At 38.4% G+C, this 144,179-nt stretch overlaps 1 protein-coding gene across 1 annotated transcript; it reads left to right on the top strand.

Annotated features, from left to right (window-relative positions):
- The first annotated feature begins 39,179 nt into the window (after positions 1-39,179).
- Positions 39,180-139,292, top strand: COL5A2 (collagen type V alpha 2 chain). Its single transcript, XM_072342159.1, has 54 exons — positions 39,180-39,699; positions 88,232-88,456; positions 90,284-90,297; positions 90,874-90,906; positions 91,720-91,752; positions 92,362-92,415; positions 95,651-95,761; positions 97,067-97,144; positions 98,715-98,759; positions 98,926-98,979; positions 99,580-99,633; positions 100,995-101,048; positions 102,250-102,303; positions 103,014-103,067; positions 104,375-104,419; positions 105,574-105,627; positions 106,289-106,333; positions 109,265-109,318; positions 110,980-111,078; positions 111,560-111,604; positions 111,692-111,790; positions 112,067-112,120; positions 113,205-113,312; positions 113,947-114,000; positions 114,645-114,743; positions 115,278-115,331; positions 116,089-116,187; positions 116,297-116,350; positions 116,526-116,579; positions 117,073-117,126; positions 117,666-117,719; positions 118,052-118,096; positions 119,895-119,993; positions 120,685-120,792; positions 120,910-120,963; positions 121,798-121,851; positions 121,969-122,022; positions 123,310-123,363; positions 124,132-124,239; positions 124,342-124,395; positions 124,578-124,631; positions 125,621-125,782; positions 125,889-125,996; positions 127,277-127,384; positions 127,513-127,566; positions 127,915-128,022; positions 128,149-128,202; positions 129,452-129,559; positions 130,396-130,449; positions 131,440-131,547; positions 133,142-133,433; positions 134,595-134,782; positions 136,523-136,747; positions 137,651-139,292. The coding sequence occupies exons 1-54, from the start codon at positions 39,597-39,599 to the stop codon at positions 137,795-137,797; spliced, it is 4,491 nt and encodes a 1,496-aa protein (XP_072198260.1). The 5' UTR covers positions 39,180-39,596; the 3' UTR covers positions 137,798-139,292.
- The last annotated feature ends 4,887 nt before the right edge of the window (positions 139,293-144,179 follow it).

Raw genomic sequence — 144,179 nt, 5'->3', positions numbered from 1 at the left:
ATGGTTTTCTGTGAACTGTTCAATAGGGAAGGAAAACTTAAAGAGATGCTTAGACTTGAAAAATGAAGTGAAAGAAAAGGTTATTTATGTACATTGAACATCCTGTTAAATTCTTTTCATATTTTAATTTGTCAGAAAGTTTTTGCATTTGTTTACTGTGCTCAATTTAAATTCCCTTATAGAAAGATGCAGTGGCTTAAAAATGACCTTGGTGTATTTTTTGAGGTAGTGACTGTTGTAATAGATGGGTTTTTTTGGATACTTTTGTTGTAATATCTGATGGCTGCACAGCTGTAAACCAAGTTTTCCCTTTATAGGTCAAGTCAAAACATTTTTAGTAGTAGTGGCTGCTTTGACTAGGAGACAAGAAAAACTCCTGTGTGTGATGAACTGCAGAATACAGTGCTCATGGTTTATATATGGGGAATTTTTCTTTATTTTAGGCAATGGATAACAAATCTCACACCCTGTTTTGCAAGCTTCAGTTCAAGTGTTAGTGTTAAGCAGGAGGAATGCATGAATGCTTGTGGCAAAAAAGTCTAGTGTTACTTAGTTTAAGTCAGTGTAATTGAAGTGTGCTAGAGATAAGTTTATTTACAGAAAGGGTAGATGACTAGTGTGTGTGAGAGAGGTGTTCTGATGCTTTAGGAATCCTAGAACAACTCTAGCTCATCTCTACATGTTTTTGGGTTCACCTGGATGTAGTAAAGCTTTTCAGGCACGGATCCATTTCAGACTTTCATCCCCACCATTGAGCTTAATGAAACTCTTGCACAGCAGATGTTTTTTTTTCCATTTCTGTCAGCTGTGTTGTGACAAATTGGTACAATCAACCCACCTGTTTGGTTTGGAAGTAACAAGGGAGGACTCTGCAGCCATTATACTCCTTCAGCCACCCATGCTAGTTGGAGCAGCTGTAATATGTATTCAAGTACTTATGTATATATGCATATGTTTATTTGAATTTAGGTTTAAAAAGCAAGTCTTTTATGTAGTGGGATATTTTTTTTCTTGCATGTGAAAGGATGCTTCTTATTTAAAAAAAAAACAAAAATAAATTGGGGAAAATGCTCTGCCTCTAAATTGGGAGTGCATAGCTTTCAAGTGTGGTAGAATCTTGTTTTCCTCTGATAATCTATCTTAGGTTTCATGTTCTTGTTATGGAAATTACACTTCAACTGGGTGCTTAAGGAAACCTCACTATAAAGGCAATAGAAGGAGCAATGGTTTTCATGGTTCTTCTGTAGCTCCTGTGAGACGTTCTGGTCAGTGGAACTTATTTAAGTTACACCACATCTCTGCAATACCTTCATGCTGTTGACTAAGAACAAAGGAAGCAGTTTAAGTCTTGCGTTGTGTTTATGCCCTGCACTGGTTAATATTATAGTCCTTTTGGGTCACCTCCATTCCAGTCTGATTTGTAGTAGCTACAGATGTAGGTGTATGCTAATGCTGCACATAGGATCAACTCTGTGTTCAGTGAGCTTTTAGCTTTTCTACTGGAGGCTGTCCTTGTCTTTTTCTAGTGAATTTATTTTAAGTCTAAAGACAGTTCAGCGTTACTTTGGTCTCCAACTGGCACAGAAAACACATTTTTTTCCCCACCATCAATCCTGTGTTAGCAAGTGTTTGGGAAAATATCTACATTTATTTGTCTTAAGTGTGATATTCTTCATAGTGGAATCTAGCCTTAAAAATGAAAACCCCCATGAGAATACTTAGTTCACTTTAGGGAGACTGCGTAAATCTGGAAGTATCAGTGTGTGTCCTGAGTTTACATTGTTCATATTCAGGACACTGGTAGAAAAATGTGGGGCTTCAAGAATACAAAAATGAATGTCAGTCTGTGGTTCAGTGTTTTAGTGTTGCACTGCCATGCCTCATATAGAGGCTCTTTATCACTGTGTTGGAGTGTTGTGTCACAGGGTACCTGGTCACCTGTGTGGATTTCTGAATGCTTATTCTTAATAGATTTAAAGATGTAGAAGTCAACAAGCAGTATGCAAGTGAAGGAGTAATTTGAATAGTTGAGTTTCTTTGGCACTGAGGATGCTATGGGAAAATTTTTTAGTGAGACAAATGTCTGAGTAGCCAACTATGTCTGTCTCTTGGCTGAGCAGGTCATTAAGTAAGAAAATAAATGATGCATCTTAGCTTAGTAAACTGCTAGTCTGACAGTAAAAAAGCCAGTGGAAAATAAGTTAGTGAGGATAGATTGAGTTAGGTCTCTCTGTGCTCTGCAACAGAACTGTTTTTAAGTAGTGATCTGCTCTGTAAGCTTTCGCATAAGCTGTTGTGGGTTTTCCATTTGCAATTGCTTCTTGGCCAGCTGTTTGCTGCTTTGGAGTTGAATTCTTGTACTCCAATGAATTTTTTCATGTCTGTTATATGGCAAGTGGTAATTTCAGTTTATTTTGTACTTCCTTTGAGTTAACTATTTTGAAAAAGCTGTGTAGGCTTCTAATATAGGGCTTAAGACCATCCCCAGTTGAAGTACTATTCCTGTGAAGCTGCATATTGTATTTCTAAAGTAGAGGACAAGATGTGTCCCTGAGAAATATGTACTTTTAGTGCTTACAGCAGAAGTTAGAGGTTAGAGAACTGAAATGTATTTGTGTTCTTTGCAAGCAGGAAAATCAAAAACATCTGTTGTGTCTGCTGCAGCAGCTATGATCTTAAATAGGTCTTCCCATGTCAGTTCATTTGAAATCAAAACTAATATCTATCATTTTGCACTGACATGGCAAAGCACGCTTGGTTTTCAAGAAGACGATGGTGTTGTGCTCCCCTTCCCTAGATGTGCTCTCAGGATCCTTAATGCTTTTTTCTGTTTCCTTCTGCAAAAGTTAGGGACCTGTGTAGTTCTAGGGTTTCATTACTTTAACAAAGGAAACTTACTGAAGGCTTTCTTACAATGGATGCTTTTCTGTTTTGAGACTTCCAGAGCTTCTTGCTGTTTCTATGACTCTCTAATCAGTTAAGGTTACGGGAGTTACCCAAAATGTCTGCTATGTATAGAGGGTTGCTGTAATTCCAGAGGTCTTAGAAAGATATTTGTTTTAATCTTTGCATTTCTGAAGAGTAGCACAGAAACCTCTTTGTTTGAAACCCACAGGTTTTAGGAATAGTGTAAGCCAAAATGCAGTTTAGAAAAGAAATAAGAAACATCTGGTTAGTTAGGATTCTTTCTGCACTGGCACAAAGATGCAATAATGAAAAGCCATTCTTTTCTTAGTCTGTTCTTGCAAAAAATATTATTACAGCAGTCTGGCTGCGGAGTGCCTTATGGGAATGAGAACATGCTGCAAAGATAATGCACAGAACAGCTACACTTCAGAAACAGTTGTCCATTGGCTAGTTACATGAGAGTAGAGTGAGGCTGGCATGGAATTGGGGTGGACTTGTGCACATGTCACAAATGTTTGGGTTAGCTGCTAGTAGTGGAACTGAGTGCAATATAACAGCTGGTTTGTTATTAATGAAGACAGACATTGTACTCTGTAATTGCTTATTCACAGCATTGAAGAAGTCACTGAATGACTCTTGGGAACATAGATGGGTGTTTCTCAACCTGTCTTTGATATTTGTGGTGGTGGGTTGTGTCCGGTAACAGAGCAGGTGTTACCTGTATGTAGGGAAATTCCAGTCCTCAAATCCGACCTGTGCTAGACTTCCTATAGCTTGGGCTAAATTCCCAGTTGCCTAGGAAAAATTTGCCTTGGAGAAGTAGCCTGGTCTCCTAGCACATCGTGATTCCTCACGGCTCTAACTGTGGAGTGACTATAGCACAGTGAGCTCATGGCAGCTGTGGCCTGAACGCTGATGTGTATATGGACCTCTGTTGCAGCCATGTAGTGTGTAAGCTCTGCACATCCTGGCAAAGTTAATCCTAATGCTTCTCTTACAATAGCAGTAGTCTTTATTTTAGCAGCAGTTCAGATGGCTTTAGTATATGACGGTACCACCATTTTGGAACGAGTATGTTGCACTGTTTATGTGGGCTCTCACTGTCTTTCCTGTCTTTTAGTGCATTCTTTGACTTGCTAGTTTCCTTTATTTTCCCTGTATTTTTTCTTGATGCAGCGCTGCTTAATCTTATGCTCAGGCTTAGGTAGGCATTAGAACCCATCAGTGGGCTGTAGCGTTGGACCCTCGCCCCAGTGCAAATGGCTCGGCTGGCACCAGGGGTCAGTGTTGGTCCGTGCTAACGAACAGGGCACAGCTGCGTCTCCTCTCCGTGTCTAAGCCTGGGCACGCACCTCCGAGTGCGGAGAACGTGCTGCTGGGCAGCTGACATCGCTTGGAGCTGAGCTGTAGGCGAAAAGTGCTACCGACATGCGGTGATTGCTATGTATGAACCAAACTGGAGTTAAACTTATTTTCTCTTTTGCTTGACGTTTTCTGTGTTCCACTAAATACTATTATCCTTATGATGCAGTTTCTATTCAAGTACCAAAATGGATTTGTATGCTGATTGTTTCTAGTTTTACCTATCTCGAGATATACTTAACTCAGCTGCTTGAAGAAGCTCTTAAAAGTGACACTTTTAAAATAGTGTGTAATACTAGCAGTCTGAACTTAGTAACTATAAAACCACTCCAACTTGCTCAGTAGTACTCATTAGTTGTCATGTTTCAACAGATAAGCTTCCAGTAGACTCCTGGTACATTGGGATAGTTCTTTGGTAGTCATCAAGAAAACAAACTAAGAGTGAAAAAATGTTGTGCAATATAGCCTGCTCTAGTTAAGTCTTAACTGCAGCTCCTGCAATGAGACTGGAGGTGCAGCTTAAGAAAATCCATAGGGATTTTTGCAGTTTAACTGTCCTGATTTTTCATAGGCCAACTTTCACTGAAGTTAGTTACAAACAACAGGCAAATAATAGCACTTTATATAATGTTAAGGAAGTATGTTAATAATCTTGATTTTAATGAATTAGAAAACAATGTGTGTGGTGAGGGGAAGAAGAGGGAAGAACGGACCTTATGAGGCCAGTGACCAAAACTAGTTTCTGATTGAGACTGTTTTCCTTTTGGAAGGACTGTAAACAATTCTTGGCTTTTTAAAATGGATTGAAAGAGCTTTTAGCAAAGGTTTGCCGGGGGAGTGTTACTCTGTTGTAATTAAGTTATTATGGATGGTAATTTACTTCTAAAGGCCACTGGGATGTGAATCCTGGTGACGGTACTAGCTTAATAACCTGCTGCATTTATCTCCTTTAATACGTTGTATTATCCTCATTGATTATTTACGTTTTCCTAGTTCTTTAGTTTAAAAAAGAAAAACAAAACAACAACCAGCAAACCTGTTCCTGTCTCTCTACGCTATATATCACCCTTTATTAGGCTGCTTCTGTAATACTTAGCTATTTTCAAGCAAAAACTTGAGTTCTTCTTACATGGGCACATTTTTGTGTGTCTGTTTAAAATCCTTATGTTTATTAGAATATTAGCTTAAAAATTCATTGTTTCCTATTTTCCCCCAGAAAAGCCTTAATATTTTTCTATCTTTTTGCTATTTAATTCATTGAGCTCAATGTTTTAGCTTCTCTTCCAAGAGGGAGTGGCTGATTTATCATAATGTATCTAATGTGCAATTTTAAAAGGGCCTTATTTCCTTTGTTTATCATTAGAGAATTTTTTCAGGCTATATTCTTTTCAATTGACAATGAAAAGCCTGAATTTACGTGCTGTACTGTGAACAGCACAATCTTCTTGTAGTCACGTCTGATCACTTTACAGGTGATTGCTTTATATTAATCCTTAAGAGGAAAAGTAAGTATCAGTGAGTGCCAGGGGAGAGGAACCTAACAAAGTAGTCCAATCAGTTGTTCACATCTGGCAATTTTGTTTTCACTGGCAGAAGATGGTTATCATCCCATGAAAGCCCAGCCAGGCTCTAAGTAAAGAGTAACTATAGTGTAGCTTTTTCCATGACTGGTTTTTGCACAGAGGTAATTAATTTTCGTCTTTGTAATTTTTTGCTCATAGCTCTTTGCAGTGGGAAGTAAGGGCTCTTTTGCATATGCATGCTGGTATTTATTTCCAATAGCAGCACCAATACTGAAAGCACATTGTAGGTTTTTGTTACTAGTGTTCATCTCTAAGCTTGTGGCAATTTCACAGTTAGGTCTTGGAATCATTTACTTTTGCCTTAATCCCAAAACTGCTAAGAGGGTAATGCTGTTAGTATGAGAGAATCCGACATACACCTTGAACTTTCATTCACCTTGATTAATGGCAGCTGATCAGTAAGTCAAGTTGCTGCATTTTGAGAGGGGTGAGCAGCAGGTTTAAATAAAATACTGAGTGTGTTAAATGGACTTATAAACCTTTCACTTGCCACATCATGTGCCCCTTCCTGCCACATTATCTGGCTTATGTTAAACTGAAATGATATTAATTGATCCCTTGTGTGAATGTATTCATAGAATCATAGAATCATACTCTCTATATATGGAATATATATCTATATAGAATATTTATCTATCTATCTATATAGAATCACTAAGGTTGGAAAAGACCTAAAAGATCACCCAGTCCAACCGTTCACCTATTACCAATAAGTTGAATGACGTCCATGGGGGGGAAAGCAGTAAGTTTAGTGTAGTAAGACTGGAAAAAAAACCTCTATGGGAAGAGAAAATGCTAACAGAGGATTGGAACTTTAATTCAAAAGAATGCTAAACTAATGCTTATTTTAGATTAAATTACTGGAAAATACTAAAAGAAAGTATGGATGTATGAAAACATATCTAGACCACAAGGTCAAGAGACAAAATTATAAGAGGACACAGAAGGGAACTTGAAACTTCCTGTTATTCTCCTAGGTTAGAATTGAATTAGAACTAGAAAAGTGATCTTAACTATAAACGTATTTCATTAATCTCTCTGCCTCTCTTAGCACATTACCTTAGAAAACTATGTTCCTGTTTTGTTCAGGAATTAGGATGTTCCACATCACTTCTCTGAGACTGGAAATAGGAGGATTATCATGCAAACAATTTCACTGTGTGTCCACAGAATCATAGAATCAATAAGGTTGGAAAAGACCTCTATGGACATCCAGTCCAGCGGTCTACCTAGTGTCAATAGTTCCCACTAAGCCATGTACTTCAGTACAACATCTATGTGTTTGCTGAACGCCTCCCAGAGGCTCTGTGACTCCACCACCTTCCATTTGAGAGATAGTCCCGGAGAACCTGCTGTTTTCTGAGCATTAAATGCATACAAGGTGGCTCTTAGCCTGTTCGTATGTTTGGTGCTTTCTGCTTACTTGAAACTAGAAAGTCTTTTAAGTACTCATTTATCTGCTAACTCCTACTTCAGTTCCATTCAAGTGTGCTTTGTTTCAACCAAGTTTTATTGACTACAAAAAAACTGCAAGGAGCTTTAAGCTTTATGTTTAGAGTTTTTACTGGAATCTTATTTCTTCTTTGTGCAGTGAGTTTGCTACCTTCCTTGGAGCCCATCATAACCCTAATTATAGCTAAGTATAACAATGAAAACTGGCTGTTCTACTGACTCCTCTTAACCCTGAGCTAACACCAAATACTCAATTTTTGGCCAGTGGATTATCTCTGACTTCAAATTGCCTGTTAGACTCTCAGCTTATGCCCTCGTAGTTCCATCATTTGTAGGCTCTCATCTGTGTCTGGCACACAATTCTTCTTCCTGTTCTTACCATGAAGCGTGATGACATAATCCTGGTCTGGTATATCTAAACCCTTCTGTAAAAGTAAAGTCATCTGCCATGAAAGCATATTCTGACAGTAGTATTGTAGAATGTTACAGCTGTAATAATTTGGTTTAAAAATGGGATTACTGGCCTATTTTGGAAATATGTTGAAGTCAAAAAGCACCACAAAATACATGATAATATATTATTCTTAAAAATTACTAGTTGCTTGAGTATTTCTTGCTGTGTAGTGGGTCTACGAATGAAAGATTCCATTTAGGCTTTTTCTGCTTGGTTGTGGTAAGAGCAACTGACGCTATGGGAATGGTATTTTAATAATGCTGTGAGAGAGATTATGTAATACTTTGGTCATTTAAAGAGGTCGCCTTTCTTTAAGGAATTGTTGTTTTGAATTGCCAAAAAAAAAAGCCTCTCATTTCTGTGGTTTTTTTTTTTTTTTTTTGCACATCTTTGAGGAAGAATGAGCAGTACAAAAGCTATATTGTCACCCTATAGCTCAACAACACTTAGACAAATTCTGTTGTAGTCGGAGCACTTTCCAGCTGTTTCCATGGATTTTGTACCAAGTTCTTAATAGTATATTAAAAAAAAATCCTCTGTTCTTTCATGCGAGTGAACAACTCATTGCTCAGATGATGGGGCTAATTATCATTGGGAGTCAAATAGAAGAAAGGCACCTTGATAGTGACTGTGCTGCTGTTGGTTTTTATTTTTGTGAGGTTCTTTTTTGTTCTGTGCAAGGACTAATCAAGGTATTGGCTTTCCAAATTTGCTGGCTAATGAGTTCTGTGTTGCTCATTTTTCCTTGTTGAGCAGACAGGTTTCTTCTTCTATTCCCAAGGCTGCCCAGCATGTTATCTTCCTAGGAAAAAAGTTAGTAGTATGGAGGCTGCTTACGGCACTTCCTCACATTTCCATTTAAAATGTCCTGTGCCTCTACTTTATTTTTCTTCTACTGCATTTACTCCAAACTTTTCTTTGTGAGTAGAGAATGTTACTTAAATCTTACATCTGCAAAATGAATTTATTTCTGTGTGGCAGACTGCTACAGTGATTAATAATTCCCATCTCCGTGGGGACAGTTGATGCAAGACACAGAATAGTGCACTCAAAGTTACACATTTCCAACTAGGATCATATTAGTCATCCTTTCTAGACAAAAATGTGGAGCTATGTCTGGACTCCAAGAGAGGTTACTTAAAAAGCAGACAGAAAAAAGTAATAGTTAACATTTTGTGAGTATGCATCAATGTATGTAGCTCTAAAAAATTCCAGGGTGTGGATTTTATTCCTTCTTTCTGGGAGGAAGACAGATATTTGGATGTTACCCACAGCACTAGTCGTGTTTTCCAGCTTGGCTTCTTGGATCAACTGTGGCTTCCAGTACTTAGTACCTCAGGGGTTCCTCTTCATCAGCCTCTGGCGCAGTAGTTTTAAACAGTTTGGTGATTATCTTACCAATTAAAATGCATGTGGTGTTAAAAATGTTGAAAGGTGGTGGTGTTAGATGTGAACTTTAAAAGTGAAAATAGTTTGGGCTGAAAAATACCGCAGCTGCTTTAATGGTGAAATGTAGATGATTAGTTGTTGGATGATAGGAAGTCTTGTCGTAATTTACTTTTGTCTTCTTTCTTTTTGGCTTGGGTGAGAACCTTCATCAAACAATGATTGAATAATTAGAGAGCAGAAAGGCCTCTCAATAAAAATATTGATGAGATGGAATATTTGTTAACTGGAGTCAGATCAGAAGGGTGTTCGAAGAAGTAAGCAAAGGCAAATTGTGGTTATTTTCCTTTTCACTTAGTGGTAGTAAATTAGTTCACCCATAGGTTGCTGAGTTTGAGCATGATACTAGTGCATGAGATGGTGAGGTTGAGACAGGCAGGAGGTGATGAAATCACAGCTGACAAAAGGCAGCTCCATTTGTTCAAAAATGTAATTTTTGATCTGGACTTCTGTATGTCACCAGCTTGTATCACCCAGAGTGCTATCTCCTTCTTCAGCTGTGAGTCTGATGTCTCTAGTTTCTGTTGCCTTTCCATGATTTTTTCATGTCATGTTAGGAAAGTCCTGCTTGTCCTAACCAGGTATGTTTCAGTTTCTTTAATTTGCATTTTTGTGTGTTATGAGTTAAATTAGCTGAGATGTCAGGGTGATTTTTCCCATTATGTGTCTGAACTGCACAGTGTTATCTTGCAAGGACTCAAAGACCACAAATTCTGCATGACTCACTCAGCAGCCTGAACAGGGTGACTTTCAGGAATACTGCTAAAGAAGGTATACCCCTGTCACACAGATTAAGTTTCCTTTTTGGATTATGGGACAGCAGAGAAGTGGCTGGCCAAGTTTTTTTTTATTTTCATTTGATTTTGTTTTAGCTTATTGTATGTTTAAGTCATCTAGAGTCTTGGAAGTGAGATTAAAAAAGAAAAAATGTTATTTAAAATGAATACATGTGATGTATGTTTATGTTCTTATAGTTAACCTAGTCTAGTCTGATCCAACAAACTCTGGTAGGGAGGCTGGTTTGGTTGTATTTATTTACCTGTTTTGTCCTGCAAGTCTTTTTCACTTGCCTGGAAGCAGTCCCTTCTGAGAAAGAAGGGGGGGCCAGTGATTTCTGCATGTAGCAGGGAATGCAGCATGACCTCTGTTCCTTCCTGAGTGCCTGCTAGACCTTTAATTCAGAAGGATATCCAAGAGTACCTACGAATGCACCCTTTAAAAGTCTCAGTCATGACACTTCTAGATTCACATAGAGGACTCAAAACACTTTCTTTGCTGAGAATGCATATGAATAAATGAATAAATCACATGTAGTAATCATGAATTGGTACCAGTTATGCCACTGCAGTTACGTTTTGCTTATTTATCAGCACTAGAATTCTCCAAGGTTTCTGAGCGTTTTGAAGGATTATTCAGACCTTTGAGTTTTTACAAGTGTTTCTGATTTCTTATTGCAGCCAGTAGCATTTGCCAGAATCTCTTACTGTAGTCATTTCTGTAGCTGCAATTGTGGCCAAGTCTCTTGTCTTGTGCAACCCTGAGGGTGCCTCTTTTTGGGATTCCTTGAGAATAAATCAGCAACTGTTTCAGCCCACGTTCTAGTGAGTGGAGGACCTCTGTATCTCTTTGGATTGCTCTGTAGTGACTCATAAGTTTTGTCCAATCCTGGCTTTCTTAATAATTTCCATTTACTTAGGTTGCAGAACAGGATTGTTGTTTTATTTTTCTGAACAGCACAGATGTAGGCATATGGGGGAGTTCTGTTTAGTGTAAATTAAGTCCAGTAAATCAGTGTTTCTTGCTGGGTTCTTTGTGTGGCTCTTCATTTCAGTTTCCTTACTGTGAAATTGTATGTCAGGTTAGCACTGTGAGAGGCTAGCTGGCAGAGGGACATCCTTCTGGCTATCGCTTGCCCGTGTGTGTCAGAGTATGGAGTGTTACCTATGCTTTGAATGCCCTTTTTGTTTAAAAATACGTTCTAAGAGTTTATAATATGCAAAGTGTCTTTCTTTCTCCTCTTTGCTTTTTGATTGCGGTATGAATGCATTTGGACAGCATGAAGTCATGTGGGCTGTGACAGCCACCTGAGCTTTTATAAAACCTGTCTGGGTGTTTATGTGCTATCCAATGGTAGCTGAAGATTTAGCCACAGCTTCACTTCCCCAAATGTTTGTCCATTCCTCTTTCTTCACCTGGAAGGAGACCGGGCGGTTGCTTAGTCTTTCTCCCTAGGATGGCACTTGAAGTCCCTTTTCTGGCTGCAGTTTTAGGTACTGGGTTGGACAGTCATAATGCTGGCAAAAATCTGTCAGTCTGAAACAGATAAATAATATTACAGTGTTTCTTATAAAATGTAACTTGTCTGCTATGCTGAATGGTTTGCTATCCTAGTGGCTGGTGTACTGTATGAAATGTAAACCACTGAACTTCTGACCAAAGCAGGCAATTCATTGCTGCCTATGCATCTAAATACTGTAAGTTGTTCACTGTGTAGACATTTCATTACAACCATCATTCAGGACGAAGACAAAATGTATATATTGTACATAATGTTCTAAGTGCAAATTATTTCTTTTTTTCTTACTAACAGATTTGAACAAATCAACAATTAAGGACTGTTCTTATGACAAAGGCTGGATCTGAGAGACTTAATTCTGAAGACTACATGCAGTGAGTAGCAAGAAATATTTCTAATACTTAATTTGTTCTTAAAATGTTTAGTAGGCCATCATAGCGCTATAGAAATGGTGTTATTGATGCTTAATAGTACAAGCTTTTGGCATGTCTATAACTCAATTACTGCGATGTGTTACCTGTCTGAATGCGTTGGAATTCCTTTGATTTGATTTTAGTTTTCTAATTAAAATTGAGAATTAATGCTCATTATAAAAAAATAAGTTAGGCTGCATAGCTTCACAGATGGCATACGGGGCACTGGCACATCCAATGGATTGATTGAAAGGAAGAGAGGCTGATATGGAGCTCCATTAATAAAAAACAGTTCTCAAAGATGGTTGATGTTAAGTATCTTAATGTTAAGGGTTCTTAAAACCAAAAGCATGCTTTTTACTGTCAGAGCCAGCCTTGAATTTTACATGTTCTGTTAAGTGATTATTGCAATACCAAATCTATACCCTGCTACTATTTATTTCTTTATAAAAAGCACCTGAGAAGGCAGTTACTTGAAGTGTGTTTGAAAAACCTGGTGCAGGTGTGATTTCTTAGCAAACCTGTGGTTCTCTGGTGTATCTTGTTGGGAAGAACTAGCAATGATAAGAAAATACTTGTTTAAAAAGGTATAGTAAGATATAATACAGTGCCTTTTAATGTTCAGATAACCCAGGCTTTATGTCTGCAGATAGCTAAATTTCTGTGATTATTTTGTGCAGTGGCCAGAAAATGGGTGCTCACTTGTAAGCAGAAAAGGAAACTCAGTAACAGCTGTGAGTTGCTGAAGTAATTAAAAGGTTAATTAACAGGCCAGGTGGAACAGTGTTTGAACAAGTGGTTTGCCGGGCTCTGTTGGCACGTTCTTACAAGAAGGAGACAAGTGAAGTAGAATGCAGTTGAATCAGCTGATGATTGGCTATGGTGAATTGTAGCCATCACAGGGAGCTCTACAGAATATTCTTATGTATGGCTACCTGGATTCATAAATGTAAGTGCTAAGTAGAGGAGTTGATCTGTGTTTCTGGGAAGTGATTGTATGAGCTTTGCTTGTGTAAAACAAACAATACAACAACAAAAAACCAACAGGAGGAGGGGAAAAACAAACAGCCAAATTCTCAAGATTGAAGCAGTCTAGAGGAGTTTGGGCAGTGTTGCTCCCAGCAAGTGCTTGTCTTATGGCAGAAAATACCTGCTCTGGTCTCAGCTATCATTATTGTGAGCCAACAGATTATTGGAAATGAGTTTAAAAAGTTTGACCTCAGTCAAACTTGGAAGCTTATTTTTGTCAAGTACTGTAAGTTGAGGGGAAATGTTAACTATGATTTCTCAAGTCCTTCATACAAGTGACATTTATTTTTAATTAAAGAGGACTAAAAATGCATTGAAGAAAATCTGAGAGAGGGCAAGGGAAGTATGAGAAATAAAGTTACGGCGTTGACTATTGTGTTCCCCTCATGTCTGAGAGGGTGTATGTGGACTGTTTGTGGTCTTTTACTGAGCATAATAAGCACTGAGCCTTTAGTTTTCATTATCTTGTTCTGCTGTAGTTGTTAAACAATAAGCTTTCTATGACTAAAACTAGTAGCCAGTATTTTTGGATCTGCAAGTGTTAATCGGGTTTTTAACTGGTAATCCAAATGGACTTGTTTGAACCATTAGCCTGCTTTTACATGCAGGGGTGCCTGTGGCTTTAGTCTGGATATCTGTTCTGTACAGTTTTTCTGAGGTATAAAAGCATCATTTGTCATTTTACATGAGCAGTATTTAAGGTTGCGTTTTGGTATTAATTCTGGAAGCAGTTAAATGGCACAAATGGTTTGTCTTAGCCATTGAAGTCTCTGCTTTCTTAACATCTTATACTATTCTGTGGCTTCTTGGCTCTGTAATAAAATGATGGTAGTAACTATACTTGAGCCCATCTGCTCTAGGGAATTTGTTTTAGCGTGTGATCCTTATCTGAGTCCTATAAACAGTAATATTAAGTTAGTAGGAATAAAAGAGTCTCACTTGTTGCATCAGTAGAGGTAACTCAGTGTTTGTGCCTCCTGCCTGTTAGCAAGGTGGTGGGGTTGGACCTGTGTGAGTTATTTTTGTCATTATTTGATGTAGTTCAGAAAGTTCAGGAGTTTATCTTTATAAATTCCAAATTTGATTATTTTCTTTCCCCAGCCCACCATCTGATTTGTAGCTAACAAGCATTTGAAGCATAGTGAAATGTGACCATAGTATTCACGTTCTTCCATAGTGCGTATATGTGGTTTGTGTTAGCTGTTTTTCTCATCAAGTATTTTGGACTCTTTACTAAGGTATGTAACAGAAAGGAAAAGGGAAGAGGCTTAGGAAAATAAAGAAATTTGACTTTAAAATAAAACAATAAATGGGGAAAACAAGTACAGCTTAATGTTATATTTCTCCTTAGCCTATGTAGATGTTATTTTGCTCTCTGACATATTGTGAAGTCCTGTGAAACGTGATGCATAGCAAGCTTAATTTCTATGTTTACTAAAAACATTTCATTTCATTTTCTTTAATTGAATGACTTGTATGTCGTTTTTGAGGTCTGTAGGAATTGCTCTGAGTAAAGGGTGGTTTTCATGGCTGTATATATTCAGCTGTTTCTACTTCTGTTCTGTGAAACCTTCCTAGAGTACTTTGGAGTACTGGGAGAGGACTGCATAGCTCTCTGCATGTTTGTGTGATGACTGAGCAATGCAACATGTTTGCAGCTTCTAGGAGCATTAGATGTGAAAACACATCCTTAAAGATCAAAAATGGCTTAGGGAATGATGCTAGTGGAAGAAAATGTACATCAGAGTGTGTTAAAGATATGAACTCTGTAATGCTGACATTGTTCTACACCATTTAAGTAAGTTTAAAACAAAAAAATCCCTGAAGCTCTGTGATGTTGTGAGAGCAGCTCATGCTGTGATGAATGTGAGCTTTCTGGTTCGGATTGAAAACAATTTGAGATGGTTTTATAACATCTTAGAAGCTAAGTGTTCTCCCATGGTGGATACTTCATAAACATAGAAACAAGCAACATGAATTTTATTTTTAGTTTTTTTTTTTTTTGGGGGGGGGGGAGTCTGGTAAACAGTTCATCTTTTCAGGTTAATTTAATGAACCAGTAACGTTGTTTGTAGTAAGCATTCCAGTTTCACAGTGCATTGAACCATATGCTCAACATCCTTGGAAAAATGGCATTTAAAATAGAGATTTTTTTGGTTAAAATAAGTATTCCAAGATTGCACATTGAGTAAATAGAGATACAGGTGGAAATGCTGTGCAAACTATGTCAACTTAGAAAGGAGCTCCCTTCTCTTCACAGGGATATGATAACTCTTGTAGGTTTGCCATACGTACCCACTTAGTGTACTAGAATTGTTGACAACTAACCTTAGAGCAATCAGAATTAAAAAGCTCTAAAGTACTTTCTGTATTTCCTTGCTTGAATGCTGGGTATAATTGATGGAACTTGGAGGTGAACTGTTAATTACGTGCCTCTGATGTAACACAATGAAAACCATTTCAGGTTGAGGTCTCAACTTTTCTGTTGCCTGTTGCTTTGCCTCTATGTGCGTTTTCAGAGATATGTTATAGAGATGCAGAACAAATGGTTTTTGACACAGCATGGTAGAATCCATGTGGTGCATGGCTTCTGGTATGCCAAGGACTTAAAATGTATTGGAAACTAAGGAAGGAGTTTTGTGTGTTCCCCCTCTGCCAGGTCTCAGCAGTCGTTTTGGTCATTGCTGTGTTGAAATGCTACATGCTGCTGCTGCTCTGCTGGCAGCAACCAGGATTTCTACTAATATACCAGGGAACTTAAGAGTTCCTATACAGATCTAGGGTATTATGGTTAGGCTGTGGTTGGACTTCATGATCTTCGAGGTCTTTTCCAACCTGGGTGATTCTATGATCTGTAGTATTGCTCTGTAGAACACGAGGGGGATTTAGTCATCTTGGACTGTAAACAGTAAAATAAAACTGTAAAGAGCCAAGAACAACAAATGAGGTACTAGTGGGTATGGTGTAATTGGGAACTCTTGACTGTAGGTGGATGACTGGACTAGATCTTGAAGGTCTTTTTTCCAACCTCTTGGGTTCTGTTCTAAACACATTCACAGCTTCTGCCTGCCTGGTCCTCTGCTGTAGTCTGTGTTTGTCCTTCTGAGTAGCCAGTAGTACTGGTGCTTTTTTTCTATTGAACTAACATAACTGTTTTGCTGATAGTCACAGTTAGCAGGCAGGAAAAATCAAAGTTTCTGGTAGGATGCTGGAGGATACAGTGGGTGACTATTCTGAGCTCCTTAGCATGTTGTGTGAACATGTAACAGTGGTTTGGGCAATTGTTGTCGTAGGAGGCATGTGTTTTTCACAGGAAGTGGAATTCATGTTAAGAACGTAAAGCAAGATTTTCTTTTTGGTGGAATTATGTAGACAGCACTATTTGGAAGCGATTTGAAGAGTCTATAGCACAAAGGTACCACAAAGACTTTGCTATTTGAAAACTATTTAGTATTCCATCAGGATAAACCCTTTAGTAACAGAAGACATGTAGCTGTTGCCCTGTTAGGAGTGGAGTGGTCTAACACTGTATCACCAAACAGAAAATGAGGTAAATAAGTGATATAGGCAGGGACTGATCATCTGGGGAGAAATTATAAATTGAAATCCTAAACCCAAGTTGTTTTTTTTTGGTTATTAATATGCAGTTTATTTGTACACATGGGATAGTCTATAAACACGTTTCACACTTCAGTATGTTGTTTGTTTGTTTTTTTTTGTGAGTATCAAATGAATTTGTAGTCTGGAAAATACTTGTGTTCTGTTACCGAATGCAGCTCTATGGGAACTTCATTTAAATACAAGGTTTAATATGAACTAGAAATCCCTTAATGATTACTCCTGACTGTATGTACAAAAAGAAAATTGTCAGTCAGTTGTTTTGGAAGAAGAAATCGAGTGTGGGAATGAATGCCATGGTCTGTAAGGTAATACTTTGTTTTGCAAATTCACTGAAAGTGCCAAATATGTTGCTTTATTTTTTCCTTCCTTTCATTTGGGGAAAAAGCACTGTGTTATATTTCTCCAGCTAAGGGGATTTGCTGAATAGTTAGAGCACAGGAAAGGCTGTGTACCTGAGACATGAGAATGTTTGTGAGCTGTTTGGGGCCAGTTGTAGTTGCAGGCTTCTTTCTGTGCCCTGGGACATCATCTCTTGCAGTGTGACTTGCAGTTATGAAAGCTTTATTTCAAAGTTTATTTGTTAAGTTGTGTTTTTAGTGTAAGCAAAAGAAGCATGTTGCTTGAGGAAGCGTACTGTTATCTGTTACTCCTCAATGGAACCTAAATCTTCTGCTCTTTTCATTGATTTTTAAGGGAAATAAGCTGGTGAGTTGCCTTCAAATGCTGTTATGTGAGTAGTACTGGTTGAGCAGATCTCCACACAGTGGAGACTGCTTCGTCTCTGTCACTTCTTTTCATCAGAGATCTTAGGACTATTTCTTCTCTGAAGTATCTTCTGGATAGTAAGGTGCAGTATTTGCTCATCCTTCTTATTGCTGTATCCCAGTCACAAATAGGACTGCCAGCTTATGGAGGAGAGGAACAGTGGATTTATGTTGGGTGCAGAGGAGGCGTTTTCTGTGTAGTGGCCAGGGGTTATGGAGCTGCTTGGAGGAGGGCATCTTTACTCCTTCAGGATGTTTGTTTCTGATGCTGCCAGTCATGCTGTTTTTTCTGGCTGAAAAGCAGAAAGTAGGAAAGCACTGTTATGATATGGCAAGCCAGAGGGTTTCAGATTATGTGAACAAGAAAACATACAGTGCTGGAGGAGTGCATTTAACTCAATTCATGAACTCTGCTTAGCAGCTGTAGCAGAAAGCGGAGACTGAGTTGGCACCCACACATGACGTGCTTTTTGTTGCAGTCTGAGGAGCTCCTGAAATAACTTAGTATTCTGTAAGCAGTTTTCCATGTGAACTGAAAGAATAACTCAGCTTCACCATTACAGCTGTGACTTTCATCCAGTTTCAAAGCTGAGTTTCAAAACTGTCTGTGTTTAGTCTCCGAGGAATGAAAAGTAAGTTTGCCATTCTTACTGCAGCCTCTTACCTTTGTCACCTCAAATCAATGTGAAGCAGAAGATGTGCTTCAGCAGCGGAGATGGCAGCAAGATGTGCTGCTTGGGCTACCAATGCGCTCTGTGTTGGGTGAACTTCTAATTTCTGTCCAAAAAACATTTCATTCATAGTCACTATTAATTTTGGTTTCTGTTTTCAGTTCATCATAACAGTCACCTAAAACTTTCCAATGTTGCAATCTGTAGATGTTTAGCTATTTTAGAATTACCTCTTTTTCCTTTCTCACAAGTTGTACATGTGCCTCCTTCAAATACAAATAAGTTTACAAAGAATGAATCGGAGGACAGTCATGTTCTTATAGTTTTATGTATTTTAATAGCCTTAGACTGTTACTTTGGGTGTTCCTTTGTTTTTCTCAGAAGAGCTGTTAATTGCAGATTCTCTCAGGGAATTCCTTAACCTCATTTACACAACTTTCTTGTGTAGTTGCAAATAGTTCTGTTTCCAAAATAAAGCATCTACCCTTGTAAGAGTTTCTCAAGTGCACAAATGATACAGTGTGTACAGGTTCAGTTATTTCATTTTTATCCCAGAAAGCCCTCTGTTTCAGCTGTGTTCATTCTATGATTGTTGGATGTTTTGGTGCCGTCAAGTTTCCTGAATGCTGATTTACCTGTTTTTTCTTTTACTTTGTGAGCATTATTTTCTGAACTTGACTGTGCATTTGCTATGGATGCATTTTAAGGTCAGTAAGTGAACGCATTCTGGGCCTAGAGGAAACTTTGACTGTAGCAGCCTAAGTACAGAGGAGGTAATCGGTAGATGTTTCTCCTTCTAGTTATGACCACAAGAATCAATTGCAATGTAAGATAACTGACTGCAGCTGGCAGTGTCTGAGAGATAAGGTGAAGAGGGAAAGGCCTGACTTCAGGAAGCCTGCAGGTAGTGCAAGGAAGGATTCTTCTCTCTCTGTGCAGAGTAGTACTTGTACTACAGTATGTTCTCATACAGGAACTGAAATACCTGTCTTCAGAAGGCTGAGTCTGAGACTCTTTTCCAATGCTTTATCTATGTCTGCTTTGCTTCTTTGAAACTGTCTTTTTTGAACGTAGAATAATGAGGAAACTGTACAGCTGTCTGCAACCCATTTCTTCCTACTTGGACCAAGAAAGAACCATGACAATATATCTAACATTGTTCTCTGTAGATAGAAAAAGGGTTGTGCACTGGAAGAGGTGTCTTGGGGGGGAAAAAGAAATCAAGCTTGTATAGGGTTGAATGAGGCAATATTGTTCTGTCATGTTGAGTAGCCTAGAACAAAATGTGGGTTATCTTCCATTTTTGTCTGCTATGTACAGCATAAAATCAAATAACTTTGGTCCAGATCATATGTATGGCATGTATTGTATCTGTTTTCCATACCCAACATCTGTAATGCTGAAAGTATGTTTACTTTTCCTGCTAATTTTTTTTTGCTTTAATAGGATTTACACAGTGCTACTGCTTCTGCAGTCCTTTAAAAGTGACAGTGAGAGAGAAAATGAATTTCTTAATCTCTACCTTTTCCTGTATTTTGAAGGTTTAAGAAAGCAATTCATCTCCAAAACACACACTAGCAAACAATTATCCTTGGAAAATGTCACTACAGTTGATATTCTGATTTCATTATGAAATGGATAAAATACTGTAGATATTGTAATCTGGGCATCCTGGACACAAGTAGGACTTCTGACATTGATAGTTACCAGATTTCACTCATAGATCATGTGGAGAGCTCTTAATCTCTCCCTGAGACGCCTGAAAGCTTTTGTGGTTTATTTTATTATTTTCTTAGGAAATAACAAATCATTTCAGGCTCATGTCAGAATTCATCTGTGTGTGTGTGTGTGTGTGTAGGAGGCATCAAGTCCCCAAATCACTTTTCATTAAAACTGAGGCCAGTGATAGTTTGTGTTCCCTGTTAGCTGCCTCTTACACTTCTTAGTATTCAAACATGGCTTTAAATTCTGTGGCCGCAAGGAAGGATTACCATTGCTATCGTATCTATCATATGATAAATATTAAGTAATCTATTTGAAGTTTTTCTGGAATTTGCCACTCCTGTGTTTGTATACCCTTAGCTACTCCTGGATGAACATGAGCAAAAGGAATTTATCTGAAATTTCTATGTAGGAGCTCCTGTTCTAGTAACTGATGAGATTTTAATTGATACAGAAAGCAAAATGTGTAGTATCTATTCTTTTCTTGTATCATGTAAATGATAAATGAAAGATTGCTGTTTCATCAACCAAGGAATTGTCAGTCAGATCAACTGTGATAATGGTTAGATTACATTTTGAGCTTTCAGGAAAGCAATTGGGAAGATTACATTATTTGAGTTTTCATTCTGAAATGCTGTTTAGAAGAAGGGCATACAAAGACTCTCCTCTAAGCTGTAGTGAGAGAGTAAGCAAGTGAAGATGATAACTGCTCAAGTATTTAAGTTGCCTTTTGCTGTGTATTTGAGGTATTGCAGGCTGTACGTTAGGATCTTAACAGAAAGTTCATGCAATTAAAACAGTGTGTGAAAAAGGAGCATACATATGTATGTCTAGAAAAATTGATGCTATGGCTCTTTGGAGTAGGTGGCACCAAATGGTGGTTGTCAGCTCTTGTTTGGATGATTTCTATTCCTTATGTGGGCCAAGACACTGATTTGGACAACTTATCTGGGCAGCACAGGGTGTGCAGTGAGCAGTAGCAAAGCAATGGGCTTCGATGCAGAAGTGGAATTTTGTGACTCCTGAAGCTGTAGGCACATCTAAAGGACATGCTTTTCTCTTAGCATAAATATATCCCTGCCTAGTTCTGAGTTTTGTGAATGGAGAGTTCTGATTTGGCTGCATGCTCACGGATTACTTGAGGATATGATGATATGCTATGAGATGGTTAGGTCTAGGAGTGTTTCATTTTAATTAGATACAGTATTTGTGAAATGTGTCATTTAACATGGTACAAAATCTGTTGTTTTTTTTCTTTCTGTGAACTAATTTTGGTATGGATAGGCATAGGTCAAGCTTCTAATTTACTCATCCTAATTGACAGACGTGTGAAAGCAGACTTCAGCATCTATAGCATCTTCTGATGGTGAGCTGTGATGGTTTATGTACCAAATGACACTCGTTCCTTAGAAAATTATTTTGAAAACAGGGATTGCCTGTGTAGTCACCTACAATTAAACTTAGAGTTGTGTGAGTGACTTCCCTCTCAAATACAAGCTTACAAGTTAAAATCCTTACGTTTACTTATCAAGTGTCTAATTTCACTGCTCTTAAGTTTTATTTTTTTCTTCTTTGAAGTAGTTAAATGAGCTTGCTTTAATTTTAACTAAATAATGGGGATTATTATCTTTAACTTAATATAGGTTTTATAGGATTATAAGAGCTGGGAAGTCAAAATGGTGCATGTGTGATAAGTGACATTGAGAGAATAAATGTATTTAATAGCATACTGTGAAAATGTGACCCTACAAATCAGTTTAGTTTGCTGGTGTGTTGCTTGCAGTTTTGACAGTGCTATCAGCAGAATTAAGCGTATGTTGTGTCTAATGTGTATGGTGAAATATTTTACCATAAACTGAAGTACTCAATTGTTTTTGCTGTTAACACTGGAATAGTCAAATGTGCATCTTCCAGTCCCATTGTGTGGCAGTGATCTTTGTTGTGCTTTGGAAAAGTTGAATGCTGCTGTTGAATCATCTGGCCTGGGATAAGAAGCCTTGTCTGGAGCCATCTTACTGCTAGCCAGGTGCTAGCAGAAAGCAGTTGTTAGCTGATGCAATTGGAGTATTTCTAACCTCAAAAATTCAAGCAGTACTAAAAAAAAAAGTTGCATATTTATAATGTTACTCAGTTAATTTTTAGTAATACAGTTTAGATAGTATGAATAGCCATTCTGCACCTCTGTTGTTACTCGACAGCTATTGATTGTGCGGCTCTTGTGAGTTTCATCCTTAGCACCACAAAATGGGAGCAGATATGTCAGTTCTAAAGATATCCAGTGTATCTTCTTCAGACAAGTGTCTTTGCAGTGGACCAAATATTTAAGTTTGACTGCTACCAATTAAGTTGATGGAGAGCTATTACTAATACCTCAATAACTCTGCTTGGTCTGCTCTTTAGATGCCGATTTTTAAACTCAGACTAGAAATAGTAAGTGCTTTGAGGCAAGTAAATTATGTTGCATTTTGTTGTCATGTCCTGATCCTTTTGCTACTTTCTTAAGGGGAATAAGTATGTGAAACATTAAATGTGAAATTGCTGGCAAAAGAAGAAAATGTCATGTGACACAATTGGCCCTAGCAGAGCTCATTCTGTTGCTCATGCTTATTTTGCACATTGCTAACTCCTCATATTTCAGTAGGACGAGTGATACATCATCTTGGAGTGCAAGGCTGTGTTCAGATGTGGGTGAAATACCATTTTGCAAATGCTGTAATATGCTCAGGTAAAGCAGGCATATTTATTTCTCCACTGCAGACAATAATGTCTGTGATTTCTGCCCTAAGCTGAGCAAGATGATGTGAATTCATATATGGTGAGATGAAGAGGGCTGTTTTCAGAAGGAGCTTGAAGAAAAGTCTAGTGTAATTTTCTTTTTAGGTGTTGGTGGTTAATCACAGCTGCTATGGTGACCTTCTGTAGCAATTTCAGAGATACAAGAAAGACGTACTTTCACTGGCTGTATGCAGCATTTCATAAAGAGTTTTCTTAATAGGAGAGCTCAGAATTAGCTTTGGTCATTAAGCAGTTTGGAGTGATGACTTGAAAGATCACATATAGTTAAACTTCAGCGGTTTCTCCACTGCCTTCATTTTCAATTTTTCTTTCTCATGTGGAGCAAGATTTTATTAATAACAATGAAAATAATGGTAGGACATTGTCATGCAAATGACTTTTTTCTGAGAACTAATGTATGTTAATGTAAAAAAAGTCTGTGAAGTGAATTATTCATGGCAGATAGATACTAATTAAAGCAGGCCTCCAAAGATACATAGGGTAAAAGAGGCATTTTTAAGGATTTGGTTGAGAGATGCCTTCTCTTACAGGTAGTTGTGTGCTCCCTTAATGTACCAAAATTGGTAATTGCTCAGAGAAGTGCATTCAGCAGAGAGTGCATGGTATGTGGAAGTTGAGGAGGCAGTGAGTACTGCTTCACTTATTGCTGCAGGGCAACTCTCCAGCTCCACTCTGGCAAGTCTTGGTGCTTTATCCAAAGGCTTCTGTCTAGTTAACCAAGTATGCCAGTGAGGAAGGCAGAAGGAAGCAATGCCTACTGGTATCTTGCTGTAGAATAGAAAATGCGGGCCTGCAGTGAAGCTGTGAGTTAGTAGGTGCTTTGTCCAACAGGCTGCCCCACTACTGAATCTTTGTTACCATGTTGGAAAGGAAGTGTAATAATTCTATCCTTACACAACTAAGATTGTAGTTAAAGCCTGAAACAAGTGTTTGGCTTCTAGAGAACATCTAATAGAAAAAGTCTAGATCTTGCTGGCAAATAGAAAGAATGGCATGCAGAATAAATACTATCTTTTTTTCTCTCTAGATCAGTTTCATTTTTATTCCTGGTTAAAAGCAAGTCTTCTGACAGTACTAGTAAGCTCAGAGTTTTATGTGAGTGCTGAAATTGTTCTTGCTAGCTTTAAATGTCTAATCTGCTTTTTGAAGGCATGTATTAATTTTACCTTTTGATGTCTGTTTGATTACCTGTTTTACTAATTATGATGTGAAATGAGTTCCAGAATGAGGTTAAGGTTTTCTATGTACTTTTCAGATTCACTTGCGTGCAGGTTTATCAATCTATATTTCTTTTCTTTGGATTATAAGAAATTGGAAGTGAGATTTACAAGTTAAAAAAGTTGACAACAAATGAAAAGTGGAATTGAAAATCACGAGATGAACAGATTCATGAAAACATAATAATAAAGGATAAAAAGAATGAGCTTTGCTTCCTTGTTAAACTGGAAAAAATCCAGCTTTTTTTTTTTTTTAATTAAGTTTTGTTCCATGATAGTTGTGGTCATTTTCAAATATTCAAACTGTAGTTCTCTCTCTCTGATTTTCTGTTTATGTATTTCCTTCAATCGGATATAGTTGTGGAGAAGCATAACCGCTCTGAAATAGCAGACTTCTTGGGAAGGAACATAAATGATGACAGCTGCAACTATTTTAAACAATGAAGACTGCTAATCCATGTAAAAACATACGGTGTTCTGAAAAGGATTTTTTGTATGCTAAAGTGAATGTATCTAATTGCTCACTTTTGCTTACCTTTGAGCTTAGACATAAATACTCAAAGCAGCTTGAGTTTGCAGGAACTTTTAGTGTTCCCCAGAAGTGAAGTCTTTAGGTCTGAGTTGTGAAATCAGTTTGTCAGTTTTTTTCTGAAATAGGGCACAATTAGAGTTTCCTGAGGTGGAAAGCTGATCTTTGACACAGATGAGCTTGTTTCATTCTTACTTTCTAAAATGCACATGAAGAGACATCATTCCATGATCACATTATTTGTAGTTTTTCTACAGTTTTGGATTCTTCACTTGAACCGTATATATTCATTAGATTGAATGGGAAGTTTGGTCATGGAAGATGACTGTACTCGTTACCATCCCCAAATTGATATTTAGAGCTACTGTTTTAATAACTAAAAGAAATTCAATTACTCAGCATTTCCCAATGACTTCTTATTCTGCAGTTGTCATGAGATTATTCCTAACATTTTTTTTCTCTTTCATCCTCAAAACCTTGTCCAGTCTTAATTCAAAACTGGATTAAGTGGAGAACATTTCTTATTGGACTTTGACTGTCATGGCAAGCTCAAAATTTATGAGACAAGTCAAGAGTAAAACTAGGAAGCTAAACTTCAGGAAAGCTGACTTGAAACACTTCAGGGAGTTAATCAACAAAACACCTTAGGAAACTGTGCTCACGGGCAGTGGTGTCAAGTACAGTTGGCAGATGTTTAAGGTGGTTTTCTTCAGTGCTCAAGGGCTCTCAATCTCCGTGTGTAGCAAGTCAGGAAAGGAAGGCAAGAGACTGGCGTGGCTGAACCCAGGACCTGCTGGACAAAATGAAAAGTGAGAATGCACAGGCACTGGAAACAAGGACAGGTATTTTGGGAAGAGTGTAAGGAAGCTGCTAGGCTTTGTAGGGCTGCAGTCAGGAAAGCCCAGCGTGAACTGATCTTTGCCAGGGATGCCAAAAAGAACAATAAAGGCTTTTACAGGTACCTCAACCAGGAAGCATAAGTCCAGGAAGGTGTACCCCCCTAGTCATTGACAACAGGCAGGCTGATAACAAAAGACAAGGAGAAAGCTGAGGTGCTTCAGCTGTTAAGATATGCATTTGATGGGCAGACAGTTTGGTGGATGAAAGACTGGCTGTAGAACTGAATCTGCATGGTGGTAGTCAATGGTTCAATGTCTGGATGGAGATGGGTGACACGTGGTGTCCCCCAGGGATCAGTGCTGGGACCAGTACTCTTCAATTCCTTCTTTGGTGACATCAGCAGTGGGATCAAGTGCACCCTCAGCAAGTTTGCTGATAATATTAAAAGAAGGAGAAGCAGAGGAGGAGGCAGCAGAAGATCCAGGTGCTGGGTCTGGATCAGCACCGAGAAAGGTAAAAAGAAAAACCAAGAGGCATGAAGAAGAGAGTGATGAGGAGGAAATTACTTATCGTCGACCTCTGAAGCTGACTGAAATCCAAGGCTCAAGGAAGGAGTTTACATGGCATCAAAATGAAGGTGTCCTTGCCTGGTTGCAACAGGGCCAACAGCTTGTCTCTAGATGGTAACAAAGCTCACCAACTAGGAAGCATTGCCTGAGACCCAGGTGTTGACAGAGGGGTTAACAGATGTTTGGAAGGAGCTGCCACCCTCTGGGACTGACCATTAGAAGCCGTGAGACGAAGGTACCCATTCATGGATGCTTTGAAGTCTCAAATTATTAGGTGGGATACCATCAAAAAAGGTATCTAGTACCTGAGGGAAATGGCCACGATGGAAGTGTTGTACAACCCTGATTCAAACGAATGTGATCCTGAGAGAGTGGTGACCGATCCTAACATGTGGCAGAAACTCACAAGTACAGTACCAGAGAGATATGCACAGTCACTGGTAACAATGCTTGGGGGATATGTGGACCAATAGAGAAGGCCCTGAGTTGTTGAACTGATTATGACACTCCAAAACTTTGAACAGCAGCTCCCCCCACTGCGTGCTGCAGTTTCTGCCATTTCATGGGTAGAAGACCGACTAGATGAAATGTGCAAGAAATTGTTTCCATCGACTAATTGTGATGATCCCGCAGTGGTATCGGAAATGACTGATGAAGGTCAATCTCCATATGGGTCACCAGGTCTAGTGAGGGATCTGATCAAAGTATTCCAGTCCTACTCCTTACCTGTATCATCAAAAGTCTCAGCTATTAGATGCACACGCTTTCCAGCTCGAGCAAGGAATGGCAGTACAATTGCACTGTGTGTTTCCATGTGGCGCTACCTACGTGACCACTGAGAAGACATGAGGAAGTGGCGTGACTAGCCTACTCCTGTGCTACGAGCACAGGTGAGAGAACTTCAAAACATACCAACCACCAGTACAGTTGCTCCAGTCATCACTGGTAACCAATAGAGGGGCCCTGCCCTCAGTCAGGGGAAGGAGAGGGATAACAGAGTTTATTGGACTGTGTGGTTTCGATGGCCTGGCACATCAGAACCACAGGAATATAAGGCACTGGTGGATACTGCTGCACAGTGCACTCTAATGCCCTCCAGTCACGAAGGGACAGAATCAATCCATATTTCTGGAGTGACTGGGGGCTCTCAAGAATAGACTGTGCTGGAGGCTGAAATAAGTCTCACTTAAAGATTGGCCTTGTTGGGAGAAGACTGAGGAAGGGGGTGAAGAGGAGGAGCTGCATGCAGGCCAATAAATGTCTGGGAAACAATTACAAAGCTGTGGAATTGAAATAGCTCCTGGAACAGCATTGTTGAGTGAGGTGGACTGAAGAAGAAAGGAGAATGCTTGGCTGAGTGTTAAAAAGAGGAAAACTCGTGTGGAACTACTAATGGGATGATTTATTTTATATTTTTCATTTCCAGTAATGTGGCTTGAATCTCTTTCCTTGGAGTTCACGCACCTTTTTATGTTCTGAACAAGGTACATGCTTGCATGGGGGACTTATCTTTGCAGCAGTGAAGTCCTGGTTCTGCTTGCCCAGGTTTACTCTTTTGCTCAGTTCTCTTATGTGTTGACTTGCATGTCTTGCTTTCAGATCCACTCCCTTCTAAGCTGGTATGTTAACCTGTGTCCTGGTATTTCCTTCATTTTCTAGTATGTTACACCATCTGGTGCAAAATACAAATTAGCAGAACATTTTAAAACAACATTTTCTGTTGAAGTGATGACTTTTAAAGTACTGCTGCATGCTACAGTTTTGTTCACAAGAGCACATGACTGAAGTTAGCTGCTGTTCACCCAAGTCACTTAGCTGTCCATGTGCTTGCCTAACCCTGCCGGACTTCCATTGTGCAGTTCATAAAATGAAACCTGTCTCTCATTTGTGCAAGTAATTACTACAGCAATATGAAACTTAGGCCTGATGTAGCATGACCTGGGCTTTTATTATCATATTGTTTATAAAAAAGTGTATAAAAGCTATTTCACACATTCAACTGCTTATTTTCTTTAGCCAGGACTGAGCTTTATTATCGAATGCTCAACTACTGTGGTGTGAGGCAGGTGAGAAAAGAATCACAGCAGTAATCTGAACTTGCTCTTTCTGATCAAGTGGTACTGAAGCGTGAGGAACGGAAGGCTGCCCCACATACACATGCTACGTTTCACATAGATATGCACTAAACTGTGAAGCCCAGCACTGACCCCCTGGTAGGGATAACTAGAGGAATTGAGGTCTTGAGCCGCAGCTGTTTGCTGCTCTGGATCTCAGATGTGGAGTGAAGTCTTCAGCTCACACGAGCCCAGAGCCAACCAAGTTGATTAGTCCACCGAACATATTGCATTTTTTATCCTTTCAAAATGTAATTTGGTGTACAGTCATGAAAAATTATGAAAATGAGCAGTCATCTAAGAAGTGCTGCAGCTGTAAGAGTTGTTTTTTTGTTCTTGACAAATGGCTGTATAATGTCTATTAAGTTTAATGAGAGCTGCACTGGTACAATGATGACTTGATTTCAAAATATTTTGGGTTGGGTTCTTTGTGTTTGATTGAACTTTAGTGACAGATTTTTCCAAGCCTGCACTGCTAGTTACCTTACAAGAATAAATGCTATTATTAAACTTCGTAAATCCTTCCCCATTACTGCAGCAGTTAAAGAATATTGGACAGATGAATTGTACTGATTATACTTGATTTTCACATACACATCATATAACTAATCAGATTCTTAACTATACACATGCTATCATGTTATATGGAAGCTATGTACACAAGCGTGGAGAACTTCTGTGAATCCATTTCTTTTTTTTTTTTTTTATTAAAGTATGGTTGGTTTTAGAGTCATTCTGCATCAGCACTACAGTTATGGAAAGCTCTTCAGCGAGGACTTCAGGCTAGTTTGTTCGATGGGAATTAGAGAAGTGTCTTAGGCTTCATAGTGTTCACATCAATTATAACGTAAAAAATTGGTGAGGTACTTCAGTATATTCTGTACATTTAGTTTAACTGAACTCTGGTAATGGTCAGAAGCTGAGGTTTAACTACTTGGTAAATTTTTTTTTTTTTTGCCTTTTTTTGGTGTCATTTTTCAATGCCAATGGAAAAACTTCCTTTGTCTTTGCTTTCCTTTGTGTTTGTGAAGAGTGCTCGGTGCTGATGGGAGTCTGGCTATGGGAAAGTGACAGAAGGTAAAAATGGAAATTAGACAATAGCAGATTGTCCTTAGATGGATTGACGCATTTTACTGAAATCTCCTTACTCATGCAAATGAATAATCCTTTTGGTATAATTTACGTGATTTAACATCAAGCATTTCAAACATGTTATGATAAGCAGTGTAAGAAAACACATGCTAATAAAACTTTAGAAAATAATTCAGCTTCATATGAATGAAAAGAACATTTTTAGTTATGTATCCATTCTTGTGTTTTCTTTCTGTACTATTACTTGAGGTAGCTTTTTTTTTTTTTTTTTTTTTTTTTTTTTCTTGGTAGCTCAGACACTTTAGATTCAATAAAAGAAGCAGGATTCAGTTTCATTCATGTTTATACAGTCTTGTTCTCTACCAAAGAAAATATTAAATCGTGTGCCACCCTAACTAAGCATTTCCTTTTGTCTGTGGGTACTATGAGTTCAGCTTGGGCTTCTGTGGTGGTTTAAAGCATTTAACTAAGGTGAAGTGCTTATTAAATTGCTTTGTGTAGGTTTAGTAGTAAATGATTAAATAGCCATTACAGTTCTATGATAGTAAGCATTCTGTGGCCTCACTTGCTTTATCTTTTCTCTATTTTTGTCCGTAATTTTTTTTTTTTTATATAACTGACACAAAGAAGGCCTGAATGTGGGTTATTGGCTGCTTGCCTTTGACCATAGTGTAAAGTCATTTTCAAAGATGTACTTTAGCTGGTCAGTGGGCTGGTTTTCTGCTAAATTTAGGACATCTAAGCTACAGTGTCAAGGTAGACATGCAAATCAGACGGCTTGTAACAAGATAAATTACATAGTTTTTAAAAGGTAATTTCTTAATTAGTCTAAGAATCCTTCTGCACAGTGTAAGTTCTCAGCTGTCTGTGGCACAGAGGAGACATTATGAGTATTTGTTTTGACCCTCTCTCCCCTTTATTTTCTGTCTACTAGAGTACTGTCACAAGATGATTTGAGGTAGACAGCCTATGTACAAAAATATCTGAGGCTTTCAAAAAGACCTAAACAAGAGAGATACATTAACTAAACATAGGAAAAAATCTGGGGAGTCACGAAGCCCTATTTGAATAAATGCTGCTGACTTTTGAGGACTTGACTGTGTTCTTCATTTGTTGCCTGTACAGAGCCCTATTAACTTTACTGGGGCTTGTGACTGCTTTGACGACTATTCCTAAGAGACTCTTAGAAAATAAGGCTGGGATTCATCGGTATTTGCATTTCCTTTCAAGAAAGTTGGTTGTGGACTTGTTAAATCCAAATAAGTGATGTCAAGATTTTAAATTGAAGATTTCCCCTTATTCTCATTAGAAGAGGGTGAGGATTTCTTACCAATCCCTTATTCCTTTATATAATTATAGAAATAGCTAAAAATGTGGATGAAAAATGTGGAAACATGTTCTTCACTGATTTTATGTCAGCTGCCATGTTACCTACTGTTAATTGTGTAAACCTGTATGGAATAAGAATAACATAATTAAAGCTTACATTATAGCTGCAGAATCATAGAATCATCACAGTTGGAATAGGCCTTCCAGATAATGTTGTTTGATCATCCACTTAACACTAATGTTTTCCTGCCGAAGATTTTAGATGAGCTGTTTCCTGAATATTCTAAATGAGAGCATTTGTTGTATCCTCTTTAAAAGCATTGTTCATTGAGAGATTGCGCTTTGGTCTTTGTAATAGGAAAATTATTGTAGTGTATAATGTTGGAAGAGGCTGTAATAACTTTTTCATTTGTTTTTTATGTTATGTGAGATGTTTAAATACAAGCTTAGAATAGCTAAGTGTAATGAAGTATTTCTACTATTCTAAATTCGAGTATGTTCTACCAAATAAAGTTAAATAATCATTTTGAAAGTAATATGGAAGAATTGTGGGAATACCGTAAGTATAATAATAAAATTATACAAACAGTCTCTAATGAACAAGTGCAGTTACAAGATACATAACTTGCAATAAACTCATACCTGTGCTGCTTTGTTTTATTTTTGTGTTGTTTGGTTGTTTTTTTGTTTTTTGTGTGCATGTATTTATGCTTCAATTAAGTGAATAAAGCTTAAGTAACAAAAGTTTGGGGCAATTAAACCTATAAAATAGCAAATAAGAAATAAAGTGGGTACAAAGTGTTATAAGTAAAAAGCTATAGCACTTATTAAATCTGCATAGTGACTTGAACAGCCAGTGCTGTGTCATTCACTGAGCAGGAGGAGGCTTTGGGTGGATGGTGGCTGTTTGTCAGTTTGCTGAAGAACAACTGCACTAGAGACTGGGTCAGGAGTCTGCATGGAAAACATTAGGTGGTAGAAATGAGCACAGAAAGAGATAAGCAGGCTTTGCTCTGTGTTACATTCTAAATAGACTTGATATTTGTATTGATCTGATGAGGATGTAAACTCATATTCTGCTTTATTCAAATGAGAGTTTACGTGACATGGTGTAAGACTTTTAAAGTACTTGAATATGGATCCTTTATGCAAACCCTTCATTTCTAGCAAGAGCTCTAAGTCTTTTAAAACCACTGTTACCTGAGTAACACAGAGAAAAGAGCGATCCTGTCCCTACCATGTGGGATTAGTTATCTCTGGTTTAAATCAGACGATTTCTGAATTACAGGGCTTGGGTTACAAGGTAAGTTTGTGGTAATGCATTGCACTGCTGTAAAATTTAAGTATTTTAGCTGCTTGGATTACTAGCAAGAGTTAGGAAACATTTTGTAAGTTCCTACCTATTACAAGAAGTTTAAGCATCTTTAATGAGAAATAAGACAAGCTTCTGAGGAAACGTAAAATGGTCTCTAAGCATTAATAACTATTTTATAAAACGTGTCAGGATCATCTTTAAAAGGCCATCAAGCTGCTTTCCTGTAATACTTCACAGAGTTAATGAGTTGCGGCAAAATAAAACTTGTCAGTGAGTACTGAGAGTGCGTATTCTCCTTGAACTATCTGTCTCAGCCCATTTACCAGATGAAAACCCACTTGCTGATGGGCCGTAGATTTGAAAATAAGCTTATCTCATGGATAGTTCTGGCATAAAATCCCTAAAAAAGGCTCAGTTCACACTTCTCAGCAAACATTAAGTGCACCCTTGATGGATTTCTTCTGAGTTAATTATGTTTCCAATTAGCACTTAATCATTAACAGCAGTGGGAGGTGTGCTCCATGGATGTGTTCAAATCCTTATGTAATAAGAGTCATAAATGCAATAGGATACTGGAAAGAAGACAGAGAGAAAAGGAAATGGGAAAGTAAAGGAGGCAGAATGAACCTTTTGTTTTAATAAATCTGGTTTGCATTCTGAATTTGAGTCTAGCAGAAGTAACCAGGCAGTTGAACTCATATTTGCGTTGTGTTGTCTTGGCCTTATAATTCTAATGACATCATCAGTACTCACACTGCTAGAATGACAGCTCTTATTTCATTTCTTTTTCCTACTTCACTTTTAGCTTTGTGAGAGTGTGATGCATAAACTCAAATCTTGTATTCTTCCTGTATTCAAATGCTGATTCCTGTATTTGTCTCTCTTCTTTGTTACTTCCTTCTGTGGTTGTTGCTGTTTCTTATTCTTCTGTCAATCATCTGTTTTGTTTGTCTTCACATAGTATTTTTCAGTGCTGCTTTGGCACAGTAGCTGTGTTGGTGTCAGGGGTACCTGCCCCAAGTATTGTCATTTTCTTTTTACCTTGAGCAAGCTCAATTCCTTCTCAGAAGAGCTCAGGCATTTCGTAGCTTCAGAGTTAAAATCAGATGTGCAAAGACTTTCTGGAATTAAAAAAAAAAAAAAAAAAAAAGCCAAAGGAAGATTAAAAATGGAGATTTTCTGGCGAATGTAAATTTAATATATGACATTATATCAAACATTCACTAAACATCTGCAAGGATTTTTACATGGGAAACAATATCCTGTGTAAATGGATCCCTTTAAGTTCTACTTTATTGCTTGTGTAAAGTCACAGGCACTTTGTTTCATATGGGTGAATTTATTGTTCCTAAGTGGAAAAGAATATGGTGTTTGAAAAGGAGGAGTTAACTTTTAGTCTCCAGCCTTTTTCTTTAGCATTTCTCTCCTGAGAAGTGAAATTCACCTTGGACTTGTCTGTACTTCTGGCATGCTAATGCCTTATCTGCTTGGGATGCTCCCTCCTGCAAACCACCCAGTGCTCCCTGGCCGACAGCAGTCTCTGAAACAAATGGTGAAGGATCTCGTGTTTGAGCTAACAAAAAATTCCAGTACATTTGCTTACTCTGGGGTTTATGTAATTTGGCATCTCAGTCTGTAGAGCATGGTCAGCTTTCCTTGGAACGTTAACTGCATATTTTCCGTCAAGATTAGTTGTAATATACATTTGCTGTGAGTCAAACATTCCCCCTAGAGCACAGTTGTTTCTTTAGCCATTCTTGAATCCCATCTTTAGGTCAACTCTCTTAATCAGCATACAGTAGGTATAGTTTTTTTTTTTCAGCATCCTTATTTTGCTAGGAAGTGGTGAGCTGCATATTGTCTTCCCATCTTTTCATCAAGTTCATTAGTAATGCTTAGGCATCATAAGAATAAATTTAGTAATATTTTGGAAGATGTGAAATCTGTGGTGATAATATGATCTTGTTAAATGGAACAGACTAAGAACAAATGTTGACAAAAAAGACGGTATAAATGTGTACAATTTTAAATGTGTTATTAGTTAATGTATTTTATACTAGACAAGTGTAGTATTTACTGTCTTAAAGACATGGTGTGTTATACTAGGAAATGGAGACAAGTCATCAAAGGACCACGTGAAACACACTAAAGCAGAGTTCTTGGGTCTGGTACGTGGTATGACCGACAATAAAACCAATTAGTACTATCTGTAGTCCTTGATGATGTTTGTCTCTTTTTCATTTTTTTTTTTTTTTAATCTTATTTTTAATAAAAGGAATGTGTGAAATGAGTGTAAAATGCCTTGAGATAATGATCGAGTATTCTCTATGAGACCCTGAGTACAGAGACACCTCCTAACCAGCCCGAAATAGCAGAGAGTAGAAAATGGACTTTCAGCCAAATTCCTGTTTACGGTCCCTTTGTTTTAACTGAGATCCATGACTAGAAAAATGATGGACCTCTGGTAAATGAGCTCAGTGGCTCATTTGGGATTCCTAGGTGAGGAAACTTAATGTTAAAAGAAAACACCACAGAACAAAGAAAAATTAAAACCAAGAAAAGATGAAGGTAGATGATGCCTGTTTGAATTGCAGATTAGCATTTGTCCTTGCTATTTAAAAACATAGCTTGTTGTGTGTATATTTTCACTTAATCAGTGTAAGTTCTACAGAAGAAGAAAACGAGGTTGACAATGAATTTGTAATAAATACTGAAATGATGATGCTGTTTTTCTTGTTCTAGATTAAAAAAAAAAAAAGTAAGGATTTTTTTCTTTGGAATAACTTAATGATGTTTTCCCTTCTGATTTCCCTTATTTATTCTTGATCTTTCCCTTGTACTAATGTTGAGTTTAATTTAACTGAGGCATTCTGAAGAAAAGGCTGCCAGTGCTAATAACCTTACATAGCTTATTAGGTTTGGACTTGCTCATAGCAAAAACAAACTTAAAATGACTATCGTAATCCAAGACCTCACACTAACATTTAAAACAAAGTATCATCCTACTTCCCCAAATTAAAACTAGCTGTGAAACAGTATTACGTGGTTTAAGTGTAAGCAGGAAAGAAAGCTTTCTTCCCTCTCCTCCAAAAGGACTTTAGTTCAATTTTTTTTAAACCTCCCCACCCAAAAGTTGATGGGAAAATTCTACTGGAAATGGGCAGCAACTTTTCTGATGTAACAGAGTTTATTGTTTCTAGCTGTTACTAATATTTTTTTTTCTGTGGAATTTTAAGCAAGGAAACTGGAATCTTGAGACAGTGCAGTTTGGAATTCAGTCTTTTTAAAGCTCCAAGTTACAAGTAGCATCATGTTCCTCTGTTTATTTTTTTGCCATTTATTGCAGTTTCCCATTACATTATCTGATCTTAAAAATGAGTATTTTCTGTCATTTACTTTGTGGAAAACGAATATAAAACAAGAAAATGGTTTTCTTATGCAGTAAAGAATCTTGAAAGTGTGATGTGAGCACACTTCAGAGGAAAGGAAATAATTTCTCCCATACCTGATTTCAATCATGTTAGTTTTAATGGTTGATTCTAATAAGACTATAATATTTTATGCTGACTATATATTTAAGTTAAAGAATGTGGCATGTCTTTTCTCTCTCTCTCTCTCTTTTTAGGTAATTGTGTGATTAAAGAGCTATTATCCAAGGTGGAAATTTCTAACAGCTCTTACCGTGGCTTTAACTACCTACATAAAATCCGATAGCAGCTCTCGCATTCACCTAATCTCTGCTTCAAAAGCAGCACTTTGGAAAAGCTTGCTCATTTTTGGACAGCTATTTTGAATTCAAACTGAGTTTGAATTTCCCCAATTCCATTAATTTCACGTTGCTACTGAAAGTAAGGTCTGGTGTCCTACTTTTAGCAGTAGATTTTTAGTTTATATAAATTCATTTTTATCAGATTTGTGCAAAAAAATTTAAAAGAGATTTATATTCTTTGTAATCACGTGAGAGTCCCTTATATTCTATTGAATACAATGAGCTTTTCATGGATATGGTTTAACTGGGAAGTATTGGTGATGGTTGGACTGGATGATCTTTTAGGTCTTTTCCAACCTTGATAATTCTGTGATTCTGCTTCTCTGATATTGAAATTTTAATTGCTTAGATGTATATATACTCTGAAGAAATGAAGACTATTGTTGTTTATATTTCCTGACTTGGAGAATGTGAACTATGTAATCGTATGCCTTTTATTTTAATCTATTTTTGAATCATCAAACTTAAGTAATGGTATTCCATAGCTTTATCTATCAGTCACAATGCTCTTGGAATACGAAATTTGACTTTTTAGCCAAATTTATTGGCTAATATGTAGGAACTGATATCCACGGACTGGATTTTAGGGAGTATTTAGCTATTTCTTTCTTCAGGTTACTATCTGGAAATTTCCAAGAGCGTCCCAGCTTTGGGGACAGTTGTCATTCCATGAAGACATTTCCAAGCAAACAACAAAAGAGGCACATGCTTTTGTTGTCGTTATAGTTTCTCTTCATTTTATATAGAAATCCTTTGAACCTGGTTGCATCTTGAACCAACATCTGGTTGCTCTAGAGTGAGGTAGGATGCATTGGAAAATCATCTTTTAATCACATGACCATAAATCGGTAGCTGCGACCATCCCAATTGCTGAGAATTCCCAGCCTAGTTTTATGGCTATGTTTCCAGATCAGTCGCCCTACAGAAACAGACTGGAAAGAGGATAATTTTCAGTCCTATCACTCATGCAGTGTCTCTGTCTACTAAATTCGTGTTTGTTGTGTGCTTGGTGTTTAATAAATAACAATGGGTAGATCGAAGTGTGTTGGAGAGGAATTTATTCCAATAGGCAGAGATCTGGATTATTCTGTCTAGTAACTTTCATCCTGTATAGGTTTTCCTTGGCACGGAAGAAAAATGAGCTCCAAAAATATGTATCTGATTTTACTTGTACTTAATGCATGACCTTAGCGTAGTTTGCTACATTCCTCTGCTCTTACAGATTCTTAGGAACTATGGAAAGAGTGAAAAATGGTTGGAGAGCAGCTGTTCCATAAATATACAGTATTATTTTACGCAGTGTTGGTTTCTTCCCTATTGAGATGAGGAGAGGGGGAGGTGTTGTTGTGCATACTTGGAATTATTTATCTGCCCACTCTTAATTGCTTAGTCTGACTCTGCTTACAATGGTGCTAACTATAGAATTCCTCTCACTTGTACCCAATGTGATGCAATCACATACTTTAGGCCTAGAAATGACTTCGTTTAAGTAAAAAAAAAAAACGTTAGACTTAATGGCTAAAGCTGTGATGCCTGTAATAAAATTGAAAAGCTCATCAAATGTACATGATACACGGTGAAAGAAGTATTTATAGGGAGGCATGTGGCAAATCATTTACATCCTTCTCTATTCTATGTTGTTAAACTTTTGTAATTATGTGGTATAATTTATTGGTGAGATCGTGGCAGAAATGGATGTGAAGGGCAACTTCCAGATATTGCCATAGGAATCTCTTTAAGGGACTAACCTCATTGACTTCTCAGAAAAAAAAGTTGTACTTAATATGGTAAAAGAGGTTTTTCTGATTCTTTCCTTCTCTCAATGAGCTGTAGAGAGGAAAATGTCATGACTATGCTCTTGTGATGTTTGTCTGACATAAAGGATAACGATGGGAAGGCTCATTCTTGTTGCAGGTACGCAAGGAATTCTCAAACCTGTTGCAGACTTAGGAAGCACTTTTTAACTAATTTTGAAGACAAGGCTACTGATGCGAATGGTAAGCGTTACCAGTGAATGGACTTTTATATAATTCTATCAGAGTCAGTGTCTCCTGTGGTTTTATCATAGCTTTCCCCAGGCAGTGTGCAGTATTTCCAGCTGAGTTCTCTGAGCGGTTGTCATCTTTCTTTTAAGAGTTTTCACATGAATATCCTACAGTCAGTAGCACATAGTTCACAAATGTCTACATCTTTGTCTGAATGGTTTTTCATCAGTGTGAGTGAGGAGTCTTCAGAGCACTGCCTGCATTCTCCTCCATTCTCCTATTAAGTTATTAATACCAATTTTCCTGTTCTTAAATAACTATAGAACACTTCCATCTGTGGGGAACCTTACAAGGCATGGTTCTAAATATACGTTCTTTCTATTTTCTCATTTATGTAATGATTTTGTACTATGATTAATTTTCATGTGGCGATTTAGCAATAACAGCTTGCTTAATTATGGCTCTGAGCTGCTTGTTTGCTGCTTTCTTGTTGCTAATGTATGTACAGACCTGTGCCGAAGATCAGATCTGGACCTATTCAGAAAAGATCTGGTGTTTCTAGCCAGCATCACATAACCACAGCTTTTCAAGGGAGGTGTGGCTTTGATCGAGTATGATATCAACAGTGTATATTACTTTTGTGACCAGCAAACCATACTCATGATCCTGTCAGAACTGAACTTCACCTATGATTGAGCAGCTTAGCAGATCCTAAATTTTGTTCTATCAGTTGTGAGTTTCTCAGCTAATACTCACCAATGATTCCACTTGCAATGACTCACATTCCTTCAGTCTTCTCTCTTGTAGTTTCTGCTCCTGGGTGATACTGACTTTGGGATACTGTGCTTCTGCAACAGTTACTGTGTCTAGACACAAGGTAAACACAATTTGCTTTTCCAATTTTGTTCTGTTTCGGTGTCATAATTAATCATTGGTGTTCCAAATGTGCAGATTTTCTATAGAACTGTAGTTCTATACAAGTTCTGGTGTTGCCTTTCCTTTCCAGGGTGCAGAAGAAAACTTCCTAGGCTTTAGGCTTCTGCATTGCTTAGAAGGGTTAAATGCCATTGTGATAAGCAGCGGGCCGGCATGTATTAAAACTGGTGAAGAGATTTACTTCTCATTGCAATTATTTAGAATGGGATTGTTTTCAAAGTGTGATGGCTGAAGATAAAAAAAACAACAACAAAGCCTTCCAGCTGGCAGATGGGTAGTTCCCTGTAGCATGTATTTTCAACTCCATTCTTAGAAGGGGAGGAGAATACTGATAGAGCTTCCTTTCCAAACCATCAGCTTTGGGGGAAGAGGAAAATCTAGCATCCTACTCCCAGTAGCAGCAATGCACAAAAAAGAGATTTACTTAGTGCCCATATTAGGATGCGAATGCAGGGGCATTATTAAGGGCAAAAGATGAGGTTAGAAGCGAGGAAGATTTCCAGTTGTCACTCTACTGGGGGGAGAGATGAGGGAGAAAGCAGATATCTGATCATTTTGCCTGTCATTCCGATGCTTCAAGTGTAGAGCCCCTTCCAGAGGGGTTTACAACAGACATCCCAGCTGGTATAGCTGTAAATATGGAGCTCATCAAGTGTTTGAGAAAAGATTACACAGAGCCCCATGGCAGGGGGAGGAGGTGATTTACAGGTTCCTGAAACATGTGGCACTGATAGCTCAGTGGCCCCTCTCTGTAGACTGCAGTCACATTTCCCAGTACAGCTGGAGCGAGGCAGGGGGCAGGTACCGGGGAGGGAGGAAATCCTCCTCTCTCAGTGAGCTGGAAGGGATCAAGTTCCTAATAAGTGAATCAGCTCCTAGTGGGGCTCTACCCTTCAGTCCCAGGAAGTGCGTCGAGGGGAAAAGCAGGGCTTTTTTTTTCTCATGGCAGCTTCTTACTGAATTATGCTTTACTTTCTTAATAAATGGTTCTGACGCAGCACACGCTGCTCTGCAGCAGGAAAATATCTTGCAAGTATATTCTTACAGAGAAAAGTTCAAGGAAGAGTGAAGCTAGCTCTGATTCGGTTATTTACCATCAATCAGATTCTTGCTTGGCAGGGAGTGGATGATTATGAGCCTGAACAAGCCGAAAAGGGGCAGGAAGAGAAGTGGAGGCAGCATTCTTCCTATTTAAAGCTGCATCCCCTGAAAAGAGAGCTTGCAGACTGCACTGGAGCTGGTGCTGAAAAAAAGGGCTCTCAGACTTTGTCTCAGGACTGATGCTGAAAGACGGAGAGATTCCCCAGCTGGCTTCATGGTGCTAAAATAACCTTCAGTTTCTTCACATTTCGCTGCCCGGGAGGATACATGTCTAATAGCTAGGCATGATGGCAACCAGGGTAGAAACAAGAACTTTTTTCATCCTTGCTGCTTTATTAGGGTTACTTGTTACCATAAGAGCACAAGAAGAGGAAGATTATGACGCCGGTGAGTTTTTCTCTCCTTTTTTTTTTTTTTTCCCACTTTTTTTTCCTTTTCCTTCTTTCTTTGAGTGCTGAGTTCTTACTGTGTCATTTGGTTAATGAGAGAAATTCAGAACTTTTTCGGGGATTTGTGGTTTATATGCTAAGAATGGGACCGTAAGGCTCATGGCTTGGGAATATAATCAGAAAACAGAGGTTTTAAAAGTTGGACTTTTATTCGGTGTTCTCGGGTCTCTGTGCACAGTGCTGTGAACACAGAGGAGAAAGGAATGATTAAATGCAAAATGCAGCTGTGGAGCACCCTGAAGTAAACTCTGCTGCCTGGCACAAACAACACACGGGGCTGGAAAGTTTGCAACAAAAGAAAGTACTTAGGATGGGGCTGAAGGAGGCTCCGGGGCTGGAGACCAACCAGAGCTGGGAGAAGTAAACACAGGAGCTGTGCAGGGTGGAGTCTTTTTGCACCAAACGATGTCTGCTTTCTTATGTTCTTTGTTTTAAAAACACAAAAATGTCTTTTTCCTTTCTTCTCTTTTCTTTTGTTTCTTTCTTTCTCCCCTTCCTTTCCCTTCTCTGTCTCCTTCCCCCTCTGGCCCTGGCTGCAGAGGCTGTTTAATCCCCAGTGACAGGCTGTGATGGAACACAGCCTTCCCTGCCTTCGTGCTTTCCCACCCTTTGGCTCACTTATCTGAACAGCAGAGGTTTTTAGCAAGCCGTCTTAAAGCGGGAGGTTTGGCCGGCTGTGTACCCGACCTGTGCAACTTGAACTTTCTGAGGCTGTTCTGTTTCTTTTCTTATTTAACATCATTTCAGTGTCTGTAGGGGAGAGGGCAGAAGAATCTGTAGTAACTGTTCACTTTCATCAGTCTGAGTGCCTTGCTGTCCGTTGGTTTCCTGAAATGTGAGAAGGCTGGTTGCAGGACAGTTTGTCGCTATTGTACTCCTGAAAATGCTTTCCAGGCTTCTTGTGTGTTGCGTTTTTGGATGTTGTGTGGAAAAGAAGCCAGAAGGGCCACTCTGTTGCTGTACAGTGCAGCAGTTAGTAATTATTTTATTGCATATTTACAAGAGATTTATTTTTCTTGCAGCTGTATGTCTCTTGCAATACCCTGCGTTGCACCAGAGAGCAGGTTTCAAATTGTGGTGACTAAAACATCCCAATAGTTGTGACAATTTTGTTCTACAGAGCAAAGCAGGACACTCTTGACTCTGCGTGACTGTCTAAGAGGTCCCATAGAGGGGGCACTTCGTATAATCTCGCGAGTGTAATTCAAATACTTGCCATAAAGGGAGAGCTGTGGTACAGCTCTTTCAGATACGTAAAACACAAAATAAAATGCTTTTGAAAATATTGAGGAGCAAAACAACAAATGTTATGTGAGATGGCTGTGGGATCAATTATTACGTGCCATTTAGTAGGTTGCTGCTATTATGGAAATTAAGGGATGAGCCAGTAATGTAGCAACACCTTCTGGGATGTACTTCCCATATGCTGATGGCTGAAGAAACTGAGAGGTATGTGGTAACTCAGAGAGTAAAATTCCCCGTAATAAATTAGTAACATCTGTTTGCACTTATTTCACTTATTCATTTTCCTTTTTGGGAACTTAAATAGCTTTTGTCTACATGAGAAAGCTGTCTATGTGAGAAAACTGCTTCTCACATGCTCAATATATTAAAAATGAAATCACAAAAAGAAAACTAACTGTGCTGTGAGGGATGGGGCACAATGAGGAGGGAGGGAGCGCATCCTGCGTGTAGGTCTGGTTTAAGTGCATAAATAAGGGAGTTTAATTCTGATGCAGTTTGTGACCGAAGCTCACAAATGCTGCTGAATGGGGAGGTTTGGGTCGTTTGTCTTGGTTTCAGTATTAACCTGCACAGAGCAGTGCACGTTGTATGGTGCTGCAAGTGGTTTCATCTTGGCAGCTACTTCACTTCTACCTATTCAGTTGGTTCATGTCACTGGAATATAGGCGCTGTGTTTAAACAAATTCCAGAGGCATGTGGGGACACAATGATGGCGTTTGAAGAAGGGAATATTAGAAAAATGTATCAGATTTGCAGAATGTATTTGAAGTGGTATTATACCGTTCGGTTTTCATACCAATACTGGAGAAAAACGGGAAGGATTAGAAACTGGTTCTGTCAACCACAGTGGAAGAAAGAAGTAGCTTTTGTAGAAGCATCTTACAGAGTTTATCGCAGCAGAGGCGATGTACATATATTGATAGATAGTTACAACAGTAAAGCAGGTAAAATAGATTTAAAACAAAAACCAAAACCATGCATTATTACTGCTTAACATTTTTTTTCCTGACAGGTACCTTGTTGTACTGTTAAGTAACGCCAGTTTCTATATTCATTTTTTTTTTTCCTCTTGGAACCATTGCAGGTTGATCTGTTTTGCTCAAGAGCACTTAGCTGGCAGTGCTGAATAGTTCACACACTTTAGAATGCACATCCAGAATGTGAAAAACAGATACTTTCAAGTCTAGTACAGCAAAGTTGGTCATTTTGAGTCTGACTGCTTTGAATATGCCCATTAAAAAGTTACATGAGAATAAAGCCTGCCCTACAAATGCCTAGGAGTGGATGATCTGAGTTTTATGTTCCCTGCAGGGGCTCAGGCAGGCTCAGAGATGGAATAAGTAGCCAGAAGCGGGCTGAAATTACATTATTTAAGCTCTGAACCTTTGGTGAACGGTTTTCCACACACACACATACACTGTTGACTTTCTTCTTCCCTTAGGATTCAGTACACAGGAAGCAACTAGCAGAAGTAGTATGTGTATCCGGGATCCTTTCCCACCCACTTGGGAGTTGAAATGTGATTACTTTCTTCAAAGCTGTTACTTAAGAAAACTAGAAACATACTTCTGGTGGAACATCTCTTGGTAACTTGGCTCAGAGCTGTTGCTCTGGGAATTACCTCCTTTAGGAGTATTTGTCTGCAGTTGATTTGGGCATAGCGGTGATGATCTAATGTCACAGTCTCCTATATTTTTCACTTTACTCCTAGACTTATAATTAGATTCTCATTAGTTTCTGAATAATGCTCTTTTCTGAAAATTTTGAGTTGATTTATCCTTCCTGGTCTGGCTCTGGTAATGTCATCCCTACATTAGCTGAGATCAGTGCGAGCTCTAGTATTGATTCAAAGTATCTGAGCTAATTTCCTCTTGTTCCACTGTGTGAACAAGAACAAACAAATGAGGGTCATTCCCTCTGAATTCATGATCCTCTCTGACCTCTTTGAATTCATCAGGTCTTTCAATTTGTCTGGAAACCTTACAAAGGAGCGAGGAGACAGAAACAGCCGAGCTGGTTGAATAGGGGCTATTAAATATGCCCATCTACCCCTCCCTAATAACAGAGATAGTATCTTCAGGGGGAAAAGAGGTTAATGTGTTGCACAGTGTCCTCTCCGTGACAGGTGCTGGAAATGTGGTAACAAGTCTGCTCCAGCTATGAGAAGGAAAGAGAATTATTGAGCCTGCCAGATGCTCCTTTGGTTTTCATAGGTCTTTCAACCTTAAAAAGGAGTCCTCATAGTTCCATTAGAATGATATGAAAGAGGGGAAAATAGTCTGTCCTGATAATTTTCACTGTTTTAGTGAGGACCTCATAGTGCTTTGGTTTTCCTTTCCCTAGGTTCCAGCTCTCAGAATCACTGGCATAAATGCATACCTGTGCTTTCAATGAGAAAGTGTGTGTGTGTGTGTAGGTATCAATGACTGTGGGTCTAATTTTTGCAAATAACTGAAAAAAAGAAGTGATTTTGAGTCCGAAAAAGCAGAAAATGTGAAGCCATCAATTATAAAAAGAAAAAAAACAACATCATAACCAACAACCCACAAACAAATGTTCTGTGGGGACTGACTCATGATGTGACTTCTGAATATTTGTGGTTGGTTCCCCTGTCCATGACAGTGTGGGGAAGAGAAATTTCCAGAGTCCTCAAGAAGATTCCTCCTACTCAGACTGAGTAGGCTCTTGCTCAGACATTCCTCAATCCGTATAAGCGAGGTCTTAAGCCATCCACATCAGCTCATATTCTTTCTATTTTGTTTGTTGAAGTTTTTTTGTGTTTGAAGAATTACACGTGATGGTTGTTATTGTAGACAGTTTTTGCCACCATGTTTCCACGCATAGATCATTTCGCTCCAAACCAAATGGACGTTTTTTTCTGTCAATCCTCATTCATGTTTTGGCACACTCACAGTTCATTCTATGATGAAGTCCTTTTATCTTTCCAGTTTGTTTCGCCGTGATAACATTTGGGGTGATTTGTTCATGTAAAACACTGCAGGGTTGCTTTGGTTTAGCAATATGTATTAACTTGAAGCTAGACTTTTTTTTTGGTTTATGTCAACCTTAGAGAAAAAAATAATAAAAAATTCAATTTATTATAGATGGGCATAAGACAATTTTGCTTAATAGCAGTTCCTGACGTTTAAGTAGTATTTAGCCAGATTTCTCTCTGGGTTAGCTGGAAGTTGTATGACTTGTGTGTGGTTAGAACTTGAGCTGTCTGGCTCACCAGATTGCTTGGTTTACAGTGTTTTGTGAGACAAGAAACACATGGATTCTTCTGCGTACGTGTGGGGAAGCAGTTACTCTGAAGGCAAACCTTTATGCAACATTACAGTCCTTTAAAAGAACCAAGCAGATGTTCATGGCCTGTCTGCAACTAGTTTTCCATATACGGAGAAAGGCAATGAACTCCGTGCCAAAAAATAATACAGCAATAATAAAAAATAGTTGAAATTCCAACTGCAGGCACGTGATCTTTCCTTATATGTACACTGATTGTTTCGCCCATGTTTGTCTTTGTGAATCTGCTCTTTTTTGTGTGTAAGCTCCTGACATACAAAAATTTCTGAGGAAAAATCCGATTAGAAAGAAAACCTCCCTGTGCTTATCCAATGAATTCTGTTTGATCAAAGAAAGACTGAACTTATACTTCAACTTATTTCATAGACAAGAGAGCCTATCCTCATTGGAGAGCGTAAGGCAAAAATAAATATCCTTTATTGTAAAATGAAAAATTCATCAGATGAATTTGGAATTACTTTTTCCATTTTTTTGAGAAAGGCATTTTGGACTTGGAATCTTTGATGCACGAGGCAAGCCGCATTGCTGTGTCTGCCTTAAAGCTCAGGATGCAACTGACTGCAAACCCTTCTTGGTTAGATTGCCCTTCTCAAGCGCTACTGAGAGTGTTACATGCAGAAGGTCAGATTTAATTTGAACTGAAACGTGTGATACATATTTTGTTATTAATTCCAGGTGTAATGAGAAGAAGATATAGAAAGCGATGGAGCTTTTAGTACTATAAGATAAATCTTCTTCAGTTATTGAATAAATAATATGCTTTCAAGCTGTGAAAAAGTTGCTGATAAGTCATGTAACATTCTGGGTAAGAGAGGTACTTGAGTGGTGCCATTGTGTACTGTTGACATATCTGATGTAGTCAATACAGTCTGTGTGTATAAATTATACCTCTGCTATTTTTTCATGAATTTTATTACACGATTTATGTTGGGCTTGTTTTTCTGGTTTAAATTAGGCAATTTAAAGCGTTAGTGCAGGTGCTGAGTTACATAACACAACGTTTTCTACTTTCTACACCTTCTCTGAAGCAAACTTTAGTGATAAGTGTCTCCTTTTGATCATGTTTATTCCACTGAAGGACTTTGACTGAATCACAATTCCTGCTTATTCTGGTTTTGGCCATGGCTCATCCATGTCTATCGTTTATTTTCATTTGCTTCTTCACTTTGCAGTGCTAAGAAATTAAAGCCAGTGAGGGACTGCTTGATAGTACTGTAGGATTGTAGTTTGACGTAGAAGATGTGGAGCTCCACCAGCCATTGTTGTGCACCACTCATACTGCTCCAGTGGCTGGCTGGGTCTTGAGCTGCGTGTTTGTGTGTCAGCAACAGGAATGATGGGCAAGATTCTATGTAAGTGCACTGACAGATGATTCAAATGGACCCTAAGGAGGTTTGACTTGCTTAGATTATTTTGAAACAGAAAGTGACAGGAAACTTTTTTTTCCTAAGTCACCCAGTATTACTTAAAATTGTCTACTGTAGAAGTACATGTTGTGCCATTTCAAGAAATAGTTCATTGGAGGAGGTCCTGGAAGGGAAAACGCTGTATGCTTTTCATACCCTGTGACTGATGCATTTCTATAATTCTAATGAACATTTCTGCGTTTTTTGGATATATTTCAAGTTAATATTTTAAAGAGAACCAAATATTTAGACTTTGTTATTGCTGATTGCAAGGAAGGGCACTGGGGCCCTCTTGCTTCTAAACATTTCTGCAAATGTTAATTTTGAATAATCACCAAATGAATATGAAAGCCTTCTGCAGATAGCAACCAGTAATGGGAAATCTAACCCCCTGTTGCCTTTTCTTAGTAATAGAGGTTTTTGATGCCATGATACCCTCAGACATCCTTGCTATAGACCATGAATATCGTTGATAGTTCTGAATTTATTTAAAGTCTATGTTAGAAGTTTATTTTTTTATAGGAAATACAAATGTTAAATATTCTGTGACTCTCTTTAATGCTCAGATATGATTGGAAACTACACATAACTCGTACAAATAGTGATAGTGCTTTTTTCACTGTGGTTTATTACACTAACTGTATGTTCATCTCTTTCTTACTCCTGAGTTGCATTGCACCTCAGTCTGTATGTGGTTCCCATCTGTGTCACTGAAAAGTTTGACGTGCAGCGTAAGCCAGGGGAGAGGTTGACTGCCATTGGATTTGTTACTAAAATGCTCATCTCATAGGTTAATTTACATTTATGAAAATAGTCATATACATGGAAGTTTGGATGCTGATAAGCGCTCAGTGCTGTGGTAATTAAAATCTCTAAACAGTTGCTTACAGTTATGCTTCCTTTCCAGTAACCTGAATTTTTCATAGCCTGCTGTGCTGTCTTTTATTCTCGCAGTGAGAACAATTCCATTACTCTGCTCTCCCACCCGCGTTTGCTGTGGAAGGGTCATGTGTTATGTAAGCACGAAGACTAAGGAGGATTGTCAGGGGTCAGCGGTGGTGTGCGGCTGTCTCATACAGGAAACCACTGTTCTTGCAGACCCTTGAGATTCTTTTCATATCAGCTGCTGAAGAAGAGACTTCTCTCTGGAAAGCGAGGCTCGTGTTGTTCCTTGGCCGTGCTACCGTCAATTGAAGGTAGACTGGTTTGGAGTTGGGGAGAATTTGTGTTTCCCCGTATCTTTGTGTAAGCAGTAGAGTGGGGAAAATGATATAATGGGGCCATTTTTGTACTGAAAAGCTTCCACGGTGTTTTGTGTGTTCTGTGATTTTCATTTATAGCATAGCATGGACAGACTGGAGAATTAATGTGAATCTCTGTGCCCCAGTTCTTGGGATAATGGGGCTAAATAGAAACACAAACAGCGACTCTGATACTGCTGGCAGGAATTCAGAGTTCTGGGCATGAACTCATGGAGAGTAGGAACAAGAGTAAACTGTTTCATTGAGGCGTGTTCCCTGCTGTGCAGTAGATGGCTGATGAGAAGGTCAGTACGTTATCTTTCTCCAATAAAATACTTGCCATCATCCTTCAGGAAGCTGAGAATCTTAAGCGCAAGGTTAAAGGTGTAATGTCAGTGTGTTGTAGAAGATTAAGGAGGTCAGATATATCATCATGAGGGTATGTTTTGGCCCAATTGGTCCAAGATTAATACTGCACTCTAAAATGACAGTGGAAGGAAAGAAGACAAAAAGAATTTCCTTCTTATTTGGGAAAAACTTGAGCCACTGGACCCTGGATGCCTTCAGGTGCCTTTAGAAGCCATGCTGAGAGTTCCCTTTAAGGTAGTCCTCCCTCTTCTTGGAGATCATAGTAAACCTTGATTGATCAGTCAGTTATTTTATCCCTTTACAGTCCAAGGTCTTATGTCACCTGTTTTGTTAAATATCACAATAGGCCAGGGAAAAATGTTTGGGGAAAACACATTGAAACAGGATCAACAAACAGAAGCTTATGTTGCTTAGCTGTTTTATATTCAGCTTTGCTCAATTTCTTTACAGGGTTCTAACAAATATTTATATGTATGAAAATACATGATCGGTGTCCTGTGGTGATTATTTTCATCTCATTTTTTTCCTATCTTTGTGACTCTTTCCTTCAGCTGCAGTGCCTTAGGCGTTCCAGGTATACTGCTTTGCATGTGCAGTGGCTGGGAACCAGCATGCTGTGGCACATTGTTGAGATATGTGATTGAAATTTCACTGCCAATTGAAATCTCACTTTAAGCCATCAGCTTAAAGAAGTTAAGGTCCGATAAACAGGAGAGCATTTTGGTGGTATCTGTAACCAGGCCCATAGAAACGTGTCAAATGAATGAGCTACCTTGAAGGTTAACCACTGAGGGCTCCAGCTGGCAAAGCATGACTGCTGGTGCTACCTCGAAGCTTTCAGATATCAGGCCATTTATTTCTTGTAGTCCAGGAAAAATTACTGTTTGTTCATCGGAAGTGTTGAAAATCTGTTAGATGTCAGGTGGTCGGGTGCTTTTATTATTTGTTTTTTTGGAAATATGAGCAGGTTTTAGACTCACGGGTGGCACTGTAGCATCTCTCTGTGCACTAGGACTGAACTTGAGACTTATTCATAGTGTCTACAGTGTGCGTCATTGTTGTCACAGGGGAAATAGTTTTGTTTTGTTAGAAATCTTTTTCTCCAGATCATTGCAGAATTTTACTGCTTGATGACTTTATGCTGCATTGGTAATGTGGAAAAGCATTTCGCTGCTAATAAAGCATTTGGTACTGGTATTGGCTTGAACACTGCTCGTATGAATGGTGGGAAAAGGAATTAAATATACATGTTTAACAGAAATCTGTGGTGGATGATACCTTAAGTTTAGGCGTGGTTTTCTGGAGTCATCTATGAAAGGAGCAGGTTGTTAATGAATCTCACTGATGAGAATAAGGAATGAAATAATTGCCATCTGTGCAAAAATGTGGGTAAGAATTATAAAGAACAGAATTATTGTAAAGTGAAGACTGGACTGAAGGTTGTTTTTAAAGGAAACAAATTAATTTTGTGTTGTGCTGTCTGATGGGAGGAGGGTAAAACTTAGAACACAGTTCTTTGTCACATGGAATGATCTAATAGAACAAAACAGTGTCTTCATGACCCATGCTAGACAGAAAAGCATGAGGAAAAGTGAAAGGCTTTTGTTTGACCTTTGGTGATCAAGTCCAATGCCATCCTAAATGGTAATCCGTGAGGGAAAGAAAAATAAAGGTAAGATGGAATTTTAAGGGTGTATTTGCATGAGGCAGATATTTTGAGAGTTGAATCTTTTTTACTCAGGGGTTTTGCTTTGTATATACCTGCCAGACTGAATAATTCTCAATTTGTCCAAAGATCTGAAGAGGGAAGTCAAGGGGAAGGAAAACAGGCAAGACCTTGCAGAGAGGCTCTATGTAAAAGGTGGAGCTCATGTGTTTTGAGGAGCCTGTGGCTCTGTGTGACCGAGGCATTGTTGCCCTCCTGTGACTTCAGTGGGGAAAAGGTGTGGGAATGGTTGGCCTTTTTCACTCGCCTAGAAGCACTGAAGGGAGGTTCTTGTTCTATACATCAGCCCTGGCAGTGTTTTTTCAGGAATATCAGGCATTACAACAGTATACACGCTTATAAGACTGAATTGGTGCAGTAAGTATACATTGCCTCTTATGAGACATAGTAACCCTGCATTTTAGAGAAAAGAACCTGTAAAAGCAGCATGAATTGTCTGAGTAGTGGAGCTGCATGTGACAGCAATTCCGAAGACATGATTAAGATTTTCATAGGCCCAATATTGAAATCAAATTACTTTGGTGTCGTTTTTATAGGCAGATCACAGAATAGGCTCTCGGTTTTGCATCTGAAATCCCATTTTTGTTTATCCAAGGCTTTCTTTACAGGAAATCTTAGTAGACAATATATATGTGTATTTTTATTTCAAATTGCGTGCACTAGAAAAAGAACACAACTCTGAATTTCATCTTATGATTCATAATTACTTAGTAATAATGTTACTAAGCAATAGTATTACACCCTAATTTAGAATTCTTTCAAATCAGGGATCTTTTGATGAGAAAGCTACTTGAACTTAGTACTTGTACTTAGAAATTCAGATGTGTTTTAACGTAATGTTAAATTTTAAATGAGTATAATATGTAATGCATTTGGTATATATGTGTGTGCGTATATACATATATTTGATGCAGTTTATGTAGTTTGAAGTCTCAAAACATCGTTTATTCCCATTGCATGGAAACAACATTGCAAGACAAATGCACTTCACCAGTGAAGGTAAGGCAGGATGATTTCCAGATGTTTAAATGCTCGTTTTGGCAAGTGCTGGGAAACACTGAAACTTGCATTGGCAACAGAAGAAAAAAAGGAAGCAAAGAACCCAATGTAAGAGACTTCAGGCCTGGTGACAAGGAAAGCAGAGCATGGAAAATGGAGTTGTATGGAGAAGGAACAGCTAACAAAACAGTATGGCTGCTATGGCAGCATTGGATATTAAAATTACATTGATGACTGGCAGAGTGCTTGAAATTCACTGCAGGGTTCTAATTAGCCAAATTGTCTTTTATCTGTATTTCATTTTTCTGATTGCAACTTTTGCTCCAGTCAGTCTAGACCTCGATACTGTGATTGGGTAGTTTTGGTGTGATTTGTTTCTTTGTTGTTATTGCAGTTTGCAGGACTTTCCTATGAATTTCTGTAGTGCTGGTGAATGCAGAGCATCCTTGAACTACTGTCATCTGCATACTGAGTCATCACGCTAATAATATTTTTGTTGAATCACATGGATTGTCATATTGAATAGCTGATGTGTTTCAGAGGTAAAATTTGGCTCCTCTGTAAAGAAATCTCTAGATAGTGAACCACAGGAATTGTGGCTTCTTGTCAGGTTTCACTACGTAAACCTCTCTCTTGGGTTTGTCTTCCTTTTAGTACTTAGACCAAAACTTTGCAGCTTTACCACATTGTGTCAAAATGTGCACACTTGACTTTAACTTTTTTTTCAGGGGGCTGGGTGGGAGAGAAGGGTTAAATCGCAACCTCTTCGGGACATGCATATTTGCCATTACCCTGAAGGATGCCAGGGCCAACCACTGTGAGTTGTACTGCTCTTATTTTTATTAGTGATATCATTCTCATGGTTTTACAACGGAGGATATGGAGAACTGGATAGTTTTTTTTTTTTTCTTTTTCTCCAGCTGTTCTCTGTTTCTTTGAGCCTGCCCTGGTTTGCCAGGAAATCTTTGTAGGATGGAATTTGTCTGTTTTACAGGCACTGTGCGAGACGGGTGGTGTATTTTGTTTGTGCTTAAATGTAATGAACACGGAAAGTAAATATTTGGTGATTTTAAAGCTCCCATTCAGCTGAAGATTTCAGAATCTATCTCCAGGCACGTTAATAGCTTTTTTTCTTAGAATAGGATGATTTGTATTTCAAAGTGTTTTCCTAAGTACCTTAATGAATGAGGATTTTGATTATCTCCTTTTTTCATTTGAAAGAGGACAGCAAACATCAGGATCTATTCATCTGAAGTAAGAAGCAATTAGGAAAAACAGTGTAGCAAGGAGTTGCTTGAAATAAAAGAGTAGTTGTCTTGGAAATCTTATGTCAGCTATACTGAAGAGAATGTAGGCGCACATAGTGATTATTTAAACAGAAAAATATTTCATATTTTCGTATTTTAAATCTGTTTAGATGTTTACAGTATTAGAGGTCTGTAGGCTTTCCGTAATCCACCCCCACATTAAATCATTCTGAGTTTTGCTGTCTTTTTGTTGAAATTCACAATTTCAACTGAAGTTTGCCATCAGCCATGAGTAAACACAAGGCCATAAACTCAGCCAACTTTCTGGTTTCAGCAGCTTTGATTTGAGTCAGATTTGAGGAAAGGACAGGCTCTTGTACAGACACTGCAGGATCTCTGCAGTAAGAACTGGCAAGTATGGCCTAGAAGGCATGAAAGGCAATCGGTGTGCTTAGGTATTGTAGGTGCAGTCTCGGTGACAACAGAATCCATAGGACTTGGAGCTGATTTAGGTAGAGTGCGTTTTTATTAAAACTAGTTTCTACTGACAGAATTTCCACAGGTTATACTTGTGGTCACAAAGAAAATAAATCAGAATGTGTTTTTCATGAATTGGATTTTATTTCTTTATGTGATGGCTCAATTCACTCTTCATCTTGCCCTTCTTTGCCCTCTCTAAAAAAAGTCAAATAAAATCTTGTCTATTATGAAGGCTGAAAGGCTGAAATTCTTTCCTGAAGTTTGGAAGTCTAAGTCATTTGTTTATACGATGTAATGCAGTTCACAGTGTAATGTAAATACCAGGGCACTGTGATGCTCCAAACTCTGCAGACAAAACTGACTTAGAACTGTTTATTCCAAGGCAGAGCGGGTTTTAGGACATCCTGTCATAGACAGTGGAAACAACTAATTGTTTTGAGCCCTTCTGATTTGCAACAAATTGTGAAGTATGGAAGTAGAACTACTTGCTTAGGCCACGTTCTCTTAGTATCTGTTGCAGTAAGTAGATTTTTTTTCCTCTCCTGAGTTACCTGGTATAAATATAATTGGGATTTGGCAAACGATTTCTGAGCTAATGCAGGAAAAGCTGCTCTTGCCCCTTGCAGCGTGCTGTAGAGGCACTGCTGTGCTTCCATTCCTGGCTGTGCTCTGAGAAGACAACAAATGGTATAAACCGACTGTGGCTAAAGCAAGCTTATTAAAGGAAATTATACATAGCTCTTGTTGACAGTAGCTTCTGTTAAACTGGAAACTTAACTTTTATCCTCAGTTTGAGTCGGAATAACGCGACCTTTATTTTATTTTATTTTTCCTTTTTCAGGAACGCAGTTATTTAAAAGAAAAGCGGCTTCTGTGTAGGTCATTACAGGTGACATAAAATAATAGCAATTGTATTAGTATGTTTTTCATGCAGACAGCACAGTCTTTGCCAGCATCTGAAATCTCCCTGAACTAAACACATCTCCTGCTCCTACAGCTGATGTACGCATTCATCATGTGTAGCTTTGCCATAACTGCTGGTAACCACTGGCTTTTGGGACTGGAAAAAATTTATTATTTCTTCTCCTTTCCTCATCCTGTGGGAAACATGTAGGAACGTGCTACCAGATGGCTCTGGTTTTGGAAATAGAACTGTCTTCACACAAAACGCCTGAGGGGCAATGTTTTTCTTTCAGCCCAACGACATGCGCAATGAGTTTTCCAGCACCTGTGGTAATGCATTCCCTGCTGTATTACAAGGAGTCTGGAACGCTTACAAAATTCAGGTTTTCTTAGCCTTTGAAATTTCTGGGTGTCAAATGTAATTAAAGCTCTAGTCGTATGTTGCGCCAGTGCTTTGGGTAGTGCTTAATGAGAGAAGCTTTCTGCACCAAGAGACATCACTGCTATGTGTGCTAGCGTGTACTGTTTGGTCAGGGCACCAACATCTGTTGTCCAGTTGGGAGGAAAGATTAAGTGAAACCCTGAACAGGCTGGTATGTCGGTGAGAATATCAAGAAGAGGAGAACAGAGAGTAGATGGAAAAAACAAATGTGTTTCAGTTGCCTTTGATACAACTAGCTTTGCATTTTTGATTCAGGAGTATTCTCTTTGAGTCATGGTGTGTTTGAATTTTCTATTTTCTTTTTTAAACAAGATGTAAATAGTCCAGCAATTCCCTGAAATTAAGCATTGACCTTTTTAGGACAGTTTTCTACACAGCTGAAGCTGTAAACTTTGTTAACAAGAAGCTTGCTAGTAAGAGATGCATCGTGTTTTCCATACTGAGCTTAAACTCTGTGTAATTACGTAAATCTAGGCAGCCTAACAATATGCAAACAGAATATAGATTTTTATTGAGCTTGCAGCACTTTTAGGTTGAATTTATGAAGCATCTTATAGAAAATTTATAGTTCTGTTCTGTGCTGTACTCTACCCTGATCCTGTACTGTGAAAGAAATGCATCATTGGTGGCGTCGTGGCTGTGATACTGGCTTTGAATATTTTGGCTACTGAATGTTAATAATGGCTCATGCTGCCCTTTAGTGCCTTTATAGTGAGACTCATTTTGCAATTAGGAATTTTAGCACAAAATGACATGTTTCTTTGGTATTTTCAGTTCAGTCTGTCACAATGTTTGTAGTTCTGTCCCCATAAACATCTGCATCTCTGGATACCATCGTCAGCTGCTGTTCAGACTAAGAGCAGGGCACAAGGAGCTCTCAGAAGTTGCAGTCTCTCTTCAGTTATGAGTGAGATAATGAAGGGAATTTCACTCTGGTGATGTGTCATCTATTTTGGGCATGGGAGCAGGATATGGACTTAGATTTGGCTGGACACCTTCTCTGCCAATCTGCTTTCTCCTTAGGGCTGGGAACTTGCTTTTGACCAGGGCGTGAGCTTACCCCCTTGGCTTTATATCCCTGTAGTGAGAATCTTTTTCTTGTAGTACCGATTGAAGTACCTTGTGGGAGAGACACTTATGCAGGTCTTGTTTATAACTGAGAGGGCAAACACTATATTTGAATGCAGTGTTCACAAGGAGGATTTTAGCTTAGAAAATAAGGATTGAAGTATGCTTTTTTTTTTTTTTTTTTTTTTTTTTTTTTTTTTTTTTTTTTCTTCTTCTCAATGCAACTCTCAGGAGATTCACATTTTATTTGTTTCTCTTCTGGTTTGCAGAACATAATGAAAGTTCATGTCTTGAGAATGGCCTTAGGAAAGTGGCATGAGAGCTAAAATCCCTTTCGCCAGCGAAGCCTGTGCCTGGGGCTGGTGCTGAGCTCCAGGAGCAGGAGCTGACTTGAGGGTGACCCCTAGGCTGCTGCTGTGCAGAGAAGCCTTCCCCAGCCCTCTGGGTCACTTCTTGTAAGTCTGAATGGGTCCTAGTCATTTTCTGAAGTCAGCACAAAACAAGTCAAATAAAGGCAAGCCACCATTTATTTACTTCAGCTTCCATGAAGGAGGCCTATCCCAGGCTCCAGGCAACCTGCCATCAATTATCCACACAATTCATAACAATAAAAGCAAAAAGCAGCAAACCACATTTGCCAACTGCCTTAGGTTAGGGGAAATGAAATCATCCAGCCCCTCGTGTTCCCTTGGGCCCAGCAACTCAGCCCCTATCAAACGTTTGTTCCAGAAACAAGCTCAGTCTCTGTTGGAGTTAAAAATGTACATGTTAATATATTCCAACAGATCATGAAATTTCCTAGCTTAGAAAGCTGGCTGTGCCAAGCTCTGCTTGTGCAGACTATAATTTCCTTTCTAAAGAGAGAAGAAGCATCTGGACCCACTCAGCCCCGGCGCAGTGTGCCTCTTCCACGTCAGCACGCCGGCACTGCTCGACTGTGGCCTGCCCTGAGCTGCCTTCCTCAGCAAGCCCTGTGTCTGAGATCCAAACCAAACCCCCAGCACTGGACATGCCGAAATGTTCTGTTCCTAAACCAGCAGTGGGTTTCAAGACTGTCGTGGATGCTTTCTGCAGACAGGCACGGTCCTGTGCTCTCTGAGACTCAGGATTTGAGCACAAAGACTTTTCCCAACATCGCTAGGATTAAAAATCCACTAAGTGCAGGAGTCTGTTTTCATTCATCTATGCAAAATGCAGGGAAGAGGCTGCACTGAACTTCTTGAAGTCCAACTAGACGTTCAGAATTATCTCAGTTCATTTATGAAATTTTGTTTAAAATTTGTTCTTTGTTCTCTGCCAGTGCACCTTAGCAGAAATGTTATCTTAGCGAATTTTCTATCAAAGAGTATATTTGAAGTATGATGATATAAGGTTATATTTGGGAAGTATGATAATTACATCGGGGAGAGAATTGTGTAATATCTAATTCCAGTGCTGGTTTCATCTCTCTAGTTTTTTCTAGACTACTCTCCTTTCTGGTTTTGGTAACTGAAAATAGTCACGTTATTCTTGGCACTAGCTTAACCCGGAAATAGTTGGCTACTGGCATGCTAGGGTTAGTAGAGATATAAAAATGTGACTCTCAGAAGGCATTAATCAGGGAGATTGGAACAAGATGGAAAGGAGCCGTCTCCTGACCTTATTACCTTAAGGAAAAAAAGCCGATAGGAAAACATCACTTGCAAATCACAGTAGTGCCATTACTTCAGTGGAATAACTGACGCAAGCCAAAGATCTGCAACGTTATCCACAGATAAGGTGATTAAATGTTTTGATTTGTTTTTCTATTCTCTGTAAAATCACATTGTATCTATTAACAATCTGAAGGATTTCTAGCTTGGATCAGGTCTGTTTGGGAGGCTGTGTGTACCTATCGCTAATTACATTCAGCAATCATGCAATGAAAATATTATCCTTACTACTGCCTAATTTGCACTGAGTTAATCAGTAAGTAAAACTTCAGGCTGTAATTTGATAATTGTAAGAATTCACTTAGTTCCTTACTTGGTCCTGTTCCATCATAGCCCTGTAGTATGTAAATGGAGCCTGGGATGAACACCTCTACAGAGTTGTGATATTGTCACCACAATGTACACCTCTTTGTGTCCTGATTGCAGAAAGTGAGGGAGCTTTTCTGTCTGCTCAGGTGAGCCCAGTTTTGACTTCAAAATTGAACACTTAAGAAGTCGAAGTGAATGATCTTTCAGACACTGTTTAATATTATGCATGAAAGTGGATGATTTTAGAGCCCTCTTAAGTTTGCATTAGAAGTGGAGAGTCTGGGCAATGAAACAGGTGGGTTTTAGTGCCTTAATTCCCAGTCCTGCAGCACATTGCCTTGTATTTCCACTGATGGCATAATAATTTTTTTGAGAAAGGACCAGATTTTTTTACTGATCCTGTGACTCCAGCTGTTACCATAAAACAGATTCCAGGGCTGTTACTAATAATACAACCTAAAAACAGCTATAGGAAGCTAGTTTGTCTCCTCCTGTCTGAAATGTTTGACTAGTAAAATAAAACATTTGGGATATCATCAAGCTTATGTTCCAGTAAAATGAATAACATCAAGCAAATGATTTATTTTTGCAAAGAACCATGTAGTCCTTTCCTGTATTTCATCAGATAGTACAGCAGCTGATAAGATTAATGCACAGACAATCTAATTGGTCAGTAATTACATTTATTTGAACTTGTGGTCATGTCATTTCTTGGAAGTATAGGAGTTATCTGATTGTTGCTACATGGCACTTCTTGATAGAAGAGGGTGGGGAGCATGTTGAAATTGTGAAGAAAATACGTAGGAATTTGTGCATATGTGGAACAAAAGTAAAAGGGGAAAAAAAACATAATATATTAATGAATGAGTATGTATCATTTAAGAAAGAAATGCAAGATAATTGTGAATGTTGGCATCCCACTATGTTGCTATCTCTTTTCTTTCCCAGCTTTAAGCATACATTTAGGAATTATTTAAGCCTCAAAATTCATTGATCCTGTTGCCAAATTGATGCATCCCTATTGAGAGGCAGGAGATAGTACAAAATGTCCTTCACCTATTTTGAGACATTAATGAATTTAATTTCAGCAAACTGTCTTTACTGGTAAAATATGGAGTTGGAGATCAGAATTTTTTGCCATTGTGAAAATCCTTAAATGCTTTCCATTTCTATGCAGTCCTCTGAGCAGTGAAATAAGCTCCAGCCCTGCCATAAATTCTATCATCTGCTCCCTAAAGTCAGAAAGATGAGTGCTCTTACTGGAGAACTATGCTGGATGTTGCTAGTATTGTTGACTTGAACTGGAATTTATGCACATGGGGGGAAAAAGGAAGCAGGGCCAGTGAATTTGTGAATTGTGAAGCAGGAGCTGAAGAGTCATGCTGAAACAACACATTTGTTGTTCTGCTGGCTCCTTCCAGAGCAGGATGACAGGCCAATGCTGAAATGAAGAAGGCAAAAAAACGCTCAGAATTATACCTTTCTATTATGTTAGCGTTGTTCTAAATCAGCGTGCATTTCCATTTAAAGCTTGAATTTTGTTATTTTTTTTATGAATGTTTTCAATTTTGGTGATATTAAATGTTATAGAGAATTGACTCAAAGCTGAGTAATGTGGTTGAAAGTAGTTTGTTAAATATTATGTATTAGTTAATACAACACCTTGTGTTCCACAAGAAAGACATCTAAGCAAGTATACATAAAGTTAGTTTATGACGTGACCTACTTTTGCAGTTAATAAATTACCATAATGAAATGAAATTCCTTTAATAACTCTGTTCAGTTCATATCCAGTTGGTAAGGTTAACTGAAGGCTGGAGTGGTTTGGGAAAATATAGGATGAAGACATAACTGAAGACACTGATGAGATGAGCAAACGTTTCTACATGAAAGGATGTCTGTCATCATAATGCAAGGTTCTGGCTTGTGTTACTGGAGAGTCAAGGTAAATGCTTAACTGAAAAAAAAAGTCTGTGATATTTTATGATCAAAGCAGTGCAAGCAATTACATCTGTAGCAGTTGATTTCCCTTTTCATGACTGTGCTGACAAAGTTTGAATGTGAACAGCTCACAATTCTCTTACATGTATGGAGGGAAGTAGCAATAACTGGACAAAAGTTTACGGTGTAGAACAAATAAGCAAAACTTACTGTATGTTGTTGAAGAGCAGAATCTGCTCAAAAAGGCTGCAAAGTGATTATACAAAACTATATGCAGCGTAAGTGTGTCAGTTTGGAAATGCTGCTTCCTCCCAAGACTACAATTACACAGCTTTGAATCAAGAAACCTTTTTTTTCTTTTTCATCCTCATTGAACATGGCTAAGGATAAAACATCCTTGTAAAAGTATCGCTTTCAAGAGAAGACAAGGTATGAGAAATTGAAGACTGGACATGTTTATTGGGACTTGCTAATGGCAAGTGAAACCATGCATTTGCTTAGTGTTTGTCTTCCAGAAATGTCAACCTTAATTTGCTGCGTGACAAAACACGGCGTGTTAAAGGCTTGTGTTTGTGAAGAGCATGGATTGGTTACTTTCTAGTAAAACTAGGGGAAAAAAACATACTTGTAGGGTGTTGTAGAAAAGAACAGAAGGTGTTTCTTTTTTCCCAGTGAATGAAAAGGCAGGTGCTTGGTTGAGTTCCTCAGTACTGGTTACTGGTGTCGCATGTTATGCAGTTGAATTTCTAAGTGATAGGTCTTCCACTTACATCTCTATGACACTTTAAGATGTGTGTAACAAAATGTAATCAGCAAATTCAACTTGCTGTTGTTCATTGCTGCAGTGTAATTACTCTCTTTATAGCCTGTTTCATTTATTTCATAATTTACTTTTTGTAGTAAATGTGACATGAAGCAAGATTTGTGAGATACAAGCTGAAACAAAAACTGATGATTATAAAATAGCCAGATGCTGTAGTTACAAATTACATAAAACTGGAACATAAACATGGCCTTCTGGTCTTATTATTTGGCATGCCCTTGCTTTGTTTCTTGCATCGTTGAGGCCCAGGAGTGGGATGTTTTTAGCTTGCTGTCTCAGATGGTCCTGCTTCATATCAAAATCAGAGGGAAATCAGCCCAGTTTCCTCAGAAGTTTTTTAGTAGAAGACGTGAACAAGGGATGCAGATGAAATACAAGCTTAGCAAATTATAGGAGAAAATTGCTTTCCTGATTTATAAAGTTATTTCTTTACTCATCTTAAGTGCTGAATAAAATGTAGCTCAAATTATTATTTTTTTTTAAGTCATTTTATCTTTCCAATCAAATGCGGGCTCAGGTCAGATTTCTGAAAAGTGACCTCTGGTTGGATCTTTCATTAGCCAGCTAAAAAGAAAGAGGAGGAATGTACTTGATGAGTAGCTGTCCTCAGAGGGTCTTAAGATGAATAGGCCTACTATTTGAAAGAGGTAAAGATTTCAATGTTCTAAATTGGGAGATTTTTAAGCCTGAATTTGAAAGGAGCAATTTATTTGCCCTTTTTACTTCAGGTTGAGTGATAGTTGTACATCATTTCATTAGGAAACAACAATAAATGAAATCTTTCCAGCTCAACAACCAGAAACAAGGGACATCTTTCAAATATTCCACATTCCTCCACTGTAAAATAGGAACAAAGTAGTATTATATAATGTAAGGTTTTTTGAAACTTGAAAACACTTAATATCTTTCGATAGAATTAATTATACTTTTAAAATATTTCATGTTAACCACACCACCTTAAAATATTACGCTTTTATGATATAGTGGAAAAAAATCTTCTTAAGTTATGAACTCTACAACTAAACTTCACAGAACATTAGTAATTCTGATATATAGTATGATCAAACTATGTTGACACTTCTGAAATGCTGTAAAACATAGACAATGTATGGATATTATAAAAGCTATGCTATGTGAAGGTAAGCATCTCAGTCTCTTAGGAATGGATTGTACAGCATACCTGGCACACAGGCTGTCTTCTTGAATTCACTGAATGAACAGAAAAAAAAGAAATCATTAAGAAAAACATATTTTAAAAGAGGTTTCTCAGTTTTATCATTATTGATATATCTTAGGGGTGGTATCTGCTGATTCTGTCTCTGATTCCATTATGTGTGATGCTAACTACAATGAGTGACCCCAGGCGCTACATAATTTAATACCAGGAGATTACCTAATATTTCCATTTCAATTCAGACATCAGGCTTTTGCAAATCTAGATGTGCAAGCTGAAACTGGAGCTGAGTCTAACCAAAACACAAGTTATTCTACAGGTATTAAAATACTTCCAACCTCGTGCAAAGGTTAATTCAAGGTAGCGTGAAGTTTGCATACTTGTGCCAGCAGTGATCCTGAGTAGTACAGCAGCATGACTGAACATGGTTGGAGAAACCATGTGGCAGCCTGTCTGATTCAGCCTGGCATTTGCACTCCTTGGAAAGCATGTTTTCTATCTGTTGGGACAGAACCCTAATAATGCAGATTGTGGATCAATTGAATATAGCAATGACTGAACCGCTACAGAATCACAGGGGTTGGAGGGACCTCAAGGGGTCACTGATTCTAACCCCCCACTAAAGCGGGTAAAGCCAGAGCAGGAATAGGTGTGAGCACACAGGAATCCCAAGCTCAGCTGCACCAGGGGGTATATCAAGCCAGATGTAAACCCGATAGATTTCCCGTGTATAAATAGCACATCTGATGTGTCAGGCTTTTAGTTTGAGGAAAATTGATTGTGAGTAGTTGGACCTGCCAGAACCTGATGTGCAACTGGCTGCAGGTTGGGACTCATCATTGAGCTTTTTCTGTTCTCATGACTTGGAATGCGTTTTACAGCAAAATACCTGAGCTCACTTTTTATTATCAAGTTGTTTTCTACAATCTGGAAAGATAAGCCAAGAGTTTATTGATAATGCTACAAAGGAATGCCCCATCAGATGCTTTTGCATCACTTAATATGATAAACATTTACTGCCCCTGAAGTTGAGTAAATGTGAATTCATTAGTGTTTTGTTTTGTTTTGTTTTTCCTGTGAGTGTTGTTTTGTGTATGTGTAAAGATAAGATATGGGAAATGTTTACATGCTGCTGATAGACATAATGCTGATGTTAGCCTTCTTTGGTAACTGTAGAAAGACATGTGCGACTGATTAAAGCTTGGTTACCAGTGAAGTAATTTGAAATGGTAAGTAAAACTAAACTAACACAACAACCTGATGGTGGTATTTGACATGGCTAGTGTGATGCAGCTGAAATACAGTGAATGCTGTCAATTAAGGTCTCATTTACTTTTATGAAAAATGGTTTGTTATGAATCTAAACCATGACTGGATTGGACACGTCACCAAAGCCCATATTTTATATGTAGGAAACCATAAGCTCTTAGAATCAATAGACTAAATCCAGCCAAATTGGGGGAGGACATTTTCTGTTTATGTACATTAAGTTGCATGGAAGGTAAGCAAATGATTTTATAAATGCACTTGTGCACTACATCTCAATCTGCAATCTGTGGCTGAGCATACAGCAGATACCTTTCCTCAGCTTTATCTTTACTTAGTCCTGTCTGATGTGGCACTACAGCACTTTGATCACACCTCTCAGTGGGTGAGGCTCAGCTGGGAGCTCACTGGGGTCTTGGTGGTCTGCCTTCTCTCTTTCCAGTTGTGGAAGGGACCGGGTTTTCATCCCATCCTTGCTGGGAGGACCAGTCCAGCCTCTGCAGCTTTAAAAGCTGTGGGACATAAAATGAAGAGACAAAAATTAAAGGCAGCTAGGCAGGTATAGCTAAACATGTATATACTATGTAGAGAGAGAGTTATTTTTTTGTATATGCGTATAAAAAAAACCATTCTTTTCAGGCAGAAAAGGCCTAAATGAAGGTAGACAGAAGTTTTCAAACTCTGTGCTTCATTCTACTCTTCATAGCCACCACTATTTGGGCAGCAGGCCAGCGTATTTAGTCTTCCTTATGGCTTATTAGCGCACACAATCAGCTGTCTAACTACAGTGTTAATGAGCAAGTTCTGGGTGCTGGTTGTCCTTTCAATAGAGTAATAAGGAATGCACTGGCTGTTGGAATATATTAGTTACAATTTGTCTCATGCATTATTTTTTTCTTGCACAAAACGTGCCAAGGAGCTGGGCTGCAGGGAATGGACCAATTTTCTAATTTCTGGAAGTACTAGAAAATAAACTGAGGTAGAGTCTTCCTGAATGTTAGAAGCCTACAAAAGGCACAGTTGAACACACACTTCAAGCAAGTGTCAACGTATAATTCAAGAACAACTTGACAGATAATTTCAGCTTTTGCTTAATGTGGATGTAGCCTGAAAGTTTTCCAATTGCCACAACCTCATTTGAGATTTCAGATTTGGGTGGAATTCTGTTGGACTTACGGTGAAAGACAAATGTCTGCTTGTCTATAAACAATTGCATTTTTAGCTTAATTTATAGGCTTTTGGATTGCTGTTCTTCTCTGATTCAGTCTATTATAATATGAAGGACCACAGTATCAACTTCTGGAATCAACCTGTGTAAAATGTAGTTTTTATGTAATTTTTTTTAGTAACATTTTAATGATATCTTTTGTCTATCTACTTTCAGCTGCTTAAAACTACAGTGCTTTAATGATTGGCAAGTCTATTGATATGAGGAATTATGAAGTGTCCCAATTAAATAATAACCAGCAAAGGTGCTCTGGGGTTATTATCAGCTACCAAAATGAGAGCATGCTTATTCTAGATGATTCTATAAAATGAGATGAAATTCTAGATGAATTCTATAAGCATGAGATGAAATTGGTTTGGAAACTGATTTTCTTTTTGTGCCAGAGTGAACAAAACAGTAGCTTTGTCCTCAGTGCCAAGTAGATGCGTTTTCACCACTAGATAATTAATATGCATTTACTCATTGCACTGTAGAAAAAACATCCTGGATTCTACTGTAAGGTTAATCTCGTCTCCACTGAGATTTTACAGTACCTTTTTAATAGTAGTTTTTACAATGTTTAAAAAACAAAACCAACAACGCCAACAAAAGACAAATAAAACCATAGAACTTGGCCAACTGACAGTGAAAGAACTCAAATTTCTGTTTCTTTGTTAAGAATTAGGCCCTTCTCCATAATGATTCATTTCCTACCCAACCACAACTGTATCAGCTAAGGCACACAAATGGAGTAGGAGCTGTTAGAAACTTGCTAGTCTAGTTGCAGAGCAATGAAAAGATGGGACTTAGAGTTATTCTTTCATTTCTTCAAGGACTTTGGAGTATTTTAGGGGGGAGATGAATGAGTTTGGTTGTTTTATTTTTGTCAATGAATGGGACTGAAGTTCAGGAGAGGAAGGTGGATATTTGGTTATTGGATATTGGTATATTGGATACTTGGAATCCTGAAGGCGTGCTTTAAAAATATATATTGGTACTGCCAATCCCAAACTTTCCAGTATCGTAAGTCATGCTAAAATAATTGAAAGGTTTTATTTTGTTTGTTTTTTAGATGCTTCTGGGCTAGTTTGAGTTTGTGGCTCCCCCTCTCTGTAAAACAAATAGAAACCACAACAAAATGCATAGAGTTTATTATTTAAAGCTTTCCTTCTTACAGAAGCAAGCTTAGGGATAGAACTATCTATGGTGTGACATGGCCCATGTTCATTACTTCTCAGTACTGAAAGATGTGGTTATATTTGGAGTGTAAGTAAGGTTGTAATGGACATACTGTACTTAATATTAGGTGTAATTATGAAATAATTATTATGAAATAATTATTCTGCTTAATGTTACTTGGGAAGGGTTTTATTATACTAGTTAAGATAAAGCGCTCAGGAATAGCAGGAGAAATAGGTCATTTCCTAGGTCAGGATGAAAGCCAGAAATATTAGATTAATCCTTGTTTTTCTACAAGCAAATGTTAAGTGATGCTTTTAAAGCTTCTTTTGTTTTGTCTTAGACAGTTATGTTGAATTACACAGGTTACATATTTATTCAAAACACCAATGAGTTAGAACATGTGGTGCGTGTGTTTGATATCCTGTAAAGGTCCAGCTGCACTAAAACTTAATGTGTGGCTTAAAACATTTCCCAAATGGCTTTTTGTACTGATGCTCTTAGAAATTTCTGTGCAGATGAATAAGACAGAATGTTTCCTTCTGTGTACAGCTGATGCAAAGAAGAGGTAGAACATGGCTGTGCTTTGCGATAGTGCTTTACAAAATATATGGTCATTTATAGATAACTAAGGGCATGTACACAGGGGATGGACCTGAATTTGCCCCAGTGTCTCAGAAGCTTTCAGCTCACAGGCTAACCACTGTGGCTGGTAGAGCTGGGGATCCTGGATGGTACTCGGCTCACTGATGTGTCTATGGCAGCTGAAATATCACAGCTACATACTGGGACTGGTTTTACTGAAGAGAAAATGCTCTGCATGTGCCTGCTTCTCATTTTCCAAACAGTCTGTTTGGTGAGCATTCAGGTACCACCACATTTAGGAAATGCAAGATTAAGGGCTCTTTGGAGCTCCTTCTGCAGACCCAGCTTGTGGGCTGTTCCTGCTGCACCTGGGTTTCCACAGATGGCTGGCATCTCTGTGCTGTTTTGCTGTGCTGCACTTTTAGGTTGCTCTGTGAATTGTCAGCTAAATGCCCTGTGTGGCAATGGAAATATTACACTCTGACTTCACGTTCACTAGTGCTTTCTACCCTTAAACTCTGGTCACCATAAACTCTCCTTTGCTGACTGATCTATGAGGCTGAAAGCTGAAGCTGAATACATCTGGCATCTTTTCTCACTGACTCTTTTTTCTTTTGATGCAGGTTCTGTTTTCGGTGATTGCCATGGCCTAGATCAGGACTTTGTTTATTTTATTTTTATGAGTGAGTCAGACAGAATAATGAAACAAAGTAGGAAGAAAACACAGAAACAATGGTTTCTTGAGCGTAAATGAGGAGGAAAATAAACTCTGGCCAAGGACTGAAAACAAATCTCATCAAGCTTTGTGCTAGCCTGGGCCTTCAGACTGATTTTTATTCCACATTTTTTGAATTTAATCTGCCTTGGGATTAAGGAGATGTTTATACAGAAATGGAATTCTTTCCTGAACTTGGGAAGACTGAAGTTTCTCTGTGAAACAGCCTTCATTCCTGGCTATGTCTTGAGTTCCCCATATGTATTAAAATAGTGGAAAGTGTGCTCTTGTACTTTACTGCTAAGGTGGGATACAATCAATCATGAGGACGCAGTAAAGGTGTATTTTTCTTCCATGCATGAATGCATGACTTGCAGGTGTTGCCATCATTTTAAGTGATCTCTTATGATATATATCTAGTTCTTTTCAGCATTAGGGAGGCTGTAAATATATAGAACACAGCGATGCAGTCTGCAGGAAAGGAAAATGAGAGGTTTGAAAGTAAAACCAAGTATTTGCCTGTGTTTTAGATGTACAGACAGACTGTATGGGAGATTGGTAATCACAGCCTGAACCTCTGATTAATCAGCTGAGGCAAGTATGGGGTCAGCAGTGGGAGCACAGGTGAGAGTGATGTAGCTGTGCTCCCGGGAGGGGTGGAGCTCGACTCCATCCCCTCTGAGACTTCATTTAAGGGCTGACTCCCACTGAAGCAATATCTCTTGGAGATTGCTCGTCAGTGAGGACTGCCCCAGCTTCTTCAGCCAAGGCACCACCACTGGTGAGTTTTCCTTTACTTATACCTTCTGTACATTTGCTACCATCTGTATATTAATAACCAATACGCAGACACATCCTCACATGAAGGTAACAGTTCAAAATACGTCAGTTTCTTATAAACTAAGGTACCTGGCTGAGCAAATGATACTGAGGCACTGTAGAAATGATACTTTTAAAAGATATTGTTGAATGTTATTATTCATGTAGAGATACTATGTGATTACTGTGCCATTTCATAATGTTACCAAGAGAGGACGTGTATTATTTCTGTTATTCTCTGAGCTTTAATGCTGATTTCATGGAGTCTATCTGGAGGTATGTTTTGGGAAATTATGTAAATAACTGATTTTAGAATATATTCATGTGTAGTGGAAATGAGGAGTTGTCCTGAAGCACTGATTGAGCACCTGGTGGGAAGGCAGGGCCAACCCAGGGGAGCTCAGGTGCATGCATTGTATCTGACTGATTGAAGGGGCTGGACCTCGTTTAAGGGTTGGCAGTGGAGGTGTGGGTATGTGCCTGGAGTTCCCTGCCTAATGGAGGTCTTCCAAAGCTAAGTAGATTTTTTTTCTTTGTTTTTTTGTCCACTGCTGCTGTATTTGCGGTTGTTTTCATTTGCTGTGGTCTAGGGTTGTGCCACCCTGCTAATATTGCTGTACTTTTCATTGCATTATAGTGTTAACTTTGTATGTACTTAAATTTATTGTATGTGTTGAATATAAGCAGAGATTGGCATGTAATTCATTTAATAGACATAAAATACAGTACTATATAAGCAATTTTGTGCTTTCCACTTTGGAGCAGGCATTTATAATGATAGTAAAGATTACAGTGAAAAGCTGGTTGGGATGGTATTTAAACAATTATGTTAAGAAGTCTGTTTGAATTGAGTCTTGCCAAATATGAGTGGCCATTTCTCCAAACTCAGGGTTTTGGTTTTTTTTTCCTTCCAGTGTTTCCTTTGACCTGCTCTACTTTTCATTTTAGTTTTGTTTGTTGTGTTGCTATGCTTTGCTAATGACTCATAAAGAAACAGAGCAGAAAAATAACCAGCAATGATATTGTCTGTTCCTAACTCACACTTAGCATAATGGGGGAATGAATTTCTATATATATGTTTTTAATGCAAATTTACCAACCCAAGCTGATAGCGGCCTGCTTTTCTGTTCTGGTGTGCAGTGTGTAATGGTAGGGAACATGCTTCAAGTGTGTGTTAGGCTTAACATACTGAACCTGGTGTGCTTCCAGACTAGAGTGCTTGAAAGACCAAAACTCTTATGTATGGAAATAGAAAATTCAGAAGGGATGTGAACACAGAGCAATTGTCTGTTTTCCATTTATTGTATGTGCTACCCGGTACAGAGCAGGATATTATAAAATACTTTAGTAATGAAGCTGTAAGTAAAATTTCTATGGGCAATTCTAATTAATGGAAAAGAAAGAAAGAAAAAAGGTATTTCAACCTGTGGCTTACTGTCACTCATGGTTACTGATTGCTGAATGTGGAGATCAATTAAATCCTCATGTGAGGTAGTTCAGCACAGCTGTGCTCAGCCTAATGTGGTGGTGAATAGCTATGCCAAGTGTGCACTTTCTTTGTGATTTTGCAGTTTTCTATTCTTTGTCCACGTTAATAGCTTCAGTAAACAGTTGCATCATCTGCTGTCAGTAATATAGTTAATAATTGTTTTGACAAACACAAAAATAGTTTCAGATATTTGAAAAACATTACATTAGGCTTGTTTCTGTGTTTTCAGAATTACATAATTATCAGTGGTTTCTCTCTTGAGGGTAAAAGAGCAAGAGAAGTGTTATTTATGGAGTTTGTTGTTAGAGATTGGTGTCTAAAGAACCAGAAATGACTTTGAAAAGCAGTTAAGATAAAAACTGATACTTTCTACCAGATACTACACGTTGAGCAGCACTCTCATTAGGTGCAGGTGTGTATTTCATCCAGCTGCTAAGGATTCCTTCCAAAGTAGTTCAGCAGGGAAGGCAGGGCTGCTGCCTCGGGTCTCTAGTTCTAGTAGCAGGGTGGTCCTTAGGGATGGAGCGAGGGGGTCTAGCAGCTAGTGCTGAGACAGCAGCAGAGTATGTTTCTACTTGCTGTGTGAGGGGTGATGCTTAAAAGGCAGCACTGCTAGTAAGGTGGGAGGGAAGGAGGCTGCAAGATCAATTTCTGCAGAGCTGCTGTGTTATTTGCTTTGTATTTGAAGACTTTGAAGTTGTTCTGGCATGTAATGGTTTGGTTTGCTGTTAGGTATGTGTGTTTATTATGGTTTCCAACAGGCGTGAAGATAGCGAATGAGTTGTAATAAGCCATTTAAAAATATGGTATGTGCTGTAGCCAGTGGAAAATTGAAGAATGCGTGTGAATTTTAAGCGCTGACCACCTATTTGCTGGACAAAAGAAACTGGTGGATAGTCATTATTTTGTGATCCTAAATTGTGGGGTACTTCTGAGGTAGGGTTTTTCTCACGTATATTTATACCTCAGGGTCTTTTTGAAAGCTATATTTCAATTTCTTTCATTAAGTGCAGCCCATGGTCTTAAAGTTGGCTTTTTGGATTTTCTGGTGGCTAGCAAGAGTTGTGCCTGATGTATTTATTACATTTAGTGGTGATGTAAGTGAAGCAATCTTAACCTCCAGGCAGAGGAAAGAATATGGAGAATGAAAAGGTGTTAATCATGTAATTTCTTTAGTCAGCTCCTGGCAGTCTGCCATTTAAAACAATTCTTTTGAATTAAATGAGTCTTAGTACTTAACATGAACGCAGGAAATGCAAAGCCGAGCATCAGCAATGGTCTGCAGCAGTGTCTCTTCATGCATGTTGATCTGAGCAGCTGATCTAGAAACAGAACAGAGATAATGTGGTAGAACTTTGTGTCACAAAACTTAAATCGGTGGTTTTGTTAGGTAGAGAGCTTTGATCTTTGCTAGGCCATAATAGCTAGTTTGGGGTGTTGTGTACCATGAGAAGCTATACTATGAGTGGGTGGATGGAGCAGGAAACTACCACTTACATCCTAGAAAAACAAGCTCTTATGATATAAAAATAGATATAAAACGTGGCACACAAACTTCTTCGTCTCTAGGGATTGGCAGGCTTTTTGTAAGGACAGGACTTCTTGCCAAGTCCTTTTGGAGTTATTGTTTGGTTTGCTAATCAGTCACTGGAGACAATGATATAATATCTTTACAGGGGCTTCTGAACCAGTGGAGATTTGAGATCCAAAAAATACATTTGCAATAATTGAACAGAAAACTAATCATCCTGTAAATCATGTTAATCTTACCTTAAACAAATGCAACTGTGCTTTTTTTAAACAAAGCTCAGCTACTTCTCAGAAACGCTTGATTAGAGGGCTCAGTTTTGGTTTTAAAGCTTTCATGAAGTAGGAAAGAATCACTGAAGAATAATAAGCCAAATTTTAGGTTTGATTTGGAAATATGGACTAATCAGTTTTGCAGTGTGGGCAATTGTAAAGCAATTCAAGGTACAGTCCTTGGTTTTATTTTGGATTGGAGAAGTCATTAGCTGTCTAGGTTTCATACGTGCTCATTTTCTTTCAGGCAATCTGGAGTTTTTGCTGGGTGTTCATAGCTGCTGGGCAAGGTTTTGGTTTTTAAGTGAGATTTCTTTGTGCTTTCTTTGATTGACATTTTTGAGATGAGGGTACTTGATTCTCCATGGTGAATTCAGTTCAAGTTAGATGCCCTGTGTGCTGAGAAATCCAAACAGATCACAGTTCATAAAAATGCATAGTAGTTACACAATTGGCTTCTATTTTCAATTAGGTTGCGTCTCGTATTGAGGAGCATTATGGCTGAATCTCAGGCTATTTACTTGATTCCTCAACATTAATGAGTACAGTGTGTGTAGTTTGCTCTGAAATTAATACTTCCTATTTATTTCCATGTAAACTACAACAGATGCAAAGAACATGGTTACAATACTTGATAGAGCAAATTCTCAGCTCTGTGAAGTTATTTTGTAACACAGTCACCACTGTGCGCCATGCATTATAACAAGCAATGAGAGTCTGCATGCTGGGCTTATAGAAATTCGCATGGCCATCTTGACCTTTGCTTGTCACTGCTGCCACTGCTGAAATGCATCATCCTTCACCTGACTCTACTCATGTCCACTTTTTGGTCTCCATTAATATTGAGCAGGTGTTGATGAATGTCAGTGGGTGCTATTTTTCCCATGTGAGGGAATCCAGTGACTATGAGAATCCAGACTATTTGTATTTCATATACACTTCCTGTCCGATAGCCATTTTGTCAGACTGCCTCTCTGCTGCCATGTGTCCCATGACAACAGTGTGCAACAGGACATTGGTGGGAAGCTTCAACCCTTGCTGCCATCCCATGACAATCTGCATCTGATGTTGTAGGACAACATTTAAAAAACAAAACAACAAAAAAACCCCAAAGAGTTGCATTTAGAGCATCAAGTCCAGAATGAAGCAGCAGTTTCAGAAGGCAAACAGTGGAATAAACCTTGCTAGTTCTATTAGTGATTATAAATGTGTAGTGCTTATGCATAATGGAAAATATTGGGAGAATCTTTAGGAGTTTGTCCTTTTTAAGCCAAACCAGCTAGTCGGCCTGTTCCAAAGAGCAGATGTGGCTGCATTGCCAATACCAGTATGTTATTAATCTGGAAGGCATGGATTTCATCCCAAAACATTTCTGCAGTTTTAAATTCTTATAAAACATTTAAGTGAACCACTCATGTGTTCATGTGTGGTGTGTAGCAGCAATGCAAGTCACTGTAGAAATCTGTAGTTTGAAATGAAATCTAAACAATTACAAAATGCATCATGCTATTCAAAGGTATATATAGACATGCACAAAAGTAGGTTTTCTGTTCTACTTTATTAAGCTTGTGAAAGATGCTCCACGGGGTTCTTGGAGGTGAAAGATGTGAAATGATCTCTGGCACTCTCTGCATCACGTCTCCTTCATTCTTACTGCTTGACCTCTGAACCCAGTAATCTCAGTTTGACCAAACTGGTTTTGGTTACATCATTATTAAAAATTTTGGTGTACTCCATTCTTTTGGGTTCTTATGAATTACAGAGATAGCTTTCAGTTTTTTAGTGCTTCCTCAGCTCTTTGTCTGTTAGCACAGGTGAATTCTTGTGCATGTTTAGCTCTCATCTGTGTATGATAAAGTCACTGGGGCCTGATGCCTTGTCCATTTCCATGTTATTTGAAGACTTGAACCCTCCTTTTGTTTCTTAGTATTTAAACTTAAAGCATGAAATACATTTTTAAATATATTTTTCCTTTTACTTTCCCACCATAACGTGATCTGTTTTTTTATGCATCCCAGTGGAAGCATTAAAACACAACAGTGGTATCTGTTAGAAGTTACCTATTACAGTATATCAGTATTCATAGGAACTAAGAATCATGTCTTAGTGTTTTCTTTGCAGGCTGACAGTAATTGGTCTACTATAAAATTGATCATGTATCTGGACCTGAAAACACTACAACTGAGAATTAGTTAGACTATGTTGCTTATTCAAAAGTGAGCAAATGCAGGCTCACTAATAAAATAATTAAGAAAATTTACGTTAATGTCATTAACCAAATTAAATCATTTGAATTAAGTTTTGAAAGGTGTTCCCAAAATGCTGTATGGTCATTGTGCAGACTGTGGCTTCTAGTAGTGTGCAAATCAGATCTTTACTAAAGCTAAGTTATTAATTCATGTGGCATCTTGCCTAGTAGAATTGATACATGACATGGTCTAGGAATTACAGTAGTGATTTGTTGTAAACTTTAATTACCTAAACTGAAATTATACTTTTTTTTAACATTACTTTTTTTGTATTTAGTTTATTATTTTTAGAATTGACAAGTAATAGTTAATGAATTGGGAAGTTTCTGTTTCTTTGTATTCAGCAATGGAGAACAGTATATTTTAAACCAGTTCTAATGGTGAAGTCCTCAGTTCTTGCGTGACATTATTTATTTAGAATTGCCTCTACTATGTAGGGTTTTTGTTTTTTGTTGTGTGGTCTTTCTAGGATGAAGCGAATGGCTCTTTACTTATTATTACTCTTTTATTTATTATTACTCCTATATCACTTGGCAGTTTCTGTTTTGTTGGGAAGATGTTATAAAGCATGAAGAACAATATCTGAACTACGTGCTGTTGTAAGCAGTGAGCGCAGTCCTTGCTGAGAAAGGTTTTATAGTCCAAATATAAGAGAAAATTCAAATAGCCCAAAGCTAGTAGTAGAAGACAACTAGAGCTGGTCTGTAGAAAGTGAATTGAACTTCACTGGGGATAAATAAATAAATCGGTGAGGTTTTAATCATGTTGTCAAATTGCAAGTTTGATCCAGAACTTCACAGTGTTGAGTGAGAAGCTTTGCTGATTCTACCTTTAACATGGATCTTAAAATATCAGTTAATTTTCAGTAAATGCAATTAGTGTACGTGCACCTATGCAGGAGCGACCCTGGCTATCTGTACAGACCAAGGGGTGAGATAATGCAGAGCTGCGCTGCTGGAAGGGATCTGAAGATCTTTATCAACAACAAATTGAACATGAGTCTGCAGTGTGCCCAGGCATCCAGGAAAGCCAACCATTTCTTGGAGCACACCAAGTGTGGCATTGCCAACCAGTTGTGGGAAGTGAATGCTCTGCTCTATGCTGCGCAGGTGCAGCCTCACTTTGAGTATTTTGTACAGTTTTGGGTGTCACAGTACAAAGAGGACGTAAAACTATTTGACAGTGTCCAAAAGAGGGCTACAGAGATGGTGAAGGTTGTGGAGGGTAGGGCATATGAGGAGAGTGGGTGAGGTCCTGAAGTTTGTTCTGCCTAGAGCAGAGCAGGCTGAAGAGAGGCTTGTGGTGGCTGCATCTTCTCACAACTGTGCTGACTTCTGCTCCTTGGTGACACTGACAGGGCATGAGGGAACGGCATGGGGCTGTGTCAGGGGAGGGTCAGCAGGAGGTTGGGGTAAGGTTCTGTACCAGAGGGTGCTGGGCATGGAACAGGCTGCTTGCTGGAGTTGGACATGTCTGAGCTCTCGGAACTCAAGAAGTATTTGGGTAATGCTCTCAGTAAGGCAGTCTGATTTTTAATTTAATTATTTTGGGTTGATTTTCTGTGGAGTCAGGAGTTGGGCTCAGTGATCCTTGTGGGTCCCTTCTAACTCAGGATATTCTATGATCCTGTGATACTACACTATCTTAGTTAATTATCAGTAGTACATCAAATTGTGCCTCAATTCCACACAAATTCCATCAAGTAGTTCAGAGCACAAGTTGGGCCCTAACTTCTGTGTTTAGGAAAGTATTCAGAGTTAAATCCTTATTCAGATAAAGATGTAGCTGAACTAGCATTCTCTGGAAAGTATCTGAATGTTGTTGGTTACCTTCGGGTTAGTTCCAGCAGTAATGTAACTTGTTTGGTCAGCCATTGGAGGAAGGGGTTTTCTTTTAGGACCTAGTCTTTTCAATCATAATTAGCTGTTTTACTTTCTGTTCCTAATGGATCATATCTTTGTTTTACAACTTTTCATGAAATGACATTTTGCATACGCATATTCAATTAGGCAGTAAATGAAATACAATATACATTATTCTACAGATGTGCTGTGGACATCAAGAGCTACAGGCAGGTACTTCCTTGCTCACTTAACAGTCATTTTTAGTGCAAATCAACAAACTAATTTCTTTGTCAACCTCCCTCCCTAAAATTTGTCTTCTTTTTTCCAATATTTGCTTAATAACTTATTTTTTCCTAATTTTTTGGAGTACCTCCTGGGATTGTGTCTTGGGAATTGACGTACAAACTTTGTCTGCCAGCTTGTAAACCACAGGAAACAGGGAGGCCCTTACAAAAATGCTGACACAACTTAATCTATAGCAGAGCAACATAAACCATCTGTTTCTTATAAGTAGGCAATTAACTTTTCCTGTCAAATTTATCACTATGAAATTTTTTTACTCTTTAATGTCTGTAGCAGTCAGCTGTGCAGTTGCTGACATGCTGAGATGCAGATTAATCAAAATGGACAACTATCTGTAGACCGTGAAGTTAATAGATCAGCTCATGCTTTTGCAGAGTGGAAAGGTTGCTGCTTTTTATTTCTCTGGTTTTTCAGTTCTGGTGGTTCTTTGGGCATGTGGTGCATGGGGTCACACTTGTATCTTGAACCATTGCTCTTAATTAAACTTACTGCTCAATACACCTGTTTAAAAACTGGTGTACCAGCTAATTGCACTAAAGAAGTGCTGTAAGTAGCAGGTGATACTGTCAGTTCTTTGGCTGAACTGAATTGTAATGCATTGGTTCCAAAAAGCACAACCCCAAAGCCTTGAAGGTGGGCTGGAAGCATGAAATAGGCTGGCCACATTCTGTGCATCTCGTACACTTCATGATATTACTGCAAGTCTGAAACCTCACATCACTTTCAGTAAAGAGCCAGGCAGCAAAGCAATTTAGCAAGGAGATGTGAACTGCTAACACAGCAATACTCTTTTAGATGATTTTTTCCTTTTCAACAGGAATAGTCATACTTGAAAATGGTTAGAAAGCTGTTCTTGAGTATGGGATGCTCATCAATTATTTGGCCTGGGTGCAGCACAAGTATGTGATGGTCCTGACTTATGAAATACAGGTCTCAGTCTCGCTTGCACTTATGATAGAGTCCGGCCTGCTGGTTTAATGTCTGTATATGCACAGGTCTTGTGGTTTGTGTGTGATTACTTCCACTACTGTGGTAACAGGAAATGGTTGGAAGTAGCTGCGTGAGGCTACAAGAGCACAGACTACTGGCGGAGAAAGAATTGGTGAGGTTAGGCACTGGCAATATTACACTCCCTCACTACTGTGAATAAGTTTAGCAATAGGATGCTGTGTTTTGGAAATTATCACAGACCTCTACTGTGTTTTGTGGATAGATGCCAGCTAGTTCTGATTCTTTGGGAACTTTCTTAGAACTGAAGATAGCTGTCTATTTGAAAAACAGATGTTGATTGAGAGACTAAAAGTCAAAATGTTTGTCTGGGGTTAACTGGGTCAAGTGAAGCTCCAGTTTAGTGACAGCTGCTGAGTTTTCAAATCTGTTACTTGATTGTATCAGCTAAGCATGCAGTACCTCATTTCCAGCTTTTTTCTTCAAAAGTAAGAAATACAAATATCCTTGGAGATGCTGTTGATGACTGTTATGTTGTGAAGGTTAGAGTTTGCTCTAAAGCTGTGCCGAATCAATTCCTAATTGATGATCTGAATTTCATTAATGGGTAGAAGAAAACACTGACTTGCTTGCAGATATGTGAGCTTATTTTATGTAGAATAGGGAGTAGCGACTCAAGGAACCATGGCTGTTAAGGCACTAGAATGTATAAGCAGGAGGAATCAGGATAATGATCGCTGTTCTATGCATTCAATTGTAATTCATTTTGGATTTCATTGTTGTTACCAAAAGCATGTCCCCACACATGTATGTCAATAGATTGGATTTCTATTTATAACTTGGGAAACCTTGTCAAATGGTTGTCTATTCCTGACCATTCAGTAGTAATACTTCTTGCCTATGGAATTATTGGTGCTTTGAAAATGGTATTGAAAATTATCTCAAATGTGTATTTGTCATGTTCGTTTATGCTCTTAGCAGCTTACATTTCCTAGAATGTTGTGCTGAAGAGAAGGAAAAATAAGTTAGTTTCTTAGAGAAGGACAGCAGAAATACAGATGATAAAACTGGGGTTTGGAGGAAAAAGGTGAAGTGGAAGAGCTTTGCGGCTGTAAAAGTCATGTTGTTTAAGAACATAAAAGACTGGAAATTGAGATGCCCTTTGAGGAAGGTCATGAAAGGCTCGGGTGTGCTTCTGATAAACTGGTATTCAGCAAAACGTTATTTGAAATTCTTCTGACTTAAATGATGCAAAAACATGTCAGTGTGTGTTGAACTCTGCTTTTTAAAAGAAAGTTCTTATTGGCTGTTTGCTGCCTTGTTGGGCTTTTAAAGGCTTATATCCAAGAAACAAAGATAAAATAAAAAAAGATAAGAGAAATGACTAAGTAGTTTTGAAAGGAAGAGCTAAGGGAAATAGCAGATCAAGTTCAAAGCAAATAGTAGCTGGAGTGATGATGGCTGGTTTGTTTTAAAGTATGGAACTTTATTTGAATTTTAATTCATTCAGATCATTTCTGTTTGTCTGACCGAAGTTCATAATGCTTCATCCCTGAAGCATGGAAGGTATCCAGTGAGTAAGAGCAGGAGAGCCTGCAGGAAAGCCTTTCATTTCCTTTGTCCTAGAAACCTAATCCTGCAGGGGAGTGAAGTAAAGCCTGGTATGTAACTATTAAAAGAACTTTTATTAACGTTGCACATCTAAATGGCAGCATGGACAGGACTTCTTTTTTTTCTGACTTGTTTTTGAGCATGCAGTGTCATTCTTCGTGCTCCTCACTCTTAATTGCAGAGTATATATGGACTAACAATTGGGGCATTAACAGAGATAAGGTAAACGTGTAATTGAAAAATTGTATTTCCAATAACAGGATGAAGTAACAGGGAGTCTCCGCACTGGATTTTTCTTACTATGCTTACCTGTAAATTTATAATGTTAACATAGCCCACAGTTGTGCAAAGACTAAATAAGAAAATAGGCTTTCTCCTTTCAATTTAAAGAAGTTATGCAACACTTACTGAGTAGGGATTTTCTTCTACATGGAATTAAGTTGCCTTAGTCTAGGGCACTGTACTTCAGGACACTTTTGGAGTTGCCATATACAAATGGCAGCCTGTGCTGGAAAGGAAACTGTTAATCTGATTTTCTCCATATCCAGTCAGATGAAGTGATGCAACTTTGGGAGGCCTCATAATATCATTAATGATGAAAATGATAGAATCAGGTCAGCAAGAAAACTTTCCCTCAACTTGACTCAAATGTCTGTTTTTATAAGGCTTTGTTGGTTTAAAGATCTTCGTAACTAAGTCTTGAATTAACTATAATTTTTCAAGTATTCTCAAGATAAAAATGGCTTTCAAGTGGGTATGTCTAATAAAATTACCTTATTTGTTGTATTAGTGTTTTAGTGCTTTCCTACAACAATCTAGATCTTAAAGTCAGAAAGATTACCATGGTGAAAAGGTGATGCAGGAGTGAAGTGGTAAAAGAGAGTAATGGGAAAGGAACGCTCACCCATCTGCAAGTATCTAGGCTCTTGGGGGGGAAGACTCCATAAGGGGGGAATCTCCAACCAGAGATCATTTCTTAGTGGCAGTCAGCCCTTAAACGGGGTCTGGGAGAGGTGCAGCCAGGCTCTACCTGCTCTGGTTTCACAACTGAACTGCTTTTACCTGGTCTCCCAGGGCCGACAGGGTCCCTTCCACAGGTGCTCAATCAGTGGTTCAGCCAGTGACTCAACAGTTCCTATATAGTAGAAAATGTTCTGTTTGGTTCTGCTTGTCCAGCTCTGATATTCTATCTCAAAGATTTTCTCATACCTGATCTTTATGGAAATGAATTGTGTTCTCCTTACTTCTTACTGACAATTCTTTTTAGATCCTGAAGGAATGAAATTGATTGTTGCTCCAGTGTCTTTAGAAAGTTGAATTACTGCAGGAGTATAATTTCTTCTTGGGCTTGAGAGGCACTGAAATCATTGTCTCTGTTCTGACATGTGTGCAAGTGACTTTAAACTGCATTTGAAACTAAGCTCCTGCTTTATGATGTTCATGCTTGATGCTGCACTGAAAGCAGCTAGGATGTCCTGAGGGCTGCTAAAGCTTGTTCCATGTCATCTTGAAACCAGAAGTTGCTGACTGAGCTGTCTGGTGTGTGGTAATGGTAGTGGTAGCAGAAAAGCAAGGTTTTGTTGCTGGTATTTCTGTAGGCTTTCATGGTCTTTTCTATTTTCAGAGGCCAAGAGTTTCAGCAAATGAATAGCTTTACTGTACAAACAACATGTTAAGAGTATGGCCTTCCAGGGCTACCTTCCTATTCTACTCCACCCAAACACTGGGTGGTTTTCTGTTCTGTTCAAAATGCTGAGCCTGTTGGAATGTGTTTTTAATTATGGAATTGAATTTTTTTTTACTGATCACAAAAGTTTATTTTTAGCTAAGAAAGGGGGTAGTATTAGTCAGAAGGGGATGCATTTAGGGATTGTGTGAACCCACTTTGCAAACCACGATGTTTAAGAGGTTTGTGGGAAAGGCAGTGTGATGATAGGTTTCTGTGGAACTTTGATGTGTATAGCTTTAAAGAATGAGTATATTTATGCAGTAACAACTGTGTTTCTCTTAGATGAAGTAAGATGACATCTATACCCATTTTTGTCTTGCTTCAAAAGAGATAAATGTGACAGTGTAAGAAAGGCAAGGTAGTTCTTTTACAACACCGAGTATTATTTGGTCAGTTTGACTTTCAGTGTTATTGCATATGTGAAGCTAGAACAGTGGAATGAGCTTGGAAGAATTGAGTAGTTGGAACACAAATGAGGTAGGCATACAGTTAGGCAGCTGCTTCATGAATCTTCCTGTCGCTGTTGAGTTGGTGCAGTCTGCCTTGGGTAATGTGATAACTCACTTGGTGAACAAAGAGAAAGCAGTGTAATTCATCCTGTATGTAACCAGGTCTTTTGTGAGGAACAGAACAAGTTTTACTACATTTGTGTCCCATCTTTTTCTTTGCTGTTTGCTGTCAGTTTTTATTGTGGTATTTAGTCCTCGTGGGCTCGTGCTGTGATGTATGGTAGTCACATAGGCTAACTTCATTGATAGTGTCAGAACAGGTGGTAGCTTACTTCCCTGCTTCACCAGAGAGGTTAAGGCATTTAGACTGTATATAGTATTTTTTTCTTTAACGCATGCTTTGCAGAACAGGCATGATTATTATTGGATTAAATTGTAAGCTTTATCCTTTTAATTAGGTATTTTAGAACATTGATGAAGAAGTGGGTAGTGTTCCGTAGGCAAACTATTTCTAAGAAATTTATGGTAAAGCAGGAGTTAGGCAAGAAAAGATTAGAGGGTGTTTTTTAAAGTTAGTGTGCAATAATAATAATAGTATAACAATGGTCATAATCAGAGGAGCTACTGAGACATTTAAGATGATATGCTGGATCCTCTTTGTTTCACTTGTCAGAGAGCAGTACAGCATATTCTTTAATATGTACATAATTATGTACATATTAAACATACATATTATACATATATATACATATATACATATTATTCTGGAATGCATGAACTAATAAACTAATTCTTTACTAAGAATAGTCTGAAAAATCTTAGACGTACAGATGCAATTACTTAGCTCAGTTTTTGAAATGTGTTTTTTAATTGTTTGACAAAAGGCGAAAATAGAAAGTAATGCAGGACACCTGTACAGCCTTGATGTTTTTAGAAGCAGTGCTTCAGGATCTGACATAGCCTGGTCTTGGTCCACATGCCTTGTCACTTGGGTGGTTGGTTTCTGTCTGGCTGGACAGACAGGATGGCTACTTGGGAGTTAGTCTTACTGCAGGAGTCCTAGTGTTACGTGAGTGGAAGCTGTTTTAATGATACTAGCACAGGAGGCAGCTGAGAGCATTTTCTTCACAGCCAAAATACTTTGTTTTACTAAAGCACAGCAGTCTCAAGAATGGTCTTTGGAAAGACCAAAATGTAGGAATTGCAGATTCCAGAATAGTGTGCCCAAGTATACAGTAGAAAAAATATTACATTTTACGTTGTAAAGTTTTCCTGTTTTAGCCTTGGGTTTCAATACATTAGCAAGTCTTGATAAAGTTTGCTTCAGTTGTACAAGGGACAGGTTGGCCAGGTTTCTCACGATTGGGGCCCCATTGCTTCCAGAATGAAGCTAAAGCATTCAGTCTTGCAGTCTTAACTCCATTGTACTTTCAGAAATGATGCTTATGTTGCCAAAATTGTGAATTTTCAGCAGTGCTGAGCCCTGGCTCTCCTCTGCTTCCCCAGGCTGAAACTATTTCAGCATGTTCTCTCTGTAAGAATCTGCTGTTTCTGTGGGACCAGCCTATCCTCATGTAAATGAAAGGGACAACACTTAAAAATTCATGCCAGAGTCAAGAATGTGTTCAAACACTTGGCTTAGAAAACTAAATCCTCTCTGGTTCCTCAGTCCTCTTTTGAAAAAATGAAGTTTAGTAACCTGCTGTGGTAAGTGCACTAATAGGTTTGATTTCCCTGAGCCAGGAAGTAAACAGTGGGATGGGTGGAGCAGAGCTGAACTGGATTTGGGATGATGACTTTGAATGACAAAGCCATCCATGCTGGCATGGATGCCAGCAGAGACCAGGCACCCTGTGTTTTCAGCTGATTTGCTCCAAGTGCTGAAACCTGCTGTAGTTGCTGTAGTGTTTTCTCAGCCATGCCTTGAATGCCTACCCATTATTATCTATGCTTGGCCTTAGACATTTGGAAGTGTTTCTTTTTTTGTTTTGTTTTGTTTTTTTTGTTTTGTTTTTTTCCCCCACTTTTTGCCTGATGCTTGATTGATGTATTTTGAGACTGTTAAGGTAAGTGCTGCTGGCAGATCAGGCTTTTCACCCTGTTCCTCTCCAGGCTCTGAAGAACTCAATCAGCCATTCTACCCCTGAACCGAAGTAAAAACAGAAATACTAAGTAAAAAATCTTGCTCTTATTTATGGTATGATTTCAGTGAGTTAGTTAAACTTAGTGCTTCCTAAGTGCAAGGATCCAAGGCTGTGGAGTTACCAACAGAAAATGACCAACCTGAAACATCTTTACAGTTCACTGCCCTGTCGATAGCGTATGAAGGGGGTGTTTAGAAGGGGTGAGTCTTGTTCATTAATTAAGTCAGTAACAATGAAGTCAATATGCAGAAACATCATCAGATGGTCTTTGTGAATTGAGCAGTATAATAAACAGTGGATAACACTGTAGGACCGGCAAGAGAAATCCTTTTTAGTGGAAAAGCTCCCAGTATATTCTGCCTTTATATCCAGCATGTGTTGGACCTTGTAAGAAAAACTTTGTTCTTGACTGTTGTTGTGGAAATTAACTTATTTCCATGAAAGATGAGCAAAACTTGAGTTCTCAGCAATTGAGACATGAATATAGGAACCAGTGAGTTGCTGGAAATATAGACTAACATGCTAAATATGCCATAGTATTGTTTCCAAACAGTTAATGAAAATTAGGGAATTGGATGTTTACAGTGTCAAGTGAGAATTCATTCAGAGGAGTCTAACCATATCCAAACCACGATTTTCCCTCTTTAGTTAGAATCATAGAATCACCAAGGTTGGAAAAGACCTAGAAGATCATCCAGTCCAACTGTTCATCTATTACCAATAACTCCCACTAAACCACGTCCCTCAACACAATATCCAATCGCTCCTTGAACACCCCCAGGGTTGGTGACTCCACCACCTCCCTGGGCAGTCCATTCCAGTGCCTGACCACCTTTTTTGGTAAGTAATGTTTTCTAATGTCCAGCCTGAATCTCCCTTGCTGCAGCTTGCAACCATTCCCTCTAGTCCTATTGCTAATGTGGTGAGAGAAGAGGCTGACCCCCAGCTCACTACAACCTCCCTTCAGGAAGTTATCGAGAGCGATAAAGTCTCACTTGAGCCTTCTCTTTTCCAGGCTGAGCATTCCCAGCTCCTTCAGCTTCTCCCCCTACGGCCTGTGCTCCAGACCCCTCACCAGCTTTGTGGCCCTCCTTAGAACACGTTTTATGGCCTCGATGTCTTTCTTGGAGTGAAGGACCCAAAACTGGACACAGTACTTGGGATGCAGCCTTACCACTGCTGAGTACAGGGGTTCAATCACCTCTCTGCTCCTGCTGGCAACACTGTTTCTGATGCAAGCCAGGATGCCCTTGGTTTTCTTGGCCACCTGGGCTTATGTTCAGCCGAGCATCAATCAATACCCCCTGGTCCATTTTCTCTACGCAGTCTTTCAGCCACTCTGCCCCAAGCCTGTAGCATCACCTGGGGTTGTTGTAAGCCAAAGTGCAGGATGCTGCATTTGGTGTTGAAGAGCCTTATTCAGAGAATAGTCTCATTTTGAAACAAGGCACAAGGGCTTTGTCTCCTTGCCTAGGTGGTTGGCTAAACAATCAGATTGAAAGCTCACTGGGAACTAAGACCACTGAACTACTTTTAATGTAGAGAATGCTTTTAAAAATCTTCATTTCATGCAAATTATCTTTTAAGGATTTCAGGATAGAACTGATGCAACTAATCAAAAAGGCATGCTCAGCATTCCTGACAAACGCTTCTTATGAAGCCTGGTTTCTCAAATAAGTAATGAATTTATTATGAACTCCTTTTAGAAGGGGACCTCAGTTGTGCTCCAACATGGGCCTGCCTTCTCTTCCCAGTTGTGCAGTAACAAAACTTATGGGAGTGCAGTAATTCGGTGACCCTGTTTCTCAGAGTCTCTGTCAAACATGGTGGAAATCAGCCTCTGGAATCAGATATGTGTGGGGACACACAAGCCTAATTTACCTAGGAAAGCATGGGAAAAATACAGAATAAAATGTTTGTCTGGACCTTCAGATAGCGTAAAACAATAAAGAGCTTGGACTTGGATGAAGTCGTTTTAGACCAGTGTGCCTTTGTTAGTAGTTTTTTAGGCGTTCTGATAACAAGTCAGTCCCTTAAGCTGTAATCATGATGGATTTGTGTGGTTCCTAACTTAACTCTCTTGGCTGTGCAAAGGGACTTAAACTGCATTTTAAGCTATGAGAGAGCATTCATCTTCTGTAATACTTGTGAATTAACAGTGTGTTAAAGGCCTTGTTAGTGATGAGCATTTCCAAGACAATGCTGTTATTTGCATTTAAGTGCATCTTTGTACTGTAGCTATTATGTCTAGTTCACTGAGGTGCATGATGCATCCTGAATGGAAGAGGCTGAATGCAAATTTGATTTGATGGTGCCAAGTGAGTCTTTCATATAAAGTGAATTTTGAATCAGTTCACTTTTTTATTGCTAAAGGATTCTAGGCTTATCCTTATGTCTGTTACTGGAGGTTAGATTTTCTAATTGTGTTGATTGTGAAGAAGAATCTTTTCTGTGCATGAAGGCAAAGCAAGTTTTATTTTCATCAGTACTCCTGAAAAGTATGAGAGTTTTCAAAATCATTGACATTCGTGTTAAATTTTGTGTGATAACTTAGATAATGCTATTTATTACTGCTCAGAAAAAAAATGTTTTCCAAAGGTTAAATCTCTACGTATAGTGCAATTCCTATAGGAGTAAATGACGTTTTTTTTTTTTTTTTTTTTTTCCCACTAATTTAATGAGAACTGGACCAAGTCCTGCGTTTATGTCCCAACAGTCTGGCAATCAAGTATTATTAACACCAAGCTCCTCTTGTCCATCTCTTGGCAGTCTGAACACATACCCAACAGTACAACTGCAGAATGGTTTTTAGCACGTATTGCCTTTCACTTCAATTTTCTTCTGCACCTCTGCTTGTGAGTCATACAATTTGATTCTTGTAGTTCATAACTTGAAACTCTGCTGTTCTTATTCTTCAGCTTTCTTCCAGTTTTATATATATATGTATACATATTTAAATTTACATGCTATATGTATTTTACTGTAGTCTTACATTTCCATATACTTTTCATAGACTAGAATCAGGAAGAACAAATGAGAAGCTACTTGCAGAAGTTATTTTGTCTCCAGGCCTTTTTCTTAAATAATCCTACCTTTTTTATTCCACACTTTTTAAGTTAAGTAACATAAAAACGCTGGATTTTGTTTAGAGTATGCATCAAGAAGTTCGTCTTGGCGGAAGAAAGAGTATAACTGACAGACTGTTTAAAAGACCGGCCATCACCTGCTCTGGTTTTTATTAAACTACGTTCTGTACTGCTTGTAGGTCTATCAGACTTTAGCTCCTTTAATTTTGATTACTTGAACTAGTAGAAGTGTAATGAAATGGAGCTGCTTTTCCTTACTGTTTTGTAAATCAGACGAAGTTGTTAATGTCTGTGGGGAAAACTGTCTATCTGCAAGCTTTGGAAGACATATTTCCTGGCTTCTCTTCATATTTGTAATATTACATTGTTTAATAAGCATGGATTACATTGTTTAATAAGCATGGATAGCTAACATGTGAGTGCAGTGTGAGGCTTTGGGGGCTTTTCTGCAAGGAAAATTATTATCTTTGGAAGACACTTTTAGAAAGCTGCGTGGACTAGTTTTCTTCTTCATCTTTCAACTGTTCTTGAGTAATTTTTTGATGTAGACACTTTATATTTTCTTTTTCCCCTCCATTTTCTCATTTCTAGGTGTGATTTTCCTTTTGTCCATCTGGGTTCCACGCTAAGGCCTTACATTGCTTGTTCATATGCAAGTCTTGAACCGGAAATCAATGAAAGCAGTGAGGCAACGAGAATAATTCTTAATACTAAACCATGATGTGTTCTTCCCCACTTTTTCTCTTATTTCTCTTTCTTCCTTCTCCTTCTGCCTTGGAAGAGCAGTCTGGTATCTACATTCTGCTAACTGACCGTGTGTGCAGAAAGCCCGGTGTCAGTAAGCATCTCGGATCTCTGGGTTAACTTCCACAATGGTTCATGCCTGGTAAGTAGTTTAAAAAAGGTTAGTGCTGTCCTTGGCTTGTTGAAGAAGGGAACTGCTCCAGAGAAAAATCAGCTTGAAAGGAAACGATGCTCAGCATGGAGTGCCAAAAGCAGGGTGTGGCTTGTCCGCTTTGGCTGGGCGCAAACTAATTCTGGATTTACTGATGGTGAATGATGGGCTTTGACAGCCATCTAGTGGCTGTGATGTTTGTTTCCCAGTAATTAGCACAATTTCAGTGTTGTGACAGAGCTGGTCCTGCGTTATGATAGTGTGTGATGTGATTTTTACCTCAAAACTTTTGACGATTGGTGTCTGAAAAGAAGACTTGGTGTATCAGCTGTAGCTCACTTTGATTTCTGGTTGAATGGTTTTTTCTTGCACAATTCATTTTCCAGAATGTTAGTATATAATAAGGCAAAAAAAATCACTTTGTATTCATGGTGGCTTTCACTGACATCAGTTTTCAAAAGGGTCCTTCATGTAAGCATATGAATGAAAGCCTTGAAATATTTCACAGGGTACTTTTTCTTGCATCTTACCTTTTATATCTGCAGATGCTGTGAGACTCATTTTCCCTAGCTGAAATCAACTGATGACACCGTTGATTCTCCAGTCAGATCCAATAGTAATAATAGTTTTATGTCCTGTTGGTTGAAAGGAATTGGTTAATGGGCCATCATCACATTTTGCAATGTTAACAGTTCCAAAGCTGCTTCTGTAGTCATTCAGCACCTTCTGTTAACAGCTGCTAAGGTACAAAGAACGTGTGAAGAAAACAGTGCCTTGGTCTCTATAATTTAAAAAAACAAAAAAACCCCAACCAAACAAAACAACAACAACAAAAAATAAAAAAATAAATAACTGTTGATTTCCACGCCAAGAAATAAACAGAGTAGTAAAATTTCCTCTGCTGCCTTCCCTGGTGTGGGTATTGACATGCCTATGGTTCAGATCTGCTACTAAAGTAGCAAAATGTGCTTGTAATGAGTTAGAATTGTATTAGCGGCTCTTCACGTTACCGTTAGTGTGGCCCTGTCGCAGCATAAAAATAAAGCTAGAATCAGCTAACACAATCAGAAGTTTTAACATTAAGAACGTGCTTAATGTTTCCTTTTAAGTTAAAAGCATATATTCAATCTGACAGTAAATTAGACCTCTCAGTATCTTTCCAGAAGTCGGGGTGTGTTCCTTTTGCCTCCCTTTGTACATCTCTCTGAGCCAGTTAGCAGGACTCCATCAGAAGCAGTCCTCTTCTGGCTCAGCTCCTATTTGCCAAAGCATTTGTTGCTATGTGGTTTATTTGAAGTTATGACAGAATGCTGACTTTGGGCTCGTTAACTCAGAAGTTTCTTTTATGCGAACTGTTGCTCTTGAACAGCACAGTGAGTTCTCCTGGTGCTACGTTAAGGAAGACGGAGACCATATGCCAGACATCTGGGGGCAAAAAGGCTAAAGATGTCAGACAGCTTGTTATGTCATGCACACAAGGGAGAAGTGAGACGAGTGCTTTCCAAAACGCATTCTGCACTTTGGAAAATGATTCTCACAGTGTCATAAATGGACTGTACAGCGCACTTAGTCGATGTCTTTACTTCACACTGAAAACATTTCCGCCTGAGCTTCTGCAGCACCCCTTTGAGCCATTTGGTCAGTTTATGTGATGAGTTGGTCACGGTCAGGAGATGACCTGGTATAAATTTTGATTTCAGTTTCTGTTAGAAAGCCGCAGGAGCTGATGATGGCAGGCAACAGTTAATGACACATCTGCTCCATTTCTCTTGAGCTTCTGACATTGATGGAGTAACTGGACTTGAGCTAAGGCATGAGGCCAAAATCCCCAATCTGTTCCTATTTATTACTTTGTGAATTTCTGTTTACATCTGGTTCAAATTACAGCAGAAAGGCATAGAACAGCAAAGCTGACCTTGTGCTTAGTGCTGTTAGTTTTCTACACAAATAGCAAGTTTTCTTAACAAATAATAATTGTGATCATTGACTACAGGGACGCACCCAATGTATGTATTTATAATCGTCTCTATCTCCCATCATAAGATCAGTTAGAAATTAGAGCTGCTTAGGAAGCTTCGCTTAGCAATTTTAGCCCATTTGTTGCCGTTGTGAGGACATTTTTCTTAGGATGGTTTCCATGGCCAGATGGAGCTCCCACCCAGGGTATGACTAAGCCTTACTGCGGTATCTCAGGGTCAGAAGAGTCCTTCAGAGCACAGAAGCCCACGTGGGAGCTCTGCTGCCTCTGTGGCTCAGAAGGAATCGTGGCACTAGAGTTTTGAGTTGCAGGTTAGTCATCCCCTGCCTAGGGGCAGTCTGGAAACTGTTGATTCTGTTTGCTGGAGCTTGTGTTCCTTCAGAGGATGAAATCTTGTTAGGGCAAAGTAATTATACATTTTTTTTATTTTTTTTTTTCCTGCTGCTTGGGCATTCTTTACCAGATTACACAGCAGAGGTAAACTGTTTTTTGTTTTAAAACTGTATTTTGCTTTTTGGGGGAAATACTGGTAGTTACCTCGGTATCTTTAAAAAAACAACAAAACATCACCAAACCCACAAAAATATACATAGGTATTTGGACAGAGTGTGTACACAGTAGGTAAACAAAGGCATGGACTTGACTTCGGGTAGGACAACATGTGAAGAGGTGGTTACTCCCCACGCTCCCCAACCAGTCTAATAGGGAAAGTTTGGAAAATGTTTAGTTCTCTTGGGACATTAAACAGAAAAGAAAAAGAGAAATCAACCCCAACAAGTTGATCTGTCTTGGTGACAGTGTATTGGTTTGAGAGGAGAGAGTAAAATCTGCACTGACTAGGTTTCTAAACGAAGTTAATGAAAAAGAAATAAAGATGAGTATTAAAACAAGAAAGTTAACTTGTGATGAAAGAAATTAATTAGGTTAAAAAAAAAAAAAAAAGGCGTGGAGCTAATGTGAGAATATGTACATGGGAAATGCAAACAGTCAGTAGCTGTTGCACCTGTAGAAATGGCCACATGGGACATTCTTTCATATATAGTTATTTAAGAGTTGTTTGGTATATAGTTAACATAAACGCATGCTGTCATGATTGTGTGTCAGGATCCTGACAGCGAGCTGGATTATAAGAACTGAGCAAACCCAGTAGTTTGAGGAGTCTCTCTTCATTCAGCTGCTGCTGTGCATACCCTTACAGTGCACACTTTGGTTCCACTGAACCCTGACTGACTGTCTTGTTGGGATGGCCTAATTCTCCGTGAAGGCATTACCTTATCCAAGATCCTTACAAATAAGGTTTCTTCCTTTTCATTGAGCATTCTTTTGTATCTGTTGCACAAATACTGTTTAGTCTGGCTGTGTAAAGTATCTGTAGCAGGGGATGGTAGCACATACAGGTTCTTTTCCACAGAAAATGCCCTGTTGCCCAGTGCACAAGAATTGTTAAGAGCTGACATATGGCAGGAATTTTTGACTGCAAAGTTGTATCCCACTGAGCAAAAAGACATCCAGCAACTCGTAAAGCAGCATTCATTTGAGACCTTGTGATGGATTTGTGTGCTTGCTGATGGCTCTATTTTACTTTCTTTTGACTGAGAAATAACATGGTAAAATTGAGTAGATGCTTAAGTTGACTGATACTGAAAGCTTTGTAATACTGACTTCAGGTATACTGGTGGACTGTGTTTTCATCATGTACGTGGTACTGCTTTTGATCTCCAAATGTGTTCTTTGCTCATCCAGACCTACTTCTCCTTTGATTTCACAGTTGGAAAATGCTATGTATATTCTCTCTCCTTAACAGGAGAAGATGTTGAAGAGGTTGCCTGCACGCAGAATGGCCAGATGTACCTGAACAGGGATATTTGGAAGCCCTCACCATGCCAGATTTGTGTCTGTGACAATGGAGCTATTCTTTGTGATGAAATCCAATGTCAAGACACGTTGGAGTGTGAGAACCCACAGGTGCCCCCAGGAGAGTGCTGTCCAGTGTGTCCCCATACCTCACGTGACTTTGACCCTACCATTGGTAAGCTTGCTACCTAGTTCACTTTTTTTGAAACATGAGCTGGTCAGACTGGTGAAATTTGCTCTGCTATGTGGCTCAAATTGGAGCAGGGCGATTAGTGGTGAGGTTCAAGTTTTCTGAAATCAACCAAAAGAGTAGGAAAATGTGGATACTGGGATTTCTAATAGGACTGCCATGCTGAATATTTAAATCTGAGGACAGCAAATACCAAGAAGCTGGTTTCTGACTTGATTTGCCTCTGAACTGATGCTGAAAATTTGACTGTGATTCTGAGAAACCCAAAAGGCCTTAGAACTAAGAGGCTGATCTGAATTGTATCTTGATGTTTTGAGGATGGTTTTTGATTGTTGTGTTTTTTTTTTTGTTGTTGTTTTTTTTTTGTTTTTTTTTGTTTTGTTTTTTTTTTGTGGTACTGAAAGATTAGCATGTCTATGGGGAAACTGGTAATCACAGCCTGAACCTCTGATTAATCAGCTGAGGCAAATGTCAGTCAGCTTTGGGAGCACAGGTGAGAGTAATTTAGCTGTGCTCCTGGAAGGGGTGGAGCTTGGCTCCAACTCCTCTAGACCTCATTTAAGGGCTGACCACCACTAAGGCAGCATCTCTCTTGGAGATTGCTCCCAGGTGGAGTTTGCCTCAGCATTTCCCAGCAAAGGTGTCCATATCGGTGAGTTTTTCCTTATAAATAACCTTTTTAATATCTGTTATCATCTTTGTATCATTCCACCTTACAGTATGGTAAGATATACAATAAAATAAGCCCATGCTTTGATAAAATGCTTAATTTCAAGCCTCTCCAATAGCTGAAAAACTTTGTGGAACTATAAACAGTCAAATGTGAGCACTATTAAAGTGCTTCCCCAAAATAAAATGATGGACAGACAATTCCCTTACGAGAGACAAGAAAAAAGCACAGTATGAAGTATTCATACTGTTTATGTACCTTTAAGATGACATCTTCTCCAGTTCATTTTTTCTTCTGGAAGAGGCTTGGATTAAAAAATTCTCTCCAAATAGTTTCACAAGAGAAAATCTCTTACCTTGCAATAAGTATTCATTAATGGAGTCTGATGCATTTTTTTAAAATTATTCTATATTTAATAATTAAAGCATTTTTTTTTATGGGAGGCATGATTAATTTTGATTAACTTCGTATAGGATGAAGTAATAATGTGTAGTGTAGACACTTGTAACTGAGCAATAAAGCAAGATGTGTTAAGCATCAATAAACATGGAGCCTCCTGCTGTGTTTTGAGAGGCATTAGGCCAAAGGCGGCAGATAGACACAAAAGATAGGAGAACACCATAGAAACATTGTGTAATTTCCTACTGTAATTCTAGACATTAATAAAATATTTATCAGAAGAATTTTTATGGGTCTGTATGTAGTTATATAGCTTTGTACCCACGCACATGTAATATTGCTAAAACTTAACAAAAGTGTGGAAGATCATCCAGTCAGTTCTATCTTTTGAAAAATGCCAAGTTGTATGTTATGGATTCATCAATATTGTTTATATTCAAGTAAGTAATAAAGCTTTATTCAGCTGCCAGCTCTTTAGCCAGTGCGAAAAGCTTCTAAGACTTTCCCCAGAGGATATTCTGAAGTTTATTTTCATATAATGTGCAATGCTGAAAAAGGCTGAGGATCAGGGGGCATCTGATTCTTCAGACATGGGAGTATACGTATCCTTGGGACCTTCTACAGCTCCTTGTAAATCCAGGATCTGGTGTGGCTTTAGCTATAACGCCTTCACTCAGCTCTTTCTGTCTCTTGAAATAAAAGCATTAATTTATTCTCGTTTCTTCTTTTGTCCTTTTTATTAGGTAGAGGAAGAAAGGTAAGATTTCCTTCTTTATTTTTTTAATATATTATAACTGTTAATGGGTATCTTGCACCTTTTGAGATCACTTCACAAAAATTAGTTATAAACTCTTATTAAAACATGTCTTCTTTCTACTTGTGTTTTTCCTCAGTGGGTAGGAAGTTTGCAATAGAAAACATCCTGGGATACAGGCAAAATCCTAGTCTTAATGTAGACAATGTCCTTGCTGAAAATCCCTGCTGTCTACATCAAAGAAATCCCAGTTTAAGTAATTCGGTTGTCTCATCTCTAATAGTGCTACAAAATGAGTGAAGGGACCATAAGGTTATTAGAAGTTACAGTTGTAGAACTTGCAGCTGCTTGCGGCCTGGTGTGTGATAGAGGTAGCATAACCCCTCTTAAACCAGCCATTCCTGCTCAAATTGTTAGAACATGGAGCAGAAGACCTGTCTTATATTCTGGTGCAAAGCGTTACTGTTTCTTGTCTAGGTGCTCTTTGTGTTGGCTTTAAACTATATGTAATTCAAATGACCCTGAAGTTTTTCTCCTTATTTTAATAATATTATTACTATTATTTTATAATTTTTACAGGGGCAAAAAGGAGAACCTGGGATAGTTCCGCCTGTGAGTCCATTTTCTCTTCATTTATCAGAGCTCTATAGGAGTGTGTATTTCAGTACATCAAGTAGGATTGCTGCTGTCAACGAAATGCAACAAAAACATTTACGCTGACACTGAAAGGAATTGAATGAATTACGCTGACGTGTGAAACTGTAAAAGCCTGTCAGTTGCATTTTAGATGCATTTAGATCTTAGAGTTAGATCTATTGGTGCTTTATTTTTTACTTCAGTTCTGTTTAGCCATTTGCTATATTAGCATTTGGAAAACACATATAAAAATAGATAATTGGTGCTAAAAATTTTCCCTTTGCACCTTTACCGTTATCTTTTTTGAGAATCATAGAACCATTTAGACTGGGAAAGTCCTTTAAGATCATCTAAAGTCTCTCATTAAACCATGTCCCGAAGTGCTACACATATATGTTAAGTGCCTTCAGGGATGATGACAGTTGCTTCCCGGCCTGTTGGATGGAGACAAATTAAAGGACTAGATAAACTTCAACTATCTTATTATCATTTCTTTATTTAATGTTTTTTTTTTCCTTTTTGCAGAAAAATAAAAAAAAATAGTGATGATGCTTCCAAAGACTTTATTCATTTAACTTATAGAAGGTGTACAAAAAGGGATTAGAGAGGTAGTAGAAATTACTTTATTTTCAACAAGCTTTAGAACTTACCTGGTATCTTAATTCTCTCTTTTGCTGTTTATTTTTCAAGAAATAGTTATGTGTAAGTCATGACAAATATAGGCAAATATATATACAAATACACAAATATATATTGTGTGTTAACTTCTATTAATATTACCTTCTTTAGGTTTCAGGAATACGAGGGCGCCCAGGACCTGCAGTGAGTTACCTTCTCTTTGCTGATAGCTTTTTCCACTTTCTCTCATTTCTCTTTTGTGTTGTGAGAACGATAAAAATGAGGAATCTTCTATGTATGTGATGGGATATTGTGTGCAAAGTTGCTGGGTTTTGGGAGGTAATGAGAATATGGAAATTTATACTGTGTCAACCCATGACTTAAGCAATAGATGTGTGCTATTCCACGGACACGCTATTCCATGGACACATTTGTTGCTGAGAAATACTTTTCTAGCGGGAGAAAGGAGGTGCAGTCTGCTCTCCAGCTGTGAATAAGCAGAGAACTTAGTCACCTCAAACCTGGTCATTTCAGTATTGAGAGCTTCCAGCATTCAGAAAATCTGTGCTAAATTAAGCTGTGGAGCACATGAGATATGAAACCATTTTGTAGATCTCTGCATCCTGTTGCTGCTCCTTTCAGGTCAAATGCAATTGAGAAGTGATGCTCAGTGGTCATAATTGTTTTTTTAATGATCACATGGGGAAAAAAAATTCAGAAATCACTGTTCATGCATGGCTTTCCATATTAACAGAGCTTTATAGATCATTAGCTAGTTTAAAAGGCATTTAGTATTTCTAAACTTTCTTTTAGGGACCTCCTGGTTCACAAGGACCACGAGGAGAACGAGGACCTAAGGGAAGACCGGTAAGTTATTATAAAATATTAAAAATTAATTGCTGGACTAACTGCAGTATGTTAGATGGCTTTAAACTTTCTCTGTTTTCCAAGAATTAGTTAATAAACAAAAAATTTTTTTGTCTCTCTATCTCTGTGTTTTGAGATAAATAATTGAAACTAAGCGATAGTTTCAATACTGGCTACTGATTACTGCGGTGTATTAGTGTCAGTGTGGGCTGTGAGGATTGGAGTGTTTCAGAACAGACAAAGCTCAGGAGGTTAGCAGGAGTTAATATTTGACTACGTATGTTGGTATGCTGGTGAATAATATAATTGAGATTGCTCAGTGGAAATAAAGACTTCATGTGGGAATTTCAGACGTCTGCATGTGGAGAACCACAGAAAGGCTAAACTGGAGTGCTGAAAATACCAAAGGTGACATGTTCCTGTTGAAAAGGCTGGGACACAATACAGGAGCTGTTTTAGGCAGGTTTTAGACAGCTCTGTCTTTGCAGTTTCTATGTGGATGTTTTCCTATCCCTCCAGATAGAGTAAGTTGCTACTTGAAGTATTTTGCTTGAATAACAGAGCTGAGGTTTAGGCATAGGCTTGAGACTGACTCCTTTCTGCAGTTCCTCCGGTGAATGTCTGCTGTCCATAGATGGTAATAACACTGCTTCTAAAGATGTGGAATAGCTGCGTTGCCTCTTGAGATAGATGCCAAGCCACTGCTGCTCTCTACATCAGGCAACGTTAAGACCTTTGATGAATGGCTGACACAGTGCATAAAGGAATTCTTGAAGTAATTGTGAAATTTTGTGGTGTGCAGAGGAATCTTGAATGTGTTTGCAGAGATGTCTGACGTGTCTTCCCAGTGTGCAGTTTTATCAATGAGACACTAAATTTCTGATCTTGTGCTGTATATGTCTTTCGTTAACGTTATATGTCAAACGTTAGAAGTACCAAAAGGTTGTGTTTTAAAAAAAACAAACACACACGAAAACACAGAAAGAAAGGTTTGAGTTCCTTTGACATGGGTTATTCATAGTGTTTTGAAGAGAAATCAAGGGATTAGGACCCACTCAGCTTCTTTGGAAGTGTTATGACAAAGACTGTATGTCAGACTGCGGATCTGAGAGCACAGGACAGTGCTTTAGATCTGTAGTGACTGCTAGTGCTGGGTTTTGGATTTGTACTTCTGGGAAATAGGAAGTTAGCTTTCATCTCCTGTTTATAATATGAAAAACTTCTCACACCTTGTTTATTATTTGTTTAAAAGTTCTAATGGAACAGATAGGGTTTTGCAGACACCCTCTATAAAATTGATAGCAAAACCACTAAAGCATGTTCCCAAGCCTTTTGTTTGTTTGGATATATTTTTTTTTAGGTCTTTCTAAGTGGATTCCTACTGACTAGTGAGTAGCAGGAGCTCAATCTTGCAATGCTTCTCTGCATTTTACATTAGCAGGACACTTGCATATACAGTGTATTCAGAACTATGAGCATAGTATTTACTTTCAGTTATTTGTTTCTGTAACGGTGAGAACCACAAAGGCAGCAGTATGCTTGGATTTATAAAATGCCTCTGGGAATGGGAAGTTAGAGACCATGATACAGTTTCATACAAATGAACCTGTGAAGGCAGAAAATATACTTGAGAATGCTTGGAGTATCAATATGTTTTGTTTCAGTATCGTTACAGTAGATAGTAATTGGAGTAGAAATAAAATAGTTTTGAAGTGCTTTGTTGTAAGCTGCGTTTCCTGACCAGCAGCAGCAGTGGGCCAAAATTAATGAATTGTCATTATTCTAAATGAGTGTTTAAACGATGCCACCTTGTGGCCTCTGCTGGATTTTTAAAGCGTTTGGTAATCCTTTCTGACTTGAGCTGAGCTGCCAAAAAGAAACGTTGCTACATGCACATATTAAATAGGTACTATCAATTAATTTTAATCAATATCTTATTTAAGTTCAAGGAGATGTTATTATATACTGCTGGCTAGTTAACAGCTATAAAGAAAGGAATGCTCTTCAAGGGCTTCTGGGGTGGCTGCGGTGTTGCTCTTAGTGAGTAAAAACACGTTTCCTTTTCTAAGCAGGAGCTAAAAAATAGTCATTTTACTGTTACATATCTGTATATGTATACATATACATATATCTGATAAGAAAAATTTTCCACAGATAATTTGTCATGTAGGAGTTTAGACCATAAGGATATATTGAGAATTATGAGAAAGGAATGGCTTATTCAATGGAAGTTTCCAGGAATCTTAATGCCGATACCATTCGAACATAGCTCTTTCTCAAGGGAATGCTTTATCTTCAGTGTATAAATCATATGAGTTCAGACCCTAAATTTCACTGCAGTGTGTTGCAGACTTCAAGGAAACACGGTCCTCATCTTCTGGAAATACAAGACATCTGTCTAATTATGATTGTGTTTATAAAGATGAGTCATTGAGCCAGGCTTCCGAGGTTTTATGTGTAAGGATCCTTAAAGTAGAAGTGCTCATTATATAGCATAGACTTTTCCCCTCAGTGTTTTCCAGCCTTTTTCTTTAATGAAGAAAGCAGCAGTGACAAGCACTTTGAAGTCTGTATTTAGGATTGAGGAATATCTTTACTGCTCTTACCACAATTGATTTTGTTCTACTCAAGTTTTTATTAGCTGCTGCTTTATTTAATTTTGGTTCTGATACAAGATAAGATCACATTCAGGAATCAACAGTTGGATGATAAAAATGGGGGCAGTGGGATAGCCTCCCTGTCTAGTCTGCGAACTGTGGTTTGAGATAACATCAACACCAAGTGACTTGCTCTATATTTTTGGCTGTGTGACTGTGTTGGGAGCTGAGCAACAGTCTGAGCTAAACTGTTCTCAATGTCAGATGGCTGCAGAAATCAGTGGAATTTCCTGAGTTTCTTATGTGTGTGTAGTACTCTGAGCTATCTGTATTTTGGAAATAAATTCTTGATCTTTCTGTACGGTGCACAAAGCCAAATAGTTTTTCAGGAATAGCATACTCTAATATGGAATGATAGGAAGTCTGAATTTCCTGAGTAGTTTTGGGGAGAAATTATTGCAATTTACTGATAACTCATGTTAACTACTGCTTCTGATCTAAGAACAGGTGTTGATGAATGCAGTTTATTTAAATTTTTTTCTCTATTGATTCAGATTTATCCAAGATGAGTGTTAGTTGTTTACAGGGTTTTCCTGGATACCTTTGTATTCTGTTTGCATTGTTTAATTTCTTTCTAGGGTCCTCGGGGTCCTCAAGGGATCGATGGAGAACCTGGTATCCCTGGCCAGCCTGGTGACCCTGGTCCTCCAGGGCATCCTACCCACGCAGGACCAGATGGACTAAGCAGGGTGAGGTTTACGTTTGCTTTAGTGGAAAGTGAAGTGTATGTTGGTTCAGATCCACATCCTACACAGTAATTGTAATTGTTTACTTCAGCAAATGCAGAATGCTGTCCTAACTATTCCTGTCCCCCGCTTGAGAGGGACAATTGAAAGCAGGAATGAGAGATTTGCAAAAAATTGAGATAATTTGAATGTGAAAATACTCTGAAAGGACACTTGTTCAATATATTTTAACAAAGAAAAGTGCGTCTTGTAAGAAAAGACAAGGTTGCCGAATCTAAAGCCCTTAATAGAGTTGCATTAATTCCACTTGACTTAAATGCAAGAGAACAAATCAATAGGTGCAGGGAAACTGACATTCCAAAGTAGTAGTACAGCAGAGAAAAAATAGGGTTGACTATAAATAATAAAATAAGCAATAGGAACAATTAAAATGTGGTTAAGTCTGAAATTGCTGAAATTGGTCAGACCAACACTTTGATGATTAATCAGGAGTTATTTGTGGAAAACAATGCTAACCAGCCCTACATAGGGAAGAAGTAAATCTTGCAGATTAATTTGTCCCTAAATTTTGTGGAAGACTGATAATGACTGAGAATGATGTAGATATCTGAATTTCTGTGGGACATTGTTACACATTAGCATCTATCTGGAAGGTACCTGCTCTGTTTCTCGCTCTATTGTTCCTGCAATATTTTTGGTAACAGTCATTATTCTGCAGTAAGAAGGAATATCACTTAGGTCAACAGCCTGGAAGTTCAGGAAGCTTTTCTTGGCTTAAGCACCTTTCTGAATGGGCCCAAATCTGGCAGATTCAGTAAATCTCTTCAGCATGGAGGAATCTGTTAGAACCACAAAAGGCAGTCTAGTGTAGCTGTTTTTATGATTGCGTATTTCTGTTTGCCTCCAGATAGCTCTCAGCTTGAGGTACAGGAAGTGAAAACCAAGCAGTCTTAAAAGAAATAAAGAAATAATTCAAGTGAGTTTGAAGTGTGATTTAACTTGAGAATGGTGAAAGAAACGTAATTACTTTAATTGGAAGCTTTTTTCTTTTTAGGTCATATTCTCTTTTTTTAATTGAAGTGAGTGTAGAGTCAGAATAGAAAGCAGGTAATGTGATGCATTTGGCTGGCCTTAGATGCCTTAAGGCACTTCAAATAAGTAAAAAGAACATTTTTTTCCATGTTTGGAACAAGAACTTACTCGTAGTGCTGCAAAGCCACTGTTAAGTGGTGAAGATTTATTTGCGTAGAATTTTGCCTTGTGAATCAACATGATTGACAACTAAAATCAACCATCTTATTTTTTCAGCCTTTTGCAGCTCAGATGGCAGGACTGGATGAAAAATCTGGACTTGGTAGTCAGATGGGATTGATGCCTGGTGCAGTGGTAAGACCGGATTAGCCATGTTGTGCATGTACTAAAAACAACAGTTACATCCATCCTCTTCAAATTCGTCTGCCTTTAGTAATTAAATATACAGAGTATTCCAGTACAGCTTTTAGTAGTATCTGAAGACAATGAAAAGATGTTCAAGTGTCTGTCCCTCTATTCAGCTTTTTGTCTTCCTTTTTCTTTCTGAATTGCAACAGCTATTAGGGTATGTGAAAAAGCATTGCATCATTTCCTCATTTATTGAGTCACTGCAGAGAAACTGGAGAATGTGGGGTATGGTACAAAGCTAAGTGGACAAATGTGCAAGTTGGAAGGTTGCTTTTTCATGTTGTACCATTGAAGATACTTGTTCTTGGTAGCAATTTGAGAGGGTATTTCTGAAACCAGCTGTGAGTTTATTTTAAGACAGGTGTTATTTTTCTACATTGAGTCCAGTTTTCCCTCCCTGTTTAGGTATGCCCTTCATTTTTAGCGTAATGGGAACTTACTGGTAACATGGAAATTTTTTAGTTATCTGTGGAAGCCATTACACCACCCTAAGCTGTCTGTTTGGGTTTTTAAATAGTATCTCTTTTTGCTACAGATGTTTATCATGCTGTGATTTCTCGAAGGTATTGCTGACGTTTTTTCCTGTTATTTTTAGCATTCTTTCTTGAGGAAGCAGTCCTGCAGTGACTGCCCTATCCATGAGTTTGCCTACATGCATCATATCCACCCAAGCCAACCACCAGTTAGAACTCAGTTTTAACTCTGTTTGAATGGTTCTCAGTAAAACTCAATAACTGTTATTCAGTGAACCTACTGCTTTTTTTCCTTTTTCTTTTCTAAATTTTGTTTGAAAAAGGGCTTTAATTCAATATAAAATTCCTAAAGAGTAATGAATTGTGTTAAGGAGGAATCTTGTGTCTGTCAGAATGGAAGTTATTGTCTGCTCTGTACTTTTTGTCTTGCTGTAAGTAAAATATTCTTTTCTGAAAGTAGTTCTTATTTTTACTTTATGTTACAGGTTGCCATTAAACATAAGACTGTTTTAAAAATACCATGGAACTTTTTAAGGGCAATTCTATGTTTTCTGTAAGCAACCATTAGGAACTTGTTCTTATTTTGTGTGATACATGAAAATTCATCCTTCCATTACTGCTTGTTCCTGCTCCTGGCCAAGAATAGCAGTGTAAATTCACTTTATCATTGTTTGAATTAGTAAATTAATCTAAATAATCACATTCAAATAAAGGGAAAAACTACTTCTTCCTAACTCTAGTTGTACTCTTAATTTTTTCTAGTGAAGTTATGCACTTGTAGGTTGTATCTACTGATTTCAGACTTAGACATTGCAAGCCCATTGTTTCAGTGGCTAATGAGTTACGCTGCAATGGCTTTTGAGTTTGAATATTTTCATTTGATGTGCTTTATGTGTGTTTCATAACATTAAAGCTTTACAGAGAGTTTGACCCTAGAAATGTGAACTAGGAGGTCATTATCAGGAAATTTAGCTCTCTCTGGAGGATGATGGTTACTTAGGGAAGTATGTTCATCCATGTGTAACATTTTATTATTTTGATAGGGTCCGGTGGGTCCAAGAGGTCCTCAAGGTCTCCAAGGAAAACAAGTAAGTGTTTCATCTTAGTGTCTGCCTTTTGCTCATCTTACTCTTGATGAAGTAGAATCCAAACTGTCCCATATTCTGTTGTTTTCCTCATCCAGAATTTTAGTTTATATTCTTTTATATTTACTTCATAGAATATGTAACTGTACTCATCTCTCATCAATTATAGGGTGGTGCTGGCCCCACAGGCCCTCCTGGTGAACCTGGAGATCCAGGACCTATGGTAAGACTAATTAAATACAAACACTTATACAAAAAATAACAAACAGTTTAGTACACCTTCTTTAGGTATCTTTTTTCATGCTGTCTCAAGCAAAGCTAGGTAGTGAATACTTAAGGAAAGAATTGTGATGTTCAAAGTATGCTTTCATGGATCGGTGTACTTGAATTATTTTGTATATGAAAGATACTATAAACAATCATTGTTTCCTTTGCCATCACAACCAGGGGACGGCTAACCACTAGTAACACCAGAGCTGGTTGGGTAGCACATACAGGAAGATGAAAATATTCGTTTTTTGGAAGTGATATAATGACTCAAAAGTAAAAGTTAGAGACAGACTGGGAACAGTAACTGATTTTTGGTTTTCTTCTTCTTGAAGAATCCATCCTACGTTCTTATACTATACATGCATACATTTTAACTTAATGCAGCTTTATTAGGGGAAGAAAGATTAAAGCACCACAAAATTTAGCAATGGTGCTTAGGCATATAATCATCCTTTTTCTACAACTGTTTTGTTGTGAAACAAGGCGTTCAAGTAGAGAAAATAGCTTTTTTAGTGATTGGTGTGACTTCTCAACAAATCTGTTTATTCCTTAGGGTCCAGTTGGTTCTCGTGGACCAGAAGGGCCTCCAGGCAAACCTGGTGAAGATGTGAGTTTGTTATTGTTCACATTTTGTTTTATTTCTAATGAAATAAATATTGGCTTCTATTAAGGAATGACTAACCAGCAGATGTGTCTGCCGCAGCTACATCTTTTCTATTTCCATTTTGTAATTATACTTCTCATGTCATAACAATAGCAGTGTTTTCCTGTTCAAGACCTTCCTTTCTTCTCATTACATGTTACCACGATACCCAAAGCGCTGTCATTTAATTATGCCTTTCCTCAGGCAGTTCTTCAGTAAGATGTCTTTCTTGAAATCATAGGGCAAATGGCAGCCCCTTCTCTCCTTGGAATCACACGATGAGCTAGAAGAACTGTAACAATAACATGCATCTGGCTATTAAGCATAACAATTTACTGTTAGAAAACTTAACTAAATAATTTATTATATCCATAATTGGTTTAGTGATTATTTACATGTATATTTACGTCATGTGTGAAATACGTGCATATGAAAAAATGCATGCATTATCTCATAACAGTAAGCTGGTGATTTTTCATTGGACATGCATTCTGTTTGCAAAGCATGTTGAATTCATTTGAGTGGCAAACTGTAACTGCCAAGTGAATTGAAAGCTGGAGATGCCAGATGCTTTAGTATAGAAATTACCATGGTAATGGTTGCTTTCCCATTAAACTGTAGAAGATGTTGTAAGAATCTGTGAAAGCAGTTTATTCTCAGTGTCATGAAACTAATTATCAGTGCTACTTGAGGAGTTTCCTCCATTTCCAGTGTTTGTGTGGGTTTCTTTTATTGCATATGTGATGTGTTTTCTTGTCTCTTTGTGCAGAAATGACTTTTCACAAGCCTTTCATATTTTTGCAGTCTGCTGTCCTGGATGTATGTTGAGTACGTGATATGTATAAGGACTACTTGATTGTGTGATTCATTTTCAGAACTTAAAATACTGTTTTGTGGAGAAAACGATCAATGACAGACTGATGTAGGATTAAATTATACTCATTTTACAATAGGATTTGAGAAGTAACAATCTGTAGTGCAGACAGTTTTTGATTTCTGTTCCTAAGGACAATCAAAATGATGCAGCTGTCAGCAGATCGGTGGCCAAAGGCTGCTTGGTTTTAAATTCGCAGGCATGCCATCTCGCAGCGCCACCTGGTGATGCTGAGCTGCACCTTAGACTCAATCTTCAGTTTCTGCCAGTTCTCTATTAAATTGCCTTTTAACTTGGTACATATAATGCACGCTGTTAGTCGCACATGCTCTTGCTTTATGATTCGGACGTTTTGTGCTACGTATTTGCTTGAATGGAGGATAGAGGTGACAAAACTGATTTTTCTTATTTGCTTTTTTCATCTATCTTCTTTTTTTCTTTTTCCTTTTAGGGTGAACCCGGTAGACCAGGACAGTCTGGTGAGCCTGGATTTCCTGGATCTCCAGTAAGAGCATGAATATTTGCATTTTAGCAAATGGCCATAATCATGTCATCATTATCTGTTTTCATGAGTGCAAAGCTTGTCCTTTACATTACTGAAGTGTTGTATCACCTAATTCTAACAACCCAGATCAGTGTAATAGCTAAGAAACAAACATGTATTTCAACAGTTTTCTCAGTTAGTCCTGAGTGTTATTTTATGTATTAAATAAGCATGAAGCAGATGACAGTACCTGCAAGTTGTAGAGTTCACAGTATCACGTTGTTATTTGCAATCGTGTATATCATAGAATAAAATGATGGTAGTGTTCTCCTTTCATATCTGAGAGGCAGGGGGAGAAGGGATGGTATCATGAAGGTTATCAAAAATACTGTTAGGCTTTTTCAGTTTGTAAACATGTTTGAAGTATTTCCAAGTAATAGGTACTTGTACTGCAAAGGATGCTCATCTTGGTTCACTCTAAAAAGAAAAGAAAGCTGTTAGGTCTGAGAAGCCGTTTTACCATCACATATAAGGTGATAATGTTATTTTTGACCTGTATTGGTCACATTTCTATACCTGAAAGGGAGCCGTAGTGTGGCTGATAAGGAGACAAATAAATCCAAGAAGCTGCCTGATACACATCATCTCTTAAACCTCCACCTTTTCTCTCAAGCCTTCAGTTTTTGCCAGATAATTTTTTAAACAATAGGAGAAACAATTTCTTCAAGAGAGAAAGGATCTTTTACTGAGGCAGCAATATCTCCTAAGCCTTCCTTCAAAATGTTATGGATCAAAGACCAGGTTTTGTAAGCTGCTCAATGCTAATGTAGTCTATGGCGTATTCTGTTCGGATTAAGCTGTTTCATTTTTTTTTTTTACTCAAAATCTTTGTCTTTGTATGCTTTTATAATAGTGCACACTGTTGAGCATCTTCTGTACTTAAAGCCTCTAATGAAAGTCTGGAAGAAGTGTCAGTATCAGTGAAAAAGTGCATAACGTTTGCATTGTCTAGCTTCATAGGATGTTACCGTGTTTTTTCCCTTACCTTTTTAAATGCTGTACCATGCTGTATCAAGCCACTATGGTGAAGCAGTTTTTGGAACATTATTATTCATTAAAACGAACATCTTTCCTGTTTGCATTGTTGTAACTAGTCTAATCTGCAGAAATCAGTGGTGTTTTACTTGTTGTGTTTGTTTTCTTTTCCCTTTTCTCTTCCTAGGGGCCTCGAGGCTTTCCTGGTGCTCCAGGTCTTCCAGGTCTCAAGGGTCACAGGGTAAGAAACATGGTCTGCCCCTTCCTTATTGATGATGTTTCAAGATGCTTTCAGTGTAAAGACATTCAGCTGGTTTTGTATTTGTGGTGAATTTGACTACACTGTTAGTCCTGCCAACAATAGCAGAACCACTGCCATTAGAGAGAGAGGGCCCTGTAGAAAATCAGCGCTATTCCCTATTAAGCTGACCTCAGTTGTGTTCTTTTCTACTTTCTTCTCTTTACTTTCAAATGTTCTGGGAATCTGGAAGGAGCTTGCATGAACCCTGCCAAGCTTCAGGAGGCACAAAGCTGACAGTTCTCTCACTCAATTGGCAAGTCTTTCATTAGGGTGGGGAACCTGGGAGGTGGATATGTTTGCAAGATGGGGTGATTACAAACTAGCAAGTTTTCTGGCCAGAGCTTTACTTCAGGGAGAAATAACTAGGCTTCCTATTGCTCAGAGCTTACTCCTTGCTGTTCTAGGATTTTCTTTTATTTTTTCTTAAAGGAAAATTAATCCAAGGAAATACACCTTGTACAAACAGTTTCCATTTAGGAAATGTTTCGTAACTTTTTCCATAAATTTTTCCTTCTGTTTTTACCCCCTTTTTCATTCTTGCCAACTGGAGTCCATTCTTGAGGTTCTGGCTTTGAGTTATTTTAATAGTAGAAATGCTGTGCGTGTGTGTGTAGAAATATAATTTCACCAGATTATCATAATTCTTGCAGGGGTTGAAAGGCCTTGACGGTCCAAAAGGTGAAATTGGAGCTGCTGGAGCAAAGGTATTTTCGTGGCCCAAACAGTTAAACCATTAACAGTGTTTTTTGTGAAGTCAAAGTAATGAAAGTCAGTAGATTATAGAATAAAGCTTTGTACCCACTTCTGTTGGTGCTTCTTGCTTGCAGTTAATGTGTGTTTCTGGGAGGCTATGTGGAGTTGTCCATTTTTACTCCATGTTCAAACTGTATTAACTATTATGGAATTAAACATTGGGGCTTTATACAAAAAAAGAAAGGAAAAAAAAAAAAAAGCAGTTGAGTTGGTGTTGGTCACAGTTTGACCTGGAGTGTAGTAAGGTGAATCTATTGCCTGTCTGTGACACCTATGTAGTATTGAAGATGTTCAATTCTGTTAGCCTGTATGCATTTCCACTTGGCCAGTTTATGGTCTGTATTGGTGTTGCGTGAGCTGGTTGAGGCATCATTGTGTTACTTCCCTTGGATAACCACAGACCAAATGAGTGACTTGGAACAGAGAGTAAAAACCATTTTCTAATATTTTGTATAGTATATATAATAAAGCAATGCACAGTGAAGGTCTCATATTCTTCTCTTAATTTACCTTACTAGGTTTAAGCAAGATTGGCTTAAAGGAAACAGATGTTGAAGGGGAAAGAAAACATTTTATCAACGTAAATTTTTTTCAGCTAAGAATTCCTCTTGAGAATACTCTCTGGTTCTGTAGCACCTCTGCTGTTTCAGCTCAAAGCAGGATAGTCAGCTGCTGTCAGTGCTTTCTAGAGGGATTATAAGTTGTTTTAATAGAGCACAGAAGCCTATTTTCAAACTTTTACATGTTAATTAGCGCTCATGCTAAAATATTTTTGGCTTGCTGAAGGAGATAATCACTGGTGGATTAGACATATTCCTTCAGATTACAAATGCAGTGAATGACAAATATCTTCCAAAAGTGTTTATATAAATGTGAAATTAGAGCTCAAGAGAATTTGTCTAAGATGAGGTATCTTGGCTAAGTCTAACTTAATGTGGAGATGAGAACAGCAGAAACATTGGACTTGGTAGTAACAGCACAGTAGTTGGTATGGGCTGACAGGTAGGAGGAGAATGGAACAATTTCTTGCCTGTAAATCCTGCTGGCTATTGTTGTGTTGCTTTTTTCTCCTGGTTGACCTGTGAAAACCTTGCGTCACGGTGAAATTATGTCTTTGGTGCATGTGTGATGCACCCAGGTGACTGTTCCTGTTATCTTCTTAAGCCTTATATAGGTGTAGAGGAAGGGGTTGAATTATGTAGTTCTATTTTCCTTCAACATGTATCATCTTACTGTACTATCTCATTTCTTTTTTTAGGGAGAATCTGGACCAACAGGTGCCATGGGTGCAACAGGTCCTCTAGTGAGTATTATGTGTATTGGCACTGATCAGTGGTATATGTAGGAATTTGTAGGTTTTGAAATCTTTACCTGATTCTTTGAAGTTTATCTTTCTCCTTAGCTCGCGCTTTGTTTTCTACTGTACTTAAAGTAGTGTTAGTACCTTGTGAGATGTTTTTCTTGGCAGTTAATGGACCTAAAAGTAGTTATGATGGATTCAGCAGAAATTTTCATGTAGATTTTGTCATTATTTGCCTACTCATAGAAGTTTAGATGTTTGGGGTAACTGAAGTATTTATTTATTTATTTTTTTTTGCCATGGTATTGCTTCGTTTGAATTAGGTTTATCTTAGGTGGAATAGATTGCATATGTACTAGCTAAGAAAAACATGGAGAGAGGATTCAGGATGTTATGGTGAGAATAAGACCCTGTGGCATAGAAATGGAGAAGCTTTTTCTTAGCATGGCTTTCCTTCAGATGTGTTTATGAAAACGGAATGCAGTACAGCATGTCAAAAATTCACTTTCAGCAGTGCTTGCAGACATAAAGCACACCACGGTATCAGGTAATGCCATCTCTGCAGAACGCATTATCATGTGTTGTGCAGAATGTAATATCCCTGAAGGGGAGCCTTCTTTGCGAATGAACCGCAGTAAATGAGATTTTGTTATCGACCCTGGTAAGAATGTTCAGAATTCATTCTAATGCTTTTAGAACTAGAAATACTGCTGGAGCAGGAAAAGAGAAATTACAGTCTGTTACATTTTTGCTGGGCAAACCTGTGAAGCTGCAAGGATTGGTATAAGCTCCTATTTATTCCCTGTTGTTGAACAATATAAAATGCACCCACAGGAAGAAAACTAACAAACAAAGAAGCTTGTGTTCTATGATGATAATTCAAATCAGTTGTCCTTTTTGTGCTTGAAGTCTCAGTGAAGCTTATCGTGTTCTCATTGAAAACACATAAAGAAGACTGAATTCCTAAAGAGCAGTATAATGCAAAGGGAATTTGAAACAAAAGTCAAGAATTTTTGAAGAAAAAGAGTAAAAAAAAAAATGGATAGGCGGGAAAAAAAAAAAGGGGTCTCTTCTGCTATGGGGAAAAAAGTAAAGTGAACCACGTGCTTCACTTTTTTTTCTGTACTTGAGCATTGCATTTCTTGTTCTTCTGCAAGGGACCTAGAGGAATGCCGGGAGAAAGAGGTCGAATTGGACCACAGGGTGCTCCTGTAAGTAGGATCTTGGTTTGACTCCTTGTAATTCCTATTATGTTTTAATTAAAATTTAAAGCTGTGAACCTGGAAGCTTTTGTGTGACTGCAAGTCGTTTCACGGGTGAGTTCTGCTGTAACTTCAAGTTGCAGCCTGAGTAGGGTTTTGTGGAGAGAGATCATTTATGTGCATTTCAAGTCAGTTTTTAGAGGAAAATGCCATGTGTATGCTGGCATTGTGATTTCTCATGATAGATCTTTTCAACAGGACAAATATCCTCATAACACTTTTTTTTTTTTTCTGTGATTCGTTAATTTCTCCTTTGTTTCTGTGAAAATTCTGTTGCAAGGCTATTTTAAACAGAAAATGCTGAACTTGATAACAAAAATAGGGATTTGTCTTTGTGTGAAATCATACTTGGGTAGCAGTTTCCTTCTGTTGCTTTGTTAATGTTACCGCACCGTATAGTGACACTGTCAACATTTTTGAAAGAGAAATCAAGCATGGTTTCTTCCTAAAGTTTTATACATGGGTGTTTGGAGGGGTCTGTATCCCGAATCCAGCGTTTATTTGAGCACTGTCTGTGTAGTTGTTATCACAAATGTTAACGGTAAACGAAACAAAAACAACAAAAAAGGAGTTTTCACAGACTTTTTGTTTTGTCCATTTTAATACCTAGGGTGGACGTGGTCAGCATGGCATGCCCGGGAAGCCAGGGCCAATGGTAAGTTGCTTTCTTAATCGTGATTTTTTTTCCTCTCATATTTACCACTTACCTTTGGGCATCATCAAGAGAAACACAAACAACTGCTGGCCATTGTTGGAGCCGTAATTGATTCCTGATTCTCACACTGGACCAGGAAGTTTCTGATCTTGGCTTTAATGCTGTTTTCTGAAAATGGTGCTAAGTATTTTACTTAATATTAAGGTTTTAATTTGCAGGGGACTAGGATGGCGTTTTCCTTGGACAGATGATGTTTTGCTGGCTTTTTTTAAAGTGGGTTCCATGTTATAGGGTGATAATCACCTTATATAATATATAATGTAAAACAGTTTTTATTTGTTTATATTCTTCTGTATGCCAAGTTGACAAATGCCATTTTACCCAGCAAGCAGAAATCCTCACCAATAGCAGAACTTGACACTTGCAGTTGCTTTGTTGCAAAACATAGAAGCCTGTCTTTTAATTATTAACAGTCACATACTGAACTGCAGAAACAGCAGCATGTGTATGAATGTCTCCAAACTGATGAGAAGTTCCTCACTGAACAAGCTTGATATGCACAGTGGCTGGATGTCTCACACAATTGCAGCAGAGTTGCAGCTGAGTGTGGCAGTGCAAACTGTGGACGTTAGCATACTGAAGGGCAGTAATTTGAGCCCTACAATCTCAGTGCATTTGCTAGATATGTTTGAGTCAAGTTACAGGAGCAAAGGTATAAGGAAACCTGAGGATTTACTTACTCATGTACTGTTAATTATGTGCTGCTTTTGCAAATTCAGTTTGAGGATGATTTCATTGTATTTGTGCTAGGCCAGCTTCTACCCTTAAAACACAGCCTATGTGATTCTTTACTGCTTTTTGATATTCAACTAAAAGAAACTGAACTGCTCCCCAAACATATCTGCCCACAATTCATTTCTTTACGTCAAGGCTTCCATAGTCTCAGAGCGTTATGAGCCTGAGAAACATATTTACATGCGTTGTCTCAATGACCATGCAATTTTATAACAAAATTCATTAAAAATAGTTTACTTTGATATAGGAACTTGAAGATGAGTCTTGTCTGACAACTTCAAAATGCAGTTAGTGTATCAGGGAGGAGGATAACTTAATAGAAGAAACTTCAAATAGCACTGAAATAAATAAAAATGTCAAGGTTAAACAAAGCTTGTTCCCAAAGTATGAAATTCTGCAGGAAGGCTGCAATTCTTATTTGGTGTAAAACGTGAGTTCAGCTTCACTGGACATGACGGTTGGCAGACACTTTTGGCAAATTTATGTGCATACTCCAAAGGGAGATAGTGATTCTTAGTACACGTGTTTCTAATTGGAGGAAGAGTTAATGAAAATCTGTGTTATTTGAGTCGGTACAGTGGCCTACCCTAATTCTGGAATTTTTGAAATCAAAAAGAGATTTGGCACGTGTATATTTGTGATCCAGCTAAGTGGGACTTAGGTTTTTGAAATAATACTTGGGAGATATTATGTAACTCCATAGAAATCCAGTGTGAGGTCATGGCAGAAATGTCTGTAAGTAATACTCACTGGGACAAGTTGTTCTTAAGTTGGTCAGCAAAACTTCATGACATTGATCAATTTTTCACAGTGTGCATCAGTATACAAAAAATTAAAATAAATCAGGAAAAGAAAGAGGAATCATCTGGAAACCCAGCACTGTAGTGTGTGTGTGTAACCACCATGTGTCACCACTCAGGAGTTTATAGTACAGTAGAAGCGGTCATCTGTTGAATATCATGTTCAGCACAGGAGGTGTTGTGGGAGTGGAAACCACTAATAAACTTTACTACAAGGTCCCTCGTTGGAAGTCTTTCTGTTGAACAAGTTTTGCACTATAGTGTGCCTGTGCACTTAAGTACATAGGCTTGAAATTTGCTTTCCTGTGGTTTTGGACAGTCTGCCGTGTAAGGCAAGTCCGGCTGTTTGCATCCACGCCCAAACAGAGGAGCCTCGTAAGTGAGAACCAATGCACTGTAGTACAGTGCATTCAGAATTTGATTCTAGATCTAGAAATAGCGTAGCCACATAATCTGTCTGCTCGAGCTGTCAGATTTTCTTAGATATGACATTGACTGTCTTGAGGTGTAAAACTATTTAGAAAGAAGTATACTGCTTTTTGGAGCTGAAGATGCACCTCTGCACAGAAATACATTTCATAGTGTGCCGTAATCCAGCCTTTCCGTCACTTCCTTTTACAGAAATATTTGCTTGTCCCAGGGCAACTATCTAAACAATAAGCTGTTCATGCTGTATGTCTTTGTATAACTTGAAAAGCCTGATACGAAGTCTGCATTGTAACTCTAGCAAGAATTTGGCTGTGAATTTGAAAATCTTGATGAGAGAGAAGTGTAGGAAATAGGCATGTGGAACTGCACAGCCTTTCACTAATTTAAATATCTTTTTTATTGTATTTTTGCTTGTCATATTCACATATCTCAAATATCAAGCAACAGACTGTTTTAATGGAGAATTAACATGTGTGTTGTTGTTGTTTATTAATAAATGAAACTCTCCTCTGCTATTTTCAGTAGGAAAAATTGTGATTGCATAACTATTATCTTTTCCTTGCTATACTGTAATAACATGAGTGTAGAAAGAGGAGGTAAGGCTTTATTACAAACGAAATTTGAAAAATTATGATAGTAATTATGAACTGTTCACAATGTGATTAGCACATGAGTAATCGAATCAAGAGCTGTAAGGTGGCTAATAATTCATTAAATACTTTTTAAAATGTCACACCATTATTTCAAAGAATACATGTATCATTCAGGAAAATGAAATTTATTTTTCTTTTTAATCAGTATGTTATGACTAAAACTGTACTCAATCCTAGAATCATGTTTACCCAGTGAATAGATACTAGTCCTTGTGAAGAGTGGAATTACAGCTTTGTATGTTCATCTTTTACAGGGTCCCCTTGGCATAACTGGTTCTCCAGGTTTTCCAGGTGCTCCTGGTATGAAGGTAAGAATAAGTAAAATTTCCTTGTAGCATGTTTAACAAGAGGAGTTCATCTTAGAGTTTTTCATGCTGGCCTGTGTACAGATCCCTAAGAGTGATTATGACAATCTTAGTCTAGGCCTTGAGAAAGAAGTTAGAAACCAACTAAAGCAATAGCAATTTATACGGTTAGGATTGTTATTATTAATATTGTTATTATTATATTTCCTTTGTGCTTTCAATAAGGAGTGATAATGAGAATTATCCTGTGACTCAACATCTTGTCCACTGTATTCAGAGAATAACAAGGCATGCTCTGCAGGGTGAATTGTAGCAATTATTCCAAGAAAGCATGAAAGCAGTATCTTCCGGTGGCCGGTTTTGGCCAATAATACTCACTGAGTTGACGAAGACATGTAAAGAAAATACCTGTAATCCCAACAGGGATACACTGCAACTCACCACAGTAACACAAATGATGATTTCAGGCTTTTCTGGTTCTTTGTTATTGGGCTGGTGAGAAAAACGTGTACAACCTGCAGTGCTTTCTCTATGGGATTTTCTTCTCTTGCTTGTCAACCTCTTCGTACTTCTTTACTTGCTCTCTTGCTCTCGACCCGGCTGCTTCCCAGTGTTCTCTTCCAGTCCTTAAACATGATATGAAAAATGTATTGTAAAGAATTTTTTTTCAGTTTGCCAGGCAGCCAAGTTCAGCAGATGTTTTGTGTTGTGAAGCTGACAACACACATGGAACAATTTTTTGGAAAGGAGTCTCAATAGGAATATTAAGATAATGTATAATTAAATGATTTTGCTTCTTAGTGCACGTCTAAACTGTACTAAAAATCAAAATAAGTATTTGTGGAAAGTATGTGAAGAAACAATGAAGACATTGTGAAAAAGTGGACTTGAATTCAACCTTTATCATCAGATTAAATTGGAATAGCTGCTGTGGACTTAGAAAAGCTAATTGGACCATATGTTGAAGATGTCTACTTAATGTTACGTGCACAGAAACCAGTGGCTGTCAATTCCAAAAGGCATGTTTCTTTTATTAAAATAGAGTTCTATGTAGATCCCAGGAGGAGTAATATTGTTGGAGAATCTGCTTCACTGTTACAGGGCTTTACAGAGTTTAATAATCAGTTTGTTCGGTTCTACTCTGACCAGCATGACGACGTGTGACTATCAGAGTATTACATCTATCTTTGTATCATCTGTATCTCTCTTTAAAGATACTTTGTTTAATATACTCAGTAGTGCTGCAACAGCATGTCCATCTGTCCTGTGCAGAAAAGCCAACCAAGCGTTCCGTTAATCCTAAATCTCGATCTTTATCTGCTAACAACACAAAATAAAGCTGTTAAATTACAGGTATGGGAAAGGATTTTCAACAGAGGTATATCTCTACAATATTAGATCTGAATTAGCCCACAGGATGCAGCGATCCTCCTCTGTGGAAAGTTTTCTTATAAGCATTAAGGGATAATTTTTTTTTTGTAGTTTTAAAGTCTGTATATGCATAGAAGTTGGATCAGGTAAGTCAATGTATATTTTAAGGATAATAAGGTATATCAAGATATGAATTGTTTTTCTCTTGTGAGCTCAGTATTACTCTAGCGTTAGTTTCAAGTGTTACTTCTCAGCAGAAGATAATCTCCAGTTTTCTTCTGTGGAAATCTTAGGGAGAAGCAGGTCCAACCGGTCCTCGTGGTCCTGAAGGCCCTCAAGGTCAAAGAGGTGAAACGGGTCCCCAAGGCCCAGCTGGATCGCAAGGTCTTCCTGTAAGTATTTTACTTTGAATTCCTCTCTGCTCAGCATTTGCGTGTTGCCTGTTTATTGGGGTTTTTAGCATCCTGCTCGGTTGATGGTAAGTTCTGCTCAAAGTACTTTTTCCCAGAAAAGGAAAGATGTCATTCATCTATTTTCTGTTTGTTTGTTTGTTTTTGTTAGTTTTTTATTTTTTCATAACTACTTTCTTTTATTTAATTAAAACAACTTAGAAAACTGGAAGTTGTGCAGTATGGTGTGGTCACAATCCTATGGATACTTTATTAACTTAATTTGATTTTCAGTCTTTAAGATCATAAGTTGTACTCTCTGTTACTCACGTTTGCATTTGCACAAGTAGATCTTAGGTTAGTGCTTTTATTTAACAGCCTTCGTTGCCTACTCTGCTAAAGTGTATCAAGTAGCTGTCTTCTGCTTTTATTACTGATGTCCTCCTCAATAAAATTAATCTTAATGACTGGGATTTATTTCTAGGGTACAGAAGGGACAGATGGCTCTCAAGGTGCCAAGGGCCCAACTGTAAGTAAACGTATCAGCTGTTGAAGAAGCTGCGTAAGTAGATTTATTAATATTTTAATTTTTCCTTGCTGTCATTTCTGTTTGTAGGGATCTCCAGGCACTGGGGGCCCCCCTGGCTTATTAGGTCCACCTGGTTCCCCAGGACCACAAGGCAGTACAGGCCCACCTGGTATTCGAGGGCAGCCGGTAATGATGTATTTTCTATAAAAATTATGGTATCTATCAAATGCGTTACTCTATGAAACTATAACACTGGTTAGCAGTGAGATGTCTTAAAAACTAGCAGCATGGTAATGAGTATGCTGACAATGAGATCTTGTAAGTCTTGTTTGAGTTTGACATAATTTTATTGCTTTCTTAGAGATAAAAAAGAGTGTCTACTACTTTGTAGCTCAATCCAGAATGAATGAATGACTTACACGGTTTTAACATTGTATGTGCTACTCATGTGTTTGTTTTCAGGGAGATCCTGGCGTTCCAGGTTTCAAGGGAGAAGCAGGACCCAAAGGTGAACCAGTAAGTCTCCATATGATGTGTAAGATGAAGAAGAATCACAAAGGCTCTATGTGTACTTTCAATGGGCTTCAAAATTTTATGACATTTTTGATGTTAGTTTTCATTATTACTTTTGTTTGTCAAGTAATTTCTCTTATGGAACACCAGCCACTATGAATTTAGCTAGACAATATACAAAATGAATGGCAAAACATTTCCTTTGGTGTTATGAATCACCTGTCCAGTGTAGGCTTTATAAGCCTGAAAGAGCTCAGGAATCAATTAGTACATTTACTTGTGTTTCTGTAGCTCAGAGTGACTTTATTCCAGTTTCTTCATTTCAAGAGAAATGGATTCCATGCGTTGCTAAGCATTTAAAATCACTCAGATCTGTGTGCTAATCGTAAGAACAAAATAGTTTTAAAACTATACTTTTAATATATCCTATCCAGGTGTGTACATTAGATATAAATATTAAAAAAATAGGTATTTGTGAAAAGCTGCTTATCTTACAGCATTTATTTGAGAAGTATTCTTTGGAAACGTGGTTAATTTCATTCATTGGTTTGAGGTTTTTTTTGGGGAAAAAAAAAAATGATTCTACAGAGTTGGGGTCAGTTAGGCTCGTTTATCTTCAGTTTTTCAATTGTTTAAATGATCGCATAAAAACAGACAAAATGACGCAGATGAAATCATGGTTTTCTTACCATTGACTGGCTTCTTGTTTCTTTCTTTCAGAATGTCTTCAAGATTGTCACTGAGTTTTAGTTCTTAGTTGCTTGTTTAGTTGATGATGATGATGCGTACAAGTACATAGTAGTGTGTCTGAACAAACAGGTCTTTTTAATAACTACCATAGGGTCAAGCGCTAGAGTTGGAGTTTACTTGTATTGCCCCTCTTACTGAGGTCTTTGTTTATAAGTGAAGAATAAGAGAAAAGCTGGGTCTGAAATGCTGTGTTTTTTAACTGATTCAAAGCCTAACCATATTTTCTTTCCTCCTTTACTTAGAAAAAGGTTTTGATATTTAAAAGATTGTATGTTTCAATATGCTCAAGGATTGGTAAGCTTAGCAAGAAATTTTTACTGAATTTAACTTTCAATAGGGCCCGCAAGGTCCCCAGGGTCCCATTGGCCCCATGGGTGAAGAAGGGAAAAGAGGCCCTCGAGGCGATCCGGGGTCAGTCGGTCCACCAGGTCCTGTTGGAGAGAGGGTAAGCAGTCTAGAAAAATAACCTTTTCAACTAGCCAGTACATCTCTCACAAGATATCTCATCATGACCTAAACGTGTATTTTCTTACGCTTAGTTTGTGGGTGAGATTGGACTTGATTTTCCTAACGGTATCACATATTGTTATACCACTTAGTTCTATACCAGATTAGTGAATTCAGGGTGCTGTCTTCTGTGATAGCATGTAATCTGTGTGAAAGTTATGCTCTGAAGTTCAGGATCTAAAATTATGGCATGATATTTTTTGAATTGATCTTTCTTCTGGTTATTATTTTATGGGGGATGAGGTTGATGATGTTTCTGCAGTGGATTTTTTAATTCATGGATTCAGTACACAGAATAACATGGTAACAAATGTTGGAGATACAGTGAGGTAATCTCAGATTCTGTACTTAAGCCTTGTACAAATGGTCGTCCTTTACTGAATCATGCTATTCAGTGTGCATGAATAAAATACTGTTTTTTTTTCATGTCTCCAAGTGGATGAGAAAATCCCAAATTTATACAGTTTAAGAAAATAGCAAGGAAATAAACTGAATCCCCAAAGTAGAAGTCAGATACCTTATTTGCAGTAATGTATTCAGGCAGTAATCTAGTGTCTGTGACTTATTCCCAGGGTGCTCCTGGGAACCGTGGTTTTCCAGGTTCAGATGGCTTGCCTGGACCAAAGGTAAGTGAAATAAGAATTTTTGTAAATGCATATATAGAGAGAAAGGGTTGAATTCAAAATATATGCTTCCGGGCAAACGGGAGGTACTTGAAATGACAAAAAGTAGACTGAAAAGGAGTTGAAAAATGTTAAAGAGAGATCAGAAGTGTTTCGGACTAAAATTTTATGGGGAGAAATTACTTTGAATTCCTGTGATGTTCAGCTTTCATTTTATGTGCCTGAGTTAATGGTCGCTCAAGCTCATAAGAGAAACTGACCTGTTTGTAGTACTGTATTGTTACAGACGTAATTCTATAATATGGGTCTACTTGAATATTTTCTTTTTTCCTTTTATTTCTTTATTTTTTTAAAATTTTTTGGTGGTTCTTCGTATTCTAACTTTTCTCTTGAACAGATCAGCTTTCTAAAGTGTTACAAATCCTGCAGAGTAGTGCCTCACAAAATACTTTTCTAGTGTTTCTCGCAATGCCTGACTTTATGGCAAAAGTACAGGAATTATCATGTCCTTGCCCGAGATAGCTTTATGGAACATGCAACTTTCTGTTCACGAAAAATATGTCTTAAATTGGAGTTAGGTATTTAATTTACCTTTCTCACTGTGACTATTCTATGTGGTAACTAATAGCTTATTGATATCCCTATAGGGTGCCCAAGGAGAGCGTGGTCCAGCAGGTTCTTCTGGTCCTAAGGGAGGTCAGGGAGATCCTGGGCGTCCTGGTGAGCCTGGACTCCCAGGTGCAAGGGTAAGTAATTAATAGCAGTACACTATAGACCATGACTAATATCGTTTTCAAAAGGTGAGCATGCACTTCACAAAATTAGGTAGTTGCTGTTAAAGAGTGGACTTATTTCAGTGGGACAACTTAAATGCTAAAGGCCAGAATACCTTTTTTTTTTTTTTTTTCTTTTTTTTCCTGCTGATGTTGGAAGGCCCGAGTTGCATTTGTCTTTCAAGGAGGAAGACACTTGATTTGTAGACTGGCTAATGCAACTAAAGTGTGTGACCCTGTTGGAAGTTTGAGAGGTGTAAAAGTAACAAAAAGGGGGAATAGGAAAAGGAAAATAGAAGATGGTGAGGAATGCAGGTGGTAGGTACTTTAAAGATAAGGATGAGGACTTTGGATACGGAGAAGAAAACTGTGCAGAATATCTTGGTGTTTTTATCATGGTAGTAACTGACCATATCTTCTGGGTTTGTTTAGATTGTCCTTGTGTTTCACTTATTTTGTAATAGAATTGCATGTACACTCTAATACCAATATTATTCCCATTTTTAGGGTTTGACAGGAAACCCAGGCGTTCAAGGCCCTGAAGGAAAACTTGGCCCCTTGGTAAGCAACAGTTGGCCATTTCAGCTGATGCCACAGTTGTTTGGAGATCCCACATCGTTGAAATTACTTTTATTAACCCCAATTTTCTTGATTTCTGGAAGTTTGCTTTCTCTTTTAAGTGTTGATCTTGGGTTGTTAAGTTGAGATGTAATACGATTAAAATTCTTATAATATAGTCTGTTTAGCAGCTGCTGCAGTATTTTTAAGTGCCTCTTGTATAGGATTGATGAATTGCTTATACATAATGGCTGATGTTAACAAACATCATATTTATTTAGCTCCAGCTGTCTGACTGTAGCTCTGTTTTAGATACACTTTGATAACTGTAACACATAACAAGGCTAGTGTTATTCTGTATACTTAAACAGTATAAGATAACTGTGTATCCTTACTCCTCATTTTATTTGCCAATTTTGAAGTGAAAAATACCAGCACCAATAGCCTTTTTTAGGTATGATTAACTGTATTATGTTGGAAAGCGCTTTGTTGCTGAACTTTTTCCTCTATGACTCTTGAAAAACAGTGTGGATTCAGTTACTGAGCTATGACACAATATCTATCCTGTATTTTTATTTTGTTTAGGACAATTACTTTGTTAAAGTACTAGATGTGAGTATCTAGTCACTTCAAGGTTGTTCTCAAATTCAGTTAGAGCTGTTTTATAGTAGTAGTGCTGATAATTATTTACTAGAGGTTAATGGGCTCACATAAATAGCTAATTGTTTGAATGTAATGCAGATAGTGATTTTTCTTGTAGGGTGGACCTGGAGAAGATGGACGTCCTGGTCCTGCAGGTTCAATAGGAATCAGAGGTCAGCCAGGCAGCATGGGCATTTCTGGGCCAAAGGGTAGTAGTGTGAGTATGATACTTGGTACCCAAGATCTGCTTAACTTCAAACATTTGTGCCAATGGTAACTGCTGAAAACAATATGTAAAACTAATTGTTTCTCCACCTGTGAATTAGGGTGATCCTGGTAAACCCGGAGAAGCAGGAAATGCGGGTGTTCCAGGACAAAGAGTAAGTGTGACTGTTACCATTTTTCAGTGATTACAGAAAATATGCATTTCTGTCATGTCTGCTCACTATAAAAAGCTTTTTTTTTTTTTTTTTTTTTTTTTTTTTTTTTGTTTGTTTGTTTCTTGTGGCTTTTTGTTTTGTTATATCATTTCTTTTCCTTTTTTGTTTTCTATAGGGAGCTCCTGGCAAAGACGGTGAAGTTGGTCCTTCTGGTCCCGTTGGCCCATCAGTAAGTCAGCTTCTTCAGCATTGTCTGCTTACCTGCATGTCCCCCCATCCGTTCGTTGATCTTTCTGCCTCCCTGCTTTTTTTCATTTTTACACCAGTTGTTGATTCCAAACAAGAATAACAGTAATACTAAAAGAAATCCTACAAAAAATGGTTAATTTAATATTAAAACACAGATGTGTTGGTAATACGATTTGTGTTATGGCAATTACAAATTAATAAAACAACGCAAAGGAGAATTTTTTTTCCATAGTTCATTTTCCTTGCTTCCTTGGTTTTAGTGGAACTGAGTGTCTTGCCATTCGCAAAGAATTGTGAGTGAGAATCTCAAATACACAGCAAGATATATCCTTAATTTAGATAGAATCTACTTGGTCTGCTGCAAGTAAAAGTGCACAAAAAACAATAAAAAATATAAATAAAATACATAATGGAAACGATTAATATTCAGAGAGAGTTTCTCTAATGTGCACTTATTAATTCCTTTTCAACAGGGACTGGCAGGAGAAAGAGGAGAACAAGGCCCTCCAGGTCCTACAGGGTTTCAGGTATGTGCATTAATTTTTCTAAGAGAAAAAATAAACAGTCATCTCTTTATCAAATGAGGTTAGGAATACAATCAAATGCTGTTTAACAAAGCAGATCTTGAGAATTGATGACAATAATATGTAGAATAATTACTAATAGCTTTCGTATCAGATGTACAGTAACTTAACTGGAAAAGGCTTAAGTGGCAGTTCTGTATCTACTGAGAACCGTTCCTGTTTTACATTTGGAACATCCAAAGATGTTCCAAATATGGAGCAAGAAGACTGTTTCGATAATGAAGTATTAAGTAAATCTATTTATAGATAACATGATTTCTAGTGCTGACATGTATACACCTGACAAATGTTAAAGAAGGGCTGCTATTTCATTTAGAGTGGGAAAACACTTTGCAGTATTGACATAACTATTGTGTTTGAGGATTTCTGGGGCCGTAATCTTGTACTGTATTTCATGTATCCATATTATTGGTGTTCTAAATCTGACTTCAACTTTTAATATTTTATTAAAACTGTATTTTATGTTTACGTATTTTTTACAGGGCTTACCTGGGCCCCCAGGTCCTCCGGGTGAAGGGGGAAAGCCAGGTGATCAGGTAATTTGTGTATAATTTTACAAGAAATAGCTTTGTAATGTAGCTTTACCTTTTCTCCTTTTTGTAATTTAATTTCCAGCTCTATTTCAAAATACTTACTGATGTAGTCTAGAAGATGTCTGTGACAGGACTGCTTTTGGAAAAAGCAATGACTAGAATATAACTATCTTACTGTTCTTGATTGGAAAGTTTTCTCTTGTTCTGCCCAGATATTATTCAGAGCTAGTCATTCGCATTCACTTCATTTGGAAATTAAATGGTTATTTCTAGTTTTCGCAGCTATAAGGTTATGAATAAGCTTTCATCCTAATGGTGAACTCTCTTCCGCGTAGGGTGTTCCTGGAGATCCTGGAGTTGTTGGTCCTTTGGGCCCCAGGGTAAGTATTTTCCTTCAGAACTGTATAACATTTTTTTTTTTTTTTTTTTTTTTTTTTTTTTTTGAGGATGAAAGTTGATGCACCGTGGGAACTTTTACAGCCAAAATGAATCTTTTGTCTTTCTTGACCCAACAGAGTAATTTTAAGTGTGGATATATTTAAAGGTGGTGTGTTTTCTATAAAACATACCACCTTTAATGATTCCGTAGCCCATGAAGTAGTGTTATTATCTGTTGAGTGAACAGGTATAATTGTAAACTATTTGTATACAGTCAGTGAGAATGTTGTTTTGCTAAGCAATGTTCCGTATTGCCTACCTTTAATAATCAAAACAAAATTCTGTTTCTTATTTCATTAGTTATCCTACGTAGGCTGCTCTGAATGTAATGCTTCCCATTTATTTATGTAGATGCTACAATAGATTAAAAAAAAGAAAAACAGTCCTATTTGGTAGGGCAAATTCTCAGCTACAAGATACTATTTTTCAGCTTAGTCACCACCATTAGCTATGCTTTTTTTTTTTTTTTTTTTTTTTTTAACCAGCAGTGAACAAGAATCTCTATGCAGCACTTCAAAAATCTGTACCTGCAGAGGTGCTCCACTGAATCACAGCTATATGGTAGCACTGTTGCTAGGAAAGCGTTGCCTATGACATCCATCTTTCTTTGGCCTTGGCAGATGGAAGTCAGAGGGCACCAAATCCAGACTGCATGGTAGTTGTGGTAGGATGGCCCAGCCAAGACTGGCAGTGTGCTTCAGGCTGGTACGGAGCCTGGTGTTACTGTGTCACAGGAGAAAGTTTGTCATCATTTCAGACCTAACTCTGAAGGTTTGAGCCTTCAGCTTAGTCAGCGACATGATTTAGTGGTCAGAGTTGATGGTTTGTCAGTGTTCCAGAAAACGGAAGGAATCTCTTACTGCAAATGACAGTGCATGTCTCTGTAGCCACTGAGGGCTGCATCTTGAGCTTATTATTCAATGGGAAATTCACTTGTCATCGCTTCAAGGACTGCCGTTCTGTCTTTGGTTCATAGTGGTGACATGACATCTCATCATTGTTGATGATGTGATCCAGGAATCTGTCACCATTGGTTTTGTGTTGGTTCATTAGGTTGTGATAAACTTGCTTACGGTATTCTTTCTGTTCCTGTGTTTGTGGGAACCACCTGACACAAACTTTGTGATATTCCAGTGTTACCACCGTTTCAGTGCACTGAGGTTGATGTTTGGCTCTGTACACAGTTCCCTGGTCGTAGTCCTCTGGTTGACACAGATCAAGATGCTCTTGATTTCATGGTGTGCAAGTACGTGGCTGTCCAGAACATGTCTCATCTTTTACATTGCTGTTGCCACTGCTAAGATACACCACCCAGCACCTCGTTGTGCCCACATCCACTTTTTGGTCTCCACAGGCTTTCTGGAAGCATCAGAGAATGCCACTGGGTGCAGCTTTTTTCACACGGAGAAATTCAGTGACGCATCTTTGCTTCATTCTTGCTTCCATGACAGGTGCTTTTCTGTCAGATTGCCCCTCTGCTGCCATCTGCTGCATGGCAACAAAATGTAATGGGATATTGGTGGGAAGGTTCAGTCTCTAATTATGTACTTTTAACATACACCTCTGACAGTGCAGGCCAATGTAATGAAATAGGAGGCATTACTTTTGGAGCAGCCCATGTAGAATTAGTTCACATGCTCTTTTTTTACATAATAGTTCTGTGCTCATAGTGTACTTAAGGTTTTTGCTCTCAGAATTGTGCCTTGACTAGTAAATAAGAATCAACGATCCATTTCATAGGGAGAACGTGGCAATCCGGGGGAACGGGGAGAGCCGGGTGTGTCAGGACTTCCAGGTGAAAAGGGTATGGCTGGAGGACACGGTCCTGATGGTCCAAAGGTAAGCTACAGAGAGATTTCTGTTGCCAAAGTGATGCCTTATATAATCGTTTTTCAGAAGAGCATTAGAGAAATTTTTATGGTGTATACTTCTCAGTAGAACGAGACAAAGTCATTTCTAAACTGCTACAGAAAAGAAGACTAATAATGGTTCTTTCTTAAAAACGGTATCAATTTACATTAAGAGAGCTGGCAGTGTTGAGTGTTTAATAGTAAATGCTGCAAACTGTGTATCTTTGCTTCACCTGCAATTGATTTAATTGGTCCTTGGAAGATCGCACCAGTTATGTGAGGTCTGTATTGGATGTGAGCTGCGGGAGAAGAAGTGTCAATAGAACATCTCTTCTCCTTGTTGTTTCTACCTGCTGCTGCTTTGTGTAATCAACTGATGAAGCATCAGGGTAAAGGCAGAGAGAAGCTCAAGCTTCTTTTTTGGCCTGTTCTAATGGCCAACGTGCAGTGGTGTGATTACGCGCTAATGCATTTGAGAGGACTATGGTATTACAGTTGGATTTCCTGAGAAACACAATGGGAAATGAGAAGTGTTCGGACATAAGCTCAAAATTTAAAAGAAAATTATTACTTAAAAGTCTACCCAAGAGGCTTCAACACAGGCACAGTGTGTTTTGCAGCCTGGAGACTAAGATACTTCTCAGATGAACAGACAATAACTTGCACTTCATTGATTTCAGGGAAGCCCAGGCCCTAGTGGGACACCTGGTGATCCAGGCCCGCCAGGTCTTCAGGGTATGCCTGGAGAAAGAGGGATTGCTGGAACTCCTGGTCCGAAGGGTGATAGAGTAAGTATTTCTATTGTGCCAAGTAGAATCACTTATCTTTTCGTATTGCGTTTGTGCAATAGCGCGAACTATTCAGCATTCAGTGTCATAATTTAGCGTTTCTTGTTTTTTTCATAGGGCGGTGTAGGTGAGAAAGGTGCTGAAGGTACTGCTGGAAACGATGGAGCAAGAGTAAGTAAAACCTGTAACTCTTTTAATATCTGCCCTCCACACGGAAGATAGTTTACTGTGTTAGGGGGTACCCAGATCAGATTTAAACTGTACTTGGAGATATGATGAGTTCACGCATTTTTTTTCCGATGCTTCAAATCTGGTCAAGTTTTGCAAGACAATTGGGCACAGTGTACTTGCATGTCCGTTTCAAGCCCATGTTTTGTATTATAATAACTGGAATTCAGACTTTAATGGTAAAGATTCGTGGAAGTAACATGTCAATTTGAGATTTGAAATACACAAGGAAGGAGAAGCGTTAGTGTTGTAAGATCCGGTGTGGTTGATCAGTTTGGATGGAATAATTGGAACTCACTTGCCCAACTATGCCATAAAGAGATAGTATGCTTTAGGGGAGCGTGCAAGATGTATACGAATCTTCCAAAGTCATGACAGACACTTTATTTTTAAGTGTGCACAACTAGGGTAAAAGATATCGAGGTCTTCTGTGTTAAGTGGATAAAAAAGAAGTTAATTTCTTCCTAAGAATGCCAAATAAAGCCAGGGCTATTATTGTTTTTTATCATTGGCTTTACTCATAAATGCTGAAAAGGATAAGTTGAAGTTAGTGAAGAAACAAAGAATGATGGAAGACTACAGAAGTACTGAACTTAGGTCACTATGAAAGGCCATGCAAATAAATTTTAGATATGGATGACCTGGCAAGTTTTCAGACAAAAAGAAGAATTTAAAGAAAAGAAGAAATAATGGGAATGGTATCATATCAGAGGCTTTGCAATAACCATTTTGAAGCTTTATTTATCTAACTTTCTTTCTATTTAATTTGTTCAAAAGGGTCTTCCCGGTCCAATAGGCCCAATGGGTCCAGCAGGGTCCACTGGAGAAAAGGTAAACATATTTTCCTGCCATTCCCTAATCAAGTTTCTTGATGTCATCGTACCTTATTGGCACTTCTGCTACAGATCAGATAAGTTACTGGGAACTAACTTCAAATTTTGTTTGAAGGGTGAACCAGGTCCTCGCGGTCTAGTCGGTCCTCCCGGTTCTCGTGGAAACCCTGTGAGTAAATGTTCAGTTTTCACCTGATATGAATTAAAAATTACTAAAATATATTCATAGTATTTTTATATTAATAGCATATTAATTCTGATCCAAGCTTCAGGTGTTTGTATCATTTACTTTTATAGTTTCCTTTTTTTTTTTTTTAAAAGCCAAATTAGGTAGTCCCTATCGTGATATTGTGCACTTGTGAAAGTGTTGCCAGGTCTTGTTCATCTGTCTGCTACTTTTTTTTAGGGCAATCTTTACTTAGAGTTACCTTCTTTTACTTCAATTCGGGAAGTATAACAACAGTTCAAATCGTTCAGATCTTTTTAAAAAAGACTGCCAATTACAGATATTACTGTATCCATGAAATTACTTAGAAGGACAGAGCACAGAGATCAATCTTGATTCATCCAAAAGTGTCAGTTCTTTTCACCTATTCTTCCTTCTATTTATGATCTTGGAGATCTTGATAGTTGGCCTGGATGACTGTGTGTGCCCCCGGTGGTGCACGGTGTTAGAACTGCCGCTTGCAGCTCCGGGGGCCCGGGTTCGAATCCCCCCTGTGGCGCAAGTGGCAGAACTGCCGCGCTGCTACACAGAGGGCTTGAATCCCGGGAGTTGGACTCGATGATCTCTAAGGTCCCTTCCAACTCGCACGATACTATGATACTATGATGATATGATGATGATGACTAAAAAGCTAGAAGCTCAGCCCTTCTAGATTCTTCATACAGATTGGAATTATTTCTCTGTAATAAATCAGAACAATCTTAATTCTGGTATAAATTGAAAAGGCTTGCACGCCTCTGGGGAATGCTGGAGCTTGGCAGCCTTCAATTTCTCTCTTTCCAAACAAATGGTATGTGAGAAGCTCGGCTGAAGCAGTTCACAGCCCATTCTGACCTTGCTGAAGAAGTATGCCTTTGAATTGTTGGTAGTTTTTTTCCCCGGAAGTATCTGACTGGAATGGTAAATTCTTTAGAATGTGTGTTATTAGCTAATCCTGCTACTACTGGAAGTGGCTGTTCTACTGTTTGCATACGTCTTTTGTTGCTAGATTCCAAAAGTTGATGTAGTCTTGACTACGTGGCAGGCCTAGTTGTTATACTCAGCATCTTTTATTGTGTGATTAAATGGTCATGTGATTCGGATTAATAGACCAAGAATATAATCACATAACAGTAAATAGTTCATTCTTTATTTGCCTATAAAAATTCCCGCATATAAACAGGTATTTATTTTAATTACAATTACACTTATTAATTTTTATTTTTTTTAATTTTATTTTTATCTTTTTAGGGTTCTCGAGGAGAAAATGGCCCAACTGGTGCTGTTGGCTTTGCTGGTCCTCCGGTATGCGTTTCGTAACTCTAATGAGTTTCTTTTAGTCATGCTTTGACTTGTTTAGTTTCCTTCATTATGAGTAATACTGCAGTGTTTGGGAACGAGTCACATTTTTTGTTGGAAGATCTGCTTCTTTTTCCCATCGTTATACAAAGTAGTGAAGAGGGCCAATGAATACCTTAGATAAGTGGAAAAAATTTTTGGGAAAGATGATGTAATTTTTCACTGGATTTCATATCTATGTGAATACACTGAGTTGTTCCTTTGAGATTAAAACAAAGCAATTGTGAAGTGTTGTCTACTGAAGGTAGCAAAGGCTTACTTTCTGGCTGGTGGAGGAAGGCGTGAATTCAGGGAATAAACAGAAAATCTGTGAGATTTTTCAGTGAGTACTTCAAACTTTCCCTCACAAGGAATTAGGCGCCTGCTTTCCCTGATGGGAAGATAGTCTGGAAAAGAGAATGTTGGTTCAGTTTCCTTCTGAAACGTAACAGGTTCTGAGGAAAGCATAAAATGTAAAGGACTGTCAAGTACTTAATCAAAATATTTTCTATGGAAATCCCAACTTCAGAGTTTTCAGAAAACCGTACCTGTCATTTTTTGCAGATTGCGATGAACAATTACATTTAACTTGAATTAACGCACTGAGCAGATGCACTGTTTTGTGGATTTATATTTTCTTTGATTTCCAGATGATCTCTGCGAAGTGACGTGTTCGGTTAGAACGAGGTGGTATTCTCTGTTCTGGTGCTGCTTCTATAATATGATTTCTTATAGGGGCCTGATGGTCAGCCAGGCGTGAAAGGTGAACCTGGAGAACCTGGACAGAAAGGAGATGCTGGATCTCCAGGACCACAGGGGCTTGCTGGATCTCCTGGTCCACCAGTAAGTACAAATAGTATCATCAGATAATAGTGTCGTAAATTGATTCTTCTTGAAGTGTTCTGAGTGTTGGCCGTCATCCCTCTCTTTCTCCTTTTCTCTTAGGGTCCTTCAGGTGTTCCCGGTCTGAAAGGTGGTCGAGGAACTCAGGGTCCCCCTGTAAGTAGATTGTCTACCGTTACCTCACAGAAAATACAATCTAATGTGTCAACTTAATTTAGCGTGTGTGCCATCCCTCTTCTCAGCTTGTATTTTGCAGTTTCACTATCTCGGTTAAGAACTCTTTAGGTAACTCTGTTGTTTTATTTCTTTTAGTAAAGTTGATATTAATTTATTTGTAGGGTGCTACTGGATTCCCAGGATCTGCTGGAAGAGTTGGACCTCCTGGACCTACTGTAAGTTTGTTGATGTTTTAGTAGTAGATGTATATTATAACTCAGTCATTGAAAACCTGAATAAAACAGGAAGCATGAAGCAATGTTTATCACGTGATGCTACGGAAGAGAGCAGTTTGTGAACAATGACTTGTGTGACTGTATTTGCGTCGTACTTTATTAAACAGAACTAATTTGTCTTGCAACTGATCCATTGTGTCCAAATTTGCACAAATTAGTCCAAATTAGTGTTTAGCTAGGCTTTGAGTCAGCTTCTCAAACTACTCTGAGGGGTTAACAAAGCGACAATCTTATCTTCTCATGTCCTTTGATTTTGTTTGTTTTTTTTTTTTATTCAGTAGTGACTGAGATTAGGAGACTTTCAGTTAAAAGAGAATGGGCTCTGCTAGTTTCTCATCAGCGGAGTTACTCTTAAGATCCTTTAAAATCAAACTAGAACTCTAAAACCAGAATTTCTCACGTGTAAGTGTTCTTAAACTCTTGAGTAAAAAGAAAACTTAACTGTGGTTCAACAAGTGAAGATTCAACTTCACAGAAATTTTTTACACAATAAATTGTAGTCATGTTAAGTTTATGGAAAGGTGAAGTTTATGGAAAACATAATGTGAATGTGAAGTCCTTTAAAGTTAGTTGAGAAATGAACGAAGGTCTGCAACACCACTCTGTTGGACCTCATGAATGAAAACACTGCATACAAATTTGCGCTTGTTCTTTTGCCATAGTTTCCAGTATCGTTTTAGCAGTAGTTATGTAATAGAAGTTAAAAAATAAAAAGCGTCTTTTAAAAGAGTGATTTGAAATTGTGATGGGAGGAGGGAAGAAGGTGTAAGCGTGGGTGTAGTTGTAAAATCTCAGGAGTCTAGCGCCTCCGTAAATGATGTTGTACAAACTCCATGTTCTGTCGCACGTGGTTCCTCCCTGAGTCCTTGGTGGTTGTTTGTCCTCATCAGAAATATGTCTGTGGTATAAAACTTCTTAAATCTTAATAGGGAGCTCCAGGGCCTGCTGGGCCTATTGGTGAGCCAGGAAAAGAAGGTCCCCCAGGTCTTCGTGGTGATCCAGGTTCTCATGGTCGTGTGGGTGATCGAGGACCAGCTGGGCCCCCTGGTGGTCCTGGAGACAAGGGTGATGCAGGAGAAGATGGTCAGCCGGTACGTTTGTGTCATTACTTCTCCCTCAACTAACTTCAGATTTGGCCTTGTCATATTATTGCTACAAAAATGATGGTAATGTTGTTTTCTCTCGTTTGAATTTCAGGGTCCAGATGGCCCCCCAGGTCCGGCGGGAACTACTGGTCAAAGAGGTATTGTTGGTATGCCAGGACAGCGAGGGGAAAGAGGCATGCCAGGGCTGCCAGGTCCTGCAGTAAGTAACAACCGAACTGATATAGACCTTGGATTTTCTCATTGTCTTTATGGGATTGAGAGCATAGTGCACCGCAGTGGGAAGAGAAAACTGGACAACATGAGTTCTCGGAGTGAACGTAGAGAGAATAGTGAATAACTAGATCTCATAAAATTGTATGAAGTGGGAGATTTTATTTCTGATTCATTGGATGTCCTGAACCTGAATTAAGACTAAGTGGGTTATATGCTAAGGCATCTGTCTAAAATATTGTTAGTTGACTGGAAACTATATCTTTGGGGAAAAAAAGCCACAACAAGCCCTACACCGGACTGCTCATTTAAGTGCCCCAGAGTCACTTGAATGTGAGTAAATGTTCTTTAATAGTTATTTCATAAATTGTTAACTACAGTATTCCCAATTGCCACTTCTGCTTTTTACTTCATTGTGGTATTTATGACAAAGCCTAATTATCCAGGAGACAAAAACATTAAATAAAGAATTAGGAAAAACGGTAGTACAGAAGTTCTGCCACTAGTACTAGATCCACAAAGTCACTTTGTAGTTTGACAGGTGGAAATCATTCCAGGCTAAAAGAATTCATGGGTGTAAATTACTTCCAAGTGCCTGCATTTTCCCAGTGTTGGGAAGACTTAATCTACTGCGGATGAGGCCTTAAGACATTGACCAAGAAATTGTGTACTAGTGATCTGCTACTAGACAGGGAAGCTTTTAATCCATACAAGCCAGTTTTAAAGTGAGTAACACAAATAAATTGCGTAAAAACATTGCAGTGTATTAAATATTATTCAAAATCTATTAGAATACTGTAACGTTATAATGCGATGGAAAGCACAGCGGTAATAGCAGCTAAAGTCCTAAGCTGCAGCGAGTGAGGATATGGCCAAATGCAGCAACTGTGTAAGCAGAAAGAAAGGAAAGAATCTGCTTACCCTTGGAAGGCCTCACATACATGAGGATCTTTAACAAGATCCCCTTCCCTCCACTGCCAGCCCTTAAATGAGGTCTGGGAAAGCGTGGATCCTGGCTCCAGACCTTCTGGTCACTCGGATGTGTTGCGTGCCCCTGAGCTCTCCTGGGTTGGCCTACCTGTTGTTCAATCGCTGCTTCAAGCTGTGGTTTAGATTTCCATTACAAATACTTTCCTTTATTTTCTGTTTTAGGAATTCAAAAATGTTGAGAGTGATTCAGTCTCATGAGCAGTGTTTTATAGGCATTATTTTTCTCGTGCTTTCTTCTAGTGATTAAGATGTTGATGTAATATTTGTCATTTCTTTAAGGGTACACCAGGAAAACAAGGTCCCACAGGGCCACCCGGTGATAAAGGTCCCCCAGGACCTATTGGCCAATCAGGTGCCACTGGACCTGTGGGGGAAGCTGGTCCTGAAGTAAGTGTTAGAGCCTAGTAATGTGCAGAAAAAAACCCCAAACCAGAGAAAGACAACTTGTAAATTTGTCATGTAGAATTGTGAGATAACGGAGCTAATCATTGACTGTATATGTTTCATAACTTTAGGGACCTGCTGGTAATGATGGTACTCCAGGACGAGATGGAGCTGTTGGAGAGCGTGTAAGGATAAGTTGTTTTCTTACATCTGTAAATCTCCAGTTTATTACTGTGTTGTTTTAACAGTTCTGATTTTTTCATTCAATAAACTGGGATGAAGAATTTGCTTTAAAAGCCAATTACAGCTTCGAGTTAGAAGAATCTCTCAGAATTGAGAACATCTGTCCCTGGAAACTGGGACTTAAGTTCTTACAGAATGATTATCTTAGTAGGTTGCAGTTGTGATAAAATAAATTAGGAATGCTTATGTGTTATTGCTTAGGGGAAAATACATCGAGAATGTTAACTTCCTATTGTTTTTGTCTACTTCCATTGTCTACAGAGAAATAATATTGAAATTATGTTTCGCAGGGCGATCGTGGTGAACCTGGCCCTGCAGGCTTACCTGGTTCTCCAGGAGGTCCTGGAACTCCAGGTCCTGTTGGCCCTCCAGGAGATGCAGGTCAAAGAGGTGAAACTGTGAGTTGTTTTGTTTTGGTTATAATAATTTATGTGTGTATTTATGTGTGCATTTATGTAGTTACGTATGGTGTTCTGTCTGCTTTTGCCGATCAAGTCACATGTCATCTCTGTGCAATCTTTTAGGGTTCTCGAGGGCCAGTGGGTCCCCCAGGCCGTGCAGGAAAAAGAGGTTTGCCTGTAAGTTTTCCATGATCTCTATGATTTTATTTGAGATTGTTTTAATGGGACAGAGCATGAGAAACAGAGCCCAAATCTCAATATTAAGCAAAGTTTGGGCATTAAGTGTTTTGATGTCCAAATGCTTTTCAAGTCTCTTTGGAGCGTGATGCTGTCCTGAGGATGGTAGACCTGAGTTAGTAATTGGCAATGATCTGTCTGAGAATTCATCATAAGAATGAAGAAATGAATGCTAGAGTTTTTAAAAGGCAGATTATTAGGTCAAAATGGCAGAAATATAAAAGACAGAAAGGAAAAAGATATCGCCTGTTCCCATGAAACTGCCTTTTCAGCTTAGAAGATTCTGAGTTCAGTCCAATGGAGGTGCAAACAAAGCCCATCTTTTTGTGCTCCGTAACTCTTTTATAATCCAACAATGGGGGGAAAAAAAAAAAAAGATTTGCTAATGGGAAATTTAAGGAATGTTGTCCAGTGCCTAAGCATAAGTCATATGAGTGAAAGGATATGTTTACTGAGTAGTTAGTGATAAGGATACATCGATAAACTATTTGGTATTTGGCATTGAGAAACTGAGCGTGAAAGCTAAGATAAGAAATACTGAACTGAGAGCTCACAGTGTGTTATTTATTTTTTTTAACACTTTTTGAATGAGTATGGAAGTTTTCAACCTATCTAAAATGAAAAGAAAGAAATTGACAGCAGGAGAATCCAGCCGCTTGTACTGGGGAGCCCAAACTCTGTTGTCTGCATTTAAACAGTGTAACTTTAGTTGTAGTTAAATCATAACGAAGGCAATAGGAACTTCAAGAATTTCAAGTGTGACCTGGAGGCTTTTTGTTTATTGTTACAAGCCTGTGAAAGGTTTGTCATACTTCAGTCTTGACCATGGAAATCATTTCCAATATCCATGAATACAGAGAAATTTGTCAGTGTTAATTTCAAGATGTAATTTCTTTAGTATTACTATTGCAGATTTTTTGTTTGTTATTCTTTTATCATATTAAATAGACTAAGCCTATCACACTTGTAATTAACAGTAGCACAGTCTTGTGTATTTGTTGGCTTATACTTGGGTAAAAAATGCAACTCCCGAAGCTGCCTCAGCAGCATATTCTTATTATTATATCTTATTATTATCATTATCTTTAGAAGTGAAGGAGGTCTTAATTCAGCACCTGAAAGAAAATGAGTTTTTTGTCCTTTTTTTTTCTCAGTTTAGAATTTAACATATAATTACTGATTCTTACAGGGTCCTCAAGGGCCTCGTGGTGACAAAGGTGACAATGGAGATCGAGGTGACAGGGGCCAGAAAGGACACAGAGGTTTCACTGGGCTTCAAGGTCTTCCTGGTCCTCCTGTAAGCTGTTTTATTTATACTAGAATCATATTTGCTTGGCAGTTAAACCGCGTATTATAAACGTATTAAAACAAAAACAAAACAAAAAAAAAAAATAGGAAAAACTCACAACAAAAGAACAAAACCACAAGTTCATTGGTTTGTTTGGCCCCATTAGGTATTTTCGAGTGTCCTGTCTGTATGCACTTGCTAGTATTTTATTGCCGTATGACCGTACTGCTTTTGTAGCGAAGTAAACCTTTGCTTTGCAAGAACAGCGCTGTTCTATTGGGAAGTTGGTACCTTTGGGTAATGCCATTGTATTTTAACAGTCAAGGAATCAAATCCAACATCTCATGATGACTATGGCAGTCTCTCTCTCTCTCCAGTGCTTGTAAAAACTTCATGAATTTGGTGATAATTGTTGGGAAATAAAATGGAAAACTTAATTTTTTTGATAGTTGCTAGAGCTGAATGTTTCAACCAGTAATCAAACAGTCAATTTAAAAAAAAAAAAAAGCCCACTTAAACAAATAAATAACCAGTTAAACCATCTTTAGACTTGATAATAGCACTGATTCTAAATGACATGAGGCCAGCCTAGTCTGCTGAAACAACTTTACCAGTATCTATGCATCATTATTCTGTTCATTTGAACTGAGGTTGCTGTTGTTACCATGTCTTTATGACGTAAAGAGAGTAAGATGAAAACTAATTAGAAGAGGGAAAGATTATTACCTTTGTTCAAATATAACATAAACTTATTCACACATATATGTGATATAAACCATTTTTTTAAAGGCAAAAAGAATGTGTTTTTAAACATGGCAATTAAGTGGATCATTTCTTCTGTTTAGGGCCCTATTGGTGAACAGGGCAGTCCTGGCATTCCAGGCCCGTTTGGTCCTCGGGTGAGTTTAAAAATTCAGTCTGGGACTTTTTCCCATTTTTGTTTTCCACAATTAAATTTCAGTTTGAGTTTTGTTTTTAATTTACTGGCTTTTATTGTTAACACTGTTATACGTTTTTTACCATATCTTTTGCTGAGAGATGTTGCCTTGCCAAATAAACGAGACTTAACATAAAATGCAGTCAGATGAAAATAGCTAGTAAAAGAAAATTAGATGAAGAGAGCTAGATGGATAGATCGGGATAACTACGGATCTGCAGTCTCTTTGTACAGACGCTTACGCTGCATCTGATGCAAAGCTATGTACGTGGCAGTTCTACTTTTTGGTCTTTCTTACACCCTAGGGGTATCACTGACCCTGGTAAAGGAGAAATGTGATTTCTCTTATGTAACAGGATGTCTCTGGGTCCGTATGAACTTGGGCTTGCAGCGACTGTTATAAGATATAGCATTTGAAGTGGGACTTGCTTATATCTTTTAGGAAGAGACGGTCAGTAAATTCCGAGTAAGTTGTCTGAGGTGGCTGACTTTGGTAGAACAGTAAAACTGCCGTCTTAGCATTAGAGGAGAACAAAGAGAATGATTTTTGAAGTTTGGTAATAGAAATAATTGTGTTGCTTCCCGAATAGGCTCCTTTCAGTGGTGCCCATCAACAAGACAAAGAGCTGTGGGTGCAAACTGGAACACAAGTAGTTTCCTATGAACACAAGGAAAAACTTTTCACTTAGAGTTTCAGAACACCGGAGTGCAGGCTGCTCAGAGAGATTGTGGATTATCCTGTTAGGGAGATACTCAAAACCTGCCCAGATGCTTTCCTGCGTAAACTTGATGTAGGGAATCTACTTTAGCAAGGCGCTGAGCTGGGGTAGCTCTAGAAGTACATTCCAATCCCTGCAGTTCTGGAGTTATGTGATTGTTTGTAGAAAGGTGGTTTTGTATAATTTGTTACTAAATGCTGAAACAGATTTCTTCTTTCTCCAATTTTGTGTAGGGTCCTCCAGGTCCGGTTGGTCCTTCAGGCAAAGATGGAAGCCCTGGACTACTAGGGCCAATTGGGCCTCCTGGTGTTAGAGGAAGTGTAGGAGAAGCTGGGCCTGAGGTAAGTTGATGGAAATAGAGAGGTTACTTTCAAATAATGAGATATTTTTTCCATACTACATTGCAGCACTTTATCAAACATCCACGCACTCGAGACAAATCATGATACCAGATACAGTTTCTCCAACAGCTAACGGGTGACTGTGCTTAAAAAGGACTAATACCTAATTCATTGTCATCTGAACCTCTTGGTATCCCCAGTCTTATTCACTGAGATTTCCAGCAGCAGCATGTTCTATCATGCGTTGCATTAAGCAGATTCTTCAGTCTGTATTTTCAGCACAAACTAATACTGACCTCGGCTGACCTTCAGGCTGAAGTTTTAAGCCATCAACAACGAGCGACGAAGAAAAAACACTGACTGTTTTGGCAAAACTCTTAAACTTTTCTAAATCCAGCAGGCATATAACACATTTATCAAATCATGATGTATAAAATATATGGTATATCATCCCCAGAAGGGTAGTTGGAAACAGGAGGTATTTGAGAAAAGGGTGGCATGGATGCCCATGTGAAGATTTAAGAAATGATGTTGCTTGTTTTGAGAGAGAAGGTAGAAAGGGTGGAATACACGTTTGCACGTTAACATACAAGTTGGTTTCTTTTCTGCCGTGTACAATAAATATTCACGGTGTTTCTTGTCTTTATCGTGTGCTAATAGTTACTCTGATTCATTTTAATTTCTACCAGCTATCAGTATTTCAGTTTCTGCTGTGATATCAACAGTGAATGAATAGTCTGTGTAGAATAAAATGTGTATCCAAATAGTTCTTTAGTATTATGAGACAATACAAGAAATACTATATAACGGTATTTTCAGTTTTTATTCTCATGTTGACTTGCATGCATCTAATAATTGGAACGAAAAATAAATAAATGCTAAGTGTTTCTTTTGAGAGATGCTGCTTATATCAGTTTGGCTGTATGCTCTGTCTTATTTTGGAACGTTAGTGTTGTGCATTCTGAAGTAATTTACCTCAAAGGCAGTGCCGCTTTGTTGTATACCATCTCATATGCTAGAGCATCAGACGTACAATGTAGATATATTGCAAGCGTTCTGCTCCCGAAGAAGAGCGCTCAGAACTTGCAGATGGACATATAATGCATGGTGGCAGATGTCTTCTATCTCAAGACTCGGCTACCTTTGTAGATAGCACAGTCTAGAGTGACTCAGGGTAGGCAGGAATGTTAGATTGCTCTGAAAACTTCTTACAGCTATTAGGCTGGGTTTGGAGAACAAGGAGGGACGGGTGACTTAAAAATTGGAATCGTGAGGCTTTGGCTTCTTCCAGCTGTTTTGTAAAAGCTAAACTGAGAAGAAGTTGAGCAAGATATTAAGACAGACACCGAAGATGTGAAGCAGGGTGCAGCTCTAATCTTAGAGTGCGGTATCTCATGTGAAGTTCTCTGTTCCTGGAAATGTGAAGTGTTTACCTATATGTGATTTTTTTTTTTTCCTTTTTTCTTGCACATCAGAGTGAGTGAACTCAAAGTTTTGGGTTTTTTTAGGGACTGACTTGTTTATTAGTTTACTTAGTTTTTACTCTCCTGTGCCTCTAATGCCTTTTTTTTGGTTTTGTTTTGTTGTACTTTAGGGTCCACCAGGTGATCCTGGCCCTCCTGGTCCCCCAGGCCCTCCAGGGCACCTCACTGCTGCCATCGGTGACATTATGGGACACTATGATGACGCTATGGCAGATCCACTACCAGAGTTTACTGAAGATGAAGCAGCTCCTGATGACCACAATAAAACAGACCCAGGAGTCCATGCCACGCTGAAGTCACTGAGCAGCCAGATTGAGACTATGCGAAGCCCAGACGGTTCGAAGAAACACCCAGCACGGACTTGTGATGACTTGAAGCTGTGCCACCCATCCAAGAAGAGCGGTGAGTGTAAACACTCTGCCTTCTGTATGTGCTGTAACAGTCTTCTTACTTCCAGTATACGCTTAGTCGTGAAAAAAGTGTGTAATATCTATTTAGATTTTGATCTAATCCAGCATGAACACGGGGAACTGAAAAACTTCTTCCATACAGGAAATGATTTCTTCTTGCCTGTGAGATATGTGTTCTGATATACACCGCGTTTATTCATTTGGTATATAGCATAGAATCATTAAGGTTGAAAAAGACCACTAAGACCATTTAGTGCAACCACCGTCCTTTCACCGCTATGCCCACTAAGTGTGTCCCTCTGTGTCACATCTCCATGTTTCTTGTATGCATCTAGGGTCAGAGACTTCACCGTGTCTCTGGACAGCCACTCCTTCTGAGAAGAATTTTTCCTATATGAAACACAAATGCCATTCCCTCTAGTCCTGTTACTTAGCTATGCCGGAGAAGAGGCAGACTCCCTCCTCACCACAACCGTGTTTCATATTTGTATATGTATTTTTACAGCAGATAATACCACTTAGATTATGACAGAGATAGTTACATCAGTTGTGACTATTTGCTTAATAGCTATTAGCTCAAAATATTACTGTCAAAATAGGATTGATGACGCATGAGTTCTTTCCATCCAGAATTCTTTGCTACCGCTTCCTACTGGCAATTGGTAGGTGGTAAAATGCTAACGCGCCAGTTGGAATTCCTGTCATTTATATGAGTTGCCACTGATAGGATAGACTGGAAGGCAGACAGTTTTTTGTACCCCTTAGGTAAGTCTTTTCTCTTGTTTCCTCAAATACTACCACCAGCATCAACGTTAGGAGAAGCACCTGCATCAAACACTAGTCTAACCGTTCCGTGTTCTTTATGCACTTGGAGCATCCGGCAGCTTTGAAATAGATTTGAGCAACATTAACCTTAAACAACTGTCAAGTCTCGATTCCTCAGTTTGGAAGTATTTGAAATGCTGATTCGCTCGCATCTGAAGCGACTTTAAAATGAACTGCGTGTCAAAACATGTATTGGATGCTGACATGAAACAAATGCTTGTCTTTTCTTGTGTTTTGTACTGTCAGGACATTGTTTTGGTTGTATCTCTCCTGTTATTTCAAGAATCCTCGTAATATAACAGAATTTTATGTTTTATATCCTTTGCAGGTGAATATTGGATTGATCCTAATCAGGGTTGCGTTGAAGATGCTATAAAAGTTTACTGCAACATGGAAACTGGAGAGACCTGCATTTCTGCAAATCCATCAACTATCCCACGTAAAACATGGTGGGCCAGCAGATCATCTGACTCAAAGCCCATTTGGTACGGCCTTGATATGAACAGGGGATCACAGGTAACTAGGTGTATTTATTTTGAAGCTACTTAGGATGAACGTTAGTTTCTTTTGATGTAGAACTTCATCTGCTCCACTGAGCAAATTTGGTTTGTATTAAGACATTTTGTTTCTTGTTTTGACCGACTTTGTATAAAATTAGTTATCATGCAGTTATTACAGGAAAGGGAAAAAGAGTGCAAGTACATCTAAGGCAGAATTGGCTGTAAGCTGCCACTGCTGGTAGATGTTTATTTCTGTTGGCCTTAAAAATTTGAGCTTCTCTGATAATCTACTTTAATGACTTATTATCTTTGTCCTTAAAGTGTATTGTTGCCCTAATATGGGACTGAAATTGCTCCTGTTTCAGTTGATTTCTTTGCTTTCTGAAAAAAAGCTCATTACTGCTGAAAACAAGACTCGCTTTATAGATTCTCTCATTGAATGTACGTTTATAGAAAATAAGCGTGTCATTTGTTTTCAAGTACACAGTGCTGAATCTGTCAGTCTCTAGGCAGATGAAAATTTTGTCCTTTGCTTCCCGTTCAGTTTTCTCTCTGTGATAAGCCTGCTTCTAAAGGTAGGTCTGGCGGTCCTGCTAAATGACAGAAATTTATGCTATGTAAAACATATAAATAATTGACTGCCTTTGATCGTTTCTAGTCCTGGTTTGTTAAATTAAAACCAAATATATTTTTCACTTGTTATTTTGTATGGAGTATTTAATTATCTTTAAAATGAATATGCAATGGGTAAATGCAATAGGGCCTGTTTCAGTAAGTTCCTGTTGAAGAGTCAGAATTGAGAGCAGGTGTAATGTTAAGAACAGACGTGATATCGATTGCTTATTTTGAGATGCTTTCACCTTACTGTGAAGTTTTGGACAACTGTCCTTGACCAGAGAAGTAACAGTTGACGTTTAGCTGCCTGCAGAGCTATGTCTGGAGGTTTTTTCATTTGTTTTTAAGTCCTGTGGTCTTGTGAAGAAGTAATAATCTTTTAGCCTGGAGAAGAGAAGGCTATGGGTAGACCTCATTGTGGCCTTCCGATACGTGAAGGGAGTGTACAAACAGGAGGGGGAACTGCTGCTTGTGGGTAGTGATAGGACAAAGGAAAATGGTTTCAAACTGAAGCAGGCAGGAGATTTAGGTTAGATATCAGGAGGAAGATTTTTTACTTAGAGGCTGGTGACTCACTGGAACAGGTTACCCGAGGAAGTTACGGATGTCCCATCCCCGGAGGCATTCGAGGCCAGAATTGATATCGCTCTGGGCAGCCCTGTCTGGTGGTTGGTGGCCTGCACATTGGCAGGAGGGTTGAAACCGGATGATAGTTGTGGTCCTTTCCAACCCAGGCCGTTTCTTGATTGTATGATCTTGAATAAAACTGTAAAAGAGTATTTCATGTTTGGAAACACTGCTCAATCTGATAGCTAAACAGTAGGAACTGTTTAGTAGTCATGCGCCCGTGTTACAGATTCTAACTAATACTTGTCTGAGATTGTAGTAAAGCACAATTTCATTTTGCCTTTCAGCTTCAGTGCTAAACGGCCAGAATCCTCCCAAATGATACTTGCTGCAGGCTGCCTACATTTCCTTCAGCATCTGTGAAATTAAATAAACAACCGTGTTTAGATTGTACATCATAAAGCTCCTACTAGTCGTGTCTGGAAAGAGTTAGGATAATGACATGTTTATAGAATTTACAAGCTGGTAATGACTTTTTATGTAATGAATGGTGATTGACTTCATGTCTTCACAGTTTGTCTACGGGGATACAGCTGTCACTCAAATGACGTTTCTGCGTCTCCTGTCAAAGGAAGCTTCCCAGAATATCACTTATCTCTGCAAGAACAGCGTTGGGTACATGGATGACCAAACAAAGAACCTGAAGAAAGCTGTCATTCTGAAAGGGGCCAATGACCTGGAGATCAAGGCGGAGGGAAACAACCGATTCAGATACACTGTTCTTCATGACAGCTGTTCTGTAAGTAGCCTCTCTGTGGATAGTATGGAAAAAAAAAGACTTCTGGCTCTTAACAGTAGCATTTCTTGCTATGTTAAGCAGTCCATGGAATAGGATAAATAAAACACTGCAGAACTGCAGTATGAATTACAGAAGTAACAGAAAAGGCATATTACTTCTGTTCTCAGTTTGTGTCATTGATGTCTTTGGAGGATATTTATGAACTATTAGTTATTAGTCAGCATACTGATGTTTAAATCATACCAGCTTGCATTTTTGCACTCAGCATTTGTTGTTTCTTTGTGGAATTTCATAAAGAAATGAATTCATCTCAAGCAGTAGTCTGCCAAATAGGTAGGATTATTGCAGCAATACTCTAGAAAAAATGCATTGGTATCGAGACGGACTGAATTGGAGAGGAAAGTGTTCCTCCTCCAGATAGTTGTTGTAGCCTTGAATCCAACAAGTGAGCGTAGTGTAGATTTTGTCAGCAGTTTTCTCAGCCGAATCCAAGGTCTGAGCAAAATTTGTCTAAGATCAGTTTTGCGCTCGATATAAACCAGAATACTTTCTGTTTTAAAGCAATGTACTTCAAGTGTGTGTGTGCAGGTACATATACATAGAAAGAAGAAGTTAATAATGAAAGGAAAAGCCAGTCCATCGTGAGGGGGGAATTGTCCCATATCAATTGGTCAGGGCCGTTCATCACGATGAAAGCAAGACATAGACGCTTTAAAATAATGAAGGTACAGTGCAGGAAGGAGAGGATTGCTCAGCAAAGGTACAGTGAGATAATCCTGAAATGCCTCAGACAGTTGTCTCACCCAACTGGAATTCAGATGAGATCTGAACTAATCTTTCTCCACTCTTTTTTTTTTTCTTCTTTTTTTTTTTTTTATTTTTTTTATTTTTTATTCCTTCCAGAAACGTAACGGTAATGTGGGCAAGACGGTCTTTGAGTACAGAACGCAGAATGTGGCACGCTTGCCTATCGTAGATATCGCACCGGTGGATGTTGGCAGCACTGACCAGGAATTTGGAATTGAAATCGGGCCAGTTTGTTTTGTGTGATAGGAAGGGTGGAAATGAACACAGTACTCAGCCGCAACAGCAATTAAACTCATGAACTTAGACTGATTGAAGTTAATCCTGAGACTCTTGAAGTAATGGCTGATATTGGATCAGCATTGTATATACAGTTTCTAAATGCCCGGCCTCCTTTTGAATATTTATTTTACTCTCAAACCTTCTGTTTTAAATGGTTGAGCCCTCTTTTTGTGCAGCAGTACAATTATAAGAGAAACAATGACCGCCTTTTAAAAATAATGTTACTCCTTTTCATTCCTTTTCTTTCAGATTACTTCAGAACTTGCAGGTATTCAAAATAGGTAGTTTTCATGTGGGACTACGTAAACATCTAGTGGTAATTTCTTTGGGTTGGATGTGTACCGAATAACAGGAACGTGGAGCACTTTTGTGAACCGTTCGCTGTATCTCAGTTCTATCTACCGTCTCTACCCCAGTTTATCTTCCCGCGGGTGCCAGCGTAATAGCTATTAGTGTCTCTTGCAGACAGGAAGCTAGCTCTCATACAGGGTCAACTGAATCTGGCATTGTTTTTGTTGCACTTTCTTATATTAAAGTTTGCTAATAAGAGTGTTCTGCAGCCACGATTAATTTATGAAGTACAAGTACTACTGGGGTAAATAAAAGATTTCAGAGTAAGTGTCCCATTTCTTCAATTGTGAGACCCGATTTTACTGCTCACCATGTATCTGTGCAGTTCAATTAAATTATTATTGATCTTTCAAAAATATATCAAACCCTACGCTTGATGATTTTTTTTTTTTTTTCCAGTTCTTGCCCATCTAATAAGCCATTATGTATCAAATTATGCCAGCGTCTTATATATGGTGCCAATTTAAGTACATTGCCAATAATTCACGTGTTTACCAGACCAATGGCTAATAAGGAAATGTTAGAAAAGGCTGATCGTTAGCTGGCATCCCGACACACGTTACCAATAATTTTGACTTGCTGGTCTTGAACTGTCAAGGCAAGAAAATACCATCATTTCTTAGCGTGAGCTACCTCATCTCTGAAAGTTGGGATGCATTTAATATTCATATTGTTATTTTAGCTATTAAAAGGTGCTATGCTTCTGTTATTATTTCTAGAAAGGTGATAGGCAGGGCAAAAACAAAACAAAAGCGATGGTGCTAAATGGCTCTGTAGAAGGCTGATGAAATAAAGATGCTGACTCAATATCGTTTTCAGAGTTTAGCTGTTAGGCTTACGGTGTTTGAGAGAACAATGTTACGGTGCATTTATTTGTTGGTCGTACAGTGTATAAAACGTTTTGTACCACTGACATGCTTTATTTTGTAAAGTATGTAGGTACAACATTACTTAGTTTTTCATTTCTTAATTGCATTTGCGCTCTCCAAGTTTTTTGTTTGTGTCTTTAAAAAAATAAAAAAATAAACATCTGGGGCCATCCCTAAAGAAAATCATGCACATAGCTTTATTCATGTATCTTTGCAAAGCATTTAATTAAATACGTGCTTCTCGCTATTTAAGTGGTTTTCTTTGTGTAAAACTCTTTCCGGTGTGTCCCGTATCAATCGATTTCTAGAAAAGTAAAAATAGAAGTGCTTATTTTTTGGTTGCTATCCGAGTAACTTTGCCGTGTGTTTGTCGGAAGTATTTTATATGCAGGGAAATGGAAGTATGTTGAATACAAGGTAGTTGTCGGTTTGCACGGAGCTGTCAGCAGAAATGCTACCGAGGCTGCTAAACTAGTATTGTTCTCCAGACTCCAGAGGTAGAGATTGTTTTCTGTAAGACTGAGTCATGCGTGACTTAATTCCACATTTCAATGTAAGTTATCTCTGACAGATAACAGCTTTTGGACAAGCTATAATGCTTCGCTGTATCAAAGCAGGCAAGATTTCATGTTCCTTTCTTCCTTCTGAAAATGTAGGAGCCTAGGAGTTTCCAGATTGTCCATACGCACATCCACTGGGACTAGGAACGCAGAACTGTAAGATGCACATCACCATAATCCGTTTCCTTTCATTTTCCTGTCAGGAAGAGTACAGTTTTCTTATTTCACTAGTGTAAAATGGTTACTATTAATATGTGACTCGGGAGTTGGCGTATTGCATTGGATCCTTAATAAGAATTTAGATGATATTAATTGCAGGAAGCAGTCTGAGGAATGTTGGCTCTCGCTAACGCATTCATGGCAACGCGTTATCTGGTGGCCTTGATCGTGCCCCGAAGTGTCAGTCAGGTACACGACATAAAATCATTTGTTGTGTGGGTAATATTAGAAATCATTTTGTATTTCTTATGTGTTGTTAGCAAAACATCATAATCTATGTTTATTATAAATATTTCTGTGAGGATGTTGAGGAAGTGTATTTAATTATACGAGTACCTATTATTTCCCTTTTAAAGTCTTTCTCACGGCACCTCTGTCTCCATACAAAGTGTACACTGTTTCCACAGGGATGAGCCTCCAAGTAGTCTAAGAGAGCCTTAGATGCAAGGCACCCAGAGGTGGTATTCTGTACAAGAAATCATGTGAGGATCACTTAGGCCAAGCCTTCCTGTGAAGTTTACTATAGAGTTTTTATAGCAATTTGAAGAATAGTTAGAGGAGGAGTGGGTGAAAGGAAGGAGCATGGTGTTTTTTGTCACCTAGCTGTATGGTACGGTCTCAGGTCAATACATGCTTACTTCCAAGAACATAGATTGAATGATCTAATGATTTGCAAGATGTTAATTAGCTTATAAAGTAGCACTAAATAAATATCAGCTTATTAGGTCATTTATTGTGTCTCTCCTGTCTTTGTTGCAGATGACCTCAGAAATAGTAGAAAAGGCACTTCAGAGCAGTTCAGAACAGATAATGAAATGTCAAATGCTGGATCAAATTCAACTTCATAGTTAGAAGAGATGGGTATTGCATTTCCTAAGCGACTCTCCTGTCGAACGCTGGCCTGAGTGAGCGATGAACCACAGGGCTTCCGGTAGTAGGTGGCACCTCTCAAATGCAGCCGTGCAAACGGACACAAACTTGTCATCTAGAAGGTGAAATCCCATTGTTCACTGCTGGTAATTTGGCACTTCAGTGAACGGTGATAATGGTGGAGTTGACGAGGATGTAGTTTAGCTTCAGTGTTGAGGGTAAGCCATGTTAAGATGTTGAAAAGATTTTAGCCGACGCATCTGGATTGTTCTTAAGTTGGTTTCATCACTGTTCAGCTTTTGTCCCCGTGTCACTGACCTATTCACGTAAAATATTGGACTTTGTATGTAATTATGCAGCTCCCGTGAGGGGCCCTATTAATGCAATGGGATCCCATCCTTACTAAGATCTTCCTGACAACAAAGAAGCTGCCAAGTATAAACTGTAGAGTTATGCATTCCTTAATTTTTGAACGTCATAGCTTTGATTTTATACTTAGCCTCCATCTTGGATTTCTTTACTTGTGCAATGACTCCAAATGCTGATGACTTCTTACGGCGTATTTTACTTCCAGATTTTGTACATTTTAAAACTTGAAAAGAATTTTATCTTTCTTAAGGAGAAAAATATGTTCAGTAGGCCTCGAAGGTTATAACAAATATTCCCAGAAATGAATAAGTATGTTTATCTGCGAGTACAACGAACAACAAATTGGGGTTCAAGTATTGCTGAGCTTGTTCTTATTTTACTATTGACTGGTTGGGGTAGTTTTTCACATCCTATTTTGATAGGAGTTAAAATATTCATTCTCTGAGATGTTTTCAGTTAGTTCTACTTGATGTCGCCTGTTAATTTCTTTTGAATAATAAGGGACATGGAGGATAATTGGTCATGGTGTTACAGTTTTTTTGCCCAGAGGTTTAGCTTTGTGTACTTTGCTTTATATGCTTAATTTACTGCATAATGAAGTAACATTATTAGTGTTAATAATATTATTATGAATTAGTGTTACTGTTGTAGTTTTTAAAAAAGGAAACGCTCTTGTTCCTTTTGTATTTCCTGAGCAGCTTAGCTCTTGTCTTAGTTTCTGCTGGGATAGGATTATTTTCTTCAGGGTGTCTGGTATGATGCATGTTACGCTTGTGGGGAAAATAACACGTTGATAACACACGGATGTTTAAAGTTGCTGCTACGTGGCGTTGTGTAGCGCCAAGGCCATTCACAGAGAAAGGCCCAGGGAGCTGGGAGGGAATGGAATTAGGACAGTTGACTTAAGGTGACCACCGGAATATTCCATACCGTGTGGCAACTATTGGCAGGAGTTTGTGAGTGGGAGATCATCTGGCTCTTTTCCAGTGCTTGGGAGCTAGTTGGCCATTGGCAGGGGAGTGGTGAGTAATTATTCACATATCACTTGTTATACACATGTGTATGCATATGTGTGTATATAGTCATAATTATTATCCTTTTCCTCGTCTCTCTTAGTAAATAGTTTTATCTCAGCCTATGAGTTTTTCCTTTTTCCCCCCAGTTCTTTCCCTCATCCCACTGGGAAGAGGAAATCAATCAATGACAGTGGCCCTGAGCCACACAGCAGATTGAACCGTAGCGGTCGACCTGGTGCCCAGTGTGGGGCTGGTCACAGGCATCAGGGTAACTTCAGAGCTGATTGGCAAGAGCTGTGGGCACTGCATTTGTGCTCTCCTTTGACCTTATTGTTAGTAGGCAAAGACATAACAGTTGTTTTGTTGATCACATCTGGGGAGATCTGACAAGGTCCATCTTCCAATTTGATTATTGAGAACTGGATTTCCTGTGCAAGTCCCTTGATTTGCCTTATGGCAGAACCAGCTTTATTTTAGAACCAGTTTTTTTTTAGAAGGATTTGGGTTATTTTCTTCCCTTTCTCAAAAACTCTAGGGACTCCTCTAGGTTTTTTTTTTTTGTTTTTTTTTTTTTTTTTGTCCTGTGGTTGCCTGGAATTTGGCAGAGCAGTTATCAGACTGGTAAATGTGTGAAGAGTATTGCACACCAACACACCTGGAGAATATGAGGTACACACAAGAAATAACAAAGTGTTTGGAACTTGGATAGATAGGTCAGGTGTCGAGCAGCCTCTCTGGACAGTCTGTACGAGTGTTGGAACACCCTCACGGTTGCGTTCAGATGGAATCTACGTGCTTCAGCTTGTGTCTTTTGTCCTGTCAGTGGGCACCGCCTTAGTAAAGCTTGGGTCCCCTGCCTGCTTTCTGTCCCTCAGGTAGTTAATACGTATTGACTGCTGGGTCCCATGCTGAACTCATTTCAGTACGCCCATCTGCGCTGTGGATCCCAGAACTGGACACAGCATTCCAGGTGTGGTCTTTGTAGTGCTGAGTAAGCAAAAAAGATACTTATTAAATATCTCTTGGATCTTTTAGTCTTGGAATCTCAGATGGGATTCCAGAGAGAATTTCTAGTCTAAAACGAAGTAATCAACAATTACATTATCTTACCTGAAATTTAAGCAAAGGTATTAGGATTCTCCTGCCTGGGAAACCTGTTACTGTACAGAGGTAGCCTTCAGCAGTGTTCTTTTTGCCTCAGAAATCTACAAGGTTTTAAAATGGCAGTGAAAATAATTTATCTAATCCCTGAGATCATTGTTCCATCTACACGTGAATTTTTTGTTCAGGAAATGAAGGCTACGCTCAAGTCTTGCTACTTGCTTGGCAGCAGGACTCCAGGAGAGAGCGGACTCCAGGAGAGAGGGCGTATTTATAAAAAGATCAGGACTGAGAGAGGAAAGCTGTTGTGGAAGGAATAGCAGAGTGAAATGGTAACTTTTGTAACATAAAATAAAATAGAGAACAGAAAAAAGAATTCCCTGCCAGGCAGGCAAATACTGTTCAGATAAAGAGATAAAAATAATGATAATAGAAATGATGGTATTATAATGGAGAAAAAAAATGCAAGACCAAAGATAAAACAAAATCAGCTGTTCAATGCCTTAAATAGACGTGCTGAAAGAACTGTGGGGCGGAGAGCCAGTAAGTTTTTTGAAATGGGTGTTATCCGTAATAAGCAGTATGTTCTTTTTTGATGACTCTGATATCTCATATGATGTTGAATTTACATGCTGAAGGAAGATGCGCCTGAGTAAGTATAAAATCAGCCTAGGGCTTGAAAGCAGATGTTGGCGGTTCCGTTCATCCTTGACAAATCTCTACTGGATGCGTGTGCAAAAAGGTGCTATTCCCACAACGGCAGTAGCGTGTGAACTTGATGCGCTGCCAATAACGGTGTGTGATGCTGCTGCTACTCTGCGAGTGTCAGGTAAGATCCATTTTAGGTGAGAAATACTGGAATAGCAGAACACATGGAGCACTTTGCAGGGTGATAAAATAAGTGAGAAAGAAACAAGTGTAGAACTAACTTAAATCTTCCAAAGGCCAGCAGACTCGGTAAGCTCATTCCTCCTTATTTACCAGCTCTATC

Source organism: Excalfactoria chinensis, chromosome 7 (genome assembly GCF_039878825.1).
Source record: "Excalfactoria chinensis isolate bCotChi1 chromosome 7, bCotChi1.hap2, whole genome shotgun sequence".
In the NCBI taxonomy this organism is placed as follows: Eukaryota; Metazoa; Chordata; class Aves; order Galliformes; family Phasianidae; genus Excalfactoria; species Excalfactoria chinensis.
The sequence above is the reverse complement of the archived record's forward strand: the minus strand, read 5'-3'. Positions and strand labels throughout refer to the sequence as shown.

Bases quoted from the DNA above. Each gene is read 5' to 3' on its own strand.
- COL5A2 (XM_072342159.1), top strand. From the start codon at position 39,597: ATGATGGCAACCAGGGTAGAAACAAGAACTTTTTTCATCCTTGCTGCT. The intron at 120,964-121,797 runs GTAAGTAAAACC...TTTGTTCAAAAG, and splicing joins CTGGAAACGATGGAGCAAGA to GGTCTTCCCGGTCCAATAGG. The intron at 130,450-131,439 runs GTGAGTTTAAAA...AATTTTGTGTAG, and splicing joins CAGGCCCGTTTGGTCCTCGG to GGTCCTCCAGGTCCGGTTGG.